This window comes from Atractosteus spatula, chromosome 14 (genome assembly GCF_055471065.1).
Source record: "Atractosteus spatula isolate fAtrSpa1 chromosome 14, fAtrSpa1.hap1, whole genome shotgun sequence".
Lineage (NCBI taxonomy): Eukaryota > Metazoa > Chordata > Actinopteri > Semionotiformes > Lepisosteidae > Atractosteus > Atractosteus spatula.
In genome coordinates this window covers 1,124,455-1,243,139 of record NC_142719.1, presented here as the reverse complement: position 1 = coordinate 1,243,139, position 118,685 = coordinate 1,124,455, and the positions used below count along the sequence as shown (strand labels likewise).

At 47.1% G+C, this 118,685-nt stretch overlaps 1 protein-coding gene across 1 annotated transcript; it reads left to right on the top strand.

The window, feature by feature from the left end:
* Positions 1 to 30,075: 30,075 nt before the first annotated feature.
* adgrb2 (adhesion G protein-coupled receptor B2) lies at positions 30,076 to 109,197 on the top strand. Its single transcript, XM_088931768.1, has 27 exons — positions 30,076 to 30,234; positions 31,964 to 32,125; positions 32,604 to 32,705; positions 33,155 to 33,261; positions 34,829 to 35,023; positions 37,409 to 37,477; positions 39,833 to 39,941; positions 40,180 to 40,326; positions 43,787 to 43,862; positions 47,309 to 47,411; positions 52,573 to 52,616; positions 69,507 to 69,633; positions 77,588 to 77,691; positions 79,194 to 79,296; positions 81,068 to 81,218; positions 82,188 to 82,257; positions 83,123 to 83,189; positions 84,774 to 84,859; positions 88,227 to 88,325; positions 90,453 to 90,624; positions 92,362 to 92,457; positions 94,214 to 94,253; positions 95,668 to 96,329; positions 99,174 to 99,209; positions 100,108 to 100,209; positions 105,499 to 105,552; positions 106,530 to 109,197. The coding sequence occupies exons 3-27, from the start codon at positions 32,615 to 32,617 to the stop codon at positions 106,695 to 106,697; spliced, it is 3,078 nt and encodes a 1,025-aa protein (XP_088787894.1). The 5' UTR covers positions 30,076 to 30,234; positions 31,964 to 32,125; positions 32,604 to 32,614; the 3' UTR covers positions 106,698 to 109,197.
* Positions 109,198 to 118,685: the final 9,488 nt, after the last annotated feature.

Sequence of the window (118,685 nt, the reverse complement as noted above, 5' to 3'; positions counted from 1 at the left end):
AAGCAATCCCGATTCCCTCTCTTAATTTCAAATTTCATTCCTCATTTATTAGAATTAAAGCTGCTGCAGCTTTGCTGCACCTCAGAGGTGCCCATTCGGAGAGCGGAGGCAGGTATCCTGCGATACCTGAGCAGCTCCATAGAGAACCTGCTAGACATGCCCTCAACACCTCAAATACCTGCACATATTGTCTCCAGTGGCTGCTGGAGGGCGCCTTGTGCGCCTGTTTTTGAAAAGGGTGTCTACTGTATTTCTAAGACTACCTTCAGCTTTGCAGGATTTGGAGTCTCTGTGAGCAAGGCTGAGATTCTGATTATGGAGGACGAAGGAATAAGAAAGTGCTTTTGGGAGAGTGAGGCAGTGTGATTACTGGAGACAGAGTGGCTCCGCGCAAGAGGTCTGAGTTCTTTCTCTCGGCTGAGTGTGTGTGACAGTTCCACGTGTGGCAGGGCGCCTCAGAGCAGGCAGGGGGGTGGCTGTAAAACTTTGTGAGGTGAAAGAATAATAAATCTCACAGTCTTCTCCGTGCTGGACACAAGGCCCTTCACGTGCTGTAATTCCCTGAAGAAATAAATTGGAATGGGATTTATTGATATCACAGCAATCATCACTGGCTTGTCACAGCTGGCTGCTCTGTCACAGGGAGAGCTGTATTCAGAACTTTTCATTGTGTTCTTATTTTCCAAACTGCTTCAAGGACAAATCTCTTCTGCAGCATTTTATTTTGTATTTTAATTTTCGTACTCGATAAAATTAAGGCCCCATGATTTTGTGTGTCTCCTCCTGGCTCTCCAGTTAATTGTATGTGCATGATTAATAGATAAGTGTAACTAAAGTATAATTTCCTACTCTCAGTACAACTTAATCATAGATATCTGTAGCCTGTCAATCATGCATCTAATAGGAACACATGGCTTGTTAACAAACTTCTTAATATTATACCAAAAAATGATTTTTCAGTGAAAACTATTTCATAGTTGTGTAAACATGCATGCAGAAATCACCATTCTTAATTGTCTGCCAAAGTGGTTCTTCATTAAATTGAATACTGTTTGGAGCCAATTTCCTTTGCAGTTCTCCACACTGACATGCAATCCTCCTCATATTGCCAAGTCCCTTTACTGCCCGTGACAGCGGGTAGGGAAGTAGATGTGTCTTGTCAGTGACTGACAAGGGCGCTGCACAGAGCTGGAGACAGGCAGCCGCTCACTGCGGCTCTCTCTGTCTCGCCTGTTTAGACATCATTGGCTCACGTCCTCCGGCTTGTCTCTCAGAGCAGGCATTTCAGCAGGGCTCGCTTGCGCCCTGTCACTCTGTTTGTCACAGTAATAGGGACGAATGCTGCTATTTTTTCTTCCATTTTCAAATGGACCTGCACATGCGTTCACCTAGTGTGTGTGTGTGTGCATGATCCTGTGCACTGAACCCCTGACCGTGGGCTTAATTTAAAAGCCCTGGTGCTCAGGCACACAGGCACTGGAGAGTGACATTTCTCTCCTGAGCAGGCTCCGCGGGGCAGGCAGCACCCTCCTGCATACAATACGATCTCTGCCGCTGGACCGTGAAGCTGCAGTCTCTTCCTCCCACAGTCTGTATAATCCGTATTGCAAAGAGAAAGAGCAAGTCATCCCGACTCATTGAAAAACAAAACCCCATGCCAGCACACAGCAGTTTAACCTGATGTGGTTTTTGGGAGGAATGAATTGGCCAGAGGAGGCAAGGATGGTTTTGCAATGAGCCGTTGTTAAAATGTAAGCTGGAAAAGAAAATGGACGCCGCTTTGGTTGAAAGAGCCAATGTCAATCGCGTCTTTACCGGCTTTATTGCACCTGTGTTGCATGAGTATTCATTTTCACGGCTTGACTGCGGTAGTGTGGCACTGTATCTTTATTTCGAGTTAAAACTAAGTTGAAATCGATGTTTTCCCTTCTGCTCCTTCAGTTTGTAGCTCAGACAAGCCGGAGTGAATGAAAGAGCAGTAGGAGTGGTGTTCTCGCTGCGTGGCCGCTCTCAGGCAGCTGATACAGTGAGTAGCGCACAGATACTGATCAAGATGCTTCCCGGTGCCTCTCCTTCAGGCCTCCAGTGCCAGGCTCGGCGGAGGGAGCTGGCGCTCTGATCCTGCCCTGTCAGTGCATCATTAGCCCGGATAGCCGCTGTAATGACTGGAGGAGCGCAGGAATGCCAGAGAGACCTCGGAGCTGGCTGTGGGGCTGCGGGCCTCAGAACCATTGATCAGGAAAGCCTGTCCAGGAGCTCACAGCAGCATAATGAGTACCGCAGGGTCTTATTCAGCTGGTTTACGTAGGAAAACATCAGCCTGTGCCAAATGGAGTCCTGCATTAAACCTGGAGAAGGACTTCAGAAGGAAAGCAAAACTGACTAAATAAAACAGACGTTCGTCAGAGCAATTTATTTGCCTTAAACGGGCAGCGTACCCATAGTGTGACACAATCTACAATTCCATAGTCTTTCAGCCTCTCCAAAGCGAGGTGTTTATTGATTTTGTTCAAATTTAGTTTCTGTAGCTGGAATAAAATCCTGTTTTGGCTCTGCTCTCTGTTCTGTTCTGTGGGCTGGGATAAACAAGCATTTCTTTGTAAGTCCATTGACTTCGATACGTCAGGCTGGAAGATGTGTGAGATGAGGTTCAGAGGGCTTGTCCTGGGGGGCGAGGAGGTGGAGAGAGGTGAAGGGGGCACGTCTGGCTGGCGCAGATCGATTTGTAATCCTGAATGAAGCGCCATAGGACTGATAACAGGGTGAGGTCATCTCATCTCTAATCCCTTCCTTTGACAAAGGCAGTGAGCAGCAGTTACTATCACAAAACTGTCAAAACAACTTTGAAATGCAGTGCCTAGTATCCCTGTAATGAATCCGTCCTGTAGTGCAGGACCCCTCCTGTCCTGTTCTGCTGCCAATATTTACAGAGATTCCCCAGTGCGGTATTAGTGCAGATCAGAGCCATCGCACATAGCAAAGTGATGTGTTAGTCACTGGCAGTTCTTGCATGAATCATGTGTGTTTCAGGTGTGTGTGCAGCTGGTTCAATTAAGACACCCCACCCCCATTCCCGGTGTGGCTCCGACCCAGGCCAGCATCTGAAGAAGTCATCAATCTGGTGTTGGGTCTCTGGTGTTGGGTCCCATCAGAGACATGCGTCATTAATCACACCCCAGGAATGGGATAGAAAAGGCAACTTTGCTTTTTCTGCAATATTTTTTTTTACTTGTTCTTAACAACCAGCTTGTTAATTCCAGTTAAAAAAGGAGAGGTCATTCAGTTCCTCAATCATCAGGCCAGGATTGCATAAAACTCTTGAAGCCGTAACTATAATGGATGCCTCTTCTCTTGACAAGGGTACAGGCTTCAGAATCCATATTCTGTTGCTCTGTGCCACACCCTTAGCTGTTTTGCAGGAGCACGCTATTCTGTAGAAAGGGGGGCAGGGTGTCATCACTTACTTTAATTAATTAAGCCACTAATTAGTTTGGTTAAGCAATAAAGAGCTCGGATGGAAGGCAAATGACGGACATCTCTCCAGGTCCAGGAAACCCCCTGTCCTCCTCCGGCTGTGCTGTCTGTGTGCGCAGCGCTGGGAGAGCTCCCAGACAGACTGGCTGCAGTCCCGTTACACAGGGCTGCTCCACTGGGCTCATGCCACCTGGCGGGGGAGGTCAAGGGCTCATACAGTACGACCATATTGAGATGCAGAGCAGAAACCAGGCGCTGTCCGAGAAGCCCTGGGTGTCACTCACGAGTCCAGCCAGTGAGCCCGCGAGTCACCCGCGGTCGCGCTCCCGCCCTGCTCCCGGGGCCGAGCCACACCTGCGGGCCGCTGCCCTGCCGCCAGGAGTCAGAGACGGCCCTGGAATCAATCTGGGAATAAGCACCTGCAGAGAATGAAAAGCAATCATCTCCAAGTGCATAGCTACTTTTGATCATCTTTTTATCTGCTTTTCCCCCTGATGTGGTTGGGGAAAGACTTGCCAGGACTCCTTTGTCTCCAGAGTGCAGGGCTGTCAGCAGGGTGATGGGGTTCCTGTCAGTGGTTTCCTCTGTTGTCTTTGTTAGGCTGTGTGAGTGTGCTCGAGCTCTCTGCAGGCATGGGGGTGTCTCTCACTCAATTTGATAACTCAGAGGTGAGCACTGCTGCGACCTTTTGAAGTCTTCTGCCTAGACCTTTTTTTAACCCAGTCACCAACGGGTCCTTGCAGACTGGCCCTGAATCAGTGGTGCTCAGCTGCAGTGAAAGTCCACAGTCCACGGGGCATGCTGGAGTCTCCCTGTGTGACTGAGGACTGTCCCAGCACAACAGCTCTCTGAACAGTCCGCTGAAATAGAAACCACGGGATTCCCCAGGTCTGGAGCATCTGACTTGTTCCAGCTTCCAGTGGTGCAGGCTCACAGCCCTGGGTTTGATTCTGGCCTGGGGCAGCTTTCTCTTTGGAGTTGGCCTTATGGGTTTTCTCCAGGTGCCTGGTTTCCTCCCACTTTCCTGGGATATGCTGTCCAGGTTAATCGTCATCCCTAAACTGTGTGTCCTGTGATGGACAGGTACAGTATCATCTCCAGGGTCCTGCCTGGAGTCCTGTGATGGACGGGAGTCCACTCCATGGAGTGTCCTTGAGTGTCCTGCTGGGTTGGATTCTGGCTCACTGCACCCCTGTGGTGGACCTGGTTGTTATTGAAATGATGGGTGGTTCAAGAACAAAAGGCATCTAAAGCTCAGATGTTTCACACTCTTGCACAAAAGCTCACAAACTTGTAGTTTGCAAAATGGTCACTTGCTGTTGCAGCTCCTGAACTTCAAGTTCACCATCAGGTTTTTTTGCTTCCTCATCAGCGTGGCTAAATATAGCTGCACACGCCTCGCCTGGTGCCTGTGTGATGCATTGCCTGCTTAGCAAAATTTGCATACAATGCAAACTAGAATTTCTTGCTTTATCTAGAAGATAAAACACTCGATCTTAACATCTGTAAAAGACAGAGGGAAGAAAATCCTAGACTAGAGAAACACTTCAAAAATTATCTAAAGTGGTTCAATTTTCGGGGAGATGAAGATCTGACTTCTAAGCAGCACCATTTGTCTCAAAGAGCGAACAGTCTGTCTTCTGAAGCTTGATTAAAAAAAAGACAGAAACATTATACACAATATCTGAGATATGTAATTTAAAAAAAAAAATCAAAATTATATATAGAGAGAGCTGGTTTGTGAAATCAGAACCAACGGCCGTGGCAACACTAGCAGATTGAATATGACACATCAAGATCAAGCGTATTTCTAAAGCACTTTGTGGGGAAATACTGTAAGTGCAGCAATTTAAATGTGTTAACTAAATATTTCCTGTGATTGTCTGCTCAGAGCTGAGAAGGGTTTAATATTGTCAGAGCTCATTCTGCAGGCTCACTGGAGCATCCCAGGATGATTTATGAGAACCCCAAAATGAAGCTGCTGTGTTGACTGCGCTCTTATTTATTTACTCAGGTGTTCATTAAAGGGGCTTCACCGGCTCCCGAAAAACTCCTTAGGAAGTGTCACATCTCATCTGCTCGACTGTCCCAGGCTGCTCACAGAGCAGAACGATAGGTGCTCAGGCACAATTACAGTCATTTCTATAATTAATGGGCCTTTCTGGGATGGTTTGCTTTGTTGTATTTCAATTTTTAAACGTTATAAAAAAGGGGTGAAAAAACAGCTTCTGTTGGGAAGGCAATGTAGCTGAAGAGGTGAGCGTCCTCACTGCGGCTCCAGCATCCGGGTGTACCGCACGGTGTGGGTCTGAAGCCCTCAGACAAGTGCTGTTCTGCCTTTTTTCCCCTTGAATAGTGAGTATATTTCATGCACATTCCTCTTCCATGTGCTATTGTGACCCGAGTGATTAGAACTCAGTATACAATGGAGTCCAATTTAGTCCAGAATGCTTAGCTGCAGGCAACTCTGAATTAATGGGCTGAAACTCTCCCAGACAGCTGGCAGATAATGCTATTGGCTTTTCAGATGGGTTTGGCCAGATGCTGTAAGGCAGTGGAGCCATGTACAGTATTATTCTGGTCCGATTTCGCCACTTACTGCTCGTCTCTCTAATTGACACGGACTGGCAAATGTTACAGAAGACTCTGTCCCCTTCTCCGCAGGAGCTGATTCATTTCTGAGTATTTGCAGGTGTGATATCACATTTTGCCGGGTTTCTCACTTTAGCTCTATGTGTGAAACAGGCACAGAAGTTTTCCTGAACCAAAGTTTTATGCTGCTCTGACTGACATTTTGAATTTGTGTTGCTTGTAGCATCAGGGTTTTTCTTTGTTAAGGCTCTCTCTAATTGGTCTGAGCCCTGGTTCAGTACCTGTGCACACTGCCATCAAGTTTGAAGCTGTGAGTATGACTTTGATGATGCAACACACACACTGGTGCCTGAATCTGGTGTTAAGACAATGTTTATGAAAGGAGAAATGAATCTGTTAGGAGAATTTGACTAATGTTTTCTGAAGTCAGGGATGAATTTCAAAATATCTTGACATTTTTATGGAGGCTGAATTCAAAGCACTTGGCCTCCTTTTGTGTCTTCTGAAGGAACGTGCTTTCTGCTGTCGTCTCTCGTCTTTGGTGCTCTGGCTGTGCAGCTTGTTACACAAATATGAGGCTCACTGAGTGTCAGGGACAGGGTTAGCGTAGGAACAGTGATGTGGATTTTAACAATGCTCTTCACAGCACAAAACTGCATCACTGTGATTTGATAATGAAGAAATGTAAAATGTATTTCTGTAAAAATATAAGAGACATCACAGCTCTGGGTTTTCAGGTTTCAGTCCCGACTGGCTCGCCTCCCAAAGTCCGGAACGCCTCTCTCGGAATCCCACAACCACCAATCTCCATCCTCCTCCTCTGTGGCTAAAAATCTGATTTATGCCCAAGACAGAAGTCCAGTGGTAACCTGGAGGCCATGATTAGCATTGACCTAAAACTGTTACTTTTCTGGGAGACTTGAGTTTTGTTTGTTTAAATGCAAATATGCAATAAAAGCTGGAGGACCTGAGATCTACACACTGCTCACTCCCCTCTCTGATCTGAGATCTACACACTGCTCACTCCCTCTGACCTGAGATTTACACACTGCTCACTCCCTCTCTGTCCTGAGATTTACACACTGCTCACTCCCTCTCTGTCCTGAGATTTACACACTGCTCACTCCCTCTCTGTCCTGAGATCTACACACTGCTCACTCCCCTCTCTGATCTGAGATCTACACACTGCTCACTCCCTCTCTGTCCTGAGATTTACACACTGCTCACTCCCTCTCTGTCCTGAGATTTACACACTGCTCACTCCCTCTCTGTCCTGAGATCTACACACTGCTCACTCCCTCTCTGTCCTGAGATCTACACACTGCTCACTTCCTCTCTGTCCTGAGATCTACACACTGCTCACTCCCTCTCTGTCCTGAGATCTACACACTGCTCACTCCCCTCTCTGATCTGAGATCTACACACTGCTCACTCCCTCTGACCTGAGATTTACACACTGCTCACTCCCTCTGACCTGAGATTTACACACTGCTCACTCCCTCTCTGTCCTGAGATTTACACACTGCTCACTCCCTCTCTGTCCTGAGATTTACACACTGCTCACTCCCTCTCTGTCCTGAGATTTACACACTGCTCACTCCCTCTCTGTCCTGAGATCTACACACTGCTCACTCCCTCTCTGTCCTGAGATCTACACACTGCTCACTCCCTCTCTGATCTGAGATTTACACACTGCTCACTCCCTCTCTGTCCTGAGATCTACACACTGCTCACTCCCTCTCTGATCTGAGATTTACACACTGCTCGCACTTGTTTAGTTACTGACGAATAGGCTCTGGTGTCATGCCTGTTGGCAGCACTTAATGAGTTGGTATTGTAACCAAAAGAGTGGAAGTCCTGTCTGTTATCTACATATTTAAAATATGACAAACAAAATCAAGAAGTGCTGGGATAAAAAAAAGAGTTAAAAAAGAAATTATTGTGCGTATCCACTCACAGAACCTCTGGTTTTGAGCTTCACTCTCAGCAGCCCGCAGAGTCAAATGGGAGCTATTTCTATCGATCTCAGACACAACAGTGGATTGGCTTTGGAAAAAAACAACAACATTGCTGTCGGAGAGTAATGGACAGTGCTGTACACTTTTCAGAAAATCCATATCAGCCGCATAATACAATGTTATCATATCAGCAAATGACCGCATCTTGCTTTAGTGGCCAGGGAGCACTGAGCCTGATCAGAAAAGTGCTGACCTCTGGGCCTGAGGGCTGCAGGGGAGCTGGAGAGCCAGTTTACCTGCAGAAGACATGCCCTTTGCAGTGAGGCGTACTGTATGTAGAGGAAGAAGAGACTGAAGAGAACGTCTGTGTTGTTTTTTTAATCGAGACAGTGTTTTAAGAATGCAGCACACCAAATGTTCTGTTTGAAATGATTTGTTCTTGTTGTGCTGTTAACTGCCCTGTGTTTCTCGGGAGTCCATACGTTGTTTCCACATCAAATGGGTTGTTTATGTGCGAAAATGCACGTGAGTGCATGCATGTGTAGATGTGAAGTTAGGATTTCTAATAGGTCCAGGCTCTCTTAAAAATGCAGTACCTGTCAGGCAAGGTCTCACTTGTCTTTCTTTTTTGTTAGTTCTATCAAATTCATTATACTGTACATAAGGCAAAAAAAAAATCCTTTTTTCATGTCTCTTATTGTAATTCCTCTGAGAGGCTGCACATCTATAACCTTCAAAATCCTGGGCATGCCCAAGCAGTGTAGCTGGTGAGCAGTGCGACGGAGGGGTCAGCACTCCAGACCGGAGGCTCTTGGGATTGTGTGCTGTTCCCCCCCTGGGAACTCACTCACAGGGCTCCAGGAAAGGCGCTGCTGTACCTGGGCCTCCAGGTGCTCATTGTTCATGAGAATTTCATGAGGGTTGGTTTGCAAGCCGTGTGTACTTTAACTCTCTCCTTCTCCTGAATTATAAAATGAGCTGTTTTTCTGTTTTATGACCACTGTGCAAAAGGAGCTGACTGGACTTTGGAAAAAGAGTGCGAGGCGTGTGCCCAGTAAGTTTTTTTAAAGTATATCATTCATCATGGAAAACAGATGGCTGATTAAAAAAGTGCCAAAGTACTGAGAGGCATCTGCACAACTCTCTTCTCTAGAGCGGATTACTACAGCCAGCTGTTCGATACTGTTTGCTAGGACAACAGTGCTAATGCATGGCCTCCCCACTGAGAGTGAAGTGTAGCAGGCACAGTCATGATGCTGGCAGCTGAAAGAGTGACTAACGGTTTATTTGTGACCTTATGTTTTCTGCTCCTACCATATTGTAAGGATGCGATGTGCTGGTGCTATAATGCCATTGTTCTGTGCAGAAGGGCCCCATAGCTCTCTCTCTGGTGGCTGTTCAAATGCGGTCCCCGATGAAGACCTGGTGATCCCCAGAGAGGTGTACCCCTTTTTCCCTCTTGATCTGGAGGGAGGCTGGGGAGAAGGTAGCAAGCCCAAGATTCATCTGTATCAGCTCAGCACAAGCAGCCCCGCTGTATTTTCGTTTGCTGTGCATCGTCTGTGTGGGTGTTTGAAGATCTGTTTCTCCCAGAACAACTGTCCGAGGCTGAACTCCCTATTAATCTGAGGGCAGCACCTGCGCCTACTACAGAGTGTAACAGTTTTATCTGATATCCTTACACCCTAGTGTTTCCCACTCGCATAATGACCCCTAGTATAAAATCATTTGCATGTTCTTATCTGAAAGTAACCCAGCACTGCTGTCGAGCAATTTCTTCGGAAATCTTTTCAGAATGATTTTGAGGCCAGGGAACTAAAAAAGGATATCCATCCTTCTCCAGGGCTGGTGTAGGAGGAGGGCATCCCCTGGTGACCAAGAGAGTTGAATTGTATTCAGCTGAGAAGCGAGGAGCCACAGGCCCATTGCTAACACAGCTGGACAGGCTTTTCACCAGCAGGTGTTGCAGAAATATTTCATGTGAGACAGAATCTCAACGCTGAGCCTGTTGTCTGAACGTTGCTGGGTATTATTTTAACAGCTTGACTTTAAATCGTATGCATGCACAGTAAAAGCAACATGGACACAACCTGTGCAGAATCTGTTAAACTAATCTATAAAATGTTTTATAGAGAAGGAGGCTATTGGTCTGATGAAACCGAGGTATTAAAAGAATAACTGAATTTCCTTCAAATGTCTGGGGAGAGAGATGTGCCTTCTAATCAAACACTTTCACAGTCTTGCCTGCCATACATTTCAAAACAAGGTAATGAAAATGAAATCAAAATGACAACATTTCTTTTGTGGTGTTTACGTCTTAATGTATGTTTGATGTCTGGAGAAGATGTCTCTGAGATTGGGATTGCTGAAACTATAAATATAAACCGTATAAACTTTTTGTACCTGCGTTGTGTATGTTCTCCGTACATTAAATACGGCCATCAGTCCTCTGTGGTGAGAGCACCTGGAGGTTGTAAGGTTTTCATTGCTGCACTGTAGAGGTGACAGCTGAGTGTTTTACATGAAGTGCTCAAGTGTGCTGTCCAGGCACCAGGCTCGCAGAGAGGGTGCTGTCTCCTGGTGTGCTGCTGTTGTCTGTGTTCTCTCTGTGCTGGTCAGAATTAGCCAGGCAGTATCGATGCCTGCTTCAGCTTCCATTGCTCTGTTAACCCACAGTCTGCGTGTGCAGGAGCTTCCAGCCCTTTTGACAGATCAGTAACAGGGGAGCCTTCTAAGCCGTCTAAATCGGGTTCAGATGCTTGACTGCAGCCGCGCCATGAGTCCACTCCTGCTTTTGCCCAGTCCGGTGTGGTGAACAGCGCAAGTGTGTGCTGGCCTCCCCGGTGCTAGCCGTGCCCTGCCATTAGAGCCCGCCGACCCCCGGCGCAGTGCCGCCCTGCTCCGGCTGCTCGGTCAGAGGCGTCGGAGCTGGGGTGACCCCCAGGAGCGGATTGCCAACGTCACTGCCAGGCCTGGACTCTGCCACTGGCATTCCTGTTCTCGCGGTTTTTGACTATGATGTTGTTTTTATAAGATGGTACAGCTTGGAACACAAAGCAATACAGATACAGATGCAGCCGTGACAAAGCATTTCCATTTGAGAAAAACACAGGGCTGTTGGGCATATTTATATGCTATTTGTTTATTGATTCCTGGACTCTTTTTTTAACAAAGCTAAGGGGAGATTTATTAGTTCTGCATATTAAATGTCTGGTTCCAGCCTTCTGCTGTATATTAGCCTCTGCCTCAGTCTCTGTCGCTGTACACGACCAACTAATTGTTTTGCCTGTGCTCTACTTGAAGAATGTATAAACAATGATTAAAGGAAAATATTTTTAGACTGTGCTGTCAAAAATCACTCTTCAAAAACACTCAAAGAAATTCTCTAATGATTGTGTTAATATGAGCTTTTTGAATGCGCATGTGAAACCCTGAATAAGTGGCTTAGTGATAAAGTATGTGACCGTCTGAATAACAATACTGCCCATGAGGTTAATGCAGGCTCCAGCAGACATTTTCATCATTCTGACTTTTACAGATATATTACAGATATGGCCCAAAACGATCACTGGTGTCAACACAAATGACACAACATTGCAAATCAGCCTTGTAGGGGGTTGCAGGTCTGGGGAGCATATGTCAGCTCTGGTATGGAGCTTGCTGGGGTCCTGGGCCTGAACCCTCCTGTGTTCCTGTTCCTGCAGATCCCGAGGATGATGACCAGAAGGTGAAGACACAGAGGCCCCGGTCCGCGGATCAGCCGGCCATCTTTCAGGCTCAGACTGGTGAGGCTCTCGCCCGTGTCAGCTTTGCAGTCCACCGGGGTCTGGGGACACAGGCCAGGCTAGCACTGCCACGGAACCACAGTCCTCTGTTGTCTCCTAGTGTGCATTTACATACAGTATCCTGCTGCCCTAGCAGGTCACATGGACAGAAAGGCCTCCGAATTCAGGAAGTGCTGTCAGAGGAACTGCCTCAGTAAGGTCACACAAAGGAGCGGGCCATCAGTTCAGTCAAGGACTTCTGCTTCATGCCATAGTTAGGAAGCTGGGAGAACGTGCACAGACGTAAACATTCAGTTTCAACTCTTTCACAACTGTTTATATACTGCATCTACAGTCCGTACCAATGTGTGGAGCAATCCCACGAGTTCAGTCGCAGTGCAGAGGCTGTGCAGCTAATGAGGACAGCCGAGCAGTGGTCTGGCAGTGGAGCTGAACCTCAGCTTCTCGTCAGGGACGAGTCAGTCAGAGCACAGGAGACACCTCTGAGCCGAGCGAGCCTGTGAAGCCCGGCACACCTGGCCCACGCAGGCTGCGTCTGACAGGCACCCTCACAAAGAATGCATTCAGCAGAAGAAACACCATCAGGAGTAACAATAAAGCTTTTGAATCCTTTAATTGGCATTTAAATTCAGCACATGGGCTTCTGTGCCGAGCACTTCTTTCTTCTTTTCTGCCTCCCTGTCTTTCTATTTCTTCCTTCCTCCTCTACCCCCTCCCCCTCTTATACAGCTGTGCGTTTCTTGAATGTGTCCTTCCTCTTTAGTTGGAATCTGAGGGGCACAGGAATTGTGAAATGTATTTTGCACACATATCTGTCCAGACAAAACTAACCCACCAGCAGTGCCGGCTGAGCAAAGTCTGTATTCATTTGTAACGTCAAGCAATTGCAGCGTGAAGCCCGGTGTTAGAGTTCACCACATCCTGGTCATAAGATGACATCTGTGATGTCACAGGACCTGGGTGAAAAGCGTGAATGGGGACAGAAACAGGGTGTTGGGATGCTGGGGAAGACGGAAGAGGTATTTTACCCACCCACTCCTCCAGCTACACTGATGGGATTAGCTTATAACCCCCCTCTGAGGAAACGTTCCAAGCAGAACCGTAAGCTCTTGCGATAATGGGAGTTTCAACCTGTTTGCTGTTTGATTCATTGTTGAAAGTCCCTCTGTCCCTGCAGGAAACTGTACAATGTTGTTGTCACAACCAGATGCCGACCACATCTGCATTTTGATTTCACATCTGAATGGCGATGAGCCATTGACTTCCAAGCACAACACAACTCTAATTCTTGGCACTTCCTTCGAATCCTTCCACTTCCACAGTCAGCACAGGGTCCAACTACACATCACCCGCTGCACAAATGGCTACCAAAGTCTGTCAGATGTCTGAGAAATGATCCATCTCTAACACCAAGGCATTGGTTGTTTAAAGGAAGAAAATGCTCTATGTGCTCTGACATATTGAAGTACATTTACTTATACTGTATAGGCATGGCTCTGTCACTGTATGCCTGATTTTAGAAATTATTTGCCTCATAAAGTTTGTTACTCTCTCAGTCATAAATGACACAAATTCAGGATCTGAATGCTGCAGTCTTGGCCTGTCTGATGTCCCTCTCTAGCACAGCAATGCAACCAGAACCTTTCTGATCGGAGAAGTGTTTTGACAAATCCGCAAGTCAAGCAAAGTTTTAGATATTCAAAGCTAAATGTAAACGTTTTACAGGTGATTTTTTACAATTGTATCATCTTATTACATCCTGTCCTATCCCTGGTGGGGATCCATCCCTTTAAGACAGAAGTCAGGCAAACGCTGTTATCCTTGTAAAGACAGCCTGCTCCCACGGTGCTTCAATGGGTGGCTGGCCGTCTCAAAAGCTCATTTCACTGGAGCTCCAGTGTGTGCTCTTGTTCAGAGGACAATTCTGCCTTCAGAACCCACGGATCTGTAAATAAAGCCCCAATCAAGGACACTTGTCAGCAGAATGTGCCCTTTGATAGATCTGTCTGATTATCTTAACTTAGAATTTCCTGAATGGATTGTTAGCTAAAAAAAATCCATCGCTGAAGGATTTATTAAATTAATCCTCTGGCTTAAATGATACCGCAGAGTGTTTGTGAATATTACAAATATAAATGTAATATAATGTTTATGCACACCACCTCTGGAAATGTGGTGGCCAGCTTTTTAGCTTCCCCATATTTTGCGAGAAAGGGCTGATGGGTGATGGTCAGCTGTCTTCTCCATATTTTCCAAGCCCTCGGTCATACAATACGAAACCAGTCTCTGCAGAAAATCTGCAAAATGCTGCAGGAGGCTCGGGGTAGAAACCAGAATCTCAAAACAGCAGGAAACGCAGTTCTGCTACGGTAGCTCATCTGTCCAATTCTCTTAGCATTAAGATCTTCACGATGGCGAGATCAATGAAATAAATATGCCTGTCAGGCTTGACTGATCTTTCTCTTCTTTCTTATGTTGCTTTGTTTCTGTCTCTGTTTCTTTTTCCTATGTGGCTGTGTGGGTTTCTCTTTGTTTTTGCCATCATATATCTGTCTGTCTGCTTCCCTCTCATGGTGGCTGTGTGTCCCGTGCTCCTGTCTCTAACTGTATCGTGTGTCTGCTGCGTGTTCTGTGCTCCTGTCTGTGACTGAACTGCGTGATCTGTGCTCCTGTCTGTGACTGAACTGCGTGATCTGTGCACCTGTCTCTCTGACCATACGGTGTGTCTGTGTGTCAGGAGACCCCGCGGCAGAAGAGTGGTCCCAGTGGAGTGTGTGCTCTTTGACTTGTGGTCAGGGCATGCAGGTGAGGACGCGCTCCTGTGTCTCCTCTCCATATGGCACCCTCTGCAGCGGCCCATTGAGGGAGACCCGGCTCTGCAACAACACTGCCACCTGCCCAGGTAACCACAACACTCCCACTGCCACTTGCCCAGGTAACCCCAGCAAACCTACTGACTCCTGCCCAGATAGCCACAACTCTCCCACTGCCACCTGCCCAGGTAACCACCATACTCCTACTGATACCTGCCCAGGTAACCCCTGCACTCCTACTGACACCTGCCCAGGTAACTCCTGCACTCCTACTGACACCTACTCAGGTAACCCCTGCACTCCTACTGACACCTGCCCAGGTAACTCCTGCACTCCTACTGACACCTGCCCATGTAACCACACCTCTCCTACTGACACCTGCCCAGGTAACCCCTGCACTCCTACTGACACCTGCCCAGGTAACCCCTGCACTCCTAGTGACACCTGCCCAGGTAACCACAACACTGCTACTGACACCTGCCCAGGTAACCCCTGCACTCCTTCTGACACCTGCCCAGGTAACCCCTGCACTCCTAGTGACACCTGCCCAGGTAACTCCTGCACTCCTACTGACACCTGCCCAGGTAACCACAACTCTCCTACTGACACCTGCCCAGGTAACAACAGAGCCCTCTAATGATCTGTCCAAGTGGCTTCAACATTCCTACTGACCCCTGCCCAGGTAGGCTCAACACTTCTGATGCTTCTTCTACTGCCGAAGTAACCACCGTTAAACTAGCACTCTCACTGATCCTGTTCAACTTTGTATCCCACAGATTTACCACTTTACAACGCCACCACATTGTTATTGAAGAAAAAATATTATGCAACATAGTCTCTTTGTGTAACCACAACTATAATCCCAGAACACGGGAAGTCCTGTATCATTGTCACTGTACTCTGCAGTCTAATTGCTACTGATTCACCAGACCAGAGGTGAAGGCCTGTACGCACCTGTGCTGTGGCTGTCGTGTCACCAAACAGGTGCTGTCTGTTCTTTGTGAGGCCGAACATGCCGCAGTCTCATGAAATGCTCCAGTGGACGCTCTTCCTAGACTGCAGTTCATAGTGTTGACCAGTGGGCATGGAGGTACCCTGTGCTGCTGCCCTGTACACACTGGGGTGAAATTTGTAGCAATACACTCATGTCAAGAGTCGCTGCCACCGATAGGCAACCACTCACGAGAGTAACCTGGAAGTCTCTGAGTTCCCGTTTCACTGGTGAGTTTGTTTCTGTTATTCAGCTGCTCCGTTGACACCCTGGTCCTGCTGCTGTGGGCATCCCACTTCCTCTAGTGCGTGTCGTGCAGGTTCTGTATCTGCAGGCCAAGCAATGCTGAATGGACACTTTCTTCCTTTATACAGTCCTTGGTGTTACAGTTGGATTTTGTTGAAGATGTTCAGTATGACGGATGTCGGTAGCAGTAGTTTGCGCAGTGGTTGATTTATAGTCAGGCACTGTGCTAAGTGTGGACCTCATATTTTCGTGTTTGTACCTAGAGGAGATTTATATGATATTGGTATAAGGAGGTTTTCTGTGAAGTGCATAAAATGATCATTGTGCTCTCTACACATTTACCATTTTGTAGCAATTACACGTAATTTTTAAATGAACTTTGTTTTCTTGTGCATTTCTTGTACATTGGGTGACACAAACAGGAAAGTGAAGCCTCCCAGGCTTGAGTGAAAGTATAGGAGTTGCTCTCTGCTGTGCTTAATTAATACAAAGATACAGGCAGGTTCTGTTGCTGCCAGCACGGGGATTTCAGAAACAGCACATGCATTTTACAAGCTCTCATTATTTTAAACCTGCAAGAAAATGTATCATTTCCAGAAGGAGTGAGAGTCCACAGCAAGACCCCATTAGGTTAGTGGAAGTGTGGAGTGTTAGCAGTATACAGGCACGTACACCACTGCCCTGTTCAGAGTTTATTATTGACCATAAATGTGAGTGCATTCTTGTGTTAACGGTTTTAACTGGATCAGAATATGAATGAATGAATTTGCACATAATCCTGAACAGTCACACACCATCCTCCACGCTGTGTGACAGAGCTCACTGTGCCAGACAGGGCAGGGGCACTCTTTCCCATTTCAGTTCCAGCGCAGGCTCTGCGCCCAAACTGCGTTTCCCGGGATTGATTAGAGAGAGCAATTATGCAAAGTTTATTTTGTAAGTAGCTGGCTGATTACTCAGAATTGATTAGCTACGGCTCCAGATTAAGAAGGAACATCGAGTTTTTGTTTTGTTTTCTTTAATATATCTCTCGTAATGCCTCATCAGTTTCCTATCCTAAATGACTTAAAATCCCCTTTTTTGTAAAAGCGTGTATCAGTATCCTATTCCCAAATTTAATCACACAAGTTAAAGCTTTATAAGTTCACCCTACATAGACTGGCAGTAATGTGCTGCACCGTCTGATAAAGCTCAACAATGCGTTTCTGAAAGCTGTAATCTTTACACACTTGGAAGTTGTAAAGGGACAAGGGACATTAGTGTTTGACTCTAGCAGTAAGTCATTCAGTTATTTGCAATGGATGATGCTTTGGTAGCTGTTATTTCTGATTTGTATCAGTGTTGAAATGTCATTCCTCCTTCGATAAATAAACCTCACCAAGGAGCCTTGTTGCTTGTGAATTATATTTTGCAGAACGGATTGAACACCACAATAGGCTGAAATAGTATTAAATTCCGTTAAAATAAAATCAAAGCAGTATATGAATTCTCATGTATAATATGATGGAAAGACTGTTGTGATTCTGAAAATGAAGGCAGTGTATGAAAAAAGCTTTTCTTGGGTGTCCATTTTTACTGGCTTTCCGAGTGATGTTTAGAAAATAATTCCAGCTCTTGTTTTGTTTCTCATAGACATGAAAGTAGACTAGTAACCCACTTACAGTGTTTTCTATGGAGAGGTACTGGTTTATATTTTCCCTACATCTGTGTAGTGTAACCTTCTCTCTCCTCCACATTCCACACACCCACTGTCCCATTCGGCCTCATGCAGTACCCCCCCCCCCCCCCCCCCCGCCCCCTCCAGTTGTGTGAAATACTGTACTGCAGGCGCTGCAATATTTGTACAGGCACACCTGTAGCAGTGAGGTCCAAGAGCACAAAGCTGATGTTACATTGCCCGGCCATAAGGGGGAGCTGTGTGAAAGCGCCTACAGCAGTGAAAGGGCAAATAGCACTTTGAGTTAAGCACTTTATCACAGCTAGGTCATTGGATTACTCTGGCACATACAGGAGGCACAATCTCCAGTCCAGTCAGCTGGCAGTGTTGTGCAGTGTCCATTCATACCCTAACAAGAGACAACAGTGGGGCACAGAGAAAGGGGAACTTAAGCTGACTCTCCTAACAACATTGACGGTTGTACTTGTCACTTGCCACTGAGAGGCATGCACACTCTCTGCTCTCAGGCCACGGAACCCACAGGTATTGAGTGCTGTCATGCATTGCAGCGTTTATGGAGGTAATGGCGCTGATGCCTCCTGTCTTATAGACCCTGAACATGCTGAAGTGTTACTGAGGGGGTTGTTAATTGCATCCTTTCTTGAGGCTGGAACAAATTAGCAGAAGACATATAGACCTTAAATAATCTAAAGGTCTTAAAGGCCATCAGTGAGGAGGCGTAGTTCTAATCTTCAACATGCAGCGATAAACAGGCTTGGAACCTGGATGGAGAATGTTGGTGATACAGGACAGAGGGGAAGATGGGTGAGAGGAGAATAGGGATGCTTTATTAATACTGTGCTTGTGGTTAATGCATTCTGTGGAGCCCTGTCTCCTGCTGAAGCTGTGGGACATTCAGGAGTACTGTTTGTGGTTTAAGTGTGATGAGCTGAGTCTTCTGTTTTGTCTGCGGATGTGTTTTCTTGCTCTTGTTGCAAGTACCTTCCGATCTTCTCTGTTTGATGTTGCCCAGCCAGGCTGTCAGAACCAGCACTCTAGCTTCTTTCAAAGAAAGGCTGGAAGAGACCCTGGGATCAAACAGAAATTTACAACCAAACACGCAAGACAGGCCAACCGGCCAGCTTTCGTTCTCAGTCCTTTGTGTGTGCTTATCAGCAATGAGTCGTGTGCACTGTACTGCAGTGCTTCATCTATTATTAAGCACCATGTATAATTCACAGAGCTCCCGCTGACACACAACCCAGCACCAGTCTCCATCCGGTGAGTTTGCACTTTGGACCTGGATTGTAAATCAGTGCATCAGGCTGATCCAGTCAGGAGTCCAGTGCAGTGTTCTGTTCTACATGGTGTTTCCAGGCAAAGGAATACTCATTAGTCAAGTAAATAAATACTTGATATATAATCAGGGGCACCATGCTAGATACAGTATATGTGTAATTAATATATACCTCTACATACAAAGCTGTGTAGGTACTGTATGTAGTACATATTCACCTGTGTGTGCTGTATGATCATAGGGGACTAATGAGTGTACGTGCAAGGCTTTATTTTGCCATAGGGCAGGGGTTTTCGAAAGCAGCTCAGCGCAATGCCTTTCAGTGGGGCTGGGAATGTTAGCTCACAATGTGTTTTACATTTTGATGCTGATTCCAAAGGAAAGGCCAAGGCTGCTGTCTTCCTTACAGTACGATGGTAAAACCTACCACCTGACAAAGTGCAGTACTGTAATAAACAGAGCCCATCTCCAAGAACTGAAGCAGAATCTCTGCACCCTGACATAACGTTTGACATAGCATTTGTCTCAAGCCCTCGCTTATCTGCTTGTCAATCGGCTGTGTACTCTCTTCATGGTTTAATCTATAATTAATTTCAATTATAAAAAGGTAAATTAAATGATTAAACAGTCTGCCCCATGACTTGCAAAGTTGCTCTTTCCTGCTGTGGTAGTAAAAGGCGACTGGCCGCTCGGAGAGCTGGGCGATGCACCTGGACATAGAGCTAAGGTGTGGAGCAGGCCTGCAGGAAAGACACTGCTCGCCCTTGCTCTCACAGACCGGGAGCACGGTCGCTCCTGTGAAGATGTCAATTTCAACTGCTCACCATTACTGATAACGAGCTGACATTTGACTTCATCATTAATAACTCATGATATCTGACTTAGAACTGCAGATACTGTACTGTGTGTTCTTTAACGCAGCACTTTCATTTAATAGAATCATAAATAATTCAGACTTCACACATTTCAACAGGTTATACCAATTATTATTATTATTATATTTCATGTAGTTTAATTAAAGGAAGCACATTGCTGTGTAAAGGCCATGAAAGAGATAGAAAAGACTGAGTGGTTCAGCTAAACGAGTGAATTTCTGATTCAAGTGAGAAGAAGAAAAACCGGTGACTTACGGCACATGTAGGGTTTCACACATACAAGGGAGACGGTGAAGAAACCATCCCAGAAGTAAAAGCTAAGACTGGGGTGCAGAGGAACTGAGTAGCCTCGCAGTGGTGCATCGTGGGAGGTGTATGCCCTGACCGGGCAGGTCAGTGAAATGGAAACAGATGCACAAACAGCACATTTCTGATTGGACAATAATGAAGTTGCATGAAAACTGAGGGGGGGGGGGGGGGGGGGTTGTCAGCCTGCTATTCCTAAATGGAGCCTCTGCAACTCCCAGGTTTCTGTATTCTTTATTTAGCCTGTCGTGTAGATTGTGAGCAAGATCTTTTGTGGAGCTGCGTTGTGTGTGGGGTAATCTCGGTGAAGTTTTTCTTGCCAGGATAATTTTGATTCTCTTCTTCAAGTACTGTAGCTCGTTTCTCACTCCAGCTGTGGCCTTTCAATTAGCTGTGAAATATCCTTCCCTTGCCATGTTTTACAGAAAATACTCGAAGTAATTTTAGAATCCATTAATTTTTTTGTTAATGATACACTGGTTTATGTATTAAGTGCATATTTCATGTTTATTATCCAGTACTTGTTCACATATTGATCTTGATTTGTGTGCAAACCTCTTGCACTGAATCTTTTCTTTTTAAGGCTACCCATCCATTCACTAATTTATCCTGCAATTATTTCTTTGAAAGGTGATAAAAAATTGTTAACATTTAATTTCTTCTCATTAGGGAAATTAACTTTCCAATATGCCTTTATCGAAAAAAAATTCTATACTGAACAAAGTTAAGATTAAAAACAGTTTGAACTCATATTTGCGATCGAGACATGAATAGATATGTAGTTGTGCACATATTGTGCTTTCGCTCGCTCCCAGTGGACTGTTTCCAGTGTGTGTTCTGCACGGAGGAAACGCGCTGCCTGGGCAGTCCTCCCCCGCTGTGTGTGTGTGGGGCGGGCACTGTGGTGCATGCGTGCTGGTGACCGCCCCCTGGTGTCTGTTGTGGTGTATTGCAGTGCACGGGCTGTGGGAGGAGTGGTCCCCCTGGAGTTTGTGTTCCGCTACGTGCGGCAGAGGCTTGAGAACCCGGTCGCGGATCTGCGTCGCTCCGCAGCACGGAGGGAAGGGCTGCGATGGGCAAGACGTGCAGACTAAACCCTGCAATATCGTAACGTGCCCCGGTTAGTACCATCGCCCCTCCTCCGCTCTCTCCTCCTCTTCCTCTCTCAGTCTCTCTGTCCCTCTCTGTCCCGTACTGTTAGGGCTTGTTTACGTCTGTGCGTCTCAACCGTCATTTCTGCCTTAATTTGCACTTCTTCTGTTCAGGATGTCATCAGCTTTCTTGTGGTATATATAGTAAGTTGATATTTTTTATGTGGTCTTAGTCTGTCTACTTGTTTGGGCCAAATTGCCTCCTCAGTTTTGTAGCCTTTTCACTGTGGTGCCAGTAATCGCCAGTGGTTTCTTTTACATACGGCTCCCTGGCGACAACGCCTGTACCTGCCTGGCAGAGAATGAGGCACATTGACTTGCTCTTCTGACATGTCCACCTGTAGGGCTGCTCGTGGTTCTAGAATGCCAAAGGGAGAGGCAGCGTGTCTCTCACTGACATTACTGCAAGGCTGAAGTCACCCAGCCGTTTCCCGGATCCCCTGTTATCAGGTGCCGAGAGATCAGGACTCCCAGGGGACCGCAGTCATTGTTAGCTAGTGATTAAATGCACACCTGACTCAGAAAAGCCTGAACCATGGAGTTCAGCCTGTGCTGTACAGGCAGAGCCACTCGGGAGCCCCCCTTTTCCAGCCTTTCTTATTCTCTCTGAATATTCGGGACAATACAGGGAGAATGTGATGCAGTCCTCATTCATGCCCCCATGTTGGCTGTTTACAAGCAGTGGCAGGTTAAAATCAGATGCTGTTCCTGTTGCTGGAAACAAGGTGAAATCAGTTGAGCAGGAAGGTTCTATGTGTGAAGGATCCTCAGAGGTTTCCTCTCACACCAATTGTATTGAAGGGTGATGGTGGGGGGTTTTCCTGTGTCGAACAGGCTTAGAGGCTGTAGTGAATTAAGCTTGTACGTAGCCTTGCTGTGCCCCTGCCTACCAACCATGGGCACCGTGAGTTGCCCAGCTTAATTGTTTTATATTTAAATGAGAAAAAACAACTCATCTTCCTTACTTCCTGTGTCACAGATGTTCTGAATCTGTTTCTGATCCAGCCAGGAAGCACAGATAAACCTTTCTTAAGAAAAAAAAGGATGGTGTGAAACAAAGCATACCTAAAAAAAACATGAAATCTCTTTGGCAGCATTGTCTTTTTGGTGGTGTATTTAAAAGAAGGAATCAGAGGAATCTCTGACCTCAGGCTTTCACCAGCATCTTCACTCTCAGCTGTGCGAAAGCAAAACATAAATTATTTTTTTAAAAAACACCTGCTTTAACAGGAAAAAAAATATTTTAGGGGCAGTGGTCAAAAATCTTAAAGAAGTTCAAGTAGGGAGCTACGTCACATGCATTGGCTGTAAAAGGAACAAGTAAAGGTTTATTCCATGCTGAAAAGGTTCAGAGCATGACCCGAACCTGACTGAAAAGCATGGTTAATTCCATTCTCTTTTCAGCATGGAATAAACCTTTACTTGTTCCATAAATCTTAAAGGCACGAAACTCCATGTGGCATCCATAAGGATGCATGAAATATTTTTATTTTGCAAGTTATTTTTGTGAGGGGGGTCAGCCTGTACTTGTACTTTGAAAAATGGAGCACACATTTGCACTGGAGCAGAAACCTCATGTATGATGCAAAAGGCATGATAGAAAAAGAAAAATCGCTAGCAACCTGGCAAGCAAAATGGGCTAAATGGCCCTGTCTTGTTTACAACATGCCTTAAGTACTTTTGTAGAAAAAACCTTCCATTTAGTTATGGCCTCCCCAGAGGTTTCCTCTTGCATACCTACACCCGGGGGTTTTTACTGGTAAGGTGCAATGGCCAATGGGTCTTGTCAGTGTGAACCGTCGTCTTCCCAGCCAATTGCTGACATGATGCTCCAGACACACTGAGCTGCAGGGTCATGTTTATCCAAAAGACTTGGGTAAGAAAAGTCTTCACTTGAGCTGCTAGAAGGCACAACATGAGTACAGTGCCTCTGGAGCCTTAGCATCAGAATTTCATGTTTGATTTTCAGTGGCTGAGCTGTCCAGTGATTAGTGCAGGAGCACTGGAGGAAGAAAAAACACCATTACTTTCAACAGGGCCCAACCTCTGTGTTTTCTGCACCTCAGAAGAGATCAAATCATGCACCGACAGTGTGTTTGAGCATGAGCAATGAACTGAAATACAGTATATTACCTGACACCCTGCACTGGGAAATCCACTGACCCTAAATCTCTGTATATGTTAATCTTTCATGCAATGGTCATGTTCTAGTCTGTCTGCTCACCTGTGTAAGTCTGTCTATAATATTCTCAGTATCTTATTTTTACAGCCATCTATATTTTCCTTAACTATGTAAGCAAATGTTGGTAAATTAAGGAGTTGAATAAATATGCATATGATCTCAGTGATTTTCTAAATTGCTACTTATTCATACCAGCTTCTTAATATCCCTGATTCTTTAATCTGGGGATGAGGGGGGTTCAGTGTGTCCCCAGAACAACCAGAAAAGATTTCATCCCCAGCATGTAAAAATCAATACTGTCACTCAATAATCAGGTTTGCACTCATTAATGGAAATGCTCTTGATTAATTCATCATGACGCTGTAGCTCCTGCAGCTCTCAGTTTGGTGCTATTATTGATGTTACTGTTATAATGATTGTGTTTTTGGTGTCAGGGTACAATAGGAGAGCTCTGTGTTTGAATAATGAACAAAACAATATTACATTGTTAACTTTCCCTTGATTTGTATACATATATTTTCTAAATCTGCTTAAATGTCTTAATTATTTTAATTATAAATCAAAGACGTTTAAAACTTACCAGAGGCTATGCCAAAATAAAACTCTGTCTAAAAAAAGCCCTGAATAATCCCAGTAATCATGCTGCTGATCCCGCATCACGCAAGCGGGTTGATTCTCGGACAGGGATTGTGCTCGGTGGCTGGCGTGCCCTTGATGAGTGAGCGGATTAGCTCTCCTCAGAGTCGGCCTGCGCTCTGTGCACGCAGCAGCCGCTGATAAGAGGGCTTGTACAGCACTTCACACCTCCTGCTGGAAATGAGCTCTGGGAGGCTTTTGACTCTGTGTCCTGACCAATATCTGATGTTCCCCTATCATCAGACATCAGAGAGAAGCCTCTGGCTAGGAGAGGTTTGGCTCCGGGTGTCTTTATTTGTTACAAGAGCTATTTTTTGCATGAGTCACCAGGGAAAAGGGGGTGGGAGATTGAGCCACAATCACAAAGCCAGAGAAAAAGTGCTTTTTTGGTGTAACAAAAACAACGATTAATGAAATGAATCACAGGCTAAGAATATTTTGTAAGACAATACTATTTCTGTCATACAATCTCACTCACTTAATGCCCATGTTTATAGTAGTGCATATGGAAAACACGTATTAAAAGATTCATAAATGTGATATAAGGACATAAATATTACAAGACGATTTATTGAAATATGTTGTTCTACAGTTTACACTTTAACTGTGGCTAAAAGCGAAGAGAATATTTGATAACACTTTCATTTCTTTATCAGTGCTGACGCATTGACTTTTCTATGTGGCTCTGTTCTCTGCAAGTTTTACATTCACTTTTAAAATTCATAAGGGATTCTGAAACCCAATTGCCCCTGCTTCTCCACAAATGCTGAATATTTATCTGTTCCATCTGAGGAGGTGAAGTGGCTTAGATTGCTGAGGTGCTGCTGGTCTTGATACAGAATGACTCAGTCAGGTTAGCAGCACATTATGTGTTGCAAGATGCATCAATATGGAGATAACAGCTCCTCTCTTGGCGAGCATCAAACAAAGAGGGAAAGTGAAACTCTGACTGTGTAGCAGTTTGAGCCACAACCTGGGCTTGAATGCTGCTGGCTCTTCTGTGTAAGCAAGCACATAGCTTATCGTGTGCTTGTTACCTGAAGACATTGTGCAGGCGGGCAAAGGGCAGGACCAAGGCACTTCCTCCATGATATCTGGACCAGTGGCATGCAGTGGGTGTCAGGAATGAGGCAAACTGCGGTCATTTCTGTGTCTACATGATTAAAGAGGACTAGAGAGCAAAACACTGTTCTGTCACCGCAGAGATACCAGCAACTTCTTGTTAGCGGTCAGTCTCTCAGTCCGGGGAGGGAAATGGCCTGGGTTGTGCTCTCTTCCTCTGCCCAGCAGATCACCTCAGTATTTGCTGGGTAGAAGGTGCAATGTAGCCGCACCAGAGTTTGACAAGTTCAACATAAAAACCCAATTTCAAACCTCGTTAAACCAAACCAGAGCAAATTAAGGGCCAAGTAAGAGACCTGAAGTGCTGTCTGGATTGGCCTTGTCTGCAGGAGTCGAGGTTTCCTTCGCAGGTTGGGAGGATGCTGTGTGTGGGCGGACTCCCATCACCAGACAGTGCTGCTCTCTAATTCTCCTGTTTTCGCCTGTGGCAGTGGGAATGTTGCAGGGAAGTGGCGTGCTGCGCTTGGGCAGAGCACTGCGGAGAATCCAGGGCAGTGGAAGAAAGAGGCAGTCTTATTCCACGGGAAGAGAGAAAAACTCCTACTCTAGACACTGTTGCATGCAGACAGTTCATCTGCAGCGCACCATGATGTATCTTTGTACAGAATCTCTGAGATTCTGAAGCCAAGCTGAGCCCCTCACAGTGGAAGTGTGTGTGTGGGAATGGCTGTGATCCTCTGTGAGTGGGGGTTTGGGTTGTTCCTCCCTGTTGTACTTTTCCTCACACTCCCATCTGTCAGCATCTCTGCTCCTTACAATCAGGCACATATGCAGGCTGCACCACTAGCCTGTTTTGCATCGTTCGTTCCTTTATTCTAAGAAACTCACTACCTGCTGTGATACTGTAACATTTTGCATGCTCTGCAAACCTCGAACAAACCTCGGCTCAGTTTTCTAACTGGAGTTACTTCACCAAACTTTTCAAACCAAAGTTTTCATGTAACTTAAAATGTCGAAATCTAAATATAGTTCAAGGCAGGCACATATTGTACATTTGATTTTAATAGCCAAAGGCAGTGCAGATACGTCATCGACTAATACACCGAGCTAATGATCGGCATCGGGCTGTAATTGCAGCGAGGATTGTGGAGAGCTTTCATAGGGTTTCAGCCAAACGACACACTGCATTTCACCACCTGACTAGCTGCTGTGCCGAGTGTGTTTCCTTACCTAATAAGTTTGTTAATGCAGCTCTCTGTGCGCTCTGTGTTTTCCGTTTTGAGGTGTATTAGAAGGTTGCATTTATCCTTCTGGGCACCCTATAATCACATTCAGGGCTCAGCTGGGCAAATTACTAATCAGCTGGTTTTGAAAGCTTTGTGTTCCCCTGCAGTTTGGTAACCAACCCATTTATGAAAGGTTTTTACTCCATTAATAGTGTGTGTGAATATTCAGGACAATACAGGGAGAACTGACGTGATGCAGACCTCATTCATGCCCCCATGTTGGCTGTTGACAGGCAGTGGCAGGTTAAAATCAGATGCTGTTCCTGTGGCTGGAAACAAGGTGAATCAGTCGAGTTCTGGTGGGTGATTGAAAACCCGACGTTCTGCTTAACGGCTCTCGAGCAGCAGTGCGTGTTCTCACTTCTGGCATGTCGGTTTGGATCATCGGACACAGTGGCCTCTTCTGTCCCTGTGTTTCTGGGTGTGGGCAAATTCCCACAGCAGCGCGGCACTGTGTGCTCAGGAAACAGTTTTGTTCTCCTCCAGGCCTTTCCACCCTCATCGTGCCACTTCGAATAACCACTGCTCCATCAGAAGCAGTGCATTGTAGGGAAAAAAGACACTTCTTTTCCACAGAATGCATTCTCTGTCAGCGTTGTAGTGATTGCTTTTGTAAAATCCCCCATCTCGTCACAGCAAAGACTCCTGCGGGTGCAGGGAGAGTGGAACTGTCCAGCAGCTCCATTGTTAACAACATGCACTCCGCTCTGCTGCTCTCCAGACAGTGGGCTAAATATTGCAGACGCAGGCTGCACTTTTAAGTGCGGTGTACTCGTGGGCTAATTAGAGCTCCTGCTCTCTGAACTGTAGCCAGAGTCTCTGCTGCCATCAGAGTGGTAAGAGATGTGACTCAAGCTGAATTTGTCTTTTTTGGGGGGAGGGGTGGAGGATGGAGGGGAGCTGTGAATGCAAGAGTACTGTATGTGCACAGAGCTCATAACAGGAATGTTTGCTCCGGCTTGATGACAGGGGTGTTTGCACAGATCTAGTGATTGGCGGGTTTGCACAAGTTTAATGACAGGAATATTTGCACTGATTTACTGATAGGATGTATATCCCACATATATTGCCATCATTAGCAGATATTTACTGAAATGTATAGCCAAATGCATGGACAGGAACATGTGGCCTGCTGTGCGTGACAGTGCAGAAGGGTGGAGTACAGGTTACGCTGCAGGGTGCTGCCTTATGTAGAAAAGGTACTGTATGACACAGTACAAACGTGCTGCAAGCTCAGCTTTAACAGGAGCAGGAAGAGTCATAGACTGCGTCTGTCACTGCCTTGTGCTTTTTTAAAGTGATAGGACACTGCATTACAGGGTCTATAAAATAAATACAAATCAAAAGACCCCCTGCACTGACTATTCCTTCTAGATATGTGTTCTTACAGTACAGTTACAGTACAAAGATCCTGCTTTTGGTTATGGCTTCTTCATAGCTCTGTTTTAGAGACTCTGTTTTTTACATGGAGAATTAAACTCAGAGTTCTTTATCACAAACAAATAAGCAAGCTGAAGCTTGGTTTATAAGTAATTGCTTCCAGACTTATTTTATCATGTAAAACAACAGGACATATTATTGCACATTCTTAAGGTGTCTTAAGCAAGGTTTCTGCAGTATTTTAACACCTAAGTAACTAAATAGCTCATTGTTGTTCCAAATGTTTCTGCTGCAGAGTCACAATGCCTGTCAGTATGCACACACTGTCACACACACATGCCCCAGTCTATCATACACACACCCCTGTGTCTGTCACACACACACCAGTCTGTCACACACACCTCAGTGACTGTCACATACACACGCCCCAGTGTCTGTCACACACACCAGTTTGTCACACATACCCCAGTGTCTGTCGCACACACACACCCCAGTGTCTGTCGCACACACACACCCCGGTGTCTGTCTCAAACACACACACCCCAGTGTCTGTCGCAAACACACACCCCGGTGTCTGTCTCAAACACACACACCCCGGTGTCTGTCTCAAACACACACACCCCGGTGTCTGTCTCAAACACACACACCCCGGTGTCTGTCGCAAACACACACCCCAGTGTCTGTCGCACACACACACACCCCAGTGTCTGTCTCAAACACACACACCCCAGTGTCTGTCTCAAACACACACACCCCAGTGTCTGTCTCAAACACACACACCCCAGTGTCTGTCGCAAACACACACCCCGGTGTCTGTCGCAAACACACACCCCGGTGTCTGTCGCAAACACACACCCCGGTGTCTGTCACACACACACACCCCGGTGTCTGTCGCAAACACACACACCCCGGTGTCTGTCACACACACACACCCCGGTGTCTGTCACACACACACACACCCCAGTGTCTGTGACACAATTACTATGGAATTCAAACCACTGTGGTATCTTTTATTTAAGCAATTCTGTCGTGTCTCTCACTGTAATTTATCTTCCAGCAGGATAACTTGCATCAATCCGCTCCTCAAAGAAATCTGTTAGATCTCCCATCATGAGAGTGGTCTACTGTATGTTGCTTAATTAATCATTGCGTTACAGTATGTTCAGTTCAGAATTTTAACTTTTTTCCTTTGCCATTTTGAAAGGTTTGTTGTCTTTAGGGTGGATGTGGTCGATGTTTTTTGTTTCCCTCTCAGACTTCAAAGCCACGTTATCTTTCTGTGATTGCTTTGAATTGTTGCCTATAGACAATTTTCAGCCTAAACGTAACATCACTAATGAGCTAAAACACGAGAAGACATATGTCTCTGGTCTCCATCGAAAAAAGGCCGTGGTTTTTGCTGGGGTTTCGAAGAGACTCTGAGGTGTAGGTGCCACTGAGGTGAGGGTGTAGGAGAGATGGAACGGACGGCTGCAGTATTCGACCAATCTAAATGATCACAAGCAGACCAGTGCAGCTCTGCATCCTTCAGAATGGTTTGACGTTCAACCAGTTAGCTGTGAGCTTAGCGCAGGTACCCACAGAGCAGCAGCACCACCAGTGATTGTCAGTCATTTTGCTGCTCTTTATTCATTTCAGTTTTCTTGTTACTGGAGCTTGGCAGAACTCTATGTACAGCCTCGTTCACAAGGCATGCCTGATTAGCTCCCCAGAGAAGCATGTCCGAGCACTAAAGCCCTGACTTAGGGAACCGCATCTCCTTACTCACAGCAAGCCCACAGCATCATAGCTGGTCCAGAAAGGGAAATAAATTCAAGCTATTGGCAGACTGATTTACTAAATGTTGCCGTAGCCTTGCTCTCTTAGCTTAGTGAAACTGTCAGGGGCTGCGCTGTAACCTTTCCAGCGTCCATTATTCCTGGACACTGCGCCTTTCTGTCTGCTGCTGCCATGTGTGACTCCTGTGGCCCCAGGGCACCCCGTGCTCACACACAGCAGCTGTCTGTGAGGGGGTCATGGGTTAAAGCTCACCCTGGGTTTGCTATATATCCATAGCTTATGTGGAAATATCAGTGCGTCCATTAAGCCCATAAATTCCCCAGAAAAGTATTCCCCGAAAAACTATTTCAGAAGTTCTCCTGCAAGAAGAGGGCAGGCTTGTCTTCCTCAGGGTGAGACTCGACTCTTCTGCTCTTTCAAGGCAGGGGGTGAAAGAGAGAGCAGAGGGGCCCCTGGGTCCTGCTGCATCAGGACTGGGGCCACAGCGGGACCCCCCATGCGAGGAGGGGGGCTTGTGGTGGCACGGCGCTGCGTTAGCACAGCCCGGGCGGGCACTAACAGCGGGCGTGTGCTCCGTGTGTGTTCTTGTGTGTTGGCAGTGGAGGGGCAGTGGCTGGAGTGGGGGCCCTGGGGCCACTGCTCTGTCACGTGCTCCAGGGGCACGCAGCAGCGCACGCGGAGGTGCAGCGTCTCCGTCCACGGCTGGGCGGAGTGCAAGGGGCCCCACACGGAGACGCGGGCGTGCTCCAGAGCGGACTGCGCAGGTACGTACGCCCGCCAGCTGCGGGCACTGCGGGACCCTGCCCACGAAGAGGCTTTCCTGGGGCGGAGCTTTGTAGTTCCACCCCAGCCCACCACAGGTTAGACTAGTGACGCCCACATGTGTGGGGCTCTGCAGCTACAAGATGTGCGGGCTGTGCAGAATGCGGTGCGGTCCATACTGGGGTTCGGGCAGTGGCATTGGGGTAGCGGAGAGAATGAGAGAAGCAGCAGTAGGAGGCAGGGTGTGTGTGTCTGTGTGCGCACGTCTTTATCGTTCATGTTGAATCTGGAGTGAAGATGTTCCCCTGCATTATCTTTTGTTCATCAGTTTCCCTGTGGTGATCAGCTTCATCAGTTTCCCTGCGGTGCAGGCGTGGATAAGAGTTACTAAGCGCACGTTGCATAATGACAAGGAGAGGGCCGTGAGAATTTCCTGTCATTTCACATTTCAGATGCTTTTCGGGATCCGTGCCTATATCTGAACCCTGGGCAAAATAGCAAATACAGACCCATTGACAAGAGCTGTGTCTTCTTATTTAACTACAAGTCGGGCATGCCTTTAGAGTCAGTCTATTCTAATGGGTTACTTTGCTTCTAGTAAAGACTCCAATTTTGTGCAAAGTAATGCATTCAATTAAAATAATCTCACTACTGCACAAAGTACATGGAACAGAGATACTCTTTCCGCAGTGAAAGAACAGTACAGTCAATTATAAAACGATTGCATTTACTGAAGATGTCTTCAAACACACACCAGGGAACACAAGTGGAAACTAGAGGTAAGTGCATTTCAAACTGGGTACAGGAGGGACAAGCTACCCAGCCATGTTCTTGAAGCCGATACCTGGGCTTCTATCAAGAAAGAGCTGGGTGAGACTCTCGGATCAATGAGCTGAAATGGGCTAGATGTGCCGAGTTTGTGTGTTCTTGGCCAAGTCGTCAGCCGAGTGCAACTGGGAATCCCCAACCTGTTTCAATCAGTAGGTCAGGATCAGCCAGTCTTTCATCAGCCAAGCCTACAGTGACATAAGTGAGGGACACACTGTTCCTCCAGTCAGCATTAACACTCCTGCCCGGTGCCATGGAGCTCGGAGGGCTCTGAGGGTTGGGCATTTCAGGTGGGCCGGTCGGAGGAGCATGTCTGCAGAGCCTCATTCTCTTGGTGCAGTATTAAGAGTGGTACAGTTGTTGATTCCTTAAAACACAATATGAAAGAGGAAAAGTGTTGAAACCTTTGTTGGCATTTCATTCATGTGTTTTCACACATATTTCCCCAAGGGCTTGTGCATGGATGCCTGATGTGTTGAAGGGGCTGTGTGAAAGTTCTTCATCTATGAATGCTGTGCCGTGCCCGGGCTTATGAATAAAGCATTGTTTCAAAAACTGTTTTTGAGGAGGAATGAACATAAACCCAGTGCTTTCAACTGTTAAAACTCATTAAATCAAGTCATGAAAGTGATTTTTTAAAAATATATGAATAGTGTTTTCCTTCTTTTGGAATGTTAAGAGTGGTGCAAATATCTGGAAAAGGCTTTGCAACTCCCGGCTGCAGTGTTCGTAAATAGCTTCCCATTAAAAATGAACAAAGTCAAAAGCAGTCATTAATACACCATTAATGGCTTCTGAGACATTAACAATTTATCAGTATATTTTGAAAAGCATCTCTCATCCTCCATGCATCTCTTGCTTTGTGCCCTTCCCCTGGTTCTCTCCCTCCCTCTCTGGCAGCAGACGGGAAGTGGGGTGCGTGGAGCCACTGGGGCTTGTGCTCCAAGACATGTGACTCAGGCTTTCAGCAGCGGTTCAGGACGTGTCAGGGCACAGGGGAGCAGGGCTATCCCTGTGATGGTTCAGGGGAGGAGTCACGGCCCTGCAACGAGAAGAAATGCCCAGGTGTGGTGAGCCTGTCTATCTCTGTGTCCCTCTTTCCCTGTCCTACCCTCACTACAGTATCTCTGTGCCCCGCCCCAACTCCCTCCATGCCCCGCCCTCACTCCTTCTGGTCAGAGTACTGTACCCAGCCCTCAGGGGCTGGTCAGAGTACTGTACCCAGCCCTCAGGGGGCCAGCCAGAGTACTGTACCCAGCCCTCAGGGGGCCGGTCAGAGTACTGTACCCAGCCCTCAGGGGGCTGGTCAGAGTACTGTACCCAGCCCTCAGGGGGCTGGTCAGAGTACTGTGCGCTGTTCTGGGAGGGCCAGTCAGAGCACTGTGTCCATTCCGCAGGTGGCTGGTAAGAGCACTGTACCCAGTCCCAGAGAACAGGGCAGGGCCACAGTGATGTGGACCTGTGGTTGTTGTGCGATGGGGGGTATTTACAGCCCAGCAGCAGTGTGTGAACCCTCTAATGCTGGTCCGCCTGTATCCCCCAGCTGCCCACGAGATGTGCAGGAATGAATACCTTGTGTCCATGACCTGGAAGAGAACTGCTGCTGGAGAAACTGTTTACAACAAGTGTCCATCAAACGCAACTGGTAAGTAATGCTTTGTTCTTATTTTTCCATGACCTGCTCCACAAACACAGATTCCTGTTCCCTCCTAAACTCACTTGAATGTCCTGGGTTGTGTCTCTTCCCAGCTCCATGATTTCCCCCCACTGTGCAGGATTTCTCTTTACGTGCTCGTCAGGGTGTTTGGTTACACCCTGCAGAGGGTGAAGGTTCCCGATTGACACTGTGCCTCCTGATGTGGAGAGGTGATTAGCTCAGTAAGGCCCACTAGAAATTATAGCACAGCAGCACAGAAGACAAGTGTACAGTAGCTCTGCATGACCAGTCTCTTCAAGCCGGTTCTGCTGCTAGCAGGTGGTCTCTTTTTTTGTTACTCTCATCTTATGTCTTTCTTCAACACCTTCGTACAGTAAGTCTTCTCCCTGCCCTTCCAGCGCTGTGACTGACAGCCTGTCCTCCTTCTGTCTCCGCAGGGTCTGCTAGTCGTCAATGTTTGCTGGACACTAATGGAGTTGCTTACTGGGGTCCTCCGAGCTTCGCCCGATGCATCTCACTCGAGTACAAAAATTTACATATATCAGTAGGTGCACATTTGCCTCTTGCTCTCTCCTGTCCCCCTCTCTTTCCCAGAGCCACAGAGCACCGCTCCTGTTGTCCAAAACAAGTGTTTCCTTTTACCTTGTGTTCAATATTTACAGCACCTAATTCATGGCCCTGCCCTCTGGAGGAGTGATGTATGGTGTGTACTCACGCGTCAGATACAGAGGCCAGTTGTATCCAAGGAGTGGTTCAAAGCACACTGGTGGTGTCTTCTCGTGCTGTCGAAAAGGCCAGTGGCTGTACTCCTGCTGAGCTCCTTGTCTCTCTGTACTGGGAGCTGGAGCAGAAGGAAGGGTGTGCAACTTCAGTAAACTCATACAGTACCTGCCAGTATAAGCAGGGGAGAGAATTGCAAAAACAGCAGCCATTGCTGCTTAAGCTGTTGTTAATGTCCAAACTCCCAGCTGACACCTTTAATTAGAAATGATAGACTTTGTGGATTTACATTGTGATACTGTGAATGAGTTATTCAGTCCGGCCTGGCCAGAAATGTGGGTTTTCTAATGATGCACAGAAAAGATTAGTAATATCATCTTGCTGCATCGATAGCCTGCGTACACTGCGTGTGAAAATGTCAATCTGGGATTGATTTTTTTTTTGCAGAAGCCTGACAGCTTCCCAATTGAAATGTGAAATTTTCATTTAGCTCTTCTGAGTAGAAGGCATTTTTTTTGCGGGATTTTTTTTCATTCCATCTCCAGTCCAGTCCCTATAAATTCTGACAGCCTATATAAATGTGACACTACCCCATGAGCAATGCTACATTGCCTGTTATTTTAGTTCCCCTGTGGAGACGGTTCACTGGGGCTTCATCTGTGAAATAGAAGTTTATTGTATTAAGAATGACAGGGAATGCTGCTGACATCTCCTCTCCACCTCACTTAAGTACAATGCTTCTGTTTTTTAATGTAAAAGATAGAGACTTGTGCTGGCATTGAAAATCAACATGTAATTCTAGGCCTTTGCTAACGTTTTTCAGCGGAAAGCCCAGCCCAATCAAATAATCAATCCAGCAGGAATGCAGACACGTGGAGAAGGAGGTGAAGGATTGGAGGTTTCAAGTTGATTGAATTGCAGGTTGAATTCAATAAAAAACAAAACAAGGGAAGGGAATGACAGAGAGGGTGAAATTGCCGGATCACTAGTATTTTACTAAGAAAGATCCGGAAAGTGAAAACGTGTGGTATTCCTTTGATGCACTGGTGACTGCAGCCTAAATAATCAGACAAAAAGTTTGTTGGTTGCGAAATTTCAGAATCTCACAGTTTCAGTCAGACTTCCAGGAGAGCAGAAGGAAATCCTTGGGAATGTTCCTGAAAGACTGGGCAGCCGGCCTCTGTAACAGGCATGCTGTGGTGTTCCAGCAGGGGGCAGTGTGGATTAGCTGTAAGGCTCTGTGGTCGTTCCTGCAGCTGTATCACTGGGCACCCACAGAGTCTACCGCCCAGAGGGGCTCCCGAGTGGCGAAGGAGCCCACTCAGCGTGGCGCTGTGCCAGTCCCGGCCTCGGGTTTTAACCTGGGTTTCTTCTTCCCACGTCTCCCTCAGCTTCGAGAGCATCTTGCGAAGGGTCAGAGGATCCTGGCAGGAGAGGGCATGTCTCAGATCGTGAGGAGTCTCCTAGAGTTAATGTCCCGGAAAAGCTATTACAGCGGTGACCTGTTATTCTCCGTGGAGATTCTCCGAAATGTGACAGACACCTTCAAACGAGCAACCTACATTCCAGCTCCTGACGACGTGCAGGTGAGGAGACACGGAGGGCCGCCGTCATGGGGCTGGGGCTGGGGGGCAGGGTGGGCTTCCTGCTACCATCCTTCCAAGCCTTAATCCACATTCTGGACCCTCTCCTCCGAAACTCCGCATGGGATAGAAGTGGGATTAAGAAGCAAAATTTGAAAAGCACTGCCTTTGTCTATCAGGGGTTACTGTATTGTACACTAGAATAAGTCAATAAACATCTTGAACTCGATCCACGATTTGCTCAAAGCTTCCACTGGTCTTTTCTATATTATAACACTCTGACTGTTATTAATACAGCTCAGTGTGGTTGAGAAGAAGCCAAAATGTTTTTATGTAGCATCTTTAATTCACATTGATCACAATCAGCGACTGGAGGTAAACTGCGCTGGAGCAGCTGGTGTGAAGTGCTGTAGCTGCTGATCCATCACACCTCCCAGTCAGGTCTAATTGACTCGTTGTCAGGTGCTCCTCGTCAGGAACATCACCCATTCCCCTCTGCACAGCCAGCAGGCTGAAAGAGCTTTTCTTGTGCTACAACACACACATCTAGCAGGATCACCTGGCAGCTTAAAGAAAAAAGGCTGAAATTTCAGTAGACCTTTAGTATTCAATTATGATGATTAGAGCAGACTAATGCAACTTCTGCTTAAGTATCTGAAAATCCAAAGTATGGCAAAGAGCAGTGGGAGTTTGGCCAAAACTAAATCATTGTGCTAGAGGAAGCAGTGGCAATCTTAAGGGATGCTGAAAAGTGTTACCATCAGGGGTGTAGTCAGAGGGGGGCATGGGGTGGCAGTGGCCACTGCTACACTGTATATGGCTTTGCCTCCCCGTTTTAGGCATAACCTTAAACTCCACATTGTCTTAAATTAACCAGGAAAAGAAATTGTTAATGTAGGAAACAATCACAATGCATCTTGAATGTTTTTTAAAGGGCCGGTGTCAGCAAATATGTGGCAGATCGTTGTAGATCAAACACACAGAAACTGTCACCAAGACATCACGGTGTATTCAGAATTATGAGCTTTTATTGTACTTCATTTAAAAAGCTCTTTAAGAAGATCTCAAAATATGACAAAGCCCAGTGAGAAATAAAGGGGTATAAGCTTCTGTCCTTGTGCAGAAGGCTCTTCAGAGTCGTGTCTGGTGCGAATACAAGCTCTGAGAAAACCTGCTCTGCTCGTCTGGGGGTGAAACCAGGGTGAGCAGTGTAACTGCTGCAGAAGGAAATAGCAGTGCACTTTATAACACGACATCCTATTACAGAAGGCAGATTATCTCAATTAAAATTGCCACCCCCATAGACGTCCCTGACACCCCAAATATAAAATCCTGGCTACGTTGTGATGTTCCCCCTCTGAACATGTCCTGAAACCTCCAGGAGACATTGACACCTCTGGAGTCGCCTTCAAGGAACGTACAGACAAGAGCAGCTGCAGGGACACTTTCTGTGTGTTGAGAGTTCATTAAAAAACTACCATATAACAGAATCACAACAGAAGTGGAACTCCGGCTGTCTGAATTTCTTCCCTGTGTTGCTCCCTGGCGGGCATTTAAAAGGCTTTCTTTATCACCTCTCATTCCTTGGAAAGGGCTGTTCCATAAGTGAGAGTAATGGGGTACGTCACTAATCGTAGTAACGTCTCTGCTGGGAGCTCAGCCTGCATGTCCCGATTTTAGGATACGTTAAGTGTGAATTGCAGTCCCAGCAGGCACTCTGCTCTCCTTCCTTCTAATTTTCCCGTGTGCGGAGTCTGGGATTCTCCTTAAGTGCTCTATGCTGTCCCAGGCTCTCTGATCACCACAGGACGGGGAGCTGCAGGAGAACCTCCAAAGCAGAGAATCTGTTTCTGGTTCAGGATTATCACACTCATGAGCAGAGCTGAGCTACTTATAGTGTCCGTATCAGACGAGGCTCTTTAGGGGATACAGTTGTCTACCTGTCTGCTTCTGAACAATGAAAAGCAGGACTCGAACTCAGCCAAGAACGAGACAGTGCGCAACAAGGCAGATCAGTGGAAGGTTGCGATACAGACCATGCCCATGACCGTGGCACAGGACAGTTGCACTCATCGGTATTTGTCACAAACTGCAGAGTATTTGCCCATCTTGCAAGTTTTATCTGAATGAGAGAATCCTCAGCAGATTCCCAGCAGAGGCTGGGCTGTAGAGAGAGGCTGGTGTGAGAAGATTTCCTCCCCAGGCCTCGTTTCATGGTGGGGGGGGGAGGCTTCAATTGGGGCATAACTCTCAAGGCTGTGATTTAGCACAAAGGGTTGCAAACTTAACAGAAGGTTTGACCTTTCCAATGTCACTTCCCGCTTGTATTAACAAGGTTTGTGTGTCTTCTCTCTTTCTCTCTGCTGTTTGTTTCTGTCCGCCCGCCAGAAATTCTTCCAGATAGTCAGTTACATGTTGGACATTGAAAACCAGGACAAGTGGGTTGATGCACAGCAGGTGAGCTACTGTGTGCGATGCAGCAGTGTGAGTCTGCATGTCTTTGTGTTCTGTGCTCAAGCACGCCGATAGGCTCCTGCGTAGTATGCTACAGAAGTGTGTTTTATTCCTTAAGATAAGATGCAAATTAATGTCATAAATACACTGCACGTTCATTTTGTGCATGTGTGCAGATCCCTGCCTTCAAGCAGTGGGCTTGGCTCCTCCCCCGCACTCCCTCCAAACAGGGCAGAGTTGTCCTGTTGTGCCGCAATGTGTTTCCATGCTCAACGGTATAGCAATGAGCTGTCTGCATTCAGACATCCCTGAGAGGGGCCTGCGTGTGTCTGCCACAGTTTCTGCTTGGTGCCTTTGTCCAGAGTGCTCATTTTCAGGCGCTGTGTACTGTCGTGAGTGCCGCCAGGATGTGTACAGTTGTAATCGCAGGATGGGGCTGTTAGACATGTATAATAGCCGTGTGTCTCCTGGAAGTCCACAGCTTTAAGATGACTATTTGGGGGTATGTGCATGAAAGCACTATGCACACAGAAGGAATACGAAAAGTCCAGGATATTTCCCAGCTTTAAATGAATAAATAAAGACCCAGGCTACCACCAGTCCCACATGCCCAGTCTGATGACTTCTCTCCTAATCTATCCTCTCCCCAGTTCCCCCGCAACATACATGTTATCTGTCAGTGCGTCTATATAAACTGGTAGCTGTCGCATTGTGCCACAGAGTGAGAGAGTGTGCTAAATGGCAGGTCATTCTGCTCCCTGACACTTCTGAGTGCTGCCCTGGCCGTAATCGCTCCTCTGATTCCTTTACGATCGCGGCTCCCGCAATAAAAAGGACAGGAGACGTATCGATCACAGCAGGGGCTGATCGGTCATCAATGGCAGCTCGGCACTCCAGCCCATCTGTAAAGGGCTGACAGACGGGGGGGGCGCTGCGAGGGCAGGAGACCGCCGGCCCTGGATGGAGAGCTGCAGAGCAATCAACGTGAAAGAACACTACATCTCACTCCTAACAGACCCCCGAGTTCACGGGTGCTGATGACAGATGTGATTCCTCCCTTCCCCTCACACGCCGTGAGATGCTCTGCGTTTCTGTAATCCCAGCTGGACCTGGCGCCCGGTCGCTGCTGGTCTGGCGACAGACAGATTGATTAACCCCCGCTGCTCTGTCCCCCGCGGGGCACCGCCTTGCCGCTGGGCTCCGCTCACACGGTAGGGTCTGCTCCACAGCCGGTTTCCGAGCGGCTGGAAACCAGACACCCAGGCAGTGCCAGGCAGGGGTCCACGTCTGACCCTCTCTGTTGCTGATTTACTCCAAAAGGGTTATAAGCCAGGTCAGCGTCTGGCTTTGTCTCCCACCATTCCGGCCGAGGAGGCTCCATGGCTTGTCACCAGGGGGTGTCCTGTTTGAAGCCCCCAGGCCCTGATCCGGCCAGTCCCTGTACTGTCCCAGGAGCAGCCGGGCTGAAAGAAGCCAGGTTCTGTTGTCCAGGACTGTGCAGAGGTTGCTGGTCAAGCCATAGTTCACCACTTGGTCTCTGCCAAGTGGTTATTGTCATTATTATTCTTTTGAGAGACATTCATGGTAACGCCACTTGCATTAGGAAAGCTGCAGGTTGTCGCCATGTTGTTTGATGGGACACCTGACTTCCTCTGGTGTCTGAGCTATCATTCTAATGATGGTGATAACAATCGTTTTAATTTACCTTACATGTGTCCTGTGCCTGTTTGCTGCTGCTGTTACTCTCCTCTCAGCTCACTGATCTGGGTTTAAACAAGCGTACCGAACAAGCCCTACTAGCAACTACTAAGAAACACCTGCACAATTAAGCAGAGCAGCAGCACCTGCTGAGATATAGAAACTTTTTTTAAAGATGTTCTAAATTAGTCACGCTCATCTCCAGTGCCTAGGAATCTCATGGTTTTTTTTATCATTGTTCCATATGTGGATTTAATTATTCAACCACAGTATAGACGTGCTAAATTTGCCCAGTGTGCTAGTTGTATCTGAATGTAATCCTGCTAATTCTTACAATGTCACTTTGAGTTAAGGCAGCCTGTGAAGTTCAAGTCTGTCCTGCACTACAGCTGCACTGACCACAGAAACAAAATCAAATCCAGCGGTTTCATTTCAGCTAAGCTCCTGATCACTTAAATGAACTAATTATTCACTGATCTGAACCAGTGTGACCCCTCTTCCAAGTGTAAAGCAGAGGGTGATTTAAAGAGACTTAGTGTGCTGGACCCTGCTCAGCCTGGCTGTAGATGTAGGACATAGAGCTCTGACAGTGACTGCGTCAGTGCTGTTCCCTTTCTCCTTCGTTCGTTCATCTTGTCTCTCTCTCCTCTGTTTCTCCAGGCCTCTCCCGGCTCTGTGCACCTCATGCGCGTTGTGGAAGATTTCATCCACCTCATAGGGGAAGCACAGAAGGCATTCCAGAGCTCCCTGTTTGTCACAGATAACCTGAGTGAGTTTTTCCAGTCGGCTCCACTGGCTTGAGTCCACACATCGAATCCGGTTCACGTTACTGCCTATAACAACGGAGCTGCGTCCGTCTGGCGTCTGAGCAGCCAGCCCCACTCCATTCTGAGTGAGAACAGCCCTCTGAGGGAAGAGGCCATGTCAGGCACCTCTGTCACTTTCCTACTTCCTCTCCGTAGTCAGTCTGTTTTTCAAGCTTGTCTGTGCCTCTTCCTCCCGTGCAGTGGTCACTATCCAGCGCGAGCCCGTGTCCGCTGTCTCCAGCGATATCAACTTCCCCATGAAGGGCCGGCGCGGGATGAAGGACTGGGCCCGGAACTCCGAGGACAAGCTCTTCATTCCCAAGGAGGTCTTCACGATCTCTTCCGAAGGTGAGCTACTGTACGCTTGGGGAAATATCGGACTGCAGTCTGAACTGGGTGAAGGGCTGCACGTCGTCCTAAACAGACTTTCAGGGCTGCAAGATACCCCCAGACACAGCCAACTAAAAAAACATCCAATAAAATAAACTACTTGAATTTCTTCAGATATGTTTGACCTGAATGAAAGACCTTGATGAATAAATAAACCCACACTAGTGTTAACAATTGTGATATAAGGCGAACGGCTATATATCCTATCATTCATTAAAGATGAACAAAGAAGTAAAGACAGAGAGGCAGGTGAAAGATATACGATTATGCAGTGGGAGACGAAACGGCTGTGACTCGGTTCTTGTGAATTGTAAATGAGTTGGGATCTATTGAAATGCATGTTATTGATCTGGTCTTATGTTGTCTGTTGGCTGTTATACATTTGCCTAGAAGCCTGTTGAAGAATGTTCACATCAGACAGCACATCCATCATGCGGTTTTCACTTTCGATTAACACCTTGCCTTCAGGTCACCCAGCCATCCTGTTGCTAGCACCACTGCTGCCAAGCTTTCCAATAACCATGCCTCTGGCCCAGCAGGCTCATGCTGAGCTTCGTTTCCACTGCCTAAGCATCCGCGATACAGCGTCGCGCATTTGTCTTTCATGAAAGCTCAGCCAATCGAGCAAGATTAGATTTGGAGAGGCAGGGGATGGATGGAAGAGTGGAAAGGACATATACTGTATATATGCATTTTTGCTAAAAGATCTGTTTATCCAGCTCACCGGAGGAGAGGGGTTAGCAGCTAAAACAACCTATAGAAGATGAATTCCTTTCAATAGGCCCATTCCGACCCAATTTATTTCTGCAGCACTGTATTTCCTCCCCAGTGGCCAGGCTAGCCACCCCCGAAGCAGAACATGGGTCATTTAATCCTGCTGTACGTTGGGCAGGCCTTAGCCAGCACTCAGGACATTACCAATCCTTCTTATTCCAACTTAATGCACTCGCCACTGAGCTGAAAGAAAATAATCACTGCTTACGGAAGAAAAGCACTGCCCGCAAAGTGAGAGCTGACATCCCGTTCTGACCTTTCTTCGCTGCGTAGCTGAAAGACGGAAGCAGCTGGATTTGTCTTGAGTGCCACATCCCTTCATTCCCCGAGGCTTGATAAAACACACGGCACTGCCTTCTGAAATGGGGACACGGTGGGACAATACATTAGATGTCCCTATAGTTTCTGAGTGTCTTGCTATATAGGTAAATCCTTGCGCAATAAATCTCGCTATCCTGGTGCACCGGCGGAGGGGAAGCAAGGCAGTAAATTGAATTGGCCTCAAAAATGACCGCTTGAAATATAGCACAATATCGGAAAGGTTTTATTCACTTTTTTCAGTAAGTGCCGAAAGAAAGCATAGTGAAACAGGAACAAAAAGAATGTACATTTCTATCCATGGACCAGTATGGAAATTATGGAAAACCCCTGGCTCTGGAGAGGACAGGGAAACCTCTGGGGATCTAGCTCTAAGCACTTGGTTTTTCTAAGGTTAGAGAATTAATTAAACATGTCACCCACTCTGCTGCTCCTAAAAAAACTACAGGCAATCTCCATCATTTACTAATTAACTTTAAGGAGCAGAAGCAGACTGAATTACTATTTTGTTACGCTGAGCAGCCCTTAATGCAGCACGTTTTCAGACACAGATTTGATTGACTTTTCTCGAATGCACAGTTCACGATTTCAGGAAGGGGGAAGGTCTTGAAACATCCCACTCACCAGTCACAATTGTTTCGAGCCCGATCCCGTCTCATTTCAAGACAGCAAATTCTGGCCTTCTGCTCAGTTTTAATTTCGATTTGTAGTCAAATGCTGGTCTAACTTTCCGAGCTCTGAAAGCTCTATTGATTTTTCCAGTCGCCCTGCAAAGGCCTGTTTGATAGAGGCTCTGACAGCTGAGCTTCAAACGTCCGGAGGGGACAGAGCTGAGAGAGAGAGACTGAGGGAGAGCAGAGAGAAAGACAAAGCAGGACCAGGCTCTGCCTTTCCATTCCTGTCACTGCTGCCGTCTCTGACTTCTGCTGAAGCTGCTCCGTCTGCAGAGCAGCTTCTGTCACGTCGGCTGGGCTCTCTGTGAGCTGGGCTGGGCTGCCTGTCTGGCTCCTGCAAGACAACCTGCTGAGAGGTGCCAGACAGGGGACTGGCGCCTGAAGCCAGAATCAGGAAAGAGCATGTGCCAATGAGCAAATGATTTGCTTTAGCAATCTAAAGTTGATATTAAAAAGAATGTGGGTGCAGTCTTAATTGTTGATTCCACCTTTGACATGTACTGTATATCACTAACTGCTTCAATCTTATTCTTTCATCATGTTCTCAGAACACTCATCTACTGCGATTTAGCACAGAAATCACAAGAAAAAAAAGCCCACTGTATCGATGCAGCTTCCTGCAAATCCAGCCAGCTCAGCAAACAACTCCTATTAGCAATCTGTCACACACACCGTGAAGCAAAATGAAAGCCTTGGCATCTCTGACCGGCTCTCTCTCTGAAATGAAAATGCCCTCTTACCAATGTGTTTAGAAATTAAAGGGTTTTGTTGCTGGTGATGGCAGTGAAGGCACCATGGCCACGGATTCCGGTCATGGTCAGGGTGACTGTAACTTTGCTGAGGAATCCTGAGGTGCAAGGGTAACCGGACTTAATGCTGATGAATGCAATACTTCCTCGCACACATGAAATCACTGCTGCGCTTGGGAAGAAGCTCCCTGAGCCATTTCCACCTCCCCATGTACTAAAGCCTGTCTTGTATTTCTGTTGTGTCATGTGTCTTTGTTCTCTTTATTTTCCAATGTGTCCCTTGGTCCTGTTTTTCCCTGCTCTTAATTAGTTTTAATTAGTGAGGCGCCTTGATTGCATTTGTTCTCTTAAGGACTTTGATGGCATTTAAACCTCGCTGAGAAAACATGAGTTGGGAGTGTGGAGTTTAATGAGCAGGCAGTTTGTTCACACAGCAGCATTGTCAGAGGTGTAACAAAAATACGGCAAGTCTTAAAAGATAGCAAACTGCATCATTTTGTAAAGGTATGCCAGCAGAAGGAGATAAAACCAAACGGCTTCCCTGACTCTGCTCTGTATGGAAGCACGTCTAAAATGAATCAAGTCTACAGCTCAGAGGAGGCCATTCAGCCTGTTTCATTCCAGTCGCTCATCAATCCTCGAACTGCAACTGCAGTAACATTGCTTTGCAGCCTGTTCCAGTCAATTCCCACTCTTTGTGTGGCGACAGCGTTCCTTTCTTTTTTCAAACCATACCCAGTCTAGTTTAACCACTTGTGAAGAGCCCTCCCCATGCCCTCTGATCATTGCTGAGCTTGAAGTTAGTCCATGGTGCCTTAATCTGTACAGTTCAGCGGGAAGTGAGTGTGAGCAGGCTGTGATTTAGATCCAGCATCAGTCTGATTCGGATGTCTTGCCTTTCAGAGCCGGAAGACGCCACTTACTTTGTGATCGGGGCGGTCCTGTATCGTACCCTTGGATTCATCCTTCCTCCACCCAGGTAAGACGCACCTGACTCATCTGGCTTGTACCCTGTCCCCAGTGACTCTGCTGTCCTAGACACCGGAGAGAGCAGAGGAGGATTGAGACAGACTGTTTTGTAAAAAGAACCGTTTACTGTGTTTGCATGCTCTATACAGGTATTGTTCCTTGCATGAGGAGTTGAAATTCAGGTCATGAATAGAAGATTGGAATTCATTTGTGCCCCTGTCAGGCTGGGACAGGTGAGAGGAGGAACAGCTCAACTTGCCTGTGGGTGACCCCCAGCTCATTTCCACTCAGTCCCCTGTACCTGAGCCCCTCTGTGGCTGTGCACACGGAGAATTGCACCAGGTGTCTGATGAGCCTTCCGGTCACTGTCAGTCACACTCACAAGCGTGTTAAGCACTTAAAGAAGGGCTCCACTAACGATCAGTCAGTGGCAAATGAGACACTAAGCACTGACCAAAGTCTTGCAATTCTGTTGTGGAGCTACTGTTTCAGTGGTATTTCTTAATAAGAGCCTTGGTCTGCTATATGGCTCAATAATACCTCAGAAAATAAAGGCTGGACAGCACTGCATAATTTAATTTAAAGATCCTGTTCTGTTTATTTCCAAATAAAGCCCCTGGCTCTCCCGGCTTCTCCTGTTATCATCATTACACTGAGAACGTGCAGTTGCTTTCTGTGGTTTATCCCCGGTGTGGAGCAGCACAGAGACTGAGCCAGCCACCCCCTCCTGTAGCCTTGAGGAGGAGGGGGTCACACTGAACCCCCCTGGACTGACCCTCCCCCTCTTTGCTGCATTCCCACTCCTGCTTGATCCAGATCCAGACACACAGGTGATCTGGCCCCGGAGAAACTCTTCAGAAGCATCCATCTCTCTTTAACCCCATGGCTTGCTGTGCCCTTTCCAGCAGGGGAACCTGTATGAAGGCAGATTAGTCTCTGAAGCTGAACCTCTATTTCAGGGGAAGGGAAATGGCTGGGACAGAACCCCCACTTACTATCAACTGATAATATCCAAATTGTAGGTATTTGCTATGTGAGGGGATTTCAGTCACCAGATTCACGACCTGAATTCCTCCACTTAAAGACAGTGGAAACAGCGCTTTGTCCTGGAGATGCGTGTGCTGCAGACAGTCAATAACCCGCCTGGCCAAGGCTGGAAACACAGGCTCTGCTAATTCAGGAAGTCTCACAATGGATACAGCTCACAGCCAAGCGCTCTGATTATAGACTAACAATATATAGGAATAGCAGTTATAATTGCATAGTGTCGGGCTCTAATTACAGACTGTTGTTTTTAGCCACTCTACATAAATCCCTGATTATCAGGGATTTAATCCATTTGTGTCTCAGAGAGTTTTTGTAAACAGCTAATCTGGAATATCAATAATTGTTTCCTTGCAGTTTTATCCTTAAGTAGCTTATACCCTTAGGTGGATGGCCTACAGTATGAATTGGTATTGCACTTCACTCATTGTGTAATTCTGTAAATAGTTAATTCTCCGATTCTCTGACCTTAACTGCAGGGCTAATTGCTTTTTGGCCTCCAGTTCTGGACAGTTTTACATCAGTGCTCTATAAGTAGCTCATTCCCCTCATTGTTAAGACCTAGAAATAGTTAATTCTCTAAGTGCGTGACCTGTGAGTGAGTAACTCCTTCCTGGGCTCTGAATAGCACAGTGCTCACAGAAGGGCCCGTCACCTGCTCTCCTGTCCTGCCCTGTGTAGGGAAAGCAATCCCTCTGAGCTCCTGCTCCCTGGGAGGTCCCAGCTGTCCGCAGCGCAGTCTCTGACTCCAGTCTGCAGAGCACCAGCTGCAGAGCCTTGACATCTGGAGGAACCTGATGTTGTCAATGTTGTAAGGACTCCTCCTTAAGGGAGCGTCTGGGCTCCTTCTCTCCTCTGCTTGCCATCAAAGCAAATTTGAATAAGTCTGTGTGAGCCCCATGTAATCAGGCATGCGAACAGCCAAAGCATTTTTTTTATATATATATACAGGTATATATAAATTTGATTACTTTTTGCACGCAATCTGTTTTTTCTGGTCACTTGTCTTGTACACGCCTCATTACTGCCTGTTCTTGCATATTCATGGGCGTTTGATTGCCTGTTGCTGTTTGTGTTTCAATTAAGAACTAAACAAACCCAGGTGCCCCCAGCGAGGCTGTGCATCGTGTGCCCTCACTCTGACCTTCGGTGGAGCTGATGCAACGCCAACTCACTCTCAGCCCGTTCTAATCCCTCAGTCCCTGGAAAGCTTCATCTGGAAATAAATGTGTTTTTATTTTTTTATTTCCTTATAGAAAACTGTTTTTTACCCCAGTGCTGCTTTCACATCAGTGTGCTGTCAGCAGTGCCAAGGTTGCTGGGTCAGTCTTTGCCAGCACTGCCCTATAGAATTTCTCTTTCCCATTGTCACGGCCTCATCAGCCCCTGACTTAGTCACGCTGGAAACACAATCGACTACCCGGCGATGAGTCACTCCTCGCGCTGGCGAGGGCTCGTTGACGTCTGTCCAGAGGAAAAGAAAAATGACCTCAGGGCTGGAAATGTGTGTTTGAGGGAGACAGCTTCTGGAGGGCTCCTGAGCTCCAGCATGGTAGGAGCAGGGGGCAGTGCTGTAAATCCAGGCTAGTCCAGGGGAAAGCATGTAGAGATAAAGCAAAGCCAGACACAAGGCCTTAGGTGAACAGGCCAGCACAAAAGAAATGCTGGATATCGGGATGGCAGAGCCTATAAAAACTACAGGGGTTTCATCTCCCGCAGTGAAGTTCTTGAGAGACAGCCCACAGGCTATGTGATTCCTGTTCTTCACAGTCCAGGACATTCCCATTGAGAGGTACAGCTGGCAAAGTCTAGCTGAGATCCAGGGTCAGGGGTACCAGTTCATATGCTACTGTACCTGCTGTGGGTGTGATGCTGTGTACACAGCATGTGTCTGTTAGCTGTCTCAGTCATTTTTAATCCCTGATACTGAGAGGGAGATTTTACAAGCCAGGTGAAGACTTATTTTCAATTTGAGTAAGACATAGTTTGCTAGATAGCAATTATGGCAGTCCGTAATTTGCTTTTGTCTCCAAAGAGCACAATTTCGGGCTTCTACTAATTGCGTGCTCTCACGTTTAAGCCAGCCCCAGGTGCTGAATATTCCATGGCTGTTGTCTTTCAAGTCAGGAACAATTGCTTAGATGGAGGCACAGTTAAAGCATGTTTTCTGGTTCATCCATGCAGTTGATACTGTAAAAAGCCGGCAGCCTGTGAAGGCTTAGACTGAAGGGGCTCCAGCTGCTCTGCCACAGGAATCTTAAACAGCCAGAGTGACATTTAGTCAAAATCACGGCAAAACAGAGAACAATGTAGTACGAACTGCCAAAACAAAGTCAGTGTAGTTCTCCAGTGTGAAATTCAGATTGTAAATCTTTTCTGAACTCTCACAAGGGTGTTTTCTTGTCTTTGCAGGAGCCCCCAGGTCATCAGCTCCAAGATCCTGACGGTGACAGTGCGGCCGCTGCCCAGCCTCTCTGAACCCATGGTCGTGGTGGAACTCTCGCCTGTCCTCAACGTGAGTCAGCATGGAGTGGGCGGGGCATGGGCGGGGCATGTGGTGCTTCAGTGGGGAGTCTAGGCAGCACGCCGACTCAGTGATGACATCACCGTCACCTGTCAATGTCGAGATCACATGGTCCTCCTTTTAACTCAGCAGGTTACTCCCTGAAAATAACAGCAGGCTTTCTTCTTGACATTTCTCCACTGCAGAACTGCAGATAAAAGAAGCTTCCGAAGAAGTTTCAGTCTGGGGATATTTGCTTGTTCCGTTGATCCAGAAATTAGGATTTTAAAATACTAGTTGAGAGGTTTCAATTAAAGAAAATAAAAGAAGAATAAAGTAAAAGCAAAGAGCCCATAGTGGCAAATACACCATTGTGTGTCAAGGTGGATTTCCACAATGGTTATTAAAGTTGAAAGTTGAAAGGGTGGACTCAGTTGATTTGGAAAACAGTTCTGATAAGCTGCCTGTTTTTCATATTTCAATTTATTGTGAAGGTGAAGGACAGTGTAAGAGGAAACGCTGGTGTCTTGGGCAGTGAAATCGACTCCATAGTTATAACTAGTTTTTATTTCTTAGGTGGAAAACAAGGGGCAAAGAAAAGTAAAGCACTTTGCTCAAGGTTCAAGGTTAAGAGAAGACACCCGTATTCTCTTTTTCACCCTCAAGCTCCCCTTAGTCATTTAAAAATTGGTTTGCAGTCTGCTAACACATTTCACTGTGCTTGTGCTTGTGAATCGCCATGAATTTTCAGATATTGAGAAATCTGTGTGCTATGCATGGGAAATTCAGTGAGTAAGCTTTTTTCCCCCTCCTAAATGATTGTAATTTGCATGGTCTGTACAATAACTGCATAGTAATGTCATTTGTCTGAAACACTTGCTTGCAAGTCTAGTGGTGTTCTTGATTCAATGCCACTGCAGGTGCAAATACATTTCCTGAAACTGATCTTTTATCCCAGCCTGATGCACAGGCGTGGTCTGCGTGCTGCCAGGCTGTGAAAGCACTCACTCTGTGTGTGGACTGTTACATTTCACAATGCTTCAGCTGTCATTGTGCGGCTCTGGCGGGAGGCGAGATTAAGCCCTGTGGACAGGAGATGATGGACGTCTTTGGCCTTGACTATCCAGACCACTCCCCTGGCCATTCTAGTTACCTCGTAAATTAGCCCTGCTCCACGGAGTCTTTGGGCAGGCTCCAAAGCAGGTCATTGAGTTCTGTGAGGACTGGCTCTAATATTCACTATATGTGTTGACCTCAGTATGTATGCAGCGGCCTGCTTCTGAACTTGGGCACTTTAGAAGGGTGCCAGGGTGAGGTATAAAGCCTTATATTAGTACCTTAGTCTGTGCATTAACGTCCTTTGAGTCACTCCTTGACCCTCCGTGAAAAATTAAAACTGCTGGGTGTGCTGCTGGTTTGGTTTTGGCACTGTGAGTGCAGTGGGGTGTACTGTGTCGGGGTTTGGGGGTTTGGAGGTTTGGCAGCTGCTGAACCTGCCAGCTGGAGCTGCTGACCTTTCAGCAGCCCACAGGAGCCCAGATGTTGAGCGAGCGCTGTGGTGACAGATGTGCCGAGGGCTTGAGCAGAGCTTGTTCTGTGCCCACAGACACAGGCTGGCTCAGGTTGTGGAGTGCCAGCAGGGCTCTGCCTCACCCACAGGCCTCGATCGCACCTCAGTGCCAAGAGCTCCAGGGCTGGGGGAACAGCACGTGTGCAAAACTGAGCAAATGGAATTTAAAAAATTAAAAGGCGGTTATTGAAGCCAAAAACAGGAACAGATCCTGTATGCAATACTGATACTCAGTGTACTTTTCAGAGCCCAGCCTGGCCGGGGTGCCAGAGTGCCATAATGTAGGTCAGGACCTTTTTACATTTAAACTCTTTCAAAGGGCCTGTGAGTGTTGTGTTCTAAACAAGGGGTGTCCATTTCTTGTTCTGGGGAGCCTCTGTCCACAGGAGTCTTGTCTTATAGAGGCAGAGCAGAGCTGCACTGCAGAGTGAAGTGAAGTCAAAATCATGGTAATGCAGTGAACAATGTACAGTAGCACAAACTGTGAGGAACCTGCCAAAACAGGCAGTATAGTTGTAGAGGCAGAATAGGCAGCATACAGTGAGATACAACAAAATTCATATTGGTTCTGCTTTAAATCAATAAGTCCGACACATTGGACCTGTGTTGTTCTGACCTCTGGAGCAGGTGATTTGATCAGCGAAGGTGTTTAGAGATCACCTGAAATGCCAGCACTCCGAAGCTCTGGTCTACATCTGGTCATTTCCAACTTAACTGAATTAATTCATTTGCTCAACTGATTAAACCTCTCGTGTCCTCCTTGGCCTTTTTAAATTGAAGGGTGCCCTGCTGGAGTGAGGCTCTCCGGGGCCAGGGGTGGACACCCCTGCCTCAGACCATAAGCGCATAAACAGACCAGGAATGAAAGACAGGTCTGACCAGTGCAGGCTGGAAGAATATCTGCGGTTCATGTGAGGGCAATCAGTTGCTTCTCTTCTGTATTAATCCCATCTCGTGATTTAGAAAGGAAGATGGGTGCACTCAGCGTGTTTGATTGGTGGTTTACGCTATTGTGCCTTTTTATATTTTATTGCCTTTTTTCCCTTTGTGATCTGACCTTTGAGCTCTTTCATTCCATTTGGCCCTTAAGCCAAATACGCTTATGATTTCAGTTTAATGGCCACTATGTTAAGAGATCTGCCCTTTGTGAAAGCTGAATTTTGATGTATTGCTGGGTCTGCTTAAATATTTACTCTGTAGCGCCTAATGCTAAGCATTTAAGCAAGCCTGTTTTGATGTGTTCCTATTTTGGTGCAAGGCTGTGCTGTTTCAGGAACCTGAAGTCTAATTTTAATGCACCCCCCATTTTTCTGCTCCTCGCTGCATTTTGTACAGCTCTCCTACTCATTTTGCAAAGGTTCTAACGTGATTAGAAGTGTCAAAGTCAAAAATAAGGGGTGTAAAATGAAACGCAACACATCCTCAAAGAGCAATTAGATGTGTCTGAGAGCCTTACATAAGCGTGCAAACGCATCTAAAATTCAGAAGATTTTGGCGTAAGTATGCTAAACCCCTGCCGACGCGATGCAGGTGATGCTTCTCGGGAATAAAGAGCAGGAGTAACGAGTTCAGATCCTGCAGCACAGCCCAGCTGTGGAAGCACAGCTCGCACACAGGAAGAGGAAGGGCTGTGTCCGAGGGGAAAGGACCCTGATACCCAGTGAGATGCAGACACGGCGCTGCCTGCGTGGGCTGTCACTGGAGCTCTTTCATGCTCACCAGTGCTTGAGCTCAGAAGTATCTTGCAAGTCCTCCCAATCAAGCACTGTGTCACTGTGTCATGTCTGGGGATAGAGCCGCCGCAGTGAGGCAAATAAAATACTCATCTCCCTGTCATCCCAGCAAGTGGAGCTTAATAAGATGATCAAATAAACCAATTTAACACAGTGCAACAGTCATCTGCGGCTTTATCGGCTTCTTTGTTGACCCTTTTAACTACTACTTGCAAGGATAAACTTTTAACTACCTGTTGCAAGGATAAACAAATGTGCAAGAGGGAAAAACAGAAAATGAATCCTAGACAAGCCAGTACAACAAATGATATGACAGTATTTATGAATGTTTCTGATAGTCAGGACACTGAAAGGCAGCTCATTGCTCTGGTGTGTTCATGGGCCCTCCCTCATGGCTCTTGTGGGACCCCTGCATCCCCATTTCACTCCAGGAAACACATGCAGATGCCACGCCCCCCCCCCCCCCACACACACACACACACACCTGCACCATCACAGACACACCTGCACCATCACAGACACACCCACAGGAAGTAGGGTACCGTGGCAAACAGGGAGTCAGTATAATCAGGGTTCCCATATTAACTCATCCAGTTGTACTTGCCTCCCTTAAGATGCACTTTGAGTTACCCTGCTCATTCTGACCCTCAGTATATAGCTGCCCTGCTTCTAAATCTTTACAGAAGGCAAGGAGGCCCAGTGCTAGAACAGGCAGTAGCATTTCTCAGCACATGTTGAGTCATAGGGAAGTTGTTGTTCTCCCAGCAAGCCCACTGAGGATTGTGCCATCACCAGCAGGGGGAGTCTGGTGTTCACAGGCAGCCCTGTGTGAGCAGGGAGCGTTGATTACAGTCCTGGCACTTAGCGTGTGGGGCTGGAGCTGTCTGACGGGCTTCTGCACCCACTTTCAGAGTAGGAAAGAGGGGTACTCAAGCAGCACCCCGCTTCATGTGCAGATGGTCCATGCAAGACAGTGATGAGCCGGAGTGACAGAGAGCCTGCGCGTCTCGCCCTGCGAAAAAATGAGACCGTTATGCTAAGCGGCTGCCGAGGCCGTAAAAGCTACTGCCGCATTGTCCTTCCGCTCGGCAAGGGTGCCATCCCTCATCCCCACCACTCTGATTAATGGCCTAGTTTTAAGGATCAAACAATAAAAAAGAAATACCTGTCACTTTCCAGAATGCCTTAGCTGTCATTTCAGTAGCATCTCCCATTCATCTACTTTGATGTTAAAAGCAATTAAAATCCCTGAATAATTAAGATAGCACATTTTAGCTGGTACCCTGTGCCGCATGAATGTTAAAAGGTGTAGGAACATGTCTCTTCAGTGCTTTTTTTTAAGGTGATCTTATCTCAGTGGGGCAAGTAGTTTCTCCCAGAAATGTTGGGATGCAGTGATCCTACTGTCTGGTCTGATTTGCTGCGTAATCTGCTGAGAACAACAGTTCTTACAAACTCTTATAGGCGGCCAAATGTTTGACAGACACCTGCCTGCTTTTACCTGTGTCCATAGCTGCCCAAGCTCTTAGGGGAGCACACAGCATGCTGTTACTCCTGAAAGAGGAAGGGGTAAGATTCTTCAGGAAGGGCTGGGAATGGCACACAGCCTCACAAGCATGACGTCTGTAGTTCAGAGGAAAATCAATCCAAAGTTACCTGGATCAATGAGCTAGTGAAAAAGCCAGCACGGGCCTCCTCTAGTCTGAAACTGCTCGTAGGCTCTTAAAATGTAACAGACAGGGCGTGCAGACCCGCAGGCCCGTCTGCTCCCTTCTGCAACAGGACAGGACCGTGTCGTCTTTCCCAGCGCCCCCTCCCGTGACCCCCTGCGAGGTCTGCTGGTGTTAACTGTCTTCTCTCTTCCCCACAGGGCACCTCTGAGCCGCTGTGCGTCGTGTGGGACGACTCCAGCCCGTAAGTCCCTCTGCTGCGTGTGTGCTGTGTGCCTGGGGGGGGGGGAGGGTCAGCGCTGTACTATCAGGCTCAGATCAGTCCAGTTTAAAGTCCTGCCCCCAGCACAGACCTCTGTAGCAGCTGGACCTCTGCCTATTCTCCAGAAGGCCTTCCTTCATGCCCTGCATTCCCTCATTCTGTCACTAGCCACTCCACTGAGCCTGCGAAGAGCACAGCATGTAAAACTGTAGATCTGGAGAAGGAGAACTCTGCTGTACTCGTTGTTTGAGAGTTTAGAGTGTGGAGAAGAGTCAGAGTTTTTATTACTGTTTTTTGGGCGTGCATGAGTAGAGCAGGCTGTCCATGTAAGGGCATCTCATTCGTTGTCACTGGTTAAGTGAGTGTTTGTGCTGGCCTGGCTACAGGGGGCGCTGTGGAATACAGTAGGGCTCAGGCTACATGCAGACTCCAGTGTTCTGTGTATAAGGGAGGAACAGGGGGTCACCCAGGCTCTCGCAGAGGGGGAGAGGGTGCCGCACTCAAAGACTCACAGGCACTGGAATAATTTCTGAGCCCTTGAGCTTGCATAGGCTCCTGAAGAACTTCAACAAGACAGACCGATTAAATGCCCACTATGGCTTCAGTTTCTGTGCAAGACAAGCCAGCCTTCTTCCTCTGATACTGGATACACTTTCAAGATAAACCCTTCAGAAAGAGTTCCTGGTTTCCAGCCAGCACTACTCTGACATCTCCAGGAAGGAGCTGGGCTCCAGACTGCAGGGAGAGCTCTCCTGCCCTTGTGCGCTGCTGTGAGGCTCTAGAAGAAGAGCAAGGAAACCTGTCGATCGGTTTCCCTCACCTTCCCTGGAATTCCCGGCCCGGGATGTTTGTAATTGCTGTGAGCGGTGCTGGCTCCTAAGCCGGGGCTGCTGTGTTGACGCCTCTGCCTGTGCAGAAGCTCCACTGAAGGGAATCAAGCCGACAGAGGGGCCTCCCTGTTTCCTGTGTTAGTATGTAGTGGGAGCTCTGTCGCAGCGTGTGCATTTGTTCCAGGCTTAGTGGAGATTAGAGGCTATTAGCTGAACAGACCTGCCCACGTGATTTCTGTGCTGCTCCTTATCCAGACTGGCCCCATGTTTCCTGCAGCACATCTCTGTTCCCCTTGCCAACGGCTATTCCACACCAGTCAGCGGCTTCACGTCGCGAGGTTTAAGCTCAACTGCAAGTGGGAGTTCCACACTCCAGAGCTTCTCTACAAATTAAGATGGAAATTAATTATAAAGGGTGGCATCTTAATAACAAAAGCTTTGATTTCCTTTGACTTCTAGTAAAAAAAAAATGTCGAGCACAGTTTTGCTTTCTTATTGTCGGAGATACTGGGCCCAGCCTAACAGAAAAACTGCAGGCAAAGAGGAGCTACAGTAAAAGCTTGATTAGAATGAAAATAAGATCAGCTAATTAGCCGCACAGAAAACCCAATTTAACACACCAAAGTCGATTAGCAAAAAAACAGATTACCGTGTAGACAAAATTAAATTAGAATAATTAAACAAGTGGGAGAATGGGTGATTAAAAGTGCTGTGAGATGTGGAGGAATTTGATTGTTATCAGAGAATAAACTGCAGACAAAATATGTAAAGGAGGGAGATAATGCTTTTGAAACCCTTAAATGTCAAGAGATAAGAGGTTTGTAGCCTCAGATTCTGAGACGCCAAAAGGGCAAGAAGATGAAACTCCATGACAGGAAGGTACAGGCTGTGCAGCAGCTCACAGAAAATATGTTCACAGACCCACTTTGTCACTTGGGGCTTTGAAAGTCCCCTGCCTTAGATCAACATCACATTCAGTGGGGCCTGCTGAAAACATCCAACTGAAAATGTACAACTGTTTCTCTGTTCATCACATAAAACATCTCGCTGAGAGCCGGGTTGCCCCGATTAGGTGCTGTGGAGAAGAGCTGACAGAGCTAGGGGCTGACAGAGGAGGGGCAGGAGCTGGTCCTCCGTCTTTCACGGCGTCCGCAAGCTGAACTTTAAAGAAATCCGCCTGCGTGAAGCAGCGCAGAAAGAGCTGCCCTCGTGGCGATTTGTCCAGCTCCTTGGTGTGGAAGAATGGCGCAGGCGGACAGTGTCTTTATTATATTCTTCGGTGGCAGCACATTATTTAGTACAACTGCAGTAAATAAGCCCTTGTTTCAACGGCGCTGCTGTCATGAAAGTTTAATCTCAGTGTCATTTTATTAGCCAGCTGGATCGCAGAAACAAGAACCAATGAGGTTTTTTATGAATCAGCACTTACCCCTTGAAGCAGAGACCTTTCTCGCGTAGAATCACTTTTAAACCGTGCTTTGGCTCATTTTATTCTACTGCTGAAACGGCCCACAAGTTGTACTTAATTGATTGGCTGGTAATAATTAATTGCATTTATAAACTGTAGCTCTTTCCTTCCCAAACCACTATGCCTATAAGAAGGGACCCATTTCGTCCATCACTGAAGTGCAGAGGAGGAGGGAGAATCTGCTTTGGCAAGAGTCACAGTAACACTATGATGGAGAAGATGATGGTAGAAATGAAGAATCTGGTTCGCTCTATTGTTCCAGTTTTTTTTTTGGGTGTATACAGTAGTTTGTTTGAATGTTTTAATGGAACGTGTAATTACTTCCCATTGTAATTGTCAGTTGTTCCTGGCGCTCTGAAGGGCTGCCGCACAGTAAGTGCCCGTCCTCAAGGGGGAGCTCCAGGTGTCTTTCCAAAGCCCATGAGCACTCCTGGCAGGCAGGCTTTTAAAGCTGGAGATGTTGGAGACTAGATTTACTGCTGATAAACTGCCGAGAATAAAACGAGGCCTCACTCCTTGCAACAAAGAGGTATTGTAACAATTTTGTGAAAAGGAAATTCTGAATTTCAATCCCTGCTGCTAAAGAGAACTATAGGATAGAAGCATCCTCATAAAAACAGTCCCAATGCACAGCGCTGTGATTTAAAAGAAGATGAACCTTAGGAAATTCCATTTTATCAAGATTAACTGGCATTTTTCCCCAGATTTTTTCAGCTTCCGTCAAGCCAGGAGAAAGACAGGCAGTCAGGAGAGCCCGGAGGCTGACTGTGTAGACAGTGAGGCTCAAGGTGACTGCTGTGTGCTCCTGGCCGGCAGGGCTGACAGAGACGGACGTGCTGTGCACAAGCTGCATCTTTGAGGAAGGGGCAGCTCGTAAACTCGTTCGCAGCTTTCAGAAGAGGGAACGGTCTGCGCCAGTCGAACGCGCGACACGTGGAAGGGCTCGGAGTGCAGGGGGGTGAAAGCTGGTGTTCTGTGGGATGTGCAGGATGTCGGGAATGTTTTGTTTGAAAAGCTGCTTCATTAAATCTGTGACTGACATAAGGGATTGTAAGGTACTGTATTATTGTGCAACCTAGAAAAAGAAATAAGCACCCTGTTACTATTTCTGTTTCTGTCAGGTCTGGAGGCTGTCCTACTCCTAGTTTTAATTAGCTGGAGGTCCGTCTCCTTAGAACTGCTTGTTGGAGTGCCTGGCAGGCAGGCAGCCTCTGGTTCCGGCTGCGCGGGCAGCCTGTCGGCCCGGATGCTCGGGCGCTTGGGGCTGTGCCTCAGGCTGCCGCGCTCTGGCTGAGCAGCCTGTCCAGCGTCGGGCTCCGCTCCACGTCTCCGGCAGATCAGTCTGTAGGCCGGCCTGAGTCTCCCAGTCCCCCAGATGGTCTTTGTGTGTCACAGTCCACCCTCTGGCCGCTGTGGTTCTGAAACTTTAAGTGGTCGTTACCTTGAGGGGGCAGCATTTTATTTTCATCTACAAGTAAGAACTATTTCCCCGCATTTGTTTGGAAGCCTCCTGGGTCTTTCTGATGCAGACATGGTTGATATTATATTTTACTACGTAATATATTATTGTATTTTACTACACCCAGCCAAAGGAGGTTTGCTGGTCATTCCCGTTTCTTACCTACTTATTGGTATGCGTTTTTAAAACTTTCTCTTAGATACAGTATCTCTAGTGAGCTGTAGGTCTAATCCTGCTATTGATTTGTGCTGAGGTGCACAATCCCCAAAGTGTAACGATAGTTACAAACCGCTTGAAACCGCTTGGCCCATGCACACCCCTGCAGGCTGCTAGTAGCTTATTGATCCGAGAACTTCATCAAAGCTGTTTATTGAAGGATCGTGCAGAAACAGCGTGGCCAGCACCAGGCTGGAGATTGCTGTACTGTATTATTCGGCAATGAAATGAGATGCCCGCGATGTGTGATGGGGCCGAAGGGAGTGTGGGCGGCGATTGTTAGAGCTGGACAAGAGCCCTGCACTGATCCACTGCAGGGTGCAGGAGCAAGCAGTGCTCTGTACCACTCAGACACTGATTTCAGAGATCCGCCAAACGGCTGAAGAAAGCCTCTCTCAAGGGAGGTTAAAATATCCAAAGCAGAAGTAGCAAAGGGAGTGTTAAGGTACAGTGTTGCGTTTGTGTGTTCTGCGAGGCTGTAAGGTGTGCAGCAGGGTGGCGCAGTGCTTTGCATTGCTGCCTCTCAGCACGCCGGCCCTGGGTTCAATGCCTGGGGCACTGCCTCTGTGCAGTCTGTATGTTCTCACTGTGTCCGTGTGGGCCTCTTCCCACAGTCCAAAAACATGCTGGTAGGTGAACTGGCTGCTGGGAAAACTGGCCCTGAAAAGAGTGTGCCTGCCCTCTCCAGGGTGTTTCCCGCCTCGCACCCGTTGCTTGCTGGGATAGGCTCCAGCTCCCCTGCCACCCCGAGATGAACGGAGCGGTTAGAAAATGGATGGGTGGACTGGAAGGCGAGGCGGGATGCCTATGTGGAAGCGCAGTCCCAGACGTGCTCGCGGCAACAGAAATGCCCCTTGCTCCGGAGCCGCAGAGCTGGCGCAGAGCAGGGCTCTGCGGGCGCTGGGCTGTGCCAGGCCTGGCAGGCCGGCAGCCATGCCCTGACCCAGGGCGAGGTGACATATGCCTCGTGGGGCCCCAGCAGTGCCCAGCCACTCGGAAGAGAAGTTTTGACTGCTGATGGTCAGACTCCCAACCAGAGAGAGAAAGAGTTTTTTACAGGTGGACTAGGGGGTGAAAACAAATAACAAAATTAATTGGAGAGAGCCGCCCGGTCTTGAGTTCAGGAAGCAGACAGCCTTTTTTTAATAAGTCAGATTCTAGAAGCTCAGAAGAGAGAGAATCGAATGAAATCTGAGGTAAGATCGAGAAGCAGTAATTGAGCTCATGCCCTCAAGCTGCAGCAAATCCATGTTGTGCATGTTTCACACTGAAAAACAGAATGTATAGTAATCATTTTCCTTGTAATTCCTTGCTTGTATATAGTGTTTTTGATCCCCAAGGATCTCAGTGCCTGAGGTTCAGCCCCACCTGGGTGACAGCAGCAGATCAGGGGAGGATCAGAGAGAGAAACTGCTTCACCAGTTGAATTTAGTGGGAACTTTAGGATGGTGAGGTTGTATGAGCGGCGGAAAGCCAGGACACTGTTGCAAAGTGCAGGACTCTTTAATGAGCACGAAGGCAGGTGTTTGTGTGTAAAGTGCCAGAAGGTGCATCTCTTACAGCACGGTGTTCCTGGCCACCATACTGGAGCATTGTGGTGGGAATTGTGGTCCTGGAAGAAAAGTACCACATGCAGGTCTTCCTCCTTGAGTTCTGCCATTGCAGTCCTGACCTGGTCCAGCTGTCATGAGCTTCTGGGATTGGAAAAGATCAGGTTACCAGCTTCCAGTGGTTTCAAAGTAATAATTTCTGTATTTTCTATCATTGGCAGTAGTCTTGAGTCATTCTTAATCTTGAGTGACTCCTTCTCTCAACGGATGGACAGTGAGTGAGAACTGGCTGATCAGAACGTACCACACAGTCCTCCTGATAGCTCCTCTCTGTTCATCCGTCCCTTTCCTGAAGAAGATCTGTCCCATCTGTCCCATCACAATCATGTCATCTGAAAACATGAAACATGGACTGGTTTCTGTGTGCTAACGAACAGTGGGCATCAGTTCAGCTCTTACAGGAGATTAGAAGCCTGAAGCCTGTGGCAGAGACTCTCTTTGGGCCTGTGCTGGGATGCAGTATGGGATGCAGTGTGCCAGGACGTGTGCCAAGCCCCGTTTTGTGTGCACCTGCGCATAGTCATGCCCATTTAGAAGGAAAGGTTAGATTCCCACACAGGAAGTCAGAGCTTCTCGGCATTGATGCAGAATTTTAAAGATGCAAAAAAAGTGTTCTCACCCTTTCCAGAGTACTTTTACAGTACGCAATTTCTGGAGTTTACTTGGAAGTCACAAATGCATATTTCAAATAATAGCAAAAAGCTTTTAAAGTCGCCCTGTTACTTACAGTAAAAAGGAAACATCAGCTTTTTCTAAATACTCTCAGCTCTGGCATGTCAATGAGACATTCTTCTGCTCCTCTGGTGTGTACTGTAAGACAGTTGTAAGACAGTTGTCTTTCAAGACACTGAAGCAAGGTGTCGATGAGAAGTGTCCGGCCAGTCCTAATTCAGCTTCTGAACATCCATACGAATTTCTGTTTGCTTGATGGATGTCTAGACACAGTGATTATTCTGACAGTGTCAGTGGGCAATGGGGGTGTCTCCCCCAGGTCAAAGCAGCTGTAGTAGGAATCACAACCACAACTCATCTTTTATCAGTTTTTATTACCAGCAATGTTGCAATTCCATTGAATCGCTAAAAGGATTTTAAGTGAATCATGTGTATCAGTTTCAAAGATTTTAATCTCCTGGATATGAGCCAGGGCACAGCATAGTTGTTAATAACTGTGCTTGTATTGCATTTCTTCCCTAGTGCATGCTAAACTAATCCTAATGTGACTGTCCGTACTCTTTTTAAAAGGGACACATGCGGTTTTGATGGAGGCTCAGGCCGGGAGAGTGCTGTGCTTTGCCCACGGCCTGGTGCAGTGCCTCCTTATTTAATAGGGCTCCTGGCCGTGTGCCAGCCTCGCCTTCGCCATGCTGAGTCACTGTCTGGCTGGCGACACTTCTAGTGCCCTCTCTCCCCTCCCTTTCAGCTCGGGGCTCGGAAACGATGTGCGAACGTCACAGGACACCCTGCTCACAGAAACTTTCATTTGTCCAGGAACGTTTGATGCTGCCGAATGCTAACCAGGACACATTCATAGAGACACATTTTAGGTTCCAAGGGTGACCCTGGGTCCTGGGTTCGATTCCTGCCTGGGACTGTTGTTTTCCGCCTTGTCCACTGTGCTTTCGGGGAATGTCAGGAAAGAGGAGCTTTCTGGTTACTGATGGATTGACGTCTTGCTGATCCCCTGCTCAGGCCTCGTCAGGCCCTTGACCACCCCTCTGATCCCCACTGCTGGGGTCCAGGACCCTGGGGCTCGGTGATGAAGAGACCCTGCTCTCCTGGCGCTGCTGCAGGGCTCTCTCCTGTTGTGTGCTGTGTCTTTAACAATCAGAATAACACGGACAGATGTGACCCAGTTAAGCCCCTCTTGTCAAAGTTATTCGAACCTCTGTTCGGTCCCTGGAGAGCCTGCTTTGCAGTGTCCCGCTGTTTTATTTATTTTTTAACTTTTGATCCCTGACAGGGTGTGTAATTGGAATTTGTGGGTTCTTTGTGGATAGGAGTCCCAGCTATTTTCGTCAATATCTAATTTATCTGTCGGTCTTGACCTTCATTGTGTGATATACACCTCTGGCTCCCGTCCTCTCTTTTTCAACCTCCTGTCTCCTGCCTTCCGTGTTTGCGTCTGTGTGGTGCCGTGGGAGTCCACGCGGGGCCTGTCAGAACCCGTTTCTTAGCTCACAAGACCCTTTGCATTTCAGAAACTTGACTGGCTCCCAGATTTGCTTTTCTTCTAGTCTTGCCTCACTCTTGACCACTGTAGCAAGAGATCCTGTTGTCAATCAGGGGTCCCAGGTGAGCCCCCAGAATTGTCCCCAGAAAGTGTTTCAGTATCAAAGGGCACTCAACTCACCTGCGGTTCTGCATTAATGTTTTAATATTCTAAGTTATGATCCTAAATCTCACTAGAGTCTTCTGTTTAAAAGAGGAAGCTCCTTGATAACTGGAAATACCCCAGCCCAACACAGGTGGAAAATCTTCAAAGGAGCTCATAGCTGATGGTTCACCACAAGAGTCTGCCCACGTTTATTGATTCGATTATTACTTACTCTGCCTTGGCAATAGCGCATTTCTCGCAGTTTAAGTGGTTGGGTTCAATGCTGTCCATACGTCCTCTGCCTCATTTTCACAGAAGCGGACATCAGGGTGGACAAGCAACCCACATGAGGTGGGACAAAAGTGATCAGAGCAGAAGAGCTGAGCAGAGTAGGTCTTAAAAAACCATAGCATAGTACGCTGTGAGGTTTTGTACAGCAGGAGAAGACATTTAATTTAATTTTTCTGTTCATAAAGATTCCCTGTCAACATTGCTTGACCTCTGCTTAAAGCCCTTCTGAAAAAAAACATCCTGATCCTTAGCTAGGTTTGGAAAATGTATCCTGTATCAGAAAACGTGGTGTCAAGACACTTCTTTCTGTAGCGATCTTGAGGTGAGTGTTGAAACAAACAGGAGGCTCTGTGAGAATCTGAGCAGCAGAGAAGCGCTCACGTTGTGTAACTGGACGCACTGAGACAGCGCCCCGCCCCACTGGGGCGAGCTGATAAAGGAAGAGAAGGGGAAATGAGAAATAGAAAGAAGACAGAAACGGAAGCCAGGTGTTTGTTGAAGCTGGACGGTGAAATTCGGCACATGCTCATGAGTTGGCACCGATGTGTGGAAAGGCCATGCCCAGCAAAATCTGGCTGCAGGAGAGAAATTAATTGTTCCTGTGGATAATTTCCGGGGATGTGCAAATCCCTTCCAAATCCCCAGCTGGTCCCTGGCTTGAGATTGACGGGAGCCACACAGAAGCTGCTTCTGGCTTATCGGTGCCGCGCACGCTGCTCCTTTCTCCCAGCGCATCGCCACAGGAATCGCGCCAGCTGTTCCGCTCGATAACGCTGCCCCCCGCGTTCCCCCTCCCTGTGCCCCGGCCACTCCTCACCCCCTCTGCCCCGGCTCGGCTGCTCTCCGGTACTGCTGGTCCGCCAGCTGCATCCCAGCGTCTCTCTCCCCCTCCGGGTCTTTGGATACGGAAGAGAGTGAGGGAAGGAGAGGAATAACACTGGTAAACAAATTACTCCTTTGTTCAACATTTTCTTACTATTATTGAACCCCTGCTCACTGTCTCTTCTGTCGGGTTATAGATTGATTAAAAGTCCCAGATAAGATCCCCCAGGTATTCCCTCAGACTTGCAGTGATATGATGATGCTGGCAGAATTTCTGTATCACAGACAGAGGGAGGGAGAAACGTTTCTAACATAGCCTCCAGCGGAGACATTTTTCTCATCCTGAAATGATTGATTAGACCGGGAATACAATGGACTAGCACTATAGTCATTCCTTTAAAACCTGAACGCATCCGCTCCACGATCAGGAGAGCCAGAGGAAGGAGGTGTCTCCAGGTGTACGACTCCACTAGATTTATGGCCGGGACTGTCGAGCAGTATTCGCCGGAGACGAGCGCTATTTCCGACATTCTCCATACCGGGGGGATCCGTGACAGTCAGGATCCATCCTCCGCGCCTTCTGATTTTCCCATTTATTCCACGCTGTGAAATTGTGAAACGCATCTCTGCGAAAGCAGCTCAGAGATCAGCGCCCAGACCCAGCAGCCAGAAGCAAAGCCCGTCTTCCTGGGCGAGCTTCTGTCAGCCTCTGGGACCGATCAGCAAGCGTAGTGCTGGGACAGGGACAGGAGCCCTGGAATCCTGGGAGAGCTGGAATAAATCAAAATGGGCTGGGCAGTGTTACAGACAGTCTCCCTCTGCCCCCTCCCTTGTCCCGCCTAATTTAACAATGATCATATCCATCTTTCCATCCTGACATATTTCAGGATTGCGTCTGCCGGCCAATGTTGTGTTTATCCCGCCTTGTTCTCCAGGCCCATATGCCTGCTCCTTCTGCCTGTCAGCCACCGATTCGCTGGCGGCTTCGCGGCTGCATCCTCTCCAGGCGGAGCTTCGGGGGCAGGGATTAGAAAAGCAAACCTGTTCCTGATCTGTGTCTTTAGGATCTCCCAGAGAACCCGTATCGGATTGAGTGAACACGCTGCTGGTGTTCCGGGAGGAGTCCCGATGGGAGAATTTCCTCTAGCAAACAGAAACGCAAGGTGACCTCGAGGAGAGTCTGGGCCGCGGTGCCAGCTGGCTTTGCTATGGCTTGCCCTGTTGGCTGGCCAGGGACACCATCCTGAGCTAGAGGCCAGCTATCCTGCAGCTGAGGTCGTATGTGTACCTATGATCACGATCAGCAGGCCAGTGCTTGTTGCCTACTTACTGCTGCTGTTGAGGAGCTAATCCCAAGCCTCATCTAAATCTCAGATACCAGATCTCAAGGATACCGAGCCTAAGACCCCTTCTAACCCCATTAGAAAGCACAGCGGCAGCCAACACTCCTGCCAGTTCTTTCTGGCTGGCCAAGGAAGGAACACGTTTCATTTCCTACTGGTTGGATGTCAGCAGCTTCCCGCCCTGCGCCCCTGTGTCCGGAGAGCTCTTCCCGTGGCCAGAAGGGGGATTGGAGTCTGGCCCTTCCGTTCTGTCCCACAGCAGGAGTTTGGCACAGCCGGCTCGTCAGCAGTTTGGTTAGTAGATCTTTAATTCACGTTGCATCACTGACGGTCTGCCTGAGCCCAGGGGGGATTCCTGCAGAGTTTTCCTGTAACGATGTTACACTCGGCAGCTGAACAGCTCCAGGACGTCCTGCCTCGGAGGTGTTAATGCAGATTTGGGCTGGTCAGTGCTGCGGTTTCTATTCTGTGTGCAGTATGTAGGTGCACAGTGACTACATATGAATGAGCACATCGAAGTTTAACCTAAACCCGAATAATAATGTGCATCTTGTTTTAATCTAGATTTTATAATGAAGGCGGTGATGACAGTGACAGTTTCCTAACCCTCTGTCTGGAGACTTGTGCCTCTGCTGTCATTTTTCACCCCGATGCCATGCTTCCCTGTCTGCTTCTCTCCCCCTGCTTTTAATGCATTCAGACATTAAGCCTTAAGCATCTTATGTTTAAAATGAGCTGAACTGGGATAAAGTGCATCTCTTTCTCTCGTGGCATTATCTTCGGCGCGGGGCTGGCGTACTGCATCCCTCCCTGTCTCAACAGCAACATCTGCGTTCCACCTTATCCTCTCTCATCGCTTTAACATCCTCGGCGTCCTTGAACCCTTTCCCTTCGCGCTCCGAGGGAGGTACAGTATGTGAGTCTGCCCTCTCGCTGCCCTGTGCTGGTGATGCCTCCTGTTCTCTGGAGCTCGTGGGCTGCTCTCTGTCCAGACGCAGGCGGGGAGCTGGGGCAATGGAGCTGTGTGGATGCAGGTGTAATCGTTTCCCCTCAGTCCTGTGCTGCTGTGTTTTCGGGGCTGGGGCTCTGCTGTGCGCGGCTGCAGTCAGCCTTGGTCCTCAAGACAGTGTGGTGCAATTCAGTGAGCTGCTGAGCTCTTAGAAAAGTTTGCTTTAAGAGGAAGTGGGGGGGGAGACCAGTGGTCCGGAGTAAAAGTGCCGAATTGCTTCATTTGCTGATGTTATTGCCTCGGATTAGTTTGTGAAAGAAAACGTTTCCGGCGTGAGAAAGTGGGCTTCTGGCGCTCTGCGCGTTAACTTATCTGCGTGTAGACAGCCGTGCTGTTGCTAAGCGATCACTGAATGAAGAAACAAAAGGTGATTGACCCCCCCCCGGAGAGCAGGGCACGGATTCTGCGAAGAAGAAAGAGATTTTGGGGGGACTACTGGGGGTTGCTGGCATCGCTCTCCCTGTGAGAGTGGAGGAGGGGGTCTCAGTGAATACTGCCCTGCTGCTCTTAGAACTTACCAACATCTCATCACAGGCGGGTGGACACCCAGGCCAATATCGCATGAGAGCTGGCTGTGGGAGAATTTGACGAGATTATTTGTCCCCTCCAGGGGAACAGTGTGTCCTCCTGCCTCTGTCTCTTTCCGTGCGTGCACCCCACTCCTGAGACTCCAGGGCTCCCTCAGGATCGGGAGGGGAAGGAGATGAGAGAACTGCTGTTTGACTTCCATATACCAAAAAGACCGAAAAGGAAGGAGAAGGTGATTCCATTCTGGGTGGCCTCGTACATTATTTCAGAAAAAGAGGAATAAAAACGAGCATCCTCCAAAAGGCTATTTTGTGAGGAATTTCAGAAACCTTTTTGCAAAACTGTTTAATAACTCCCCCACCCACTGCAGAGCAACTAACAGTAGGATCCCCTGCATTATCAGTGATAATTACTGTGCAGCACACAGACCCTAATCCAGTACGAACCTTCCAGCTAGATTAAGCCTCTTTTGTTAGCTGAAAACATGATTATATTTTAATGTTGGTCACTGCAGAAATCGAGCTCTCTCAGTTCTGTCTCACAAGAGCCTGATTAATATTTATATGTGTAACGCCGTTTAAGAAAGGCAAAATAAAATAAAGCTTAATCATGTCTCCTAATCCTTCTGTAAACGTTTCAGCAAATACCTCTGAAAAGAAAACACTTTATACTGATAATCATCCTCACAATCACAGCACCCCTTCATGGCCGGGCTCTTGCCGAGCGCCATGTGCCTTTTATTTAAAAGCTGGGAAATGGCAGGGGTCTATAAAACCACAGGCTCTAACCGCATTAGAGCAGCTCTTGCAAGATTGTTAGAGGACCAGCGGCGTTACTAAGTTGGGAAATGTGTTCTTCCACTCATTCTCTTCTCTGCTGGTGGTTCTGTAGCGTGGGAATTCTAGAGCACACACTGCATCATCCTGCTCAACCACCACCCCGCTGGAATATTACTTTAGTGGTGTTTTTATTGTTTTTGGCACTTCGGTAGGTGCCTGAATCTCCCTACTCTAGTTGTACAGTAGGTGTAAGCGCTGGTTATTTAGCACAGCAGAGAGGAGCAAAGCAGCTCAGAAAACATTGGAGAAACTCAATGATAAAATCAGAGCAATAAGTCAGTGGCATATTGTGTTATTACATCAATTAAATAGTGGCTGATTAAAATAACAGAGCTTGTTCAACCATCCTTAACAAGTGGTCCAACATGAAGGTGTCTGTAGGCTGAAAGGAAGTGAGAGGGGCACAGTGTGTTTGTTGATTTTGGACCCGGTGCCACATTACAACAAGCTGAATGCCATCTGTCAGTCAGAGCCGCTGTCTCAGACCAGCTCCCCCTGCTGGTGATTAGTGGCCACAGGCTCTCTGCCTGCCCCCCGTGAGGCATCCCCTGGACGCAGCAGGGTCTGTCCTTCTTTGCCCACCCCTGCGTGCAGGAGCTCTGGGGCAGGTGGCAGCAAGGCCAAGCTAGGGAGCTGAAAAGACAACCAGAGCGAGACCCCTCTGAGGAAGTTGTGAGAAGGCTGAGGGTTAGAGAAGAGCTGGTCCTGCAGGAGTGTCTGTCTCTCGGCCCGCCTGTCGGCTTCTGGTGAGAGCGCTTCAATTCTAGAACCGCCGGTCCGGGGCTGAGTTTAATTACATCTCCGAGCCAGTGTTTTACTAAGTAATAGCAAAGCTAATAGCAGTTATCCTCAGATTTTTTTTCCCGTGTGTTTAAAAATTCGGCAATATGGTCTAGATTACAGCACAGGAGTCAAACAGCTGTTTTATTTTCCCCTCGAGTTAAACTGGCTGCTCCTGAGCTCAGACTCCTCGGCCGCCGTTAGTATTCTGCTCTCAGAGACAGGCAAAAAAAAGAAAATTTGCAAAGATGAAAAACTGTGTGAACATGAATGTTGTTATCTCAGCTTTTCCAATTTCCAGGATCCATTTAGACTTACAGAATATGGTAATTGCAAAAGATATTGCTTATTACTTCATAACTTTGAAAATTGTATTTAACCTGAGCTGAAAAGATTGGATTGCAGGTGTAAATTGCCTTGTTTATATAGAACAGCGATGAAAGACAAAAAAAAAAGTGCTGCATTTATTTTTTTCTGTATCGAATATCTAATTAATTGAAGTAGTGTAATTTACAGCTTGAATTTAGTCATCGGTTTTCCAGGAATTAAGCTCTCTTTTTTTCTGGAATAATTTCGGTCTCGCTTCACCTCCTTGAAGTCTTTTTGAACTCAATAATTTTTGTACTTGCTTAAATACTTTATCCTGCTGCAAATTACAACAAAGCAGAGTAGAACAAGTCAGCAATCAGGCAGTAGGGGGCTCACAGCGAGTGAGTGGCACAGCCAGGACATGAACTGGGAACCTTCTCATAACACATCCTGCCCCCTAACCTTCGGAGCCCTTCCTTATTGTGTAGCTGAAACGTGTGTATAGTATGTGCTTCCCAGGAAAGGGCTTTGAATTCCTTCTGATGATAATAATAATAATAAACTTTATTTTACATAGCGCCTTTAAAGGTGGCTTCTCAAAGCGCTTTGATGGCAGCTCCTCGAGAAAGCTGGATCTCCAAAGACCCTGTCCTCTCGTTAAATTTTCCATAGCGTTAGAGCAACGATTCCTGGCATCGTGAGCTTGAATTGTAGACCCGGCCCGCATTCAGGCTCAATTGGTATGCCAGCCCTTCACCCACTGCTCCATCAAAGCTGTGCTCCGTGGCACACTGCTGAGCGTGGAAACAACCATCTCGTTAATGATTCAAAGACTCGTTAGCATGTTCAGGATAAATAATTAAGAAATGAATAGAGGAAATGTTTTTTTTGCCCTGGAATATGTAATAAAATAACATCCTCGTTGGTTTAAAGATGAATACCTGCTTTTCCCCATTATTAGTTGTCAAGGGGCACAGTCCAGGGTTTCCAGAGCCTCTTTAAATCAGATTGAAGTTTAACCTTGGAGCTCCACTCCAAAGCATTCTTCAGCAGTCACTTGTGCTTATCTGGGAAGGCAGCGGAAACACGAGCTGTCTGTGGTTAGTCTCTCACTCCAAACCACAACAGCTCACCAGAAAGTGCAGGGCATTCACCTGCAGGCTGTTTCAGGAGAGAGAAGCCTTGCTGTGTCGATGCTCAGTGCTTTGAGCAGAAATACTGGAGTCCAGAGGCAGAGCTCTGTCACAGCAGTGTCACCTGGCTCCCCTGGTCTTCAGTGGACTCTTCAGTGGACTCAGTGGCTCAGCAGAAGAGCTCAGCAGATGGACAATGTCACTCTAACATGAGACACGCTGCGCCACAAATTTTTGGAGGAACTTACTCGTTGTTGTACAGTACATCCGAAATGTAGGAATGAAAGAGATTGCTCTGCAGCTGTCATCAGGATTCCTAGGGTCTCGTCTCTGTTTTTCAGTGCTCTCCCAGTTGTGACAGAGCTGTCATCAAAGGACGAGCATGCTGGGGGACATGATGCCAGCAGCCAGCCTCCTGATCCCCCCTTTTTGTGTGAACAGGCAGGCTAGTGCAACACTGGCTCCCTAAACAGGGCACTTGAGTTTCTGACAGCCCTGAAGGTCGAAGGCCTTGGCCCCAAAAAGCTCTAGAATTGTGCTGTTCAGAAAATGTACAGTATGCAGGTTAACAACAGTCTGTTGTTTGAAAGGAGGTGTGGTTGGTCCTCATGCTGGTGGAAAAGGGGCCAGGTTTAGAAATGAAACCCAGAGAGGTGTAACTCAGAGAAAGACGATGGTTAAAAATAAATGAGGTTTGACTCTCTAACCTACTTTTTTGCACCAGTCCAGCAGCCCTTCTGACGCTGCACAGTGGGTGTGCTCAGTGAAAATGTAATTAGTATAGATCAGCTTGATGTTGGTGCCACTAACCAGGCTTTACTGCCAGTACTTGATTGACCGAATGTGGGTCTGGATTGGCTAACAAGATCTATTATTCTCCCTCTCTTGCCCCCTTGGCTGTCCATCACACAACTGGTGTTTCTTAGTAATATTACATGACCGATTTGCTTTCTAAGAAGCTTTGTTGATTTGTGTGCATTTAATGTGTCCTGATTTCTGTAGTTGCATAGTACTGAAGAACCTGTTAAAAGTGCTCTTGGAACATGTGATGGCAGAGGACCCACGGGGATCAGGCACGTCGCGCTGAGGCATCTGTCTGAGTTGCTTGAGCTTGATTTGGCCCTTGTGCCCCTGCATTTAGAGCCCTGAAAGCAGAGAGTGCGAGATCTCTGTGCCACCCACCCTTGTGAGCCAGGCAGGGCACAGCTGCAGGACTGATGTGCTGACAGAGCAGCTCTGCTCTCTCCAGCTCTGGAGCTCTGCCAGCGAGCAGGGAGCCTCGGTGCCCCTGAAGTCGTTTTTCTTCTCTCCACATCGGGAACGTCTCTCCCTGGGGAACCAGGCAGCCAGCAGTGAGCGTCTCCCCTCCTGCCGACGAGTAACACTCTGAGAGCATGGCAAAGTCACCCAGCCCAAACCCCCTGGACCCACCTGAGCCCTGACCCTTCTCCCCCAGCCTGCTCTCACTGTAACTCAAGTTATCACACCATACCTTTACTTTCTCTGTGCATCGATCGCTGTCCGTGTCATCATACTGAGCAGGATGGGGCAATGGGGCAATTTCTAAAAAAATTGCTTGTGGACGTACGGTTTGCTCAGTATACTAGCAAGTATGCGCTGTACCGCTGGAAGAAAATGCAAACCAAGCAAGTCAAAGAGAAAAAAGCGAGAAGCTAAAGTCAGTGGTGAAAGCTGGTTAGAGGAAAGCAGTGGGGGCACTCGCCTACTTTGTAGGCACAGCACAACGCAGTACAGCGCAGACAAACTCACTGCAGTCCTTGGAGGGTTAATGGAAAGAGAATGTAGCCAGAGTATAGGATCCATGTGTCTGTCGACTGCCGGATCATTTGAATATCTCTCACTGTCTTTCTGTGTGTGTCTGTGTGTGTGTGTGTGTGTGTGTTTCTTTCCCGTTAATCAGAGAGGTTGGCACAGAAAACTGGGACACAGAGGGCTGCCAAACGCTCCAATCTCAGTCTGTCCACACCAAATGTCTCTGCAAGAAGATCTCCACCTTCGCAGTGTTAGCTCAGCAGCCTAAAGATCTGGTAAGTCAAACGTTTCATGGACACAAATGGAAAACGGAACCAGAACTTTACAAGCACAGCTAAAAAAAGACATGCTCTATGCTTGTTGGCTTGATTTTATGGGGATCCTGTTTCGGAATGGGTGCGTGCTCTCAAGGTCAGAGACAAAAGACCAGTACAGTGGCAGTTAAAGGGGCAGGCAGCCGCGCTGAGCGCCGAGTGCTACAGCTGGTCCCGTCTGACAGCGTGAACTTGTTGGGGCGAGGGAGTTGCCGTGAGGTCTCTGGAGAGGGGAGAGTTACAGGACAGCTCCAGACACTGCCGGAGTGTCAGGGGGAAAATAACGACTTTCTCCATCTCTTAATCGCTCTACTTAAATTGTCTCATTAAAGATGCATCTGTTAACCTGTGAAATTAATTCATGGAGTGGGAGCTTGTATGTATGAGCACTGGGCTGCTGTTTAGCAAAGTTCTTCTCCTTCCAGGGGATCACAGATTGCATGTCAGGGTGCTGGAAGCTGTGACTTCCTCATTAAGGCACATACTCTCTGTTTTTCATGTGCTGTAGCTGATTTTTTTCCTTCTCATTAGTAGTAATATTTGTAGCATTGGAGCATAATAATTTTGCATACTAATTATGTCTGCTAGTAATTTTTATAACCTCTGTGATCGCTTTGAAGCTAAAAAGGGGTGGTTGTAAGGACCACAGGAGGAATGTAAGGTTGTGTTTGGGAACGATAACCAATAGAATGAGTACATTGTCTGCACAGCTCCAGCTATACTTGTGATTGTCCGCAAGACTGCGCTTGTAGTTTAAATAGATACTCTAAATTTGTCCTCAGATGTGTAAGATTTAGATTGGATGTTGCTGAGGGTGGTGTTTGTTCAGCACCATGCCTTAATATGTCAGGTTATCATGCCACTGTTCAAAGCGTGTTAAAATTGTCTACCGTTACTTTAATCCCAGCCCCTCTTACTGTGTGCAGAGCTGCTGTGATCAGGCTTCCTGCCCTGCGCGTGAGGGTCCCTGCTGATGGCACGGAGCTGTGACTCTGCTACTCCTGCTAATGCAGGCTGGAGCTGCGGCACAAGCGCATGTCCTCTGGCTGGGGAGAAGTGACTCTGACATTGTCAAGCGCTAACAGCCAGAAAAAAAAGAATCCTTTTCTTTCCATTTCCTGCCGCCATCAGCCTCCTCCCCCTCCTATCCTGCACCAGTGTCCCCAGCAGGCAGACTGGTATTGACCCAGATTTTCTGAATGTCCCCCCCCCCAACTCCCCCAAACTCCATTAGAGTGATTGATATGCAGGGAGGGAGAGCAGTAGGCCAGGAGATGGAAACTCGCCCTGAGGAATGAGTGGTGTGGGCTGGGAAACAGACGCACTCCCGGCTGGGCCCAGGCATGGTCACAGCCGCCAATCACCCCCGCCGACACCCACTCCCTCTCCCACTTCCTGTTGTTGACCACTTCCTGTCTGCGTTAGAGCCGGGAGCTGCTGAATGGACATGCTGTGACCACAGCTCCCCTCTGAAGTGGCTTGGGCAATATTCTGGAATGTATCTGTGTGTGTGCAAATGGCACAGGCCCCCCTTATCTATCCAAAACTGCTCTGTTGCAGGTTAAACCTGGTAAAAGTGCAGTCTACCTGCAGGTCTGAAAAGATTAATATCAGCTCAGGTGTGACAGTAGTCTTGCAGCCCTGGGAGAAATGAATTAAAAGTTAGTGCCAGTACAGGACTGCTGGAAATGACATTCCTGTAAAGGTATTATATTGTGGGAAACAGGCAGGAAGAGCTGAAATTACAGAATAAAGCGAATCTTGGTATTTTGACCCCTGTAGCACAACTGAAAAATACCTTGAAGTCCAGGCCTTTAAATAAGAAAGTTTCTATAGATTTACTCAAACTACACCATGCTTATACTTTGCTTGCGTGAGGTTTGGATCATGGCTGAGCAGACTAACTGTGCTGGGGATCATAGACAGGTTTGTTTTAGACAAGTGACACAAAAACTTTTCTAAATTAGTTATTTGCATTAATTGTAGCCTAAGCCCAAGTTACATTAAAACTTTGCCCTTTCGGATAAACCCCATGGTTCCTGGCTGGGTTCTGCAAAGCGGCTCCAAGAATCCTCTGGAAAACATCCTGTTTGGTTTGTTGTTTATGGCTGGAGAGCAGGCAGCAGTGATGCTCTAGATCAGTTTGGTTGAATCCAGGTCGAGGAGAATAAAAGTCTAGAGGAATTAATGGCAGATGTGAAGGTCTCGTCTGGACACCAGCCAAGAATGAAATGAAGTCAATTCTGACCAAATCGAAAGTCTGACCTTGACCCCGGCAGGGCAGAGCCCAGTGCAGGACATCCTGCTGGAGGCAGCAGCGCTGGAGGAGAAGGAAAGTGCTTAACCGCAGCAGGGAAGCACTATGATTCGGCTGCAGTGACTTGAGATCTGGAAGAGCTCAGAGCCTGAGGACGGCTTCAGAAGGCCACGCCAGGTGAGGCGCGCAGTGAGCTGTCTGCAGGGGGACTAGCAGCCAGCGCCTGAGGGGGAACAGTTTGTCCAGTTTCAATCGAGTTGTTCTCTTGCGAAGGAGCAGCCGTTCTGGGAATAGAAAAGTGAGAGTGGGATTCGCCTGGGCAGCTGAGCGTTCTTCTGTGTGATTCAGCAAAGTGACATCTCCTCCCTGCCCCCATGTGCCCCCCTCCCAGGGGCAGTAGAATTTCCTGTGAGTCCCAGCCATTACCCCAAACGAATCACAAACACGGGTGGACCTAAGTCTCACTCTGTCTCAGTGGGCTATAAACATGGTTTCAGAGTGAAGGAGGTGGCTGTCTTGCTCAGAAGGGGGCACTTTCATTCAGAGCACCACCTTTAAAGGTTTGTCTTGAATGCCTACAACTTGATCACCCCGAACAAAACACAAAATCATGTGATCTGGAGGTTCATACGAAACATGCAGCCGTTCTGAAAGTGCCTCTCGGATATTGGACACCTCGGTTATCTGGCTGTCGCTCTGAGAGTGGATCCTGGAAGGTACAAGGGAAACGAGGTCCTTTCCTGTGGGCAAACCAAGCTTTTTGCTTCGGATGCCCGGGACAGTCGGATGGACTGTCTTTGAGGGATCTGTGCTGCTTGGGATCTGGTGTTATCCGGTTTTTCTGTACTTGGCTCTTGATGGAAGAGGGAGGTTCCATTCGAGGAAAGGATTGGAGCCGCAGCTGAATCCACTTTCCCTGAAAGCTTAAGTATTGATGTTTTGTGATAGACCTGCTATAGGCCGCTGTGAGGAGAACATGGCTGTACAAGTCTGCAGGACCCTCACTCACTGATACCGGCTAGCTGTTGCCTGGTTTCGGACGGGAGACCGAACCCCAGCTCCTCCAGGGCGCGAGGAGGGGGTGGAATCTGAGGTGATGCAGGATTAATTTTGTGTTTGATAGAAGAGGTAAGCCTGTGCTGTTATTGTAAGCAGGCAGCATGGAGACCAAAGCCTTTATTACCTCTCTAATCCCCTCTCACGCGAATGCAACACTTACACTTACTGTGGCTGTGATTTATTTATTTCTCTAGCTGATATGTGCAGCAAATTTGTTGTTCTGCATGACTAGCCTATCTACACTTTGTGTTTTTGTTCTTTCAGATCAGTAATTGCTAACTCTACCTTAATTTTCAAGTATACAGAAAGAAAAGGACAGTGCAGCTTTTTCCAGCTGGGACAGACTGATAGACTGACTGCCAGACTTATAGTTATAGAAACAGACAGATCTTTAACTGTATATATAGGTCTCTTAATTAACATTCATTCCCATAATTTGTAGCAACTTTATAAAAATAATTCCTTAAATTTATATAGTGCTTTTCTTGACAGTCCGCTCCAGAAAACTCCACTCAGATCCCTCTCAGATACATCATCTGTCTAATAAAAATAGTTTCATGTCTTGTAGTGATAAAATGAGCTGGGCATGTGGTTTTATCTGTTCGGGAGTGTGGTGAGAGGAGGAGTTGGACTAATGAAATTAAGGAGGGCACACTTCCCATAATCAGTACTTCTTAGGCTATACTGTTGCAAGAAGAAGGTGAAAATTCATGTGCAGGTATGGTGTAAACATACAGTGCATCTCTCACCTGGATCGCCTTCGGAATGCTGAAATAATTTGACTGCGAGGGAAGATTCAGACTCACCGCTCACTTTAGAAATTCACCTGAGATTCAAAAACATGGTCTGGTTCTTGATTTCATTTCAGGGTTGCTCTGCTGTGCACGACGTAATGCGGGATGATTTAATAAGGGTCAGGTGCAGACAGTGCATGACATGCGCCAAGCTGGGGCACTGCCGGTGTCACACGAAGACAGTGCAGAGCAGGGCGGGTTGTGAAGAGCCCTGCTTGCGTAGTGCTGGAGGCGTTTTCTCATGCGATTTTCTCTGCCAGAATGAATTATTGCAGCAGGGGGGAAGTAAATCGTCCGCCATACCATTGGTTAATAAAAACGATAAGTAGGTTAAACCTGGGCTTAAAATAGCTCCACACCGGAGCTATCAGGCTCGCTGGAGCTCACAGGAGCAGCAAAGCCCTGTGTCGCTGTGCGACATTTCTGTGTGTCCCCAAATAAATCCGCTTGGTTTATGAACTTCTTTCAGCTACTTTAATTGACTATTTGGACAAAAAAATGCAGATTTGCCAAACATGCTGGAAACAAATTTGGGTGTTTTGTTACAATGCATCTATAAGCTAGTTAAGAGAGATAACCCTGTCCTAACACATACTGTAACACAGAAGAAATACGGTCCACAGTTAGGGATTTCTGTGTAGGTAAATGTCATCACGAGTCCGCCGCCCAGACTGGGCTCTGGAGGGGAGGAGTGCTTCTCCTGTTCTGCCACGAGAACAGCACTGCTCCCCTGGGACTCACCCTGGCTTTTCCCAAGGGTGCTCCATGCACTCAGGTGGCATGGTCCCTTGACCCTTTGTGTGGCAAGCGTTCTGTCTGCGTTCGGCGGTGGTCGTCAGTCTGGGCCCAGTTTGGCGGGACCACGGATCCGTTTCCGCAGGCCCTTCCCACGGATTTGTTCTGCAGGCGTTGTTCCAGTGGGAGATCTCCCGGCGACGCGCCCTGGTCCGATCGTGGTGCGGCCCCTGGTTATTTCACTGCTGCTCTGCTGCATGTTTATTCATTTTCCCGACGCTGGGCATCGGGCTGAAAGAGCGTGGCTGTGTAATCCCGATCTCACTGGAGGTTCTCCTGATTCCTATTATTAGCCTTCAGTAAGTTCTGACTGTGCAGGCCCTGTAGCATGCCAGCTTCATTCACATTCTGCTGTGAATCCGTAAACAAAGTTTTAAGATTAAAAGGCTTTAGCCGGCGTTGTTCTGGCATTTGAGTATCGACTTGCTCTGGATTATTTAACAACACTTGGATCGCTACCAGCGTGGCCTGCCGAGGAGGCGAAGAACCTGCAGATTTAACTCAAGGCTCCGTTTTCCCCTTTCTCCAGCAAGAGGAAGAAGCTGAACTCCAGGGCATGTGAATCATTCATTTAAAGTCTTCTTTGAACAGCTTCTAAAGAGGGGATCTCTTTACAGTTCCGCGATGAAAAATTGCACTGGTTATTGAAATTAATGAAACCATTAAGGCAACAAATTTATCAATAATTCTGTAATAATGATGATATGAAAGCAAGAGCCAGTTCACAATGAACAGCAGTATTACAGTATTACAGTGAGCAGCTTTATTACAGCCTTGTATCCTGATCTTGTTGCGGCTGGGCCGGGTCACTGGGCTGGGAGACCTCAAGGAAAGCCATGTGACTGCTGTGGCACTGGCAGACCAGCAGGTGGCACACTTCCATTCCAGAGCTCCAGCACGATGACAAGGGACACTTGTCATTGACTACTGGTCATTAAAGGGATGTGTGTAAGCCTTCTTAGAGTCGCTCTTTAATTCGACCTCTCACCTCTCCCCCTGATCTACGGTGCAGAGGGGCTGCTGTGTGTCGCCCAGGTGGGCCTGCACTGCAGTGGTGGATGAAGTGGGCCCTCTTTATGCATGCAAAGAACTTTGGGATCCTTAGGGATGACATGCAAATATTTATTAATATTCTTTCCAGCTGTTCAGAGAAGCTGTGGAGTAACAAGTTGAATGTCCAAGGACATCTCGAGTAGGGGGTGCTTTAGAGTTTGAAGTCTCATCAATAAAACAAGCCTCCACACACTGGAAGATAATCTCTTTTTTTAATATATTTTGCCTTTGCTGTGGTTGGCAATCAGGAAATATTTGTCAGTTGGAATTTGTTTTTTTTCTTCAGAAAAGGACAGAAGGACATGAAGCAAACGTTGAAATAAGAAAACACTGGCACACATTTCCCATGTTTTCATCTGTTTTCAACATAATCAACATAATCCAGGTGGTTTTATAAACAGTTCATTCATGCCCATCATCAGGATGTGCAGAGCAATTCAATAGAATATATATATATATAATCCATTTTACAGTTGCCAGTTTAGTATCCTTTGCCTTCGCTAACCTCTTGAAACTGATCAGCTCTCTGTTTGACTCTTATTCACCCGAATCTGGGGCACAGACCGGACTGTTGATACTGGTAATTAAAGCTCCAACTGGCTTGCTGAGTAATGCTTGATAAATTTACGACCATAAACCTCCTACTCGCCTGACACTCACCCCAAGCACAGGGAGGGGTTGAGCGTGGGCAGATTCTAGCCATGGTTGACTCGGCTGTGTGGAGGAGGACAGAGAAGGATTTCTGAGTCCTCTGTATGACACATGACAGTATTTCTGACTTGGCTGTCTCTTGTGTCTGGAGACCAAGGCAACAGCTAAAATAAGCCTCCTGGTTCTGAGAGAAACCCCCTCCCCCATCTCCTCCTGCTTCTCGTTGTTCTGGTTCTGAGCACAGCCCACAGACTGGCAGGCTGACAGGACAGGACAGGTCTGGACTGCTCTGCAGAGTCCGCCTGCTGGACATCGAGAGGGGACATGATAGACATGATCCGCACCATTTTCTTATTAAGGGAGAAGGCCCACTGTCACTGTAGTCATGCTAATCTGACACTAATTGGCTGTTCTAGGTTTAATGAGGCTGTGTGTAAATGCAGTAATTTAGCATAAGCAGGAGAGAGCACCTAGGAAACGATAAGAAGCAGTCACACAAAAAATAAGACAATATACTTCACAGAGCCTTACCTTCGGCCCTACAGTACGTCTGTATTTTCTCTCTATTTTATTGTCCTGAAGTTCCTGAGGTTTGCGATTCCTTGCTCAGTGGAAAAGCAGCGTCAAGGCTCGTTGGACAAGCTGTGCTGCAGCGAGGCTGTGTGCTCTGAGCTGTCCAACACAGTCAGCCAGTGCCTCCCTGCACTCTGCGAAGACCCTCAGAAGAGGAGTTCGGCAGAGGCCATCAAGAAGCCATGGTTTTTATATTGATAACGAGAATGGTACAATATTTTAAAAGGTTAAAAATTACAGGAGAATTTGGTCCACTTTGCTCTTCTGCTGCTAGTGGCTGACTTGAACGTTTCAGGAATGTTCAGCCAGTAGCTCCCTGACTCCTGCTGTTATCTGCATCTTGTTCTCAGAAACCTTGATTTCCGATGGGGATCCCCAGTGCAGATCTTGTTGCACCAAACAACTTAAAGAATCCTGAGCTTTGCAATGCTCTTCCTACTTCTGGGATACTCTCGTTTCCCATCAGTTTCAATGTGAAAGGAAAAGAAGACTCCACAGTTGAAAAGTTGTGTCTGTTTTCTTTTCTTTTTAATATGGAATAAACCTTTACCTTTTCCTTTGCAGCCTTCTGACGCAGCTCCCACCTTGAACATCTTGAAATCAGTTTCAGGATGCCTGCTCCCACGGTGCTGGGATCTCTCTCTGTTCCTGCTGGGATGTGGTGTCACGGTCATGTGCAGGCTGGCCACCAGGGGGCAGTGTGACTTTTAACACTGCTGTCTTTTCTCTGCAGGAAATGGGTCCGTCCGGAGTGCCATCAGTCCCCCTCATGATAGGCTGTGCCATCTCGTGCATGGCTCTCTTCACACTGCTGGCCATCTATGCGGCCTTCTGGAGGTACAGTACGCCCTGCTCTGACGATCACTTAGAGTGACTCAAACCTGCAGTATGGGAGTCCTTATAAAACAGGGATGGGCCAGAATTCAGAAACTTGTGATTCTATTGTGCGTTTTCCTGCAGTTAGGAGTCTGTGCAATTCAATTAATTAATACTGAGTTCTGGAGTTACACTGCACTGTTAGACATTCCCCTACCCTTACAGCTTCAGCTGTCTCCACACCCTTACACAGTAACCCAGTCTCCATCTCTACAGTGCTATGAATTCAATGTGCTGGGTGGAATTGCAGAAGAGCACCACATGCTTCCAGCAGATGCGTAGGGTGCAGCAGAGGTGGGGCTTCCCAGACTAGAACATCTGAGAAAACTGAGAGGAAATGAAACACTGATGAACATAAAACTCTGGTCAGACTTGGTACTGGTTCCCTGAAACGTGTTACACTGACAACTTTCCCCGGCACCCTGTCATTCAGTGGCTCCTTCTCTCTGTTTGCAAACCAGCAGCATCTCCTTTCACAACAGCTGCTTTCCCTGCAGGGTTCCTCGTTTTATCAATATTATCATTTCCATTTTAAAAGGGTGTTCGAAAACGCTTTGTAGACAGGTGGGCTCTTTATCGTCTACTTGGAACACAGCCACCTACTCACACACAGTTCGACAGAGCAGCTCGGTCAGCTGTGCACAGAGAGCAGTTTGCTGTCACTCATCTAGGTGACTGGGAGTCGGAGTCCAAGGACAGGCGCACTGAAAGCCGCCATGACAGAAGACACAAAGAGCAGGGACAGGATCCAGCAGGAACAGCATGAGGACTCACGGCATGCATGGGCATGTTAATATTTGCTGTTTAACAAATGGCTCTGCCACTGAGCTAACACAGAGAATTAGAGTGCAGATCAGGCACAGGAATCAGGAACAGATGGTTCCTCTCACATGACTACTTATTCACTCCAAGTGCTGCTCCCAGCTATGACAGCAGACAGGCCCACTCTTGGGCCAGAGTGGGGACAACCGCCTCAGCACTGGCCGGCAGGAAGCAGATCAGTGGAGTGGGGTCCATGCCCAAGCCCGTCACAGTGTCCTCGCCCACAGCTGTGAGGGAGTCAGTGCTGCTAGTGTTCGATACACTTTAAAGCAATGTTCGACCAGTGTTTGTCTCTCAAGAAGTATGAAAAGCAGCTCTCCTGTATTTACCTATTCAGTGTGAAGACATGTTCAATTACCTTTTTGAGCAACCAGAGTAAGTATTCTGGCGTAATGTACATACAGTAATATACCAACATCTTGCATTGAAGGTCTAAAGTTAATGCTAGATGTTTAATGTCCAGAATTTCAAAAAGTATCCTAGGGCACCTAGAATTACTTTGTTTCTTTCTTATGTGTTCGATCCTCTGGTATGTGCTCAATTTAGCAAAGTTAAACAACAACAAAGCCACCCATTTGTCTTCTGAATCGACTGCTCTGTCAGTTTTGACCTGATGGTGCTGTGTGCTGGGCTCCCTGCAGGTATATAAGGTCAGAGCGATCCATCATCCTCCTTAACTTCTGCCTCTCCATCCTGGCCTCCAACATCCTCATCCTGGTGGGTCAGTCACAGACGCTCAGCAAGGTACGTGCTGGAGCAGGTCCAGATCTGTCCTTTGCCATTCAGAAAAGGGAAGAGTTTCAGGGTCCATCTTAAGGAAACCAATAACAAGACCTGTCTTGGAACAGCCACTGGACAATCTGGTCAGCCCCAGATTTCCAGGCAAGGAGAACCATATTTCTCCCTGGTTCCCTGACACCTGAGAGAATATCTGAAGACAGGACTCCCATTGCACAGTAACTTAATATGCTGCAGGTTCTGCCAGCTGCAGGGTTTATTCATACTTAAGCCAACGGCAGGCTCTGAATATTCCATGCTTGCAGACTTTATAAATATGTATTTGCTTTTTTGCTTCATTAGTATTGTTTTAGCAAGATGCCTGTAGCTGGCAGGACCTGAAGTGTATCGATGTGCTCTGCAGTGAGATCCATGCTGAGAGCCCTGGGCTGAGGGTGGTCAAGGTTCTCCTGACCAAGCTATTGACTATTTCTGCCTCCTGGGTGAAAGGAGGCTCTCAATCAGTAAGATCAGTAAACTTACTTGCAAGCTGTTCGGCCTCTTTTTTCTTCTTAACAGATTTGCTTCAGGGTATTTGTTAGGCACCTGCTGTTGATGTCTTAGCCGAGTGTTATTGATAAGAAATTAGGCCTATAGACATTAATATTTAAACAACACTCACAGTTGGACCAGTAGGATATAGAACAGTCCTAGTTTTGGATTTGTTTTTTTGTTCTATTGAATCCCAGTCATTCCTTTGTAGAAACTAGAATAAGACAGTGTGTGTGAATACTACCAGCCTGATGCATTCATGAAAGACTCTCTAAACATTCCAGCTGGATATCTGTTAATAGAAAGTAGAAATTCTCACTGTGCTAAGAATTGGATGCATTTGGCATTAGAAGCCTTTGCAGTCAGCATACTGAAACTATAACAGAACCATTTACACTTTGACTAGATATTTATCATCCCCAAAAACAATTCAACTTCAGATGTGTGACTTAGGGGAATATAAAATATAGAATTACTTTTAACACACAACAGCACTTCTGTGGCATTGCAATGCTGACACCCATCACAGGCCTCTGCTGTGCCTTGTGGAGGACCTGAGTAACACAGTACCCCAAAGTGAGAACTCTGCACAGCATGGTCGTGGGCTGGAGGGACCATCAGTGTGTGCAAGACAGGAGCTGTCAGGCTACATATAGTGTGAGAGCTAAACCATGTCTGATCAACTCTCTAGCAGTCCGGGGACACATATCTGGGCCAAACCAGTGTGTCTGGCTTGACTGTTTTTCTGACGTTTATAATCCTCGTGCCCCCAGGAGACAGCCATTTTAAAGGCTTCCCTCATGGCTTGTGCACACACAAGGGTCTCTGGTGTCCTGCCACATGTGTTCGTGCTGCATCCTCCAGTCTTTACCTCAGTTAGTTCTCATGATGCTCCCATACTGGCACAGTGCTTTGTTGTGGTTTCCTGCAGTTTGTAGAATGGTTTCCTCTACATAACTGGATTTTGCTAAGCATCACTGTGATCAAACCACAATAAGGGAGACTGATTGGTGGATTGTCTGATGTTTGACAAATTACAGGTTTTGCTTCATAACCAGTAGCATATTGTGTGCATATTTCTGTGCCCTTCCTAAAAGCACATTGTGCGTTAAGTGATTCTCTTGTAAAGTTCAGTGGTGGTAAGGATGGTTTAAACATGGAAAAAAAGCACCTCTACCTCCGTCTATTTTTCTATCTCTGCTTCTCTGCAACTCTCCCTCTGTCCTGCCTGCTCTCTGCTCTGCAGGGCCTGTGCACCATGACTGCTGCCTTTCTGCACTTCTTCTTCCTGTCGTCTTTCTGTTGGGTGCTGACGGAGGCATGGCAGTCTTACCTGGCTGTGATTGGCAAGATCAGGACACGCCTCATTCGCAAGCGCTTTCTGTGCCTGGGCTGGGGTATGGCTTCTCTGACACACTCAGACGCAGCAACCCGTTGCTATCTGTCCTTAAGGTGTCACATAAGTCAGAACATAGAAGAACATTATTTTCTGGCATCATCTCTGTTCTGCAGAGGACTCTGGATATTTAAGTACTTATACAATGAGGAAACTCATTATGATGTAATGTTTGTATACAGTATAATTTATGATGTACAGTAACATTCACACAATAAAATGAGGCACATAATAATGATTCAAATCTAATTGTAGTGTATAATAAGCAGTATTACCATTATTTAATGTGATTCTCATGTGAGAACTAGTGCAGTACGATAATTCATTGTGTGACTGTAGCTGATGCCTTCAGAGGTGGTATGAGCTTCCAGGTTGCAATTGGTTAATATAGTGTAGAAAACATGTCATCTTGTTTGTGGTAAATTTGGATTTTTTAATTTTGTTATTACCTCTTTTTTGTAATTAATTTTTCCTAATTGCATTTAATTTGCAAAGTTAATCAGCATATTGTTAATTACATGAATATTTCAGAGGAAACTCGTTAGCTATACTGAAGTCTAAGTCGTGGTTTTGAAATGAAATCTAATTGATGCAGCTAATCAATATATAATGAAGCAACTTTACATGACAGCAGACACGCATTAGATGGGCTGCGATGCAAGAGAAGTTGTAAATGAGAAGCTGGGTGTGAAATTACAGAGGAGAAACCAGTTTTTAACACATCAGAGCACAGCTGAATGCTGCTTGTGACTGAATAAATAAGTGTAAAGGAGTAAGAGAGGCTCATTTCATGGAAGTACATGAAATGGGAAAACCACTTAAATTAACCCTCTCTATATGATAACTACAGACCGATCTTTCTGACCACTGTTGATTTTAAAATGATTTTTTTTTTTCGGGTGATAAAACCAGCATTAACAGTGAATTAGGTGCTCCGGTGCTAATGGTTTTCCTCCCCTCTGTCCCCCAGGTCTGCCAGCATTAGTGGTAGCTGTGTCTGTGGGCTTCACACGAGCCAGGGGCTATGGAACAGCGAGCTAGTGAGTGTCTTTGATTTGCTAAAGAAGCTGACAAACACAGAGGCCTTTCACATGGACGCAAATGAAAAGTTAATAACTAAATCGGTTTTCAGGAAGAATACTACGTTCTGCAAGCTAAGAATCACCAGTTCTCCTACAAAAATGACTTAATTATTTTGGCTCTCTGGCAGACTACAAGGTTGCAATCAGACCTTGTAATGCTTTATATTTTTAATGGATTTTAGTTGTCTCCTTGTATTTTGTATTGTGTGGGAATTGACAGCATTCTTCCCATTTTACTCTGTCTGTGGAAGAATGTTGTGTTTGTGTTTGTGTTTTGTGAATTTCACTTGGGGGCACCTCAGAGTGATGGACAAGGCAGAATGATGCTGATCACAAAGGGGACCAGGGTTATGCAGCTGTCAGGTCCTGTTTTTTTTAAATGGTCATCGGTTATAATCACACTTAAAAAAGAGCTAAGAGCAAGAATGACATTGGGAAGTATTGTAAAAATAAAAAATCTAAACAGTCATGTCAAGTCAAGTTTGAAACAAAAGGTTTTAGTGACTGTAATGTGATTATAAATTCAAATAATGAATTCTTAGCCATGTAAACAACACTGTTTTTAATTTGTGTCTAAAGTGTCTAGATGCTTGAGCTTCTCTTGATTTCTGTATTTCCCAATGAACTGAGATTCTAGCATTCCTATTGGAAGAGGTTCTGCCACACATGGCAGGTCGATGCTTGAGCACGAGTCCCTGTACCTCCTCAAAGATGCAGCTGTTTGTACTGGAGAGCCGAGCTCCGTCACCCTGTGTTCATGGGCCCCGAGCCCTTAGCCCTCCTGCGCACTCTGCGTGACTGATCCCTGTCTTTCCTCTTCCAGCTGCTGGCTGTCCCTGGAGGGGGGCCTGCTGTATGCATTTGTGGGTCCGGCAGCTGTCATTGTGCTGGTAGGCTCCTCTTTGTGCATCTGGACTGGAAAGCGAATACATCCTGCCAGAAGTGTTTGCCATGATTCTCGGGAATTGTGATTCATAGCTGTGAAATCAAACAGTTTAGAATTATTTCAAAACATTGTGCGTACTGTATATTTACATCCAATATTCTCGGTAATGCTGTTTGTTTTCTTGAAAGGATTTACTGACTATTTTCCATATGTCTGTCTTGTCACATATTTAGAGCTGGAAAGGAGAGCCCCTGAGTATTTATTTTTCATACAGATCCTGACAACTATCAGCCATGCCTATAAAATGATGAGTAAAATCTTAAATTCTCCAGTTTAAAAGCTGGGGCAGTTTAAACTAAACAGCAAGAATCCAATTTACTTTTATAAATAAATCCAATCTTCTCCATGGAGACTAAGTTACACTACATAGCAGAATCCTTCAGTAAGTACGTGCAAAAATGCACTGTAATTAAATAGCAATAAACTTCTGAATAAATGAAATCCTCAGGAACAAACGCATTAAAGAAGCAATTTTAGGATGTGTTATGAGTGGCTGCCAGTGTGAGGTTTGATGGGGGCTGTTTGTTAGTCAGTGTACCTATTGCTATCCAGAAACAGAATGGTACTGTATGTGCAGTCAGGCAGCTGAGACTGAAGCCAAGCTCTGGGCAGAGTAATGCAATTAATGAAAAATAATGAATCCCCTCTCAAAGGCAAATGGCAGAATAACAGCCATTGCTGTTTGTCATCCTGCTGTACTTGACTGGAATGAGAACAGAGTTTTCCTCCACCCTCAGTATGGATGCAGTTGGAAAGATGCTGTTTTTTTACCTCTCTCTCTTGGCAATCCCAGAAGGAGAGAGCTACAGGACATGAAGGAGGAGTGGTCCAGGCAGGCCTGTGGTATTGGCCAGCATGGAGAAGGGCCACTGTACCATCTAGGGTTGTGGGGCTGGAGATGTGGCATAATCACAATCAAACTGAAGGCCTTATTAAAGATGTGTTGACAAAAATACAAGACAGCATACCTTCTCCCTAAGAAAAGACTATGTGCTCCAGGGAAGAAAGGCAGTGGAATATGTGCTGTAGAGAAATGTGTTGTGTCATTTACAAAGAGGCTCTGAATCACTGAATGACATAGTACAGTCATCTTGGGGCATATGACAGTCTCCTTCTTCAAATCAGCTAAAGATGCCCACAGACAGCTTGCATCCCTCAGCCCAGGTCTGCAGCTCTGGGAACTTTTGCAAAAGAGGAGATGTCATGACTTGGAAACCCAGGTTCACGTACTGCACTGTAATCAAGTTGGAGTTCATCTTACAGGAGTGTACTAAAAGTGACTGTTACATGTAGTTCGAATACTGTGCATTGCAGTGCCAAAAAAAGTGGATTAAACTCTCAGAAAAAAGACTGTGACAAACTGCAGGTGACTCAACCTGCCTTTTGTTTAAAGCCTACTGGGTTATTAACATCCCCATTGCTGTATTCCTGGATCCAAAGGGTTTGCTCGTGGAAGTTGCAGTCCCCTGTGTTAACCCTGAATTCACTGTGCACCACCTGAGAGTGACGGCAGCGTCTTTCCCTCTAGGTCAACATGCTGATCGGCATCGTGGTTTTCAACAAGCTGATGTCCAGAGATGGGATTTCAGATAAGTCCAAAAAGCAGCGAGCCGGGTAGGTACAGTGAAGGCACAAGGGAGTGAATTGAAGCCATCACGTCGTTTGTATGCCCGAAGAGTAGCGCACTAGTGAGAATTGAAAAGCAAGGAGGGTTTAAAATATCTAGGGCCAGTCCTGGCCACTGACAAAGCTTCACAGACAGTTTGTTTTAATCTTGGATACATTTCACCATAAGCTCATTCTCATCTGTTGAGATCGTTGCATTTTTGATGCACCACTAAGTAGGTTCTGAGCTATGCTTAGTGTCACAGTAAGTAAGTAAGTCACAGGCACGTACTTACAATATTGCTACCAGGCAGCTGTGACCTTTGAGAATACAGTCTGTTTTTATTGACTCAGATTACAGTCTGCTATGGACAAACTCACTTGATATAATATTAAGAAGCTCGGGATAAAGATGCCTTTTATGACAGATTTATTAATGGAATATTATTGATTGGTTGTTGTGTTTACCTTGGGAGCTGTATAGAAAATAAAATACTCTATTCAGTTCTAATTGTGGCATAATTACTCTTATGTGTGTGCAATAAAGCTCAGATAGGTCCATTTAAGCCACTCAATTGAATAAATGACTCTGTGATTTTCTCTCTGTACTCACACACAGTAAATAATTCTATCATTGTCATTGGCTGAGTTCACTCAGGTCTTAACTAATTTCAATGACTGAATTGATTTTACTCCAGAGTTATATTTAGGTGCAGACTTTTTAAGCAACTCAAGTTTGTTTGTGAGAGGAGGACATTTGCCTTGGTGCTCATGCACTGTCTTTGGACGTTGAGAACATAAAACAACCTCATGAAATGTTAACGCTGGTTCTGTAGTAAGATCATTTTTTCAGCCGGTAGAGATCTGCAGTGCTGTGCCAGCACTCCCCAGTGCCTCTCTCTTCATTTTGACTAGATTGGACACTGCAGCCATATTTTATTGCCTGTTTTATGTCAGTGCACTCTCCTTCAGCAGCATCATTTGGCTTTACACAGGTGTTAAGAAGGAACAAAAAGCTCTCGTAATCAGCATCACTGAGGGATTTCAATTGCCCCCTCCAATTCCACCTGCTTGCAAGCCAGACTGGTGTTTCTGTTCCTGGATATTTGCATCTTTCCGTGCCTACTGTACTGTATATCCATGTGATAACTGTTAGAGGTTTCTTTCACGTCTAATCTAACTGATAGAACCAATGGATTTGGGAGCTGCAAAGTTTAACGATCTGACCTTCAGTTGTGATATAACCATTTCAGATTTATCCCACTTTTCAAATAAACTGGTTCTACAATGATAAAATAACAATATATTTATACATTTAATGGAATTCAGTAAGAAATCTTCTGAAAGCACTTTGTATCTGAAGATGCCATCAGCTGTATCCCTGATATTTGATCTGGAGTCAGTAATAACACTGAGGACAAACCATACAGAGGCGCAGCAATGTGTAATGCAGTATTTTGAGCAGGAGGAGGACACAGGCACTGCACATACTGTACTGTACTTGTCATTGAAAGCATTAAACTCAGCAGCTTCACAGAGTTACATAGAAATTGTCTCACTTATCTGGAGGTTAAGATGTAAACGATAAACAGACAAATCCAGATATTTTTACTAGTCTTGAATTGGACAGCAGAAAATACACAGTGTCAGAACTGTTTCACCACAGGAGGCTTTGTAGCTGCCAGCACCCAGCGGTGTGACTTTCCTTCAGATTCAGGCATTTCTTCAGGACGTTATCAAAAGGCTGTTTCAGAAATAGCTGAATTAACCGGTGCAGCATTCGTTTAAAAAGCTTCTTTTAAGTTTCATCACCTCATCTGCTGGGATCAGATACAGTATATACATATATAATTTTGTGGGCAATTTCTTTAATGAGGTGCTTCCGGAATTTTGACAACAGCTCTTTAAAGCCTTATCTCATCTCATTTTGTCTGTTGATGCAATTTGCACAATTTACAGCTTTTGATGTTCCAAAACCCTCTTGAGACTACAGTAAATGAGGCTGGGTTACCAATCAGTGCAGATATTTTCCTCAGCCTCACTGCAGCACTCCAGTCAGGCTGTTGATTTTATTTTATAAATCATGTTTGGCTTTGAGGACCGGAGTTTAGCTGTGAAGCGTGCCCTAGAGGTTTGCAGAGGTGACCGTCTGCACTCCCATGTCAGCCTTACCTCCTGTTTTCCTGCTCTCTGTGTGCTCCAGTAAGGCAGCTCACTAGCAGAACAGACCTGGCAGACCCCAGTCCCTGAGTAAACCTCTCTGGACCCATCACTTTGCCCACAAGCAACTCGGGATTTCCCAACAACCTGCGAAAGACCAGGAACAGAGCCTCCTCCTGTCTTGTGCTCTTCTCTATTCTTCCTGCTTCCATTTGTTTTTAAATTCCACCCCAGGGCAGAAGGCTGGGGAGGAAAGGGACAGAGATGCCCCAGGTTCTTCCATATTTAGTCATTCTGAAAACTATGAAAAGAAATTTCAGGCCTGCTCTGAAAGTTTGCCCAAACCATTGTCAAACTGTTTTGGACTCGCGTCAGATTTTTAGGTGGAGAAAATGCCTGTGTGAAGCAGCTCAGCTGTTCAGGTGACCTAAATAGTGAAGAGAGACAGATTTATCAGACACTCAGTCCACATTGTAGCGATTTCCACTATTAAACCTCCGTGATCATTTCTCCCCTGTGATCTGCCAGTGATCAAGGTGGGCTGGTTTAACGAAATGTACCCAGTGCACGGATGACTCCAATAAGAGAGCCATGACATAATAAAATGAACAGGCCTGATGCAGAAGTGAATACATCTGTTTACAAGACTAAGAACAAAATAGATGAGGTTCATTGGTGCATTGCTCGCTTGGTATTCTGTACAGAAGACTGGACTGTCTTTAGCTCATTTTAGCTAGGGTCCCTCCTGACATTTTCGAAAATTGTGATCTCTGAAGCTCCTTGAACACTCCCACCATCGAGCTCATGGGCATGTCTATTCTCCACACACGTCCGGCGGCCCTGTCCTGGGTCTGTGCTCCAGGGACGGATTCTTCCCAGCGTGAACTAGGAATGTTACTACTTTGCAGCTCCCTCATTACACATTTCTGCATGAAACTAGAGCTTTGCTCTTCTATTATCGATGTTCTGTGATTGGACTCATGCTCTTCTCTGCTGCTTTGTGCATTGTATTCTCACTGGCTGGGTTTCCTTTAAAAACATTTTCTTTTCTTTCTCATTCTCCCTCCCTGTCCCTTCCTCGGATTGTATTATCGTCCGTCTCGTCTGTGCGTCTGTCTCGGCCCCGCGTGTGTGGTTTTCTTCCTCTCTTCCTCCCTCACTTTCCTTTTCTGTTTGTCCGTGTTTCCTTGTTTTCTGTGTTTGGGCCGCTCTGAAGCCAGGCGAATGAGCCGCGTAGCAGACTGCTTCTCAAATGTTCCAAGTGTGGGGTGATCTCGAGCACAGCTCTGTCCACCTCCACCGCCAGCAGTGCCATGTTAGTCCCATTCCATCTCCTCTCTCTCTGTACCGTAAGAAACAGCCTCCTCTTCAAAGAGCCGGGCTGGCACTCTCTCTTCCTGCAGACAACAGCTCAGGCTCGGAGCTCGTGTTGATTCTTCATTTCGGATTTTCAGATTAGCTGGCACGGCTGTGTCTCCGGTGTGCCGGGTCAATGAACAAAGAATTGAAAGACCGTGCACAAAAAAAAGACCCAGTTGCATGTGGAGCTACAGTACGTGTCCTACTACTACCGCGGTTTCTGCTGCTTCTGCTGATGCATCATTGCGTGGTGTAAAGCTTTCATATTTACAGCACAGCCCAGCGTTTTTTCAGAAGAGGCTTGACCATTCTTCAGCAAAACAAAGATTGCACAGCAGCAGAAAGTGCAGTACTGAAATAATCTGCGGATTGAACATGAACGTGTGCCAGTCGTGACACAGAAAATACTCTACCTTTTGCCGTCATGCCACCTTAATCAACGTCACAATGTGTCCGCGAGTCGGCCGCAGTTCTGTGGTTTGCTCAGCTGAGTGGTTCTGCAGAAAGAGAAGCTCGTTTGATCTTTAAAGAGAAAAGAACCAGACGGGCTCTCTGCGGCCCCTGTGGCTTCTTTTGCACCTCGAAGTACCAGCCACCTCCATGGCTACTCTCACACCCCCCGGCACGCAACTTTTCCGCAATGCTCCCATTCTGGCCTGCCCCCCGAGCTGAGAGCCGTGTGCTCGCTGGGCCCGGCCGCGGGGAATCGCTCAGGAGCCGGGCGCTTCTTAAGAATCTGCCTATCGGCCTGTTCCATTAACACTATGGACTGGGTCTCCTGCTCAGCAAGCTGTTCCCATTGTAAAGTGGTATTTAGTCATCTGTTGTCTAGTGCAGGTTTTCCGAGTTGTGATATTGCTGTAGTTTATTGCAGTTTCCTCTGAGGACACCCTATCTAAGCATAGAGTTATGAAGGATTTAGAACTAAAGGTTGTGCGTACTCTGTGAGCTCTGCTCTGTGAGAGTGATCTAAGCTCTCAGGCTGGATGCCTGAAATAATAGCTCTAAAATGTGCTGCGTTAATAGATAAAAAATCATTTTTAAGTGTTTTCTATGTCCTGTAGGATGTTTTGAATATTCAATTCAATTTCACAGTAAGGTTGCCCCAAGGCGCTTAATAGAGTTGCAGCCATTGAATGCTGTTGCTTTTCCTAGTTTTTGATTCCTAGTTGTTCCCAGATCCTGACATGAACTGTGCTGGAGGTGTCCAGTCCATGTGCTAATGAAGCTGTTATTCCAATTAGTCCAAGTCTGGGAATTATCCGCATGCATCACTGTCACAGTGGAATAACGCAGAGGTGTTACACACAGGAATGTGGAAGAAGAACCCTTTACCGGAGCTGGGAAAATATTCCTCACTCAAGCAGCGTTTATCAGCACAGAGCTGAGCAATCCGACGCTCATTAACAGAAGGTTCAGGTTACACCTAACTCATTAGTTATTTATCCACAATGCCAGCTTGAATGCTACACAGAAAGGCTTTGTGACTGTGACACCAGCACAGTGAAACCAATGTACACGTTTGGATTTGGGCTTTTGGAGAAGGAGAAGAAGCTGGGGGAGACAGATATTCCAAAATTTGAATTTTAGATAGAATTAGATTTACTTTCCTTTTTTTTTACTCCCAGTTTGTTACCTTGTGTTGGTACCACGTGATGGTTAAGCCACACCCTAGGAGCGAGCTGTAGGGGAGTTTTCTGCCACAAATTTATACAGTCTTGTTAGAAAGAAAGAACTCATTATTATCCTCAGTCTCTGCTGGATTCAGAATGCGTTCCTGGCTTTTTCTTGCCTAATTAACTACAGGAGCCAGGGAGAGTCCCAGTCCAATCTAACAATGTGAAAGAATCTCCTATCATTGTCAAATTCTCAATTGCATACCTATGTTTATTTTTCCAGCTTCAGTAGAATCTCTCTTCAGCACAACCTGCTGCTTCAACCTGTCTTTGTCCTGTGTTTGTGCAGTAAACAGGTGCTGTTGTGTGCGAGTGTGTGTGAGTGCTTTACAGAGGGTGTGACGTCGCCTAGCTCAGCGGCTCCCTCTGCCTGTAAAGGGCTGAAGTGCGGTCTGGTGTCCCGGCAGGGCGTCGCTCTGGAGCTCATGCGTAGTGCTCCCCCTGCTGGCTCTCACCTGGATGTCCGCGGTTCTGGCCATGACGGACCGGCGCTCCATCCTCTTCCAGGTGCTCTTTGCCGTCTTCGATTCTGTCCAGGGCTGCGTCATCATCACTGTTCACTGCGCGCTGCGCCGAGAGGTGAGAGGCTGCCCGACGGTCTGCATGCACAGGACGGGGAGGCGGCCCGGCCCACGTGCTTGCTGTGGTTCTCGCCTGCGTTCCCTGTCAGACTTGTTGTTTCCTCTCCTGCCTGCTCCTTTGTGGTTGGGTTGCATTGTGAGGGCGGGTTTGCAGAATCAGGCTGGCGTCTGCCTGGTGCGCTACTGGTCTCCTGCGCACCTCGTGGAAGCACTTTCATCTCAGAATGGTTGCACATGAGAGCCGGCCCATCCCGTCCCGTCCCGACCCGACCCCCAGACACTAAAAGCAAAGCAGAACATAGAACAATACACAGTAGTTCAGACTGAATATGTTTAATAATAATTCTTTTAGAAGACTTTCTAAATATGTACCATGTGGTGCAAGCACAGTATAGTGGGAAACATGCTGAGAGCAATTCCTGAGGGGGCGTGTCTACAGAGGCTTTTTGCTGCATTCAAAGAGGAGGAATGAATAGGAGTCAAGCTAAGGGAGACAGGCGTCCATTTCAGGTTATAATGTTAATACAACATTACTTTGAAAATGATAAGGCATTGGTTAAGGAAATTTGAATGTGAAAGCGGTTAATTAATGCTGTGAGACACAGAGCTTTGCCATAGACTGTGTGAAAGATCAAGAACATTGCTGCTCAGGGTGAAGAGATAATACCCCAGGACTCACATGGCAAAGCAAACTGAATGCACAGAGCGAGCTTGCAAACTGGGAACTTCCCATGGCAGACAGTCGTAAGGTCAGGAATATGTTTAGCAAAACATTTAGTTTAGTGGGAAATATTTCAACATTGCACATGCCTCTAAAATTCAAGGCTTTAGCCTGGAGTATTCTCTTTCACTTTAATAATCTCTTTAATAATGCCAGAGACTCCTGCAAACTCTTAGATATTAAAGTTGTTTCGTGAGGGAAGCTCAGCTTGCAACCCTGAGACAGACTTTGGAGACCCGAAGTCATGATGAAAAGCAGTTGAATTTCTGGGGCAGGTTTCTAATCTGGGGTTGACCTGAAGGTATCATCATGAGGCTCGTCGACAGCCCTACAACAGAGGGCGGAAGTGGATATTTGATTTCTTTTAATTAAAGCGGTGAGGTTGCAAACATAAATACAACATTAAAAAGCAAGGCTGGCGCTTGCTGGGTAGTCACGAAATTAAAAAAGGACCAAATCCAGCAGGACGTGCCGAGTTGGAAAAATGACACGCAAACAGAAGAAGGAGGTGCTTTACTCCAGAGTTTAAACTCATTTTGCCGTGTTATTAAAAACAGATATTGCTGTCTGTGACTAGAGGCTTAAGCTGACAGTATCGCACTGCGGCTGAGCCAAGTGTACAGGGTGCGAGCCTGGCTTATCCACTGTTATTCTCTCACGTGTGCACGCCGTCTCCTCAGCCGGGAGCAGCAGCCGGCCTGCTCTCAACGCAGAGACGCACCCCGCACTGACAGAGATCAGGGGGGACCCCAGTATCCAGAGACCACTGCTGAAAGCTGGGGCTCCCACCTGCTCCTTTAGCTGTGTGCTGGGGAGTCCAGCACTTGCGTGTCCAGCCTGCAGGTGCAGTTGGCGGTTCTGAATTTACCTGCCACAGTTCTCGAGCAGACTGGGTTCATGTGTGTCTAGTTTCTTGTCATTACGGCAGTGGACTCCCCTGCCGGTGGGTTTTATTGACTCTGAATGGCGAGAGAAGGCTGGGCTCAGTGCACTGTGCTGTGCTGTGCTGTGCAGGTCCAGGATGTCGTGCGGTGCAGAATGGGGATCTGTAAAGGAGACGACAGTGAAAACTCCCCGGACTCCTGCAAGAACGGCCAGGTGCAGATCATGGTGAATAACATGCCATCATTTTCCTTTCCTTCATTTTCTCTTCTTTTAGTCTCTTCCCCTCATTGATACTTTCCTCTCCTTCATCTCATTCTCTGCACATCTTCCTTCTCATTCTCTGCATGATTGTGTTTCCTGCAAAGGAACAAGAAGAGGTTGATTCTGCGCTCAAACGTAAGATGAAAAAGCCCAGTGTTACAGCTGCAGAGCCTCCCTTTGCAGCCCACTCACTATCACAGCACCCATCACCCACCTCGCACCCGTGTCCTGTATTTTCTGCTTTCAGGGAGTACTGTGCAGCAGCTTTCTGCTCCAGTGCACCTTCTCCCAGGCTCTCATGCACATTGCTGATGGTGTCTTTTGTGCATGAATTGACACTCATGTGTTTTTTGTAAAGAGCCTTTCTGTCAGACTTTGGATCTGATTAAAGCAAAGCAGGGACTCACCTCTTGAAGCCAGATTCCAGAGCCGGTATCGGTACTGGAGGAAACAGATAGCAGCACTTTCACCTTGCAGCTGGAGAGGGAAAGGGTCCTTTGTCCTCTTCTGCCAGCGAGGAGCAAGGTTCTGGTTGTTTTGGCACGTCCCAGGCACAACAAGCAGTTCCAGTGTCCTAACCAGCAGAATTAGAAAGGCTGAGTGGGTTGATGCACCTGGGTCTGCATGGAAGGAGTCAGAAATGGATTTTAAAAGCTTTTTGATTCCTGCTTTTCCAGCATGCTAAAAAAAATTGAAATTGAATTGAAATCAAATACTTCACAAAAATAGTATCATGTGAATCTATTTTTTTTCTGTTTTTGAGATAATTCAACTGCTATTTGACAGTGGAAATATTAGTATGTATGTTTAGTCTCAGAATGACCTAAGATGTTTAAGAAAGAGTTGGAACTACTCAGGAAGTGTGAAGTCATTCTTGAGGGCTGAAATGTTAAACCTACAGAGTTAGCTATGGTGGACAACTACAGTGTTGTCTGTAGCTAGGTACAGTGTTGTACAAAGTACAAACAGAATTATTATATTAGCAGCACCCACTCCCCTAGTGTCTGTGATGAAACAGCGCCCCCTCAGGGGTAAAATGGGATGCTTAGCTGTCTGCTTACTTGAGAAAACTTTTGGCCTTGTAGCTTCGCCCTGTGTGTCCTCAGCTCTGCCAATTACTGCTCCACTCTGCTTTAATGGCTTTAATTAATGTGATTGTCAATCAGTTCTTTCCCAGACAGCAGAGGCTGCTTCCCAGCAGAAACGTTCTGTTGCTCTGTTGTGCACAGCCAAGAAGTGTGGCTCTTCTACCTGATAATCACGGCTAGCACATTGCAGATCGGTGTTATGTTCTACTTGGGTTGCTGTTGTTAATTGCTTCTTATGTGCCCTTTTAGATTCACACTTACACAGCGCACAGGTGTACACAGATGGTCTTGACAAAGCGTTCAGCCAGGCTCAACTGCCTAAATGTCAGCCTGAGGTTCGATTTGCAAGCAATTCAATGCTGAAAGAGATCTCATGCTGGATATAGAAAAAGAATCACATTGAACTGTTGTGTAAGGGGAGGAAATCCATTTATCTAAAACCATCGCTATTCAATGAACGAGTAAAAGAACACTTTCTCCTAATAAACAACTCTCTTCATCAAACCACAAAAGAGTGCAATTTCAGGGTGTCCTGATCAGCTACAGTAAACATGAGAATTAGGGTAGAAAGCTTGTGACCGTCTTTAACTGTTCCTCTGTGTTTAAACCTTCTGTTTCCTGCCTTCATATAGACAGACTTTGAAAAAGATGTGGACCTGGCTTGCCAAACAGGTAAGGCTTTTTTTTTGTCCAGACTGTCTGCTTCTTTCATGATTATTTTGCACAGAACTATGTCTCACAAAACCCTCAGTAGCACCAGGGCTACTAAAGAAGTGAGTCTGTGCTCTACTCCCAGCTTGGTTCTTGTACTTTGTCTTTTGGTCAAGTAGCTGTTTTTCATTGAGAGCTTTATTCTTGTCTTAAAAAATGTATTGCTGTTTTTATTTTCTAAATCCGTTCAGAAAGAGAGAGTCCTGGTAAGTTGTCAAGCTAGGTTTGTTATTTGCTTGATAGGTACCTTAGTCTTTTCTAGTCTAGCAGTAGAAATACTGCAAATCACTTAGCGAAGTGCTGTGCTTTGCGTGTCTCAGTTGCACTCACTCCTGTCTAAAATGTCCATGAAGGGCAGCTCTTGCAATGCACAGTCGAGCTGATTGACTGGAGACACTGAACTAAACAGGTGTCAGAGGTTAATCTGATGATTTCTGTTTGCAGTTTACTCATGCACGTACATGCCAGTTATACAAATATCAATAAAACCCTTTATACCCATAGCTAGCTGAGTTTTAAGTAGGAGTTTTTCATTGGATCTTGTTGCCTCGAAGAGATCAAACGTCTTAATTAAAGGCCGCAGTGCGGAGCAGAAGTCAGGAGCCCCAGACTCCGCCCCGGGAGTCCACTCCTGTTGTCCCCTTGAGCCTGTGGCTCACATGGCTGCAGTCGAGGCTCAGCCACACAAGCAGGGCAGAACTGCTGCTCAGTGGACTTGCCTGGTCACACAGAGGAAGGTTTAAAAAAGTAAATGTGTCGCATTTCCTTTTCTAAAATGTCCCTATAATGCTATTAAAGCTGAATATGGCTGAGTTAGAAATTCCTCCACCGACAGGAACCAAACTAGGGTTTCTGCACTTGACACAGAAGTCCATTAAGATATTTAACTTGAGTTTCCAGTCTTAATCTTAGTGGCCACTGTTTTGTTATTTATCCTGGTACATCTTTTTGAAACTCCGTCTGGATAGAATTTGTATCTTGTGTGCTTATTAAAACCAATAAATGCCTTGTGCTTTTTATAACCGTTTCCTGAAATTAAAGCACTGCCAGCGTACAGACATCTTCATGTCTGTACTGTACAGATTTACCTTATACGTCTTCCTTCATGCTGAAGAGTTGTTACAGGCTGCGAAGGACCAACTTTTCCCTCTGTAGTGGTCAGGGTGACCAGATGCTCCATTCGCCTGTAATAGAGTAGTCTGCATCGCTTTGTCTGCATCGCTCGGTAAACGAAGAGATCAGCCAGATGTGAAGGCTCACAGTGTCCCCCTTCTTTAACTAAGAGCTGTCGATCCCCCCGTCTTAGAGCTGGAGCCCTGGGCCCTGCCCCACCTGGTCCCACCCCTCTCTCTCTGCCTGCCCCTCTCTCCTCCAGTCATCTTTAAAGAGGTGAACACCTGCAACCCCGCGACCATCACCGGCACGCTGTCCCGCATCTCCCTGGACGACGAGGACGACCCCAAGCTCAACGCCAACCTGGAGGGCATGAACTTCGCCAGCCTGCCGGGCAACATCCCCCCGCCCAGCCTGCTGGTGCAGGTGCCGCCGGTGAGTGGGCTGAACGAGCTGGGCGAGCCGCCCCTGAAGAAAGACGTCAACCTGGAGCAGCAGCAGCAGCAGCACACGGGGCCGGTGTACCTGTGCACGGACAGCGGCCTGCGCTCCGTGGAGCTCGGCTGGGCCCAGCCACGCGAGCCCGGCGCCGAGGGCGACTACATGGTGCTGCCGCGGCGCCACGCCAGCCTCCGGCCCCAGGGCAAGCCGCTCAACATCGCCGTGGACGACGCGCCCTTCCCGCCGCCCCCGCCGCCCCTCGGCCTCCACCCCGCCGAGCCGGAGAGCTACCCCAACTTCGTGTCGGTGGACCACATCGACGTGAACCTGAACCAGCCCTACGGCACGCTCAAGCACCCCCAGGGGCTGCAGCTGAAGCCGCACCCCTCGGTGCGCCAGATCCTGGCCTCCGAGCTGGGCGACCGGAGCAGGACCATGCCGCGCAACATGGGCGGCTCCACTCTGTCGGTGGGGTCTCTGGAAGTAAGTAGAGAGACAGGCTTGAAGGGTCACCCCCCTGCCCGGCACTCCTTTCACAGCCAGCTGCCTGCCCTACAGAGCAGGTTCCACAGTACTGGGGCGTTTGCACACGGGCCAGACGCTGTCAGGCCTCAGGTAGGCTCTCACACGGGCCAGACGCTGTCAGGCCTCAGGCAGGCTCTCACACGGGCCAGACGCTGTCAGGCCTCAGGCAGGCTCTCACACGGGCCAGCTAAGCAGAGCAGGCCGTGTGAATCTGACAGCAGAGGACAGTCAGCTGGTCCCTGGCACACCCCTGTCCTAGAGGAATAGCTTGTGTATAGCTCCTGAGCAGCTCCTTGCCCAGTACCTGCGCGGTCTTTAAAAATGCAGGCATGGTGTGAAAACACCTGGAGGTCCTCCTGCCAAGCTACCCCTTGAAGCTGAGGGCTGGGTGTCGAATTGAAACCTCAAAATGCTCCGTTAGGGAACATTTACCGTTGGTCCCTTTCTGGACAGCAGAAGAAAAACAGGCAGTGGGCTGTGATGTCTTCCACTTCCGTGCGGACCTGCGGCGAGAGAATAGTGGTAGGGAAATCAGACCCATTCCCAGCTAGTTTGATCTCCAAGCCAGCCCCTCTGGGAAATGGTGGAATTCGGCTGTTTCTATTAACAACGGTAACTATGGTGATGGAGCTATCACCTAGCGATGCAGGTCTGCTACAGCAGCCCGCTCTGCTGAACAAGTGATTCAATACCAGGCCAGCCGTGGTCCTGCGAGAGGTGGGCCACTGGAATTGCGGTCATCCTCTCAGTCCGGCTTGTTCCCGGGAGAGTGACCGTTCGAACGCCATCTCGCACGCAGTGTGTTGCAGGTTTGTGAAAGCCAGCCTCTGGGGTAGTGTTGTTCGTGCTGCCAGGGAGCGGTCCTGTAATGTATGGCTTGCTGCTCCTGGAGTCACAGTGATCCCATTCTGCGATGTGGTGCCAGTGTCCCCTGTCTCTGAAGGGGATGCAGGGCATTAGCCGCGAGCAAGGGCAGTGAGCCTCGGCACTTGCACCCCACGCCACTGCAGGATGGGGGACCTTCCAAGAAGTTCATTACTGAATGGAATCTTCATTGGTTAGTTAACCCAGGTGTTGAAGAGGGCTTGGACCATTAAGGATCACTCTCCCAGTGGAGTGGAAGTGCCAAGGAGGATGACCCCTGGCTTAGAGCACAGCCGTTGCCCAGAACGTGGCACCGTTTGCAGGACACAACATACAGTACGGTCCTGGCGAAAGACCCTTAACGGGGATCTGGTGTTTCCGATGATTCAACCAGATGCGATACCAAGCCAGGCACAAACACAGCGGTGGCTGGCAGCCTGGCCTCATGCATCAGGTAGGGTTTGACACCAGCGCGTGTGTTGGGGGGGCAGGTACCCAGCAGGGGGGTCTGTGGCACGGAGGCCAGGCGAGACCCAGTGAAACAAGAGCCAGCAGGGGGTGGTGACCCTTTAAGACAGGGAGGGGGGTGGACTCAGCCTGTTTCTCTCAGGGAGGAGGGCAGCCGGCTGGCAGGTAGGTTGTGCTGTACCTCAGGCCCACCTGTGGGAACAGGAGCACGTCCTCAGCCTCCTCTCAGCTGGATCCTGCTGTTCACCCTGGAGTCACGGGGTTGAATGTCCCCTTTCCAGGACAATCCAAGTAAAGAAAATGCCCTGTATCTAAACAATAGATCACTTTTTTATTTTCCTAAATAAACAAGACTGAGCAGGGAGGGGTTGTGTTCTGTCTGCCTTACTGTGCTTCTTCAAGCTTCTCCGAAGAGCAACTAAGGAGACGGACTAAACCCCGCCCCCTCTTCTCCTGCCCCTGTCCCCGCCCCCAGCCCGCCCCTGTCCCCGCCCCTGTCCCCGCCCCTCTCCCGGTCAGGCTGTAGCCCTGCGTGTGCTATCACACTGCAGGACGCTACCGTAAGACCAGGGAGCACTGAAGGTAAGTGTGTCACCAAGGTCACTGTCACAGCCTCTCACCTTCAAAGCAGCATTAACTCCGCCCTTTCAAACTCTGTGTGAAGACAAGAATGTTCATTTTGGTTTAAAGTGGAACAATAGTCCATTTCTGTCTCTGAATCTGAGAGCAGTGTTATTTCTTCCTAATTCAGTGATGCTTTGTGCATTAAACACGCATGAACTTAAAGTCATCTGCTTCTTAAGTGGATAAACGTCCATATTAAGATGATCTCTGCTTTGATCAGGTGAACTGATGCAACGAGGAAGTGTTGCACAGTAGTGGCAAATCTGAGAGGATTTCATTACTTCTTTTTCCTTTCTTAAACTCAAATAACTCCAGATAGATCTAAGATCCCGGCACACTATGAATATTAGATTTTAAAATGCAACAAACTTAGAACACAAAGCTCAGTGTCAGTGACCAATACTGCAGTATTTTCCAACAGGCTTTGGAGCAGTAAAATCTGATACTACTCATTGATGTGGCACTATAGTTTGAACATAAATAAACTACATACTGAATATACTGTGCACACACACATGACAGCTCAGCTCCACGACATCAAGGATCAGCCTTGTTGTCATGATTGTTCAGTTGCAACAGAAAACTCTCTGCTCAAAACAGAAGACCGACAGATCTGCATGTGGCAGGGCCTGATGCAGATGCTCACATGGACACCGGATATTTGTAGTTGAGAAACTTGGGTGGATCCCTGGTGGGGTGGGCCAGGAGGTGCAGACTGAAAGTCAGTGGGGCACAGTGCTCCCCCACACTGGGAGAGCTTCCTCTCCTGGAGGATGTGCTTTTTGATGATGGTCATACACTGAGTGAGTTGCTGTCATTGATAATGTCTTCTCTCCCTCCCTCCAGAGGAAAAGAGTACGATATTCTGACTTGGATTTCGAGGTAAGACACGCCTGAATGAACGGGTTCTTGAGTCTGCTGAGTGATTCTGTGTGTGAGGGGCAGCAGCCAGCACGGCTGAGCCAGTTCAGGACAGGGGGCACAGCGCCTGGAGCTTCTGCTCCCCAGACTCCTGTGGCCAGCCGGGCTTCCTGCTGAGCGCAGGTGAGCAGTGTGGCAGCTGTGTGTGGAAAGAGCAAGCAGACACTGGGGACTCTGCTGGCCTGCTGGCCTTGGGGATTTGGACATGAGCACAGCATGTCCTCAGCCTCTTGTTGACTGGAGACATACCCCTGCAGACAGGCACTGGCACCCCACATGCTTAATCGAGCCCTCTCATCTACCACTTACTTGGAGTAACGAGTGGCCAGTCATCTTAAGAAATGTGTCATTGACAAATACATGTGGTTCAACAGATTATTCAGAATTATCTAGTGAAAGGCCTTGCTCCAGTACTTCTGTCTGTCAGTGGCCCAGTCCTCTGCCCTCTGAGGCCCTGCTGGAGCCCAGCTCCTGGGTCACACACTGTCAAGGATGTCCCTTTCCAATGCTAGGTACAGTAATTACCTCCTGAAGGACGCAGGATTAGGAGAAATGAATACCTGTTTGGAGGAGGAATGTGCTGGTTCTTGGTTGATGAAGTGGTAATGAATCTCTGCAGGACTGCGTTGACTGTAATATTATTTTGGGACAGCGTGTCGGGATTCGAACCAGCAACCACACACACATCTTTTCCTTCCCCAGAATCCAACCACCCACCCCCTCACCATTTCGACAGCCCCCTGGCCCAAAGCGGTCCCTGTCCCCAGCCCTTTCCTAGCCTTTCCTGTCCCCTGTCCCTGTGGCTCCGCGCTCTCGGTCCCGTGTTCTCTCACCCTGCTCTTGTCTTCTCCCGTCTCAGAAAGTGATGCACACTCGGAAGCGCCACTCAGAGCTGTACCACGAGCTCAACCACAAGTTCCACACCATCGACAGGTACAGGGAGCCATCCGCCGCCTGCAAGGTAAGACCCGCTCCCCCGCGTCTGCGGGCCGTACCGAATCACGGGCAGTGAGCCCTCTGTGCTGCGTCATCCTGTGTTTCTGGTCCCTGTAAATCAAAGGACTGGTGACCTTTTCTTTTTAACCAAACCTTTGCTGAGGTTGAACGTGCGACGGCGCTGTTAAAATCAGGTTTGGTGTTTCTCCTTGGGGATCTCAGGCTGAACTGCTTCCCAATCACCTTCCTTCAATAAACCATCACTCCAGACTCCCGCCGCCCGTACCCCAGAAAGACAAGTAAAGCACATGAGAGCCGGGCTCCCAGTAGAAATGAAGAGGTTGTGTGTGCGTGTGCGGCATGTCTCGTGTGGAAGGCCGAGGCCCGAGCCACCCCTCCTGGCAGCAGGCTCACCTCCCCGCCCCCATCACGCCCCGCTCCTCTCCGGTAGCCAGTTACTCGCTCTGGGATTTCAGATCTCTTTCCATTTGAAGTCATTGACTCTGAGCGCTGATCCAGCCCCAAAGTGTCTTTAAAACACTAGTTCAGTGTGTAATTAATTTAAGAGTTTGCTCTCCTTTCTAAGTCTGCCCTTCTCCAGATCGAGTCCGATTGCAATCTGCACCTCGGGTGGTTCAGACTTCAAAGCAGAGCAGAGCAGATAGCAGCTGATGACTTTGCGTGTGCTTCCCGCTCGGTGAGCGAGGGGTATGCACTGCCCGGCGCTTCACTGCGCTGCGCCTCGAGCCCTGAGCCCTGAGCGCCCTGAGCCCTGAGCCCTGAGCCCTGAGCACCTTGAGCCCTGAGCACCCTGAGCCCCAAGTGAGGCAGCGCTGCCAGGCGGAGGGAGGCGCCATACCGCCATGGCCAAGTGCAGGGGTTTGAGTTCTGAAAACAGGGTTAATGATAAAAGGGGAGAGTCTTTTCCCAGCAGTTCATGATATATACTACTCTAATGTACTGCATATACTGAAGTATATGTATATATGTGCTCCTTCGCAAAATGACTATCTTCAGCTTAACTGCAGGGAAACAGAAATGCTCCTGTTTTAAATCCTCCTCTAATTTTGCCAGAGTTAAACAATATTCTCTCCAGTCCCATTGACCTTCTCTCATGCAGCAGATACAAATTAATATTCTTCTGATGGGTGAAGCTTAGTTCTCTCTGCCAGAGAACTGGCCGGATTCTCTTTTCAGACATGGTGGGTATCGAGTATACTGCAGTCGAGCCTCATCCAGCAGCACAGCAGGACAGAATCACTGTCCTTCATTCCTCTGACTGTGCCAGAGTCATTGTTCACAGAGTTTGCTTGACCTCTGTGGCCTGTGGGGGGATGTGTTAGCATGATAAATTTTGATTACATCTCATTGTGTTTACTGCCATTGCTTTAGCCTCGACAGACTAACCTAGGGGCACTGAAAACATCCAAGCACATCATTAACTCACACTTCTCTTCCACTAAACAGAAACGCTAGGTAAAAAGTTCCAATTCTAGTTCTAACAAACTCTAAAAAGGTTATAATGGAATATTTTCATTAGTGTTGTATATGAGCATTGAAAAGCTGCAAACAAGACAGGGTCATTCAGCCCATCTTGCTGTTTTTTTAGTTTAGAAGCTCAGAGAAACTTCTGTTTTCCTCCAGCTGCTTCTTGAGGGAGACCAGACTTTGGCTGAGGTGATCTTTGTGTACAGAAATGTTGACTATTCTCTGGCCAAAATGAATTCCCTTTTAGTTTCCAAATGTGTAATTAGTAGATGCAGTATACATAGGTTGTCTTTCATTTTCTTTTGATCTTGAAAATAATGTGAAAACATAAAAAGGCGTGAGCTTTTAGTCAGCGGAGCCCAGCGGAGGTGGTGATGTACACTAGTGCCAAACACAAACATTTCACTCCCCCAGTAAAGGAGCCGTGTTTGTGGAAGACTCTGTCACACGCTGCTCTCAGACTCCTGCCTGCTTCCGGACCCCCAGCGGGTCCTGTCTGCCATGTGTGCGTTCATAGCATCTGAATGTTTCTCGTGATCTCTCATCTCATCCCGACAGCGCTGGAACTAACTCAATTACCTTCCTCCCTCATTTAAAAGTGTCCCTGTTTCCCTGTGACGTGTGCATACAGCCCCACAGAAAACTCTCACTGGCTCAATATTTGCTGTGCAGGTTACACCTCCGAGACATACAGAAGTCCCAAATAAACGAAAAATGACCTTCATTTATCAAGAAAGCCAACGTAAGCATGAAGCACCAGTAGAGAAGTTTAGGCTCCTAAAGATGTTGCACAGATAAAGTCAGTTTGTTGTTTTTATAGTAGAATGAGTGTGGTATGTACAGTGCTTGTGCAATTGAGGTGAAAAATCAGGCCAGTGAGCACGAGACCGTATTGGTAGTTAAATAATAAATCAATCTGTTTTAAAAACTGACCACAAGGAACTACAAAGCCTGAACAACTAAAACCAAAACCAAACCAAAAATTAAAACTGTAGCATCCCAAGCCCATTCCATCAGTTACTTTTGCAATCCATCGTTTTGTTTCATTTGAATATTATCCTGTATTTTTTTAATTGCATCGTTCTGGTTTAGTGTTACCGCGGGCGTCCAGGTCTCTGTCTTTCTGGCAGGCTTCCTCTCTCAGAAGAAGCCATGCGGAGTCTCTCTCCCCTGCGATCCTTCCCCACAGCAGTAGCGAAGGCTGTCTTCTCATCGACCTCTGTGCAAAGCATGATCCCAAGAGGGATGCAGGCATGATGGGCCCTCTAGATGAACGTTCTGTTGAGCTGGCGTGTGAATCAAAACTGCCCTGCAGTTGATACTTAACATGACTGACATCAGTCTTCAATACAGTGCAATAAGGGGATGAGATTTAAAATTTCTACAGCACATGCCAGGGTGTGTGCCTGAAAGCATGTGTGCTCAGTAGTGGAAAGAGGGCTAACTAAACGTATCAACTCATATGACTATAGAAAGCGAAACGATCACACAAATTATTGCAAAGATATGATGGTATAAGTCAAGGGGAGAGATTGCAGAGCATCAGTCAGGGCTGATCGGGAAACAGTGACAGAATCGCAGGCGAGAGGAAAACCGCGTGTGGGCGCGACGCCCACTGTCAGCAGACTCACTGTGCCACCCGGCGAACAGTTCAGTCTCCAGTGCTTGCTTGCTTGTTCTGTCCAGTAGTGTGTTTTTTTAGCAGTCTGTGACAGTGTTCAAGTAAACCGTCTCTACTTCTGGATCGGTTTCGTTCAAATTGCATGTTTTCTGTCATAGTTTGACTGTAGCCAGGCAGTCAGCCGGCCCAGAGGGAGCAAACTAGGAAAAGGTAAAAAAACACAAATAAATTCAACAAGTACTTATCTAAAATGAAAAATAATCAATCGAAATAAGATCCTTCCGTGTTTCGCTAATCATCCCTGTAGAGGTAGTACAGAGAAGGAAATCCCACAGTAGCATGTCTGTCTGTTTGGAGTTCTTGAATTTGCAAGTGATAGCACGGCTTCTGAAGTCTGACCCAGCTCGTGACGTCCTGTCTGTCTGCAGTGTGTAGTTCCTCTCCCCCGGTGGCTGGGAATGATATAGACCAGAGCTTCCCAATCCTGGTCCTGGGACCCCCACACCTGCTGGTCTTTATTCCACCTGCGTCCTCAATTACAATAATCGGACCCTCAGTAGACCTCGTAATAGGTTTCATTTGAACTCTTTCATTGTGTTCAGTTCCCCAGCCTGCAGGGGGGTTACCTTGTAGCTACAGTGTTTCATAATTAATTTAAAGTCTCCGACCTCTGAGCAGAACAAAAATTGGCTCCAACCAAGAAAACTGTTGGTGTGATTCAGGATTATATATGTAGATGATCTACAGTACGAGAATTCAGGATTTCTAAGAGACTAGAGCTCAGCTGCAGTGAACACCAGGAGCTGAGGCTCCCCCGGATCTGGACTGGGAACCCTGATAGAGAGCTCCCCTGTGTTTCCTGTTGTTGTTAAGGGGCAGAGGAGCAGGATGGCGGGGCTCCCACTGAGGTTGGCTGAGGGATCTGATTAGTTTCCCTTTCACTTCTGAGACGGAGGTTCTATGGGATTTTAGTGAAAGCGAATCTCACAGGTCCTGCCTGGCACTGAGCTCCTGGCGGGCGCACGAGGACTCGGAGCATCAGGACTGGCTGCAGCCCTGACTGCCCTGAGCCGAGGAGCTGTGGAGAGTGTGCTGTAAATACTGTACGCGTTGTGCACAGCTCAACCGCTCACTGAACCTCATTAAATCATCCAGCCGAAGAGCTCGGAAGGTTGCTCCGGACCGTTTCTCCCAACAAGGCTGCTACAGACTCCCCTGGTGTTCGTCTCCTCTGGAACAGAGGCACTTCCTCAGGGTGGCTGATGTTCCTCACGTTCCATAGGCCCACAGTCTCTTTAGTGGAAAAAACGAGAAGACTATCAATTAGTAATTTGAAGAAAACAACCTCTTAAGGACATTTCATGAGAACACTTACAAAATATTGCAGGAAATACCAACCCAATGGCAGCCCTGTATCTGTGAGTTCAGTATCCCATGCTCCTCTGCTTGGAATGACTTTGTGACTGGCTTTAGTCCCCAGGCGTGCTGGAACCCATCGGATTACTGTAGTAGGGACAGCTTGCACTGCTGTGGTGTGGAAAATGAAACAGCGCTTCACAGTGAATCAGCATAGGAGCATGAAATCTTTCCAGATGCCTCGTGCTTGTAGAAGTAACGCACATCACTGGAGCCCAGATGCACCACTTCGAGAAATTATTTATTAATTTCTCCGAACATTCACTTAAATACACGTTTCCAAGAAACTGAATTGAAGTAAAGCACATTGAAGTTACATTTAAGCATATGAAATATGGCAAAGAATGACACAAACAGAGTCAAATGCATGATGAAAACTGCAAATTTTCTGTCCTAAACTTTCCTGCTATTGTTATTAGTATAACAATATACAGCCTGTGGTATAACCGTAGGGATGGGCAAGAGTCTTCGGACAAGCTTCATTTTGTTGCTCACTGTGCAGCTCCACAAAGCCACAAGTGCACAGCTCCAGTCCTGCAGGTTCACAATCCAGCTCTCCTTAACACATCAACAGCTGAAGCCCTTTGAAAGGCGCTCACCAGGTCCAGAGATGGTGATAGTCAGCTCAACGAGGTCATTGAGAGTAGAGCAGGAAGGAAAACCTGGAGATGTGGTGGCCCTCCAGGATTGGAGCTCCACTGCTGGGTTTCAGAAACCAGAGCATACACTTGCCCAGGACTGGTCTGCTTTGTTGCTGACTACGATCCCCTTCATTTTTTATTGAAACAGAGGGAAAAGCGATGGAGCATTTCGTCAGCCGGAGGTGAAAAGAACTCTTCGAGTGTAAGTAGAAAGACTACAGGGGAGAGTGGGATGGGCCCTAGCAGACAGGCAGCAGCGCCGGGCTGCAGGACCTTGGCCGAGGAGATTCGGTTGTGTCCTCATCCAAACACTCATCCCACAGTCCAGCGTGTGCGTCTGTTGTTACATCACCAACCTTCTTAAGAGCCTTGTGCAGTGAAGCATGGGGAAATTGTGGTAAAGTCCTGTACATCGACGTATGGTACAGACCTTGAGCGAACACTGCAAAATAAATGCAGGGTAAAAGGATTGGGAAATCATGGATAAACCACGACAATAGCGGTGCAGCTAGCAGAAGGATTACTGAAGGCACCATTGCACACACCGAAGGGAGAGTCTCTGCAATGACCTCTCTTACTGCCCCTCCTCTGTCATTCTCCGCCAGCTGTATCTTTTATATCTAATAAAGTATGTGGAAATGTATTGTTCATCTGTTACTGCCTCCTGGTGGCAGAGGTTTGAAGTGCAGCTAGTGGGGACTCGCTCCAGGTTTAACGGCCTGTGAGTGATTGATCAGGGCCCAGCCTGTCCTGTGTGAGCTATAGTTCGGCCTCGTGCCCTGTGTGTGTGGCCTAGGCTCCAGGAGGCCAGGAGTGAGCGCATGGAAGGGTGACGAAGGAGATATCTGTCCTGGGACGGTCTTCATGCTCTTTAATAACAGGGCTGGCTTCTGTTCATCCCTGTTTAAAGCAGCTGCTCATTCCTACTCATCAGGAGAGTTGTCCTGTGGGCATGCATGGCACAGGCTTGATTTGTTTAATGTGCTCGCTATCACAGCCTTGGTGCTGACGTTACTCCGGCTGGGGAGCAATCATCAGTATCTCAAAAGAATTCGAATGTAAAACTGTTTTTTTTCTCCTGCTCACTGATTACTGTTTATTGTGCACTGGTCTTGAAAGACAGCTTACGATTGCAGATAAAACGGAGAGTCTTGACCTCTGTTTTTTTTTTTGGGGCAGGACAAGTCCACCCCCGATGACCAGTCCTGGGACAGTTTCAAAGCGATGACCCTCACCGCCGCCCGATCCACACAGAAAGACAAACTGGAAATGCACAGCAAGGCCTGGAGCAAGACCTCCAGCCACACCCCGGACTCCTCAGAGGGAGACTTCCAGACCGAGGTCTGAGACCCTGTCTTGAAACCGCCACACCTGCAGCTGGGAACGAAGGAGCTGAAGGGCGAAGTCAGCGCCGTCGCAGATGGAAAAGCAATCCCGCGCACGTTTTTCCTGCAGACAGGACGGGAAGATGAGGGCAGACTGAGCTCTGCACTTTTGCACGGACTGCCACTTCGACAGGAGGGAGGGGGGTAGGGGTAGGGGAGGGGGACAGGGAGACAGGCTTTTTAAACACGGTTTTCTGAAAAACGTCTTGATTTTCTTCGGGAGGATGCCCTTCACCGGTTTCACACACAAGAACGGGAGAACTGCAGTTTTTTTAGACATTTTCTCACTGATGTTGCACACGTCTTAAGCCATTTAGAGTTTCGTTTGGCTCCTTTCCTTCCTAGGGGGCGACCCGGGTGTTCCCTTTGAGAATTTGTTAATAAACAGGTCCCAGTCGCTGCACCCTGCCGCCCCAGGAGCACAGCTGCACTCTCCTCTCGCTCTTCTCTCGCTCGCCTAGAGATTCTTCTCTTTGTTTTGAAGTCGGGGGGGGGGGGGGGGGCTCTTCTTAGTTTTTCGAACTTGGAATTAAACCTCAGCCAGTGTTGTGGCTGCTTCGACCTTGGTTTGGCCTTTTTTCAGTGTTGGAATAATCATTTTATTTCTGTTTGTTCCTTCTTTTGTTCACACTGAGAAGCATTTGGAAACCAGCCTGCATTCCTCTGAATTGAAGCCCCTAAGAGCAGTTTCCCCTCGTGTGTGTGCTGCAGATTTCGGCACAGTTCTTTGGGCCCGAATGCTACCTGTCCACTCAGCGGGTGAGAAAGCAATCACAATGCCCACATTGTGGCAGAGGTGTCCCACGTCCACCATGGAAGACCAGTCGAGCTGCTGTTGTCCTGGAGACCCCGCCTGGCAGGAGCCCTACCAGCCCCTCACAGATACTCCGCCGTCCCGTTCACAAGCCCACTGTTGGGCGACGTCTGTGTTTCTACCGAGTGATTAATGCCATGAGCAAGTGGCTCTAAAATGTCACTAGGCAGGCCCTATACAGTTTATCCCATTTAAATTGTCACCAATGTCTCCCATGTTATTTAAGATACTGAGCTGAGATCAGCCTCAAGTTCGTAATAGAGTTGTATGAAAAGCTCGGCAATGGGACCAGAATTAATTACCTTGAAAGTTTACTAGTTTATTGAAATGCAGCGGTATACAGGGTTTGTTATGGTCTCATAGTCTTTTCCACCACCCCCTGCTGCAACAACAGAAAAACACTCAATACACAACAGACGCAATACACAGGCTGGGCTGTGAGAGAACCACTGGGAAATGAATAACACTGGCGTTAGGCAGCTTACTTGTCAGATTTTAGCTAACAGAATTCAGAAAGCCACTGGAATCCAGGCGGTTAATTAGGACCCCGCAGGCAAGAAGTAAAGTAGGAGATCGCCATGGGCAGAGCAGCTCTGTCGCTCGGTCCCGCTCCCAGCAGAGCCTGCCAGGGATGATGGAGGTAAGTATGTCCTCAGCAGCACAGAACCCTGACAGAAACATTTGTTTTACCATCCTTTGCAGTTTTTAAAATGCCATCCCACTTGAGTGCTTCTGTACGCATTTATTGCCTGATTTCTTTTAACTTGTTTTCTTACTTGTGCAAGTTTTCGTATTAATAGTAGTGCATTAGCTTCCCCGCTTGGCTGATCCGCTGCTGGAGCGCAGAAACTCTGATACCTATCTGCTCGTGAGCACCGGGCCCTTCAGGGAAGTGTTCCTGTCTCTGAGGAGCGTGCTGTCTGTCTCATCTTTGCCTGGGGTGGCTCTGTGGTGGAGCAGGACAGATCAGGCGATCCGCAGGCTCATTCCAACATCGTGACGCAGACTCTGGGCCCGTTTCACGACAGAGGTGGACTCCTGAAGCACTGATGGACTAAAGCTCCCTGGAACCAGGAGAATGGGCCTTTATACCCACCGAAACCCACCCAGCATTTCCACAGTCCCACCCCTGCGCTGAGGTACGTCAGCCTGCCTTACAAGCTGCACTCCGCCCCCGTGCACACTGTGGACTGCGAGCAAACAAGAAACGTGCTTCTTTGAAGAGCACTGGGGACCGTTGTGCTCTTAACCTGCACACTTCTGCCATTCTGAAAATCCTGAAAGACTTCACAAGCAACCCAACCGTTTATGTCCTGTAGGACATACAGTATCCAGTTAGACGTGTAGACATACTGTACATTGCTGCAGCTGACAGCCTAACCCAAGCAATGGCTCATCGCTCTCCAGGGGACTTGAAATCCTCCCCCTGTTTGTTTTTCCTATTGCTTTTCCACAGGACCTCAACCTCATCCCATTTGAAACTCCTGATCCCCATCTCTGTCACAGCCTGCTTGCTTCTGAGGAGTCTGACACTATAACTTCCTGTGAAAACCTTTTTATCTGTCTGTCCTTTTTTACACAAAGCTGTATGAGTAGTGTTTTATTGTTTTCATATAGTATTTTTATGAGAATAAAAAAGTTTTCTGCACTGTCATTTCTTAATATGCGAAGAGAAGGAAACTCGTCAGTGTTTTGTATAACATGTATAACAGGAGTGTGTTCTTTGCGGCTGTTTTATGGAATTCGGGGGGCCGGGCGGAAAGAACTTCCCTTCCCTTCTCTGATTGGCTGGGAGTCGTCTCAGCCTCTCAGCCTCAGCCAATGACCAGCCCCGACCTGGTCCTGGCCTGCTGGTCACACGGACACAGTAGAGTTATCAGCACATTGCAAACCCCGTCAGATTCATTATGTACCCTGAGCTAGTTCCTCCGTGCACATGACCCGTTATAGGATGACAGACAACTGGAAATGAACATTTAAATATTTACAGCACCACAGTAATCAAATACATGACTTTCCAATCCATACAGCGACAAGACTTAAGAGTGTAGGAACACTGAGAAGAGGAGCCACTCAGCCCATCTTGATCGTATTTTAGCAGCTAACTGATTCCAGGATTTCAAGCAGCCGATTCCAGACCAAAGCCAGGGTTCTGCCTTCGGCAGTATGGCTGGGTAGGTCTCCCCAGACCCCTGCTAGGTAAAGAGGTACGTCCTGTTCTCAGGTTTTCACTTCTGTCCCCTGGCTGGACTGCCTCCAGGGCAGCTGTACCGTTTATGTCCTGTCCGTCATCTGAGTGGACCGCTTGCCTGATTTGTTGATGATCAATTCATTTACATCACTGCAGACCAGGCAGTGCTAAAAACCAGACTGGAAAGCAATAAGGTCAGCTACCTGGCCAGCCCTGCTATGTTCTAACACCTAGTAAGACTATGTGATCTGTGCAGAAGAAACTATTTCTGAATTACACTAAATGTTGGTACTCATATTATTACAACATAACTCCTGTATATATGCCAGGTGAGTTGATTGGCTACCTCTCTGATTGAAGGGGGGTTGGCTGGGGCTGGCGGGGCTGTGTCCTGGTTGCTGGGCCAGGGAGGGTCCAGAGCCCACGACAGCCCTGCTAAGGGGCGGGTCAGACCGGACACTGCCCGATACTGGACAGCAGGCCAGTGGGAGGGGGGTTATGGGTCTGCAGTCCATGAGCAGAGCATGGCGAGACAGCAGAGTGTGTGACACTCTTCTTCCTGCTTCCTGGGTTCCTGTCTCTGTTGGAAAGAACAGGGCTGCCTCAGTAATTGAGGTTTTGCCATTTTTCCTGGTGGAGTATTAGGAGTGAGAAATCACACAGCAGGTACAGAGGAAGGCCTCAGCTTAATGAGCTGTCACACGTCAGGCTGGGCGCGAGAGCTGCTGCCCAGCTACAGTACGCCACGATTCCTCCAGGAAAATTTCTCTTTATGCTGGTTTTCCTACCAACTCCAAATTGACATCAGTGTATTAGAGAATCCCTTGACCCTGCATGGAAGCTGAATGTGTCCAGTCTCGTTTGTGAGCACTACCGAACGGAGTCTACAGCCTACGCTGGAGAATTACATCCCTGAGGAATTTGATCTCTGTCAAAGAACGAGCAAAGTCCCCTACCTGTGATTCCCTGAACCCAAGAGTAATTCCAGTAAAACAAGAAGGACTGGCGGATCATGCAATTCTTAAAAAGCTTTCATGTCCTTTACTTGCTAAAGATTTGCTCTATTTTCATTTCCCGGTTATTACTTTAGCCTTTTGTTTCAACAACTGCACCATCTGTGCCATCTCATAAGCATGGGGGAGCTCTGTGTTTTACTGGCAACTGTTCCCTTAATTACGACATGTTTCTATTTACAGTTTTTGGAACGTTTAGACAAATGGCAGACAAATTCTAAAATAGTCTTGTAAACTTGCCTTGGTAAACTTTCCGGGGAACCTGGGACTTGTGTAAAAGACTGTAAGCTTGCAGATCCGATCTGTCACGTAGGAACATTTAATCCCCGCGCTGCTAGACTGAAACACTCCGTCCTGGTGTTTTTAATGCCTTGAAGGCATTTCTTAATGTAAGCCTTCCCCCAGAGTGAGACAACAGCGCTGAGGAGAGCTGCTGCGTGGCACAAACAGGACCACAGTGGCCTCTGCTGGTCAGCTTGGGTAATGCACCAAGGTCACAAAACAGAGAAGTCATTGCCACTGCCTGCACAAGAGGTCCTGGTCTCATGCGGCACCATAAAGGACTCAGTCAGAGCCCAGGCATCCTCAGAAGTAATGTCATTAGCACAGATTCCTGGAATACGTTCTTTAGCAACAGTTAAACTCTGCTTTGAGGTCCATCAGACTAAAAAGAAGGGAAATGGAGGCCTTGGTGATCAGGGGGCATGTCAGGCTGGAGGCTGGGGTCTTAGTGTGATTATTTTCCAAGGGGTCTCCTCCCTCCAGTCTGAGGACTCATCGGCTGGGCCCTGAGCGTGCAGGGACCCGTGAGGGACTGGGGCAACACTGTGGTCCCCCACACCAGCACACACAGGGGCACTGGCGATGAAAAGTAATTTCATCAGTCTCTCATCCGTCTGGCCGAGAGTGTATCCATTAGGAATTTCTATTAGAAAAAAAACTAAGATGCTGCCTCAGAAGAGGACCCTTTCCTCCTTTTTTTTCTTAGTTTACAAATTGGATTGGTTCAATAATAAATAAATGCTCTAGTCTAAATTGATCTGCTGTTCTTTCTTGCATCCTTAAAATGCCTTTGGCTACTATGAATAAAAGCTGAATATTGAATATTGGGCTGAACGGACACAGTAATGCAGGCCGGAATCTCCCCAGACTGACAGGAAGCTCCATGTTTCTGTTGGGCTCTCAGCTGGAGCTTCAATCTGTTCCGATTCAAAATAAAGAAAACTACTTTTTCTTTAGAATTCAACCTGAATGACCTGGTGCGTTTCAGTATCTCTTTTCTTCTCTACAGGAGCTTTTTTGACGTCTTGAAATGGAGATGATATTCACACAGCTGCATGGTAATTAGAAAGGTATTCCTAACAAGCGAAGTTAAATAGAGAAGTGATGTCAAACACAAATCGCTCAGAGCTCAGGTGCAATTACATCACTCTGAATTCACAGAGGCAGCTGGCTTAGGAATTTGATAATTGATGCTCTGCATTTTGCTCTGCTCACTCCTCTCTGCTTTTAAAAGCACAGGAAGAATAAGGGAAAATGTTTTAAACTAATCTGCAGGTGCCATTCTTTTTTAACCATTAGGGTTTTCTTTTTAAGCTTGACCTTCCTAGTTGTAGTAGACTCTGGTTTAACAAAACAGCTGGGTGATTAAAATAATGGCACTACGCTGCTAAAACATTTTACAGATGGCAGCACAGAAAGTGATGTTGACTCTTAACACATCACAGCTCAGAGCTGATCGTCTTGTCCTGTGAGTGCAAGTCTGTGCTTGATGGCTGTTCTTCAGCTCTCTCAGCTGTGCAGCTGTGCAGGACTTGAATGCTCTATAACACCCCTTCAGAAGGGTCACCTTGAACAGGGCAGAGCGCCAGTGAAAATCAGGGGTCTGGGGGGTCTGGAACAGGGATAATCCACTTTTGCACTTTGATTTTAGCCCAGTGCAAGTCTTTACACTAATCTTTAATTATCTAAGTGATCCTGCACACCTGGGTAAATTATATAAGTAAGGGCCAGTTCAGTGTTAGTTAGAAAGTTCAGGGTGCTGTAATGGACTGGACACTCCTGGCTCAGCTTCTCCTGCTGTGCGTTCCACCAAGATGGTCAAATTGTTTAATTAAAGGCAGGATTGTACTGCTTCTGATGCTGCTTTGAAGTGTTTTCTAGGTAGCTGGTCCCTTAATGAATTGGGTGTTTTGAGTAATCAAGTGGAAATGACCTTAAGAAAAATCCTCTATAGGGTCAAGAAATTAATGAGGTTAATTGCATAATTGACTGCTCAAGATGAAACAAAAACCAGAAGACACCAGGCCCCCCAGGAATTGTGTCTCACACTCTGCCTTGAATCGGCGATGAGCAGAGGTTTGGAAAACATGTTAATTTTTCCTAATTAAGCAATTGATTGATCCAATTAAGTTTTTCAGCACTCAGCTGAAAAAAAACACCAGAAGCCACTGTGGCTCTCAAAGACCAGGGCTGCAGATTCCTGTAGTAACCAACTTCGTCCTCCTTCAGATTGGAGGACATCGGGGAATGTTTTCAATGGGCCAATTAAGCCAATTATGAGTCCAATTAGGTTATTATGGTCATTAAGCTGAATGTGAAAAAGACGACTCAGCTGACTGAAACAATAGAATAATTGCATCAAGCTGAATAAGTGAGATTATGGAGCACATTTTGTTCAAGATTAAATAACGAACTGGGCTTTGTCACACTCAAACCCTCACACTAGCGCCCCCACTAGGCCTGGGTGTTTTCTCAGAGACACTGGACGCCTTTAATCAAAATCAATCTAATTAAACACATGGAAGTCATATATAAATACTGTTTGCTCCAGTTTGGGGATTCACCATATTGACGATGGGGCCTGTATATGTTGGATTAGATGACCTATGGCAGTCTTATCTAATTGGTTTAGGTGCCACAGTGGTGAACCCGTGTCTGCATTCTCCGAGAGCCATCCGCAGGTCACGGGCAGCGCGCCAGATCGCTCCCGGCTGAGGGGAGGTGAAACGGGAGCTCATTCGTGTGATCTGATCATGTCTCCCGCTCACGTCCCCTTGTGCCTCCTGGCCCGAGCCCTCCCACGCACAGCGATTCATAACTCCCGAGCTCGCCCACGGATACCGCCCGGCCGCCTGCGACTGTTTCAGCAACACTCTATTGTTACGCGGTTAAAGGAAACCCTTCTCCTGTGAAAATCATGGCGATTCAGATCAAACTCTGTGCAGCTGTGATCCCTGTGCAGGAAACTACTGACCTAGAAGCAAGTGCGGTCCTGTCATTCATTGAACTACACGGCACATCCTTATCAGATGAAGTTTCCAGTTTTTAAACACATTATTGTGACGCATTGTCATATTTTCCTTTGAGCGGCTAATACTCTCCTAATACATATTTTAAAAAAAACTAGTCCCCAGTTCCACGTCAATAGACTTTAATAGACTATTGTATGTGTCTTCATTGAAGAACAGAAAAGCTCTGTCAACCATCACACGATCTGCGCTAACCAAGTCAAACATCTAACACTAGCGCCTCGTTTGAGCCTTTGAGAACTCTCAGTTACCTTTATCCAGACCCATCAGGGGCCGTGCAAAAACACATACAGTACTGTTTATAAAAATAGAAGAGTCCACATCAAATCCACTTCACGATGAGTAGAGACTGCCAACGAACTGAGAGCAGCGTACTGGAGTTCAACCCAAATTAATACAGAAGTCTATCTTTATTAGTAGCCCTATAACAGCTCATGCATGTAGATTCCTTAGTATGCAATAGTGAATTTTCATATCTCTTCGGGTTTGAAGAGAACTCAAGTTAATATACTGTATATTTGAATGGGGTGTAAGTCCTAAATGTGTTCTGTCACATCGGGGTGTTAATTGAATAGATTTTATTGTGATGGGACTCTAGACTTGTGTTTCTCGGGGAAATGCACGGATATTGGGGGTACAGAGAATAAGTTGTGTAGGCAAATGTAAGGGTACGTTAAAGAAAAAAGGTGTTATCGTCATCTTTTTAAAAGTGATTATTTAAGACAGTTCTTCGGCAAAGCGTCCCTTCTCGTACCTGTGTCTGAGGTCCAACAATAACGGGGGTGAAACAGTCGGAGTTTGTGGAACGTCTTCGAGGTGGAACAGGAGGCTCATCCAGTCACAGCGAGGTTGGGAAGGACTGCCGGTGCCGCAGTGACGGTGCTTTAACGGACCGGTACCCAGACCAGATGAGAGGCGAGCACAAGTCCAGAGTCCAAAGGCTCACAGGGTCATAGGAACAGATCTCTTCAGGTTGTTTCAGTTCATTCAAAAGTCTCCTAAGTTTACCTTCTAAGAGCTACAACTGTAATTTGTTTTTGTTATACAGCACCTTATACGTTCATTCTGATTGCTCACGCTATTGGACATTAGCTGGTGCTTTTGTAATGATTCGCCAACTCCATTGTGAGAAATTTGCAGTTCATGCCTTTGTCAGTCGTCTCTCAACATACTATGAGCTTCCTTACATAACTCACTACCTCAAACGGAGAAGATCCCACAAACATAAAATAAAATAACATTTATTGTAGATGAAGTGCAACAAATATAGCCCCTGAAAATGCATAACACTTATATTTATACTGTAACGCAACGGGGGCTCAGGCGGCCGCCCTTGCCGCATCAGGTCAGCCCCACACTGTCCGGGGCTCGAACCCGGGACTTCCGCGTCTCTCTGCAGCGACCTAGCCCCGTGAGCTAAAGAGAGATCTCCCTACAGCCCAGTAGCTGTAGTCCTGCTATCACAGGGAAGGGCGGTGACGTCACCTGCTCTGGTACGCCGGCTCTTACCCGTAAGCGTTACAATACTATGTCAGACACAAATGTAGCTTGCACATACAGTAAAACCAAAATAGTTGGCTTATTCGTCTGCAGGCTCTCCATATGAATCTAGATCATTTATCAATGGAAGTAAAATAAAATTAAGACTCTAATACGATACAAGATAATCCCCGCACCTGCTGTTCTCGTTTGATTCGTGTCTAATAGCAATTGAGTACCATATTAGCAGTTACCTACCCTTGTCTGGTATATTTTAACATAAATGCCGTTCTTAAATTAAAAATAACATTAAATTACCAGGGACATTCAGTTACATACTATCGCGAGACAGAAATAGTAATAATTATGGCAGACATGTGAATTTATTGATGAGCTTAATCGAAATGTTCCGATGCCCCAGTAGTATGTGCTAATCAGAACAACAGCAATGCTGAGCCCTCAGCACCACACTGAGCATAAGTTCAGCTTTGTTCTGCACGGTTTTTCACTGCTATTGAGCTCGGAGCTGGAGATGTTCTCCAGATAGTACCACATTATCTAGTATGCAGCTGTGTGCTAAATCCCAAAATTCATTGCACTTGACCTATCGTGACCCAACTCACTTGTCCCGCGGTATGCAAATTAAATCTACGTGATTGGTCCGTTAGACGCTAAACACCTGAGATCGTTTTGAATTACCACAGTACGGATCGACTTTATAGTGAGTGGAGAGGATAAGAGGTAAACATTCAGGAAGGAGGTTGGTGTTGGGGGGGGGTGGACTTCTCTGTAAATGCTAGCGACTAAAAAATATTTGAAAGCGATGATCGAGGACGAGCGGGCAGAAACGACAGCGCGAGAGGATCGATCGGCGTCGCCGGTGGTGACGTCAGTTCCGGCGGCTGTCAGGAGGACGGAGCGACGAATCGCGGGTGGAGCCGACGTTTTCCGGTGAGAAAAACGTAGGTGAAATAAGCACAGAACTTTTGCTCTTTGCTGAAGAGGTTAGCCCCCTTCACGTGAAATTATTCTCGGCCTCTGGTCATATGACAGGGGGGAGGACCAGTGTCCCAGCCCTGCTGCTGCGGGTCATGGGGAAACACACCGCGGACAGGCTTTGCCAGGTGTTTGCCAGGTGTGTGCTCCACCTGAGGCTCAAGCTGAGAGAGGGGCACCTTTTCAGACACAGGCAGGGTGAAAACGAGCTCGGGTCCAGTGGCAATCGAATCGGAACCGGTGCAGCAAACAGCTTTTGACATCGTGTGTGGGTTTTTTTTTCTGCCCTCAAGAGAAAAAAATATTTAAAGGGAAGTTATGCTTTCTGGTTAGATTGTACCTGGGGTTTCAGACTTGTATACTAGTGTTTAATCGTACCACGAGTAAGCGGCTAGAAGTGATGGAATGCTCCATGTGCTGTATACACAATACAACTCGTGTAGCGCTCCCGAATACGTGACGCCTTGACTGCGATCGTCACAGTTCTCGTGAAGCTGAGTGCGAAAATGAAAATAACCTGTATTGTTTAAAGGGGCATCCTGATTTACTGTATAAAGTGTGTTTCTCTGACTCAAATAACTTCCGTCTCGAGGCTGTATGTTCTGTATTTATTCTTGCTGATGATTTCTGTACACAACGTGGTATTTTTCACTACTGGAACAGACACAGCTGATTATACTAATCCTCAGAAGTCTTCTGCGTCTGTTTTTCTTTAGAATCTTGCTTTTATATTTTCTTTTACTTTTGTTGTGACACCTTTTATTCAGTAGCATGTATATTTTTGCACATTACACTAACAGATTTCAGTATTTCCACATTTTATGTTATCTGCCACATCTTCCCAAAGCACCCACTCTACTCGCAGTATTTATTATATTTAAGTGGGTTGTTGTCTGTTTTATTTTGTATCCTCAAACTCAGAACCTTCTGTGCAGTTTAGACAAATATTTAAAACAGACTGCTGGAGAAACTGCATATTCATTTATGAAGAATTACTCAGAGGATCTTTAATATTTATATCCAGTCCCCTCATATTCTTCTCTGTTCAAGACTAAAACTGAGACTCGGTTCCTCGAGCCTGTCAGTGTGGGACACTCCCTTCAGACTGAAGAGACTCGATTCCTCCAGCCTGTCAGTGTGGGACACTCCCTTCAGACTGAAGAGACTCGATTCCTCCAGCCTGTCAGTGTGGGACACTCCCTTCAGACTGAAGAGACTCGATTCCTCCAGCCTGTCAGTGTGGGACACTCCCTTCAGACTGAAGGGACTCAGTTCCTCCAGCCTGTCAGTGTGGGACACTCCCTTAAGCCCCAGAATGTATCCAGTTATTCTTCTCTAGACTGATTCCAGAGGAGCAATATTTATGACCACAATCGTATACAACATTCTATTTAGTGCATTATAAGATAACATCTTATAATACTGTAAGCAGTGGTCAGGATAGACAAGCCAGGGTCACAGCAACCTGTTTCTGCAAATTGTCTGCTTAACTCTTACTTTGGGAGAGTATTGGTTATACACACTACATACTGTACATGCAAGGGCCTGTTTGAAAGCTTCTCTTGGTTTTTTAGTGACCCCCAGAGCAATGAGTGGAACATGACCTTATATCCACCCTCGAACAGTCCCACACAAATCCAGGATGTCATGGGATAGAGAAGCCTCTCACTGCTGTGTTGATGAAATCTGGCTCATCATTAACAATTTTGTACTAGAAGGTTGTTTAGATGATGTATTAAATGCCTTTGCCCTCATGGCTCCTGGCTTTTGAATATTTTATTCTGTTAGTAAAAACAAAGCAGTTTAGTCTACATATTTGTAGAGAGAAAAATGTATTTTTAGTCTGGCTCTCTTAATTACCCTGCAGCCTCTGAGGAGAGCCATGTGTGTGCTTCAGGAAGACTCTGCCTCCCACTTCACTCATTCTAATGCACCGGACTCTTGGAGCAGCTCAGGGAATGTCCGCAAGGGATCCGATGTGGGCAAGAGCAGAGCCCTAAGCTGGGTGCCTTTGCTCATGGGCGGGCTGGCAGAAAGCCCCGAGCTGGGCATCTCTGGTGACGGGTGTGCAGAACCCCACCAATCTGGGTCATGGGCTCACAGAGCCCCTCTTCTGGGCACCTCTGCTCATGGGCTTACAGAGCTC

Bases quoted from the DNA above. Each gene is read 5' to 3' on its own strand.
- adgrb2 (XM_088931768.1), top strand. From the start codon at position 32,615: ATGTGCAGGAATGAATACCTTGTGTCCATGACCTGGAAGAGAACTGCT. The intron at 32,706-33,154 runs GTAAGTAATGCT...CTGTCTCCGCAG, and splicing joins GTGTCCATCAAACGCAACTG to GGTCTGCTAGTCGTCAATGT. The intron at 47,412-52,572 runs GTGAGTCAGCAT...TCTTCCCCACAG, and splicing joins AACTCTCGCCTGTCCTCAAC to GGCACCTCTGAGCCGCTGTG.